The sequence below is a fragment of the Camelina sativa genome, chromosome 2 (assembly GCF_030686135.1).
Source record: "Camelina sativa cultivar CO46 ecotype springtype chromosome 2, ASM3068613v1".
Classification (NCBI taxonomy): Eukaryota; Viridiplantae; Streptophyta; class Magnoliopsida; order Brassicales; family Brassicaceae; genus Camelina; species Camelina sativa.
This window is the reverse complement of record NC_141881.1, coordinates 10,464,996-10,608,765: the sequence shown is the minus strand read 5'-3', so window position 1 is coordinate 10,608,765 and position 143,770 is coordinate 10,464,996. Positions and strand designations below refer to the sequence as shown.

At 34.3% G+C, this 143,770-nt stretch overlaps 12 protein-coding genes, 2 non-coding genes and 4 pseudogenes across 31 annotated transcripts in view; 7 read left to right on the top strand and 11 right to left on the bottom strand.

Annotated features, from left to right (window-relative positions):
- Window positions 1–437, bottom strand: part of LOC104720609 (FACT complex subunit SPT16) — a 4,313-nt gene extending 3,876 nt beyond the window's left edge. For 2 of the 5 annotated variants that reach the window (XM_010438502.3, XM_010438510.2), the window contains exon 1: window positions 110–274. The gene's annotated coding sequence lies outside the window, so the exon portion shown is untranslated. Of the gene's footprint in view, window positions 1–109 lie in introns of all 5 variants that reach the window. The other 3 variants (XM_010438494.3, XM_010438506.3, XM_010438498.3) reach the window with 3 other exon arrangements.
- An 11,267-nt stretch (window positions 438–11,704) lies between these two features.
- On the top strand, window positions 11,705–13,703 carry LOC104720604 (ankyrin repeat-containing protein BDA1-like; annotated as a pseudogene).
- A 35-nt stretch (window positions 13,704–13,738) lies between these two features.
- Window positions 13,739–19,355, bottom strand: LOC104720593 (serine/threonine-protein kinase BLUS1). Of its 2 annotated transcripts, none has more exons than XM_010438481.3 (21): window positions 19,186–19,355; window positions 18,859–19,099; window positions 18,055–18,309; window positions 17,831–17,955; window positions 17,689–17,733; window positions 16,964–17,045; window positions 16,833–16,901; window positions 16,572–16,742; window positions 16,425–16,490; window positions 16,271–16,339; window positions 16,087–16,158; window positions 15,711–15,988; window positions 15,465–15,586; window positions 15,278–15,372; window positions 15,112–15,168; window positions 14,928–15,026; window positions 14,765–14,819; window positions 14,624–14,679; window positions 14,440–14,507; window positions 14,293–14,344; window positions 13,739–14,196 (listed from the first exon to the last, which is right to left on the bottom strand). In XM_010438481.3, the coding sequence occupies exons 1-21, from the start codon at window positions 19,212–19,214 to the stop codon at window positions 14,152–14,154; spliced, it is 2,151 nt and encodes a 716-aa protein (XP_010436783.2). In that variant the 5' UTR covers window positions 19,215–19,355; the 3' UTR covers window positions 13,739–14,151. The 2 variants fall into 2 exon arrangements, with proteins under 2 accessions (XP_010436783.2, XP_087337587.1); XM_087481461.1 differs by having other exon boundaries at window positions 16,572–16,752; window positions 19,186–19,312.
- Window positions 19,356–42,651: 23,296 nt separating this feature from the next.
- On the bottom strand, window positions 42,652–43,857 carry LOC104749857 (peroxiredoxin-2A pseudogene; annotated as a pseudogene).
- A 1,723-nt stretch (window positions 43,858–45,580) lies between these two features.
- Window positions 45,581–46,735, bottom strand: LOC104749850 (peroxiredoxin-2A pseudogene; annotated as a pseudogene).
- An 11,142-nt stretch (window positions 46,736–57,877) lies between these two features.
- On the bottom strand, window positions 57,878–59,919 carry LOC104749832 (putative F-box protein At4g10740; annotated as a pseudogene).
- Window positions 59,920–63,417: 3,498 nt separating this feature from the next.
- Window positions 63,418–67,033, bottom strand: LOC104720582 (N(6)-adenosine-methyltransferase MT-A70-like). The gene is made up of 7 exons (XM_010438471.3): window positions 65,771–67,033; window positions 64,984–65,082; window positions 64,683–64,766; window positions 64,278–64,609; window positions 63,980–64,196; window positions 63,806–63,885; window positions 63,418–63,724 (listed from the first exon to the last, which is right to left on the bottom strand). The coding sequence occupies exons 1-7, from the start codon at window positions 66,869–66,871 to the stop codon at window positions 63,553–63,555; spliced, it is 2,085 nt and encodes a 694-aa protein (XP_010436773.2). The 5' UTR covers window positions 66,872–67,033; the 3' UTR covers window positions 63,418–63,552.
- A 1,405-nt stretch (window positions 67,034–68,438) lies between these two features.
- On the bottom strand, window positions 68,439–73,108 carry LOC104720567 (oligopeptide transporter 7). Its single transcript, XM_010438458.3, has 9 exons — window positions 72,831–73,108; window positions 72,351–72,749; window positions 71,843–71,997; window positions 71,663–71,760; window positions 70,591–70,860; window positions 70,070–70,369; window positions 69,713–69,968; window positions 69,395–69,577; window positions 68,439–69,305 (listed from the first exon to the last, which is right to left on the bottom strand). The coding sequence occupies exons 1-9, from the start codon at window positions 72,859–72,861 to the stop codon at window positions 68,697–68,699; spliced, it is 2,301 nt and encodes a 766-aa protein (XP_010436760.1). The 5' UTR covers window positions 72,862–73,108; the 3' UTR covers window positions 68,439–68,696.
- A 2,427-nt stretch (window positions 73,109–75,535) lies between these two features.
- Window positions 75,536–78,274, bottom strand: LOC104720561 (plant UBX domain-containing protein 10-like). The gene is made up of 4 exons (XM_010438453.3): window positions 77,276–78,274; window positions 76,634–76,804; window positions 76,338–76,541; window positions 75,536–75,944 (listed from the first exon to the last, which is right to left on the bottom strand). Exons 1-4 carry the CDS (start codon window positions 78,152–78,154, stop codon window positions 75,717–75,719), a joined length of 1,482 nt encoding a protein of 493 aa, XP_010436755.1. The 5' UTR covers window positions 78,155–78,274; the 3' UTR covers window positions 75,536–75,716.
- Window positions 78,275–78,435: 161 nt separating this feature from the next.
- Window positions 78,436–80,124, top strand: LOC104720552 (BTB/POZ domain-containing protein At3g05675). Its single transcript, XM_010438445.2, has 2 exons — window positions 78,436–78,497; window positions 78,860–80,124. The coding sequence occupies exon 2, from the start codon at window positions 78,887–78,889 to the stop codon at window positions 79,736–79,738; it is 852 nt and encodes a 283-aa protein (XP_010436747.1). The 5' UTR covers window positions 78,436–78,497; window positions 78,860–78,886; the 3' UTR covers window positions 79,739–80,124.
- A 1,337-nt stretch (window positions 80,125–81,461) lies between these two features.
- On the bottom strand, window positions 81,462–82,120 carry LOC109128317 (uncharacterized). The gene has a single exon (XM_019234459.2). The coding sequence runs from the start codon at window positions 81,988–81,990 to the stop codon at window positions 81,745–81,747; it is 246 nt and encodes an 81-aa protein (XP_019090004.1). The 5' UTR covers window positions 81,991–82,120; the 3' UTR covers window positions 81,462–81,744.
- Window positions 82,121–82,195: 75 nt separating this feature from the next.
- TRNAG-CCC (transfer RNA glycine (anticodon CCC)) lies at window positions 82,196–82,266 on the top strand. The gene has a single exon. It is a non-coding gene; the product is annotated as a tRNA-Gly (tRNA).
- Window positions 82,267–86,874: 4,608 nt separating this feature from the next.
- Window positions 86,875–87,447, bottom strand: LOC147948418 (uncharacterized). Its single transcript, XM_087466728.1, has one exon. The coding sequence runs from the start codon at window positions 87,445–87,447 to the stop codon at window positions 86,875–86,877; it is 573 nt and encodes a 190-aa protein (XP_087322854.1).
- Window positions 87,448–89,277: 1,830 nt separating this feature from the next.
- LOC104720505 (uncharacterized) lies at window positions 89,278–95,780 on the top strand. Of its 12 annotated transcripts, XM_010438397.3 has the most exons (7): window positions 89,278–89,777; window positions 89,914–89,976; window positions 90,075–90,093; window positions 90,189–90,255; window positions 90,391–90,517; window positions 90,878–91,000; window positions 91,085–91,187. In XM_010438397.3, the coding sequence occupies exons 1-6, from the start codon at window positions 89,757–89,759 to the stop codon at window positions 90,977–90,979; spliced, it is 399 nt and encodes a 132-aa protein (XP_010436699.2). In that variant the 5' UTR covers window positions 89,278–89,756; the 3' UTR covers window positions 90,980–91,000; window positions 91,085–91,187. The 12 variants fall into 12 exon arrangements, 7 of the variants coding, with proteins under 7 accessions (XP_010436699.2, XP_087337539.1, XP_087337522.1 ...); XR_015578051.1 differs by lacking the exon at window positions 91,085–91,187 and having other exon boundaries at window positions 90,386–90,517; window positions 90,878–91,081; XM_087481413.1 differs by lacking the exons at window positions 90,878–91,000; window positions 91,085–91,187 and adding an exon at window positions 95,643–95,780.
- LOC104720542 (uncharacterized) lies at window positions 95,613–97,375 on the bottom strand. Of its 2 annotated transcripts, none has more exons than XR_015578055.1 (4): window positions 96,968–97,375; window positions 96,208–96,345; window positions 95,843–95,980; window positions 95,613–95,742 (listed from the first exon to the last, which is right to left on the bottom strand). It is a non-coding gene; the product is annotated as an uncharacterized LOC104720542 (transcript). The 2 variants fall into 2 exon arrangements; XR_015578054.1 differs by having other exon boundaries at window positions 96,973–97,219.
- Window positions 97,376–106,254: 8,879 nt separating this feature from the next.
- On the top strand, window positions 106,255–109,270 carry LOC104720497 (protein KINESIN LIGHT CHAIN-RELATED 1). The gene is made up of 4 exons (XM_010438392.3): window positions 106,255–107,093; window positions 107,181–107,794; window positions 108,086–108,377; window positions 108,774–109,270. The coding sequence occupies exons 1-4, from the start codon at window positions 106,405–106,407 to the stop codon at window positions 109,009–109,011; spliced, it is 1,833 nt and encodes a 610-aa protein (XP_010436694.2). The 5' UTR covers window positions 106,255–106,404; the 3' UTR covers window positions 109,012–109,270.
- Window positions 109,271–112,263: 2,993 nt separating this feature from the next.
- LOC147948417 (uncharacterized) lies at window positions 112,264–113,133 on the top strand. Its single transcript, XM_087466713.1, has 2 exons — window positions 112,264–112,600; window positions 112,682–113,133. Exons 1-2 carry the CDS (start codon window positions 112,264–112,266, stop codon window positions 113,131–113,133), a joined length of 789 nt encoding a protein of 262 aa, XP_087322839.1.
- Window positions 113,134–118,600: 5,467 nt separating this feature from the next.
- On the top strand, window positions 118,601–120,687 carry LOC104720491 (bidirectional sugar transporter SWEET7-like). The gene is made up of 5 exons (XM_010438387.3): window positions 118,601–118,953; window positions 119,045–119,081; window positions 119,461–119,842; window positions 120,051–120,170; window positions 120,395–120,687. Exons 1-5 carry the CDS (start codon window positions 118,905–118,907, stop codon window positions 120,581–120,583), a joined length of 777 nt encoding a protein of 258 aa, XP_010436689.2. The 5' UTR covers window positions 118,601–118,904; the 3' UTR covers window positions 120,584–120,687.
- The last annotated feature ends 23,083 nt before the right edge of the window (window positions 120,688–143,770 follow it).

The following is a 143,770-nucleotide window of genomic DNA, read 5'->3' as shown; positions in this document are numbered from 1 at the left end:
GAAGAATCAAATCAAAGAACACGAAAACGAGACGGAAACAAGTTGAATCGTAGATTAAAAACAGTGAGAAATCGAAAATGGGGAAAAACAAAAAATCAAAATAGTTTACCCAGAAGGTTCGTAACGGAGGACAATAACGTGGTAGCTTCACACGACGGCGGTTTAGGCCGCGAAACAAGAAGAGGAACAAAAAAAAAAAAAGCTCAGGCGAGGCTCTCCTCGAGAGAGAATGGGGGGGAGTAAACTAAAGGTTACCAAAGAATGGCTCTTCTACGAGGTGGGCTTTGCCACCGAATTGGGCTTATATGACATATAAAGGCCCATTAACGTATTATGTTTTTCTGATAATCCTCTAAATATCATTCTTGTTCAATAAGGTAGATTAACCATATTATAAAGGTTAATTTTTAAGTGAATGATTGTGAATTTTCATTTACAAATCATGTAACTGGGGAGTTATTCCTCTAAATAACGTGCTATTTTTATGAAAGACACACATGTTTTGTTTACAATATTAGCATCCAGTTCTTATGATTTTTGCAAACGGAAGAAAAATAAAGTTAATAAATAAATTATTCTACGACTACGAGAGCAATACACAAAAAATAGCAAATTTGGTTCTAAATTTAGCAACGATCTTTGCTTTTAAACTTCTTGTATGTATGTTATCAGAATAATTAAAAACACACATAAACAAATTACTTTGATTATATAACTTATAAGTCGGTCGCATTAACCAAATAGCGCTAAACCACACAAGATCACACAAAAAAAAAGTAAACGAATTACAATAGTTTTTGTTGTTTGTGGTATTAAAAGTTTTGAATTAACATATATCAAAATCTCAAATGGAAATTTTTTTTTTCCTAATTCCTGTTACGGAATTGTTTTCTAATATTTTTGTTTTGATATTTATGATATCTCTTTGTATTTTTTATTTTTTTTGGTACACAACAGTTTGAGCTTCTATTTTTTTAAGATTTTAAAAGTTCACACTATCATTATGAATCAGAAAATCGTCAACTTTTGAGTTTAATCATTACGAATCATTAAATTTTATATTTTATACAATCTAGTATATATATAAATGATCTATCTTGTGAAGTGTAAACACCTAGACTGCCTAGATTCAGCTGACGATGGATGCAACGATGTTCACTTACCGCCATAGGGTTGATCCTGCTGCACATCTATAAGTGCTCTAGACTTCAATACATGTAATCCAAAAACAAACACATTTTAGTCAGAGATGAGAATCATCCATCACCACTCACCGCACCAGTGTCTCGAAAAACATTCGAATAGCTAGCTTTCTTGTCTTTCCGGCCAGAACAACTACTTGAAAAACGTTCTTTAAGATACTGAGCCAAGGCTCTGCAAATGTTCAATAAATGTTTCAAGTTAGAACAGAAAGATCAGTAGGCTCTTAAATACATGGTTTGTAGAATTTTATACCTCGTTCTCCTTGGCCAATCATCATAATTTTGAGTAGCTGGTGATCGTACCAGGGAATTTTTACCTACTTCGAGGAAATAAAGTTCCTGTATTGCTATCAATGTTAGCAAAGCACCACGAATGGAGTAAAAACAAAACACGCGAAAAAACATGACAACAAACCTTGTCCATCATTTTAGGAATAGCTGAAATCTCCAAGTTTCTTGGTCCGGGCAGATCCTCTTGAATTGTGGAAGCTGAAGACTGGGTTCTATAATATCTTGTCTCTGTAAATGCAGATGAGGCAATAATAAAGTGCAGAAAGTAAAGATAACGAGGTTCAGTTTTTCCTACTCCCTGGGACCACGTCCAGATTTCAATTCCACTAGAACAAGAAAGCAAATACAACCTATTCGCAAACGCGTAAATCAAGCACAACCCTCTTAATTCACCATTCTGTTCTATAATATGAAATTTTAAGGATAATTATCCACCCTTAACTAGACTCACACCAAACCTAGACTTAAACCAAGATAACCTAAACTTGGGATAAACTCCCCCTGAACCTATTCTTCTCTGGAGCAACCTTCACGCACACGTTACACCAACAAACAAAGAAGCTTGATCACAAAAGCACCAAACCGCGAAACTAAGCCGCACACCAACAGAAAGCTTTCTAGGGTTCTAACCTTTATGCCTCAGCTCTCTTGCCTCTCTAGGACGTGCCTAACACCTCTTTATATATCCATAAAGACTTCCTTATCACAATAGGAGAATATTTCCAAATTCCATAAGATTAAGACTTTTTCCTTTTTACTATTTTCTTTTTCCTTGTAAAACTCCACTTTAATCAACCAAAGCAATAGTAGTTTTCCTCTTCAATTCATCCTCAAACAATCCTACAATATTGCCTTCTAGAAATTTCTAGAAACATAAAACAACAGCAATCTTGTATCATGTCTTGTATCACACAAACACTACTTCAGATAAACCAATACATCTTCAGTCTCCCAAGTTTCAGGCTGAGTGGTGAAGTCATCAGTTCTATAAGGTAAAGCTCTTGGAGGTGGTGATAGCATTTTATTAGGGACATTATCATGGCTTAGATATTCAATTCCTATGTCGTCATTACTGAATCGCAGAGGAGACTTTGGTTCTGTTGTTACCAACTCTGCATGCGCGGTTTCTGGACTTACAAAGTCTTAAACATCTTTAGTTTGCTGAATTGTACTGTCTAGATCAGTGGAATCAGGAACAGTAGACTGTGGAATCGAAGAGGCCGGGTTGATTTCTGTTTCAGCTTGTTGTTGAGTCGAAGCTGATACTTTTGCAGCGACAGCAAGATATGGCTTTGAAGCTACACAGTCCTTTTCAAAGAAACTGCGTAAAATATCTGAGAAACCTGCATATATACAGGAAACAATCATTTAGGTTTGTCCAAATAAATACAAAAGGAAATGATAGTAAATAATCATTTACCAGTAAACAATGGATCATTAACAATTTAATTCTTCTTTAATTGGTTATTGAGTCTCCAAATATCTACTTTAGATGAGGGCAGCTTCTTTCTTTTACCAAGAGTATCACTAGGATCCTCAAGCCGTTTCTCTCATGACCCTGTCCAAGTTCTTTGATCAGTATATGAAACACTGTAATAAAATAATCAAAGTCTAGCAATGGAAAAGTTATTACTTGTGAGATAATACAGTGACCTAATGAGAGGGCTTCCTCTTCCTTGGCATTGTGTGTGGTGTGGAAGAAGGAGTTGGCTAAAGAGCCTGGTTCAAGTGATGGATGCACTTAATTAACATCAAAAGCAAAACAGAAAATTTAAAATGTATGATAAGATAGATAGTGATTAGTGAACGTTAATATATGTTGTTTACTAACCAAAAATATTTTTGGTTAAGGAGTCAAAAGCCATAGGCTGTCTTGTAATAGCCAAACTTTACATTCAAATCAAAAGAACTATGAACTTAAAAGATTAAAGAACAACTTTTTTTTATTGATTTAGAAACTTCTCAAAACTGAATCTCTTTCTCTCTTAGGTCTTATGGAACATCTCTCCATGATATCTTATTTATATAGATCTTAGCAACCCCTAAATCTATATGGAAAAGGAAAACTTACAAAACTTCTAATATTTAGATCTTATTTGTATTTCCTATTTTCTATCTCTTCTAGCAGCTTCTAGAAAGAGATTACTTTGTCTCCAAGTTGTCACTTGTTGGTTTTCAGCTCCATGGTTCACACCATTGTCACCGTGTTCTGCTTCTTCCTCATCTTGGTTCATAGGGTCTTGCTCTGGATCGTGATAATCATTGTCTTCATCATTCCCATATCCATCTCCATTTTCTATGAATCCTCCATGAGAGAGCTTGAACATTCTTGGTGCTTCATCAATTTCTTTTGAGGAGACCAGTCCCAAGCTTTTCTCTCATCAAAAATCACGTCTCTACTTACCGTTATCTTCCTTGTAAGCGGATCATAGAGACGGTATGCCTTGGAACCCAGTTCTGTTCCGAGATTAATCACACTTCTTGACCGATCATCTAGCTTCTTTAAGTGTGGTCCGGTGATCTTGACGTGAGCTACACATCCAAAAACCCTTAAGTGCTCGTGTTGGGTTTCTTGGACCATAAGCTCTCATACGGTGTTTGACCTTGTAATGCTTTTGTTGGAACTCGGTTGATAAGATAGGTTGAATGACGTACGGCTTCTCCCCACATATCATTTGGAAATTGCATTCCTTTAAGCAAGCTTCTTGTCATCTCCATTAATGTTTGATTTCTTCTCTCAACAACACTATTTTGCTGTGGCATATATGGTGCGGTTAAGTGCCTAGAGACTCCAATCTCTTCGCAAAATCGATTGAATTCAGTAGAAGTGAACTCTCCTCCTCTATCGGTGCGAAAGGTTTTAATGTCCTTGCCGGTTTGCTTCTCCACAAACTCTTTAAACCTTTTGAACTGATCAAACGCTTCACTCTTCTCCTTTAACAGCATTGTCCACATATATCTCGAGAAGTCGTCTATCAAAACGAACACATATCGGTTGTTTGCCAGTGTTGGTGGTGATATTGGTCCGTACAGATCTCAGTGAACCAATTCTAACACTTGTGTTGCACGGTAAGTGGCTTTGATTGGGAACGTGTGTCGTGTTTGTTTCCTGGCTAGACATGCATCACATACGTTCATCTCACGTAATACTTGTGGCATTCCTACGACCATATCTTTTCTCACCATATTGTTCATGACACCAACACTTATATGAACCAGCCGAGCATGCCAAGTCCATGTAGCTCTGATACCAATTGGGTTTTCTAAACCCAAGTCAAGTCCCATTAGTATGATATTGCCCATTTTGGGCCAAGATGGCAAAGCCCGCACGGATTTGTTATTGGGCTCCTTCCCAAAAGGCCTCATACTAAGTAGGTTTGGACTTGACTTATATATTAGAAACTTCTTTTCTAATCTTCCGATGTGGGACGTTGGTTTGTACTCAACAATACTCCCCCTCTAACCAAGGACCACAAACCTTAGGTCTCCCTTTCAGCGAAATCTTGTCACCATTAACTCGGTGCTTCATTATTCACAAGGGACCCTTCTTATCGTGTCACATTGAGGGGCTTCTCCCACACTAATCATTAAGCCCATACCCATTTATTTCAACCTAGGCTCTGATACCAATTCAAATCAAAAGAACTATGAACTTGAAAGATTAAAGAACAACTTTCTTTATTGATTTAGAAACTTCTCAAAACTAAATCTCTTTCTCTCTTAGGTCTTATGGAACATCTATCCGTGACCTATTATTTATATAGATCTTAGCAACCCCTAAATCTATATGGAAAAGGAAACCTTACAAAACTTCTAATATTTAGATCTTATTTGTATTTCCTATTTTCTATCTCTTCTAGCAGCTTCTAGAAGGAGATTACTTTGTCTCCAAGTCTTGGAATTATCCAACATACATTACTCATCTAATGATATTTACAGTTATAACAAAAAAAAAAGAATTCCAATCTAGGATTTACAAGAAAAGAATATGAAATGTTGAGATCTCTCAAGCTTTTGTTACATATGAAAAGCAAAAACATGGGTTACATTCCTCTCGAGCGTGTCATCTTCCAACTCGAACTCGTCCAAATTTAGTGGATTAGGCAAAGTTACTGACTCAACGGGTGTCTTAACTAACCAAGTACGTAGATAATTACTACATTCATAAAGAAGATAATCATCTTGCGTTGAATATATCCGCGCAACCCTGTAAAAGTTGACCTAACATTATCATTTCTTCCATTGGTTCCTCTTGATGAATTATAAGATCTGGAAAAACAAATTATAGAGAGAGAGAGAGAGAGAGAGAGAGAGAGAGAGAGAGAGAGAGAGAGAGAGAGAGAGAGAGAGAGAGAGAGAGAGAGAGATCCAAAAGCATCTTTAACTACACAAAAGTATTCTTTTGATGGGTATGAGAGATCTTTTAAGGGTTAAATCTGTGCTAGAGGTGGAGTTAGAGGCCATCCGATCGGCAGTTCTCAATTTGGCCGAAGTCGAAAGTGATCTTTAAATCAGACTCCCAACAGCTCTAATCATCCAGCACATAAGGATATTACTCGAACGCTTTGAGGCATTGAATTTTGCGTTTGTACCGCTGGAAGGAAACAAAGTGGCAGATAGGATAGCTAAGGAATCTCTTTCTATTTTGAATTATGAATCTATGATCCTAAGTTTTATTTTATAATTAAATTTTAACCTACCGTTATAGTATAACGGGCCTATATTTATTTATTTATTTATAATTTAGTTTGTACATGTTGTGTTTGTTTGTAAGAATTTGAATTTTTTAAAATCGAATTTTTAATGAGATTAGGTTCGGACCCGTACGTGCGGGGTTATGTTTATAAACAAAATTAATTTTGTATATATAATCAAACTTATACTAATTGAGATTTTAGTTTGATATTTGGTTTGGTTTATTAATGTTTGAAAATTTAAAATAATAATGATTTCACCAGTATCTTAAAATTTGGAACAACATAACGGTTGGATTGGTAACAAACTAAATCCAATAAATGTTTGGCTAGATTCTATTAAATTTGTGAACTATCAAATTGGATATATAACCGCTAACAGTGATGAAAACCCGTTTGAAACATATACAAATATTTATGATGCCGTAACTCTCTTTTTGTTTTGTCAAGTCCTATTATGTCTTACACCCGTTCTCAAATTTTCGTTGCATAACAGAAAACATTCCCAGTATGGGACATCCGGATATGGGAAAAATTTGTTTTTCCGATTGAAATGGGAGGAGACCGGACAAAAACATAAATTCTTGAACTTCCGTATGAAATAAACATAAATATAATTCATAGTATATCTATATATCATATATTTTAATAAAAATATTACGAAATTAATTGACTTCTTTATTCTTACTATTTTATATATGTTTCACCTATATTAGATTATGTTTTTTTAAATACTTTTAACTGTTATAGAACATATTTTATGTTTTTTTTTTAATTTATGCTAGTTCAATTGAAAATAGTAAGATTTATTTGAAAAAATTAAATATATTTTAATATTTAATAGAACACGTCAAGAATTAAAATTATTTATTTAGTATGTGTAAACATATTTATATAGTATAACGTCATTAACCCAAAATTTTGTCATTTTGGTTTATGAATATTTGGGTGTTTGAGTGTTAATCAGTACTTTAAGATTTGGATTAGAATTTTTTATACTCGTTACCTTGAATATTTCATTAGAGATTCTAGGTAACCATGACTTAAAAGTCTATAAAAATTTAAAAAGTATTGAGATTAACACTCAAACACTCAAATTTCAAGGAAAATTTTAATAGACTTTTTAAAGATAACATGATTTAAAAACAAATTTCAAGGTGCTCATGTTATAAAATTTTACTGCCATGTGTGTGTGTGTGTTTTTTTTTCCATATACATCCCAAATTATTGTGTCATTTTAATAAAGACTGTTAACATCATATATTTGGAGAAATAAGAAAATAATATAATTTAATACATACAACTGATTACAATATAGTAATGGAAGATTAATTGTACTTATATAGATTATGTATACATACCCCTTGCTGTATTTGCTGGTTTCAAAAGTTAATTAATGTTAATGCAAAGCTCAACTACATACTCTAATAAGAATTTCCTACAGAAGTTTCTTAAATAAATCTATATAAAAACTGAAGAAAACAAACACTAATATAGTATTTTGTGACTTAGCGGGTTCATATAAAAATGTGGAATTCTTTTAAGCAATCAAATGTAATTTTCTTGTTTTGCAGATGCTATGTCAATTGGATGAACACCCATTTATACCACAATCTTCCCTTATATACAATCTCTAGGTAGAAAATGTATGCTTTCAAAAAAGGTCTTGATTTATATATGCTTATATACGCGACAGAAAATTATAAATTTAACAAATCATAAGAATCATAAATCATAAACTGGACATAGAACATAGTATTGGCGAACTAAAAAAATAATATAGTAGATGTTAGCAAGAGGTATATTATGCATACTCAATACAGAGGCACTTTTTATTTTATTTTTGCAGAAACAAATAGATACAAAAATAGTGCTAGTGGTGTATAACTGTATATGTTCCCTAAATTTTAGGAATTTGGTAAATGATTACTGATTTTATTTCAATATTTCTTAAAATAAATCATCTATTTAAATTTAAGTTAAGTTATTTTCATAAATACTATTTGAAATTAATTAGATTCATTTCTTATGGAAATCTTGTTAAATAATAAGTTACATTTTTGGTATGTTATTAATTGTGGAGAACTCTTATTATTTTATAAAATTTTAATAACTATATAAGTTCAAGAAATTATTAATAGAAATAATTTCGTTTTTATTATAGAGAATTTGTTAAAAACGCCCCTTTTGATATACTCCTTTTCAAAAATACCCTCTTTTTTGGCCATTTTTATTTTTGCCCTCTTTTAATTTTTAATGACCATTTTACCCTTAGATGAAAATTATTTTATTCAATAAAAAGAAAAACAAAATTTTCCCGCCAAAAAATTTCCGACATATTTTCCCGCCAAAAATTTTTCGAAAAAATTTTCTCGCCAAAAAATTTTTTGAAAAAATTTCGACAAAAAAATTTCCCGCCAAAAAAAATTTACAAGGTTTTTAAAAGGTTTTATAAGGTTTCTACCTTATAAACACCTTGTAAAGGCTTTTACAAGATTTTTTAAAAGGTTTTTTAAACAAATTGTAAACGCTTTTACAAGATTTTTAAAAGGTTTTTAAAAGGTTTTTAAAAGGTTTTCAAATAGTTTTTAAAAAGATTTTTAAAAGGTTTTTAAACACCTTGTAAACGCTTTTACAATGATTTTAAAAACCTTGTAAAAGTTTTTATAAGATTTTTAAAAGGTTTTTAAACACCTTGTAAATGCTTTTAAAAGCATTTACAAGGTGTTTAAAAACCTTTTAAAAGCATTTACAAGCTTTTTAAAAGCATTTACAAGGTTTTTAAAAGCGTTTACAATGTGTTTAAAAACTTTTTAAAAACCTTTTAAACACTTTTAAAAGTTTTTTAAAAGCGTTTACAATGTTTTTAAAAGGTATAAATTTCAATATTTTTGGCGGGAAAAATTTTCGATTTTGGCGGGAAATTTTTTTGGCGGGAAAATATTTTTGATTTTGATGCTTGTACATTTTTGCTGTCACTCAAAAAAGGGTAATTTGGTCATTTTGTATATAAAGAGGGGTAGTTTTAAAAATGGTCAACATGAAGGGGTATTTTAAAAAAGGGTATGGAAAAAGGGACATTTTTGAGAATGCCCCTTTATTATAATAATTTTAAATTTCATTTTGTAATCTTGTTGGCTTTAATTTCATTTAGAAAACTATACATGTTTAATATTTAATTTAAAAAAATATTTGGAAAACTTAATATATTCGAAATTAATTATTTATGTTTTATATCCATATCAAAAAATAGATACGAAATCTATAACCAATTATACAAAAAGTTAATTACTTATTTCTTTAATAATTGTTACCATTGTTTTAGGGAAGTTTAATTTTTTTTTTAATTATGTAGGCAAATGGGTCTATTTGGCAACATGGATATATGATATGTTTTTTTTTTATCCCTAAGTGTACTCCCCAATTAATAGTATAGATGGTAGAGAGTTTAAAAAACAAAAATCATTTGCATTTTTATGACATTTTGTTGATTTTAGAAAACTTGTAGATATTTTAGATTTTATGAGAATAGCCTTAATTGATTTGGTCAATTTACCATATTTTACATATTGAATTTTTGTGAAATTTTATGACATTTTGTTGATTTTAGGAACCTTATTGATTTGGTAGAGAAATTTATAGCGGTTTTAGAAAACTTGTAGATATTTTCGATTTTATGAGAATAACCTTTATTGATTTGGTCAATTTACCATATTTTACATACTGAATTTTTGTGAAATTTTCTAAGGATTAATGTTGAAAATAAAATTTTAAATAAGCATAACTAGAAGGATCAAACACAAAATGTACTTCAAAATTTTAAATATAGATGCTAGCATCAGTTAAAAATAATGTGGATGAATACATTATGCAATAGTATTTTGGTTAATGAAGAGATGATGTAAAAAAAAAAAAGCCACCAATTAGTAAATATTTCTTTGGCTTTTGCAGCAAATATCTTACATCTTCATCGTCACAGAAGTAGTAGGTCGTCCAAAATCCTTCAACACAACTTTTCATATCGAGAGAGAGAAGCACATGGTTTTGGAAATATTTAGTGTGCTATTCTTTGGAATGTATATATCGTGAATAAAACGAACCATTATTATAGTTATAATTTAAGATGAACACAAAAATAAACAATTTATTGGATAATACTTTATCCTATATATTGTTGTTTCATGTTTAAAAATGGTGGTATACCATCATAGAAAATCTAAGAAGTGTCTTGCTCAATTGCTTAAACGAGTTCTTAAAAATGATCGAAAATCGTTCAGAAACATTAGTGAGGAGAAATCACGGTGTAGTCATAGGTAGTAAACTCTACAAGCTCAAAAACTCATTGATAAACAGATTTTGTTAATGCATAATGAAAAAAAAATTGACGTGGTAATGTCACTTATCCTAATTAAAGAAAGAAAAAAAAGTGGCTGATTGGCTTAATATTTGATTTTTGTGTTAACTATTTTTTATTTTTATTTTAATTTCCAGTGGTAACTATTTAACGAGAGAGACTTTTTCAGAAGCTGTTGAAAGGATTGGACCTTCCCTCTTGTATTTGAGTTGTGTTGAGGTTTATGGATCGGTTTATTTATCAACCGAAATTTGTGTTAAAATGATTTTATATGTTATTTGAATCATGAATTTTAAAAAATATATTAAATTTAGTTCCTAATTTAATAATTAGTAACTTAAAAATGATTTTGTAGTAGCCGTTCGACCGGCATTAAACCGGAGATAACGAAGAATCGGGAAAACAAAGCGCCTACTACAATCTCTGGGAATCTAAGCGTTTTCAAGATCCAAAAAAATCCTGATTGCACGGAGATCGGCCGCCCTTTTTCTTACCCTTTCTGCGACGAGAAACCCTCCTCCTATGTCTAAACATCTACTGGTAACATTCGTGAACAAACTTAAGTACACCTAAACAAATTCTAGGAAACTTAAACAACAAATTCACAAACTCTGTTAAAATAGAAAAAGAAAATCCAATATTTTTGTATTGTATGTTTTTTTAATACCAATTAAGTTGTTTTAATATATAACTAAATTTTCCTAATGAAGAGTTGAAAAGCTACAAAATTTTTAAAGAAAATACAAAAAAAAAAAATGGAGTTTGTTTATTTTCGTTGTATTATGAGGTGTATTGTAGTTTGACATGACAATTGTAGTTCGGTTTATGGGATCTGTCAAAGATTAGGAGGAGAGAAAAACATTTAGAGATTTGAGGGCAATATATGAATTCTGATTGTCAAACTGTGTGGGGTTAGTAGGATCAAGTTATGTGTACTTAATATTGTAGTTTCCTTAGGAATACTTTGGTACTCTCTTCTCTTATGATTTTTCATCTATTGGCTTTAGCCAAAGTCAAATCAAATTCAAATCCATTCCATCAAACAAATGATGGGTCAAGTCAACATCAAATACTTGTTCAAACGATGCCATAGATTATATAATTAATGTTTAAGTTTCTCTTTCTTGAAGGAAAAGAGTTGTTTATTCTTGTTATTTGACATAATGGATCCAAGATTGATCGTAGCCACCCAAATCGGAAGCATAGATGAATTGTATGCTCATATCCATGAAAATCCATACATTCTTGCAGTACCTTTCAAAAACACTCCTCTCCATGTAGCTTCTGCTTCTGGGAACCTTGCTTTTGCCATGGAGCTGATGAATCTTAAGCCGTCTTTTGCTAGAAAACTTAACACATATGGGTTAAGTCCATTGCACCTTGCTCTAGTGGAAAGTCAAACACGGCTGGTTCTAAGTTTACTAAAGGTTGATCCTGACCTTGTTCGCCTTCAAGAAAGAGAAGGTAATACATATATATATATATATATATATATATATATAGTTTAATGTGTTTTGATTTCTCGAAATTATTTGATCTTCTGTTACTATGAAAAGGTTGAAATAGTTTGATTTTGAATATAAGGTACGACACCGTTTCATCAAGTAGTGAGAAGAGGAGAGACTGATCTTATGACAGAGTTCCTCTTAGCTTGTCCTAGTTGCATTAGAGATGCGAACGTGTATGTTGAAACCGCTCTACATATAGCGGTTTCAAACAATAGATACAAAGAGCTACTCTTGGGATGTGTCCAGAGACTGCGACAAACAGAAGCTGAATCACTAGAGATGCAGTTTTTAAACAAACGTGATCAAGACGGTAACACAGCCTTACACATAGCAGCATATCAGAACAGATTCAAATCAGTAAAGCTCTTGGTAAAATGTTCTACAGTTAACCAAAACATCCATAACAGGATAGGTTTAACATCGAAAACATAATCCGGAAATGGGGAGGTAAGAGCGGAGACAAATCGAAGAAAGTGTCGGAAATCTCAAGGTCTCCAATTAGTTTCACAGAGTATTAGATGAGTGTATATAGTTTGTATACTTGTACATATTATAAATGGTTAAGGACTCTGGAATGTCCGGTTTATAGACTAAATTAATTGTATAGACCCGGTTTGTCCCGGTTTAATAATCACGTTCAACACAAGAACGTTCTAACAACACTTTCTTCATTAAATGAGAAAATCAAGTTTTCTAACAAACATTTCTCATTTAATGAAGAAAGTGCTGTTACAACGTTCTTATGTTGAACGTGATTATTAAACCGGGACAAACCGGGTTTATACAATTAATTTAGCCTATAAACCGGACATTCCAGAGTCCTTAACCATCTATAATATGTACAAGTATACAAACTATATACACTCATCTAATACAAAGCATTTGTTCAGGAAGACAGCGCGGTATAGGATGTGGAACCAGACCTCGGAAGGAACACGCAGCGTGCTTCTAGTGATAGTTGCACTGATAATCACAGCTACTTATCAACAGTGCCGGCGATAGGGGAGTGCAACATGTGCATTTGCACTGAGACCACTTTAAATTAGCATAAAAAGTAATGTATTTTAAGGCCCAAAATATTTTCAAAAAAAATTTATATGTAATTAAGGCCCATTTTTCTAAAATTGAACAGGGACCATAACAATTTTTGCAATGTTTACACCGGCGCTGCTTATCAAACAGCTTTGCAGCCACCAGGAGGTGTATACCAAGAATATGCAGCAGAAGAAAATAAAAAGACTGTTGGTACTGTTGTGATGAGTCATAAATATTTCTATGTTCTTCGGGGTGTGAATAGTATGGCTTTCGTTGGAGCAATCTTCATGGCGTTTTGTTTGTTACCAGCTGGTGAAGGCTATGTATGGTGGTTTCTATGGATAGCAGTGCCATTGTGTATGTTCCTTACTTGGTTTCAATGTCGGTTATATGTCCAGATACAGTGTGGTACTTCTCGGCTAGTGTAGGTTCGGACCGTTCGGTTATAATCGTTCGGTTATAATTGTTGTGCTTTTCTTGCGGTGGAAACGGTCTAAGAAGAAGGTACCTGGAACCAGAAGCGAGCTGATTCTTGAAGGCTTAACAACTCTGGATTTAGCTAAAGGATCATAGGTGAAAGTTAAGATTGTGTAGCTTTGATTCCATGTTAGATTGTTTCCATGTAATAAATCTCTGTAGAGTATGAAACATATCTTTGTAACAAAGGGGCAAACTAATTCTTAGTAAAGAATCTTGGTGGAATATAATACAAATACACCAAATCAAGTTTCATTTACAATCCACAAAAAAAGGTTGAGAAGTCTATATTAGTCAACAATCTTAACTTAAACTGTAAGTTTTAAAATTTTAGATCAAATAAACAAATACAATTTTTTCCACGACCAAGAGCTTTCTTCTCTATTTATTCTCTCTATATGTTTTGTTTCCCACACTTCTTCTGTTCAGAAACAAATGGCCCATGATGTCTGCTTCTGCACATACAGAACAGAACCAAATCTGTCCTTTTTGCTTTCATGATCAGAGAGTTCTCCGGGTTTCTTAGTGTACAACATATACTCTTCCCTTCTCCTAAAAGCTTCTGTGAAGTAAGCTGTTCTGGTCCCCGATTACAATTTGTCACGACCGGTGACTAATTTCAATTTCTGCTGCAGCTGTAGATAATAAACACAAGAGGTGTTTGGAATGAGTATGATTCAGAATGTTTCAGTTGCAAATTTGTTTCATGAGATCAAAGTGCGGTAACTTACTTGGATCTGTTTTGATTTTTCTTCTTCAAGTTCTTCCGTTAACTCTTTCATCCTACAGAAATCGAGTTTAAGACGCAATTAGTAAAGACTATACCACATTGATCTCTCTACTAAGAAAGATTTGATAGCTTGAAGAAGAGGAACAACCTAACTCGAAGCTCGGTTATCTTGCTAAATAGTAACCTCTCTCTCTCAGAAGCTGTAAGTTCAACAACCTGTGATCCCAAGCCAAAGACAAACAATGTGAAGGACATGATTTTGAGATCGCATAATAGGTCTATGTGAAGCATTAACATTGATTCATAGAACAATGTTTGATAAATCTACTTACGGTTCCGTTGCTGTCAGATCCTCGAGGCAAAGGCGGCAACTTTCCATTTTGAGAACCTATAACAAGGATGAGAATTGATCTAACTGTCGCCAAAAAGTTCATCGTTATAACAGACAAAGAGGTAAGACGTATATATCTTACCATCTGTTGCTTCAGCAGCTTGTTGTAAGGTATTAAGTAGATTCATAATTTGATCCTGAAGATAAAGAGTTCCATTAAGACAATACATAACTTGAGGAAACCATACAATCAAGTTTCAAACATATGTCTCAATGTGATAATGGTCATATATTTCTCTTCTCACCTGCTGTATTGAATTTTGGTGGAACAAATTTTGAAGATGGGGCATAATGACTGAGGACGCATGATGAGTACTTGATTCCTTGATAGGCATACCTGTTGGCTGTTAACGGAAAAATAAAATATTGTTATGATAAGACGACATAAATTTTCCTGATTAAAAGAACTCTTTGTGGTAGCAAACATACCATTTTAGAATCAAGTAACCAACTCCCAACACTAGCAGATTTCCTCAACGGGGATCCCTGTAGATTAAAAGAGTACGAATTAATCATCACTACTCACTCTATATTAAAACGCAGAGACTAAAACAAACTCGCGAAGAATGTGAATAGCAGGAAAAGATAAACACACCCTTGCAAGATCCAAGTTCTCTGATGTTACTGAAAATCTTCCTTTGATTTGAACCACATTAGCCTTCGACTTGTCATCTATGGAATCACGGAATCCTATACAAGATGGACAAACACAATAAGTCAACTGCAGTAGAAGCAACAGAAATTACTAAGCAGCATGAAGATCAAAAATTGTATTTCCTAACCTCCAGAAGATTTGATAGGAGCTGAAAAACTGTTTGCTGAAGCACGATTTGGAAGATTCAGAGGACCACTGAAGCTTGGAGCCCTCCGAACTGATGGCTTTAGCAGCCGTTCACTATCAGACCTAGCAGATAGCAAAAAATCATGTTGGAGCATTATAAAGTTGCGAAAGAAAGGAGAAGGAGATCTGAAGTGTAGGATACTGTAATACAATTATCTCTAAAACAACAATTAGCTAATGTTCGAACCTTTCATAACTAGGACCTTTCTCTGAGTCTGAGGTGATTACCACGTTACCGGATGAAAGTGGCCCACTATGAGTCTGGCGTCTCACTGGCTTACCCTTGGCCTGTGGAACGTCTTGTTCTGAACTTGGTGCCGCTTGTTCCACAGAAGTAGCAGTTGAATTCAGAGTGGATTTCTCTTCACGGATAGGTTCTACCACCTCAGTATCTGGACCTTTTTCCTTCCCATTCATGTTTTCGGATAGCAGTTGATTACCAGATACTTGCCCTCTGTCATTCACCTGCAATGTGTTTCCCAGTTAAGTTCAAACCACCAGATACCAAGAGAGTGAAGAGTTATAAGATGTTTTCTCTAAAAATTTCTTTGCAAATTACTAGCCTTATTATGCAACTGTTCGCCAAAAGATTCATCTTCTTCCCTACTCTCTGTTAGAATGTCGTCATCATCTAGCTATTGCACATCAAAAAAAGGAAAAAGAAAAACGTAAGAACGGATTATTTGACGGAAGCCAATGGTTTCACAAACGGCATCATTTAAGAGATACCATCAAAGCATATCTTACCAAGGATGCTTGTTCTTTCAAATCTTCGATATTGAAGTTCCAAGCACTTACTCCTCTTTGGTATTCACTCTGATATGAAAAATAACATTTTTATAAGCATTCTGCAAGTCGAGTTTTAAGTAATAATATCAAACTTGTGTTGTGTGTTTGTCACCTGAGATATGGCATCCTGGTCAGCAGAGGCCATTCCTTTCAAAGCAATCTGTGCAGCGTCCTTGGCCTGTTGTGAAATGACTCTATCACTAAAAGAAGAACAGGACGAGTGCTGCAAGATCGATGAAGAGAAAAAAGTATGGCAAACCTGAAGAGCTTTTACGCGAGTCCAAAGAGGTGGTAAATCGGCAAATAGTTTCTTCACACAAATCTCTGGAGGTTTTGCATTCTTGAAAAATGAGTGTTTCAACAACTTTTCAGCAGTTGGCCTTTTTGTTTGATCTTTCACTAGACACAGTGCTACCAACTCTTTAAAGGACTGGGCACAGCTGGACGTCTTCTAGTTAGAACAATCCTTGAAATGGAAAGTAATCAAATAAGAATATTTACCTAGGAAGAAGCAGCGTACCTTTGAAAACTTCTTATCACGGTCATAATCAAGGCCAGGGGGTGCGTTTTGAATAGTCATTAAGAGTACCTGTTACGAGGAAAAAAGGAATTAGATCTTTTCTCAATACACATAAGGAAATAAATGAATACCTTCATAGGGGGATATTTTGAGAAAGGTGCATGACCGTGAGCCAACTCCAGCGCCGTTATTCCAAAAGACCAGATATCAGCCCTGTAAGGAGGATACATCAAACCAAACCAACCAATAGCTGTTATTGCATTTCTTTGATGCAAACAGTTCCTAAAGATTTTCAATATCATTTGACATAGAAAATACCCAATAGTAAATTATAAACAGCTGTGGGACTGAAACAATCACAACACTATCTAAACCAACTAAAATCTGCGGCACTCGATTTTGAGAAGTTGGATGACACATCTACCAAATTGCACTCACTCCTATATTAACAAGGACCATGCAGAGAAGTAGCTGGCCCTCGATATCAAATCATAAAATGATGGTAACTTCTAAACAGCTGTGGGGTATAAACAATCACAACACTATATAGATCAACTAATCAGCGGCACTCGATTTTGAGAAGTTGGATGACACATATACCACTGCAGATAAGTAGAGCATATTTAAGAAGGACCATGCATATAAATAGTATCGAAGCATAAACTGATAGTAACTTTCAAACAGCTGTGGGGCTGAAACAATCACAACACTATCTAGATCAGCTAAAAACAGCAGCACTCGATTCTAAGAAGTTGGATAACACATACCAAACTGAACTAACTGCTACATATAACAAGGACCATGCAGAGAAGTAAGAGTATATTAGTTAGCACATGATATTAGAGCGTAAACTCACTTTGAATTGTATCCACTTCCTGGCTGCAAGACTTCTGGTGCCATCCTAAAATATGAAACAAGATATGACATGTCAACCGTCAAGTAGAGAGAAAATTGTGAAGCTTTAGAAGACCGAAATGAAGAAAACTACAATAACCAACCAGCACGGAGTACCAACAAATGTGTTTCTTGCACGTTGCCTATCACCATTGTCAAATAAGCATGCAGAAACACCAAAATCACCTAGCTTAATCTCCCCAGTGTTATCAAGAAGTATGTTTCCAGCCTAATACACAAAATACAAAAGAAAGTTTTGAATACATGTCATGGATCATAATTGGGGCATATAAAGTTCAAAAGTGAAACAAAATTAAAAAAAACTGACCTTAACATCTCGATGGATATGCCCTTGTCTATGAAGATAATCAAGAGCTTTAAGTGTTTCTTTCAGCATAGAACATATAGCCGCCTCTTCAAATCCATCAGGATACGCCGCCTTCATAAGATGCAAACACGAACCCTGAGCCATAAATGGCATGACCACCCAGAGATAATGCTCAACAGAAAACGAACAAAACGACTTTATAACATTCGGATGGTCAATCAAAGTCATAGTCTGAGCCTCCCTCCTTATATCATCCTACAAACAACCAAAACAAAACATGACTTTTCGAAAAGGGAAAGAGAGATAGAGATCTAAATAACTCTCCCATTTGATCAAAAATGACAAAACCAACCAAAACCCCAAAACACAAAATGAGAAGATGATCTACAATTAAGTACCCGCATATATAGCATAAGAATAAGATTCACTAAGACTAAATAAACAAATTGGTCATAACCCATCAACAAAGATGAGAACTTTATTGCTACAACGAATCAAAGTTTCAATTTTTATGATTTTAAACACATGATTCTCAAAACACACAAAATGGGAAGATGATCTATACAATAAGTACACCCGCCGCATATATAGCATAAGGATAAGATTCACTAAGACTAATAAACAAATTGGTCATCACCCATCAACAAAGATGAGAACTTTATTCCTACAACGACTCAAAAGTTTCAATTTTTATGATTGCAAACACACAACAAAAACAAATCTCCCTCAAATTCAAATTCAAATTCGAAGCTGAAGCTAAACTCAAAAACAAGAAACTAAGAATCAAATTAAAGAAGAACAAACCAGATTGCTATTGCAGCGATCGAGATCCAAACATTTGATAGCAACAACTTGATTAGTGGGGAGATAAATAGCACGACGAACAACAGCACTAGCACCATATCCAACTTCTTCCATAAGTTTATAATCTTTAGGGTTTACAGAGAAACCTCTCATCTTCGTCCCACCACCACCACTACCACCACCACCACCACCACCACTAGTACTCGCCATCTTCTCACGTCGTCTCGAACCCAAGACAGCCCTAAAAAGAACACCAACCAAATCCGTCTTGAGAAATAAAAAGAAAAAAATCTTGTGAGTAAACAAAAGAGAGACTAGAAGAAGTACTCTAGCACAAGACGAAGCCGAGACACCATTGAAATTGACAACAACAAACAAAAAAAAAAATCTAATTTTTTTTTTTGCTCTGTTCTTCTAAAAGTTTTGGTTTTTTATTTTTTTTTTATTTTTTTTTACATTTTTATTGTCTGATGATGAGAAAACGCGATTTGAGAACCGAGAGAGACAATGTATGACGTGGCAAATCTTTAACATCTAGGATTAGGACAGGTGGCTATAGTTTTGTAACTTTATTATACTTTTTTTTTATTTTTTCGCGAGTGAAGAGACATTGACTAATGACTTTGGTTTTGGGCGTCGAATAAGAGATGTAATGAAAATGAATCTTATCTATTTTTGTCAACAAATTTTAATTAATGTCCCATTGGATTACATAAATTACTAGAGATTTTTTCTCTTTTTTTATAAAAATCCAGAGATTCTAATGAATTTGTTTTGTCTATAAAAAAAAATACTGGGACATTTTTAAAAATACTCATTTTTAGGTTACTTTTCATAAATATCATTTCATATTTTTTATTTTTATTTTCATATTGTTTATTTTTAAAAATATCCATTTTAATATACAAAATGATTAAATTATAAACCTTAAATCCCAAATACTAAATTCTATCCCCATAAAACTATATCATAAATGTAAAATAGAGAACTCAAACCTAAAAAAAATTCTATAAATTATATTATAATTTTATAAAAGTGAGCAAAAATGAAAATATTTTTAAAATAGGTATTTTTGAAAAAGATTATCTCAAAAATGCATTTCTAACAAATTCTCAATTTTATTAGAGATTTATGTTTATTAAATTAAAGAAAAATGTGTAGATCATTTTTTAGCTCCGACATTTTTAGAAAATATGTTTATTTGAATTTCATTTCCACAGGAAATAATCATAATTGAATCTTTTTAAAATATCAAAAATAAAATCCCAATTATGAATTGCATTAATGTCTTTATTGATATATCTCACGGATAAATCTTGTGGTATATATATGAACAATTCTGAAATAAGTTACCTCTAGTGTTTATTAATAGTTATAATTTATTTGAACTATAAATAAGTAGTTTAGCATTTGTTATACAGAAAAAGAAAACAAAAAGAACGAAGCTAACATAGTTATTACACTAATTACTAATCTTTATCGTAAAATCATATTATACAACTATTATACCAGAGTAAAGTAGAAAGTAATTAAACTTTAGTAGGAGAGCGATGTAAAGGAGAACGTGGTGGTCGAGGCATCCAAAACCCCTCAATCTTAAGTGGTCTAAATGATTTCTCACCAAAATTTCCTCTTTTCAAGTGATTTTATCAACATTTTTGTAATATATATCTTCTAAAACTGTATGACTTTATGCATTTTCAACATGATATTATTTATCCAAAAATAGAAAACTTGTGTCAACTACGAAAAGGTAGCCCACATGTGGGAGAACTGTATATGCTCCTTTTCAACTTTCCTCAAAGGCAAAACATAGTTCCTTGATCAAAGCCTGGGAAAATTAGGAACCATTCCCTATATGTTATTCTAGAAATGCTTCGGTAAGTATTGATTTACTAAAGTAGTTTGTGCTTTACGAAGTTAGAAAAATAGCCATGGTATGTAATTGTACGACAATATATGCATCAAAATATGAGATTGTTTTCTATGAAATTCCTATCAATATCATAGCATTTTTTACAAATATATCTTTTACAAATATCCCCTATATAATCAAACAGAAGTACACGAGATGGCGGCGCAATTAGGGTTGGGCGACTACCAAGGCGATTTCTGCACAATTCCGATCTAGGCTTCGCGAACCGGGTTTCCTCTTGGATTGGAGAGCTTGGTCCGTTTTTGTCATTCGTTTTTGATTCTAGTTTTTGCTACGAGTTTTCAGTCTGCTTTGAATTCCCCGTCTTCGGGTGTTTTAGTTTCTACTGTTCGATGTCTAGTTCTGAGTTCATAAGAAGGAGTGGTAAAGAGCCGATGGAGGATCCGGGACGAGAGGAGGATGAGCAAGGCATAATCAGGATCCCGAAGTTTGATTTTTCAGATCTGATTGATAAGTTCAAAAATTCGCTGGTGGGTAGGATGTTTCACGCGGAAGGGAGGAGCACGGAGGCCTTGTTAGCGTTTATGCCAAAGGAACGCATTTGGGATGTTGAAGGAAGAGTACAAGGTACAGATCTGGGGAATGGAAAATTCCAGTTTGATTTTCACAATGAAGAGGATCTCCTCAAGGTGTTGCAAAGGAGACCATGCCACTTTAATAGATGGAGTTTCTCCCTTGAGAGATGGGAAGCAAATATCAGAGAAGATTTCCCCAATACGATGCTGTTCTGGGTGCACATCAAAGGAATCCCATTGATTTATAAAAAGGATCAAACATACCAAGGAATAGGTCAAGCCTTAGGAGATGTGGTCGCTGTTGATGTGGAAGGAGCTCGAGTTCAAGTCTCAGTTAATGGAGATAAACCTTTACAATTTGAAAGTAAGGTAGCTTTTGATAATGGTGGGACTGTTAATGTGTCTATGCGGTATGAGGGTTTGCATCGATACTGCTTTACCTGTAAAAGGATATCCCACGAGGAAAGGACATGCCCAAAGTTATCTGATCTCGAAAGGCTTAGGAATAAGTCCCTCAGGGCGAATTCTTCTGGATCTGATCCGGCGAGAGCTAGGGATTTTGATAGATATGGCCTGGATGAAGAGTTAGCGGAATCATCTGTAAAGGTTAGGAGGGATATTGCAGTTGACTTCGATCAACCAGGAAAGAGAGGTGAGTCTGATCTTCGTCAAGAACTCAAGGAGAAGCGGGCCTACAGAAACAAAGGTGTGTGGGATAGGTTGGATCAGCATCAAGATTTTCCCCGAAATCGGGAGAGATTTCACCCTTATGCAAGAGCTGGGGCCACGAGGAGATATAATCAACAGGATGGTTACATGAGATCAAATGAACGCGATCAGAGGAGAAACAGGGAAGTATATGAAGCGTCTCGTTATCAGGCGAGACGAGAGGACCAGGGAGCTAACCGTGATTCGTTTGGAACCTTTGACTCTCAAAGAACAATCTCTGATGTCCATAAAACTGGTGATCAATTTGCAAAGTTAAGGATTGATAAATATCCCACGCCTGTGGAGAGAAATTATGATAAGTATGAATCCCACAGGAGAGATATCGCGGAGAAAAAGAAATATCAAGCAAGCGAGGATGCAAATTATGAGGCGCGCTGGAGAATAAAGCCACAACAACAAAAGGATATAATCCAAAAGGAGGGGGTTGCGATAGCACCAGGTGGTAATCCTGGTGAGTTTTTGAGTAAGAGGAAGGCGAGGGAGGAAAAGGATGTACTAGCAGAGGACAATGAAGTCTGCCGAAAGCACACGGATAACAATCAAATGGAGAGTGGAGGGGATCAGAACCCGGAAGTGCAGACAGGCACCAATCATATCTTGAGCATAGGTAATGAGAGTAAAGACCCTATGGATGTTGAGATAGAAGATGACCTACATATGGACGAAGACATGATAAACAATGATGATCTTCTTGATGATGAGATCCCGGCGGTGGATGATTACCTCCGTGAAGCAGGTATTTTATATGATGATCTAGTGGGGGATGAAATCCCACGAGAATGAGAAGAACAGATAGAAGCTATCTCGCAGCTGTCACCGATTACAAAGCTAAAATCCCGTCCGACATCAAGAAAGGTACCAGCAAAAGCAAAAGAAAAAGCAAAGGAGAAGGCTCAAAAAGAAAAAGGAAAAGGGGAAGCTTCACATGATCCCGCACCGGCAAACCCTGTCAGATCAAAAAATGCCGCGAGGACTGAGAATGAAGACCGACGAAGAATCCCAAGGAGCCCCGAAGTGTCTGGGGTTGCTTCTAGGAAGCTAAATGCTTTAAGGACGCAGCAATCTCCAAAAAAGAGGCAAAGTTCAGGTCGCACAAAAACAAGTACTGCGTCTCATAATGTCCCTCGGTCTGAGGTGTTTCCTTCTGCTCTAGGCAAGAAGTCTGCTGCTAATTCCGGTTCGGTGGTGTCCCAGAAACCACCCAGTTCTCAGATATGAATACAATTGCATGGAATTGTCAAGGAGCGGGAGCTTACTTGACTTCAGAGCATCTCAAAGAGCTCAGTAGATATTTTTTTCCTTCTTTTCTTTTTCTTTCAGAAACAAAAAATAATTTTTCTTTTATGCAAGACATTCAGATTTCTTTAGGTTTTGATAATCTTTTTACCGTGGATCCAACTGGGAGAAGCGGGGGTTTGGCTTTGCTTTACATGAATTCAACCAACGTTACTATTCTTTACTCTGACAACCGTTTGATTGATATAGAAACCACCATAGAAGGACATAAAGCTTATATGACATTCGTGTATGGAGACCCGGTGGTATCAAATCATGAAGATGTGTGGGAGAGACTAATGCGGATTAGCCATACAAGACAAGGGCCCTGGTTCATGATAGGAGATTTTAATGAAATTATTGGCAATCAGGAGAATCAAGGAGGGAAAAGAAGAGCTGAATCATCCTTCCTTCCTTTTCGAAACATGCTGGCAAACTGTGGGATGATAGATTTTCCCTACAAAGGGAATTTCTTATCATGGGTTGGAAAAAGAAGAAACCGTAAAAGGGTAAGATGTCGTCTAGACCGAGCGGTCGGGAATGAGGACTGGCATAACATATTTTCCCACACTAATGTGGAGTATCTTAAGCTTTGGGGATCAGATCATCGGTCAGTTTTGGCTAGAATATCATCGAACAATAACGGAGGCAGAAAAGTTTCAAGTTTGATAAAAGATGCTTCGGTAAGCAGGGTTTTAAGAATGTGGTTAAGGCTGGATGGGGTGAGTTGACTACGGAAGGTCCTTCGGATATCTACACAAAAATTGTTGCATGCCGAAAAGCAATCTCACAGTGGAAACGCGAGAACCCAAATAATGCGATGCTAAAGATCGAAGCCTTGAAGGAGAAACTAGATCAAGCACAGGCATCTGATGCTTTGACTACCGAGGAAGAGTTGGAACTCAAATGGAACTTATGCGCTGCTTTTAGGGAGGAAGAACTGTACTGGAAACAAAAGAGTAGAGCCACCTGGTTGAAAGAGGGAGACCAAAACACGAAGTTCTTCCACGCGACTACGAAACAACGTCGAGCAAGAAATCGCATATACAGTATCAAGAACAATGAGGGAGTCTTGGTAGAATCAGAAAAGGGTATCGAACAGGTGGTAACTCAATATTTCCAAAATCTTTTTTCTGCTTCGAGTACATCTGGAACGGACGAGGCTCTCCGTTTTGTTACTAGCAAAGTCACACCTGAGATTAATGCAGCTCTCACACGTCCCCCATCGAATGGGGAGATAAAAAAAGCGGTTTTCGGGATTAATCCGGATAAGGCGCCTGGACCAGATGGGATGACAAGCCTCTTCTTTCAGCGGTTCTGGCCCTCCATTGGGACAGATATCATCAAGATGGTTAAGGACTTCTTCGAAACAGGCTCTTTTGATCCGAGATTAAATGAGACCAATATTTGCATGATTCCTAAGAATGAGAGACCTCGAGACATGGGCGAATTCTGACCTATCAGTTTATGTAATGTAAGCTATAAAATCATCTCGAAAGTACTCTCCAACAGGATGCGAAGGTTTCTCCCGAAGCTTATTTCGGAGACACAATCAGCCTTCGTGGCTAGACGTTTGATCACAGATAATATCCTGTTAGCACAAGAGAATTTCCATGCGCTTAGAACAAATCCAGTATGCCGATCAAAGTTCCTTGCTCTCAAAACAGATATGAGCAAAGCTTATGAAAGAGTGGAATGGTCCTTTCTAGAAAAACTTATGTGCAAGCTGGGTTTCGACACCAAGTGGATCTCAATGCTGATGTTTTGTGTGTCATCGGTCTCTTATAAAGTACTCATTAATGGGGAGGCAAAAGGAAATATAATCCCTACAAGGGGATTACGCCAAGGCGACCCGCTATCTCCATTTTTGTTTATTATATGCACAGAGGCTTTGATCGCACAGCTACAAGGGGCAGAAGCTGAAGGACGCATTACAGGATTGAAAATTGCTCAAGGGAGCCCACCCGTTTCACATTTACTCTTTGCTGACGATAGTCTCTTTTTCTGCCGAGCAGATATCCAGCAGTGTGCTGAGCTTCTAAAGATCATTAATGAGTATGGGGCAGCTTCGGGACAACAATTAAACAAGGCAAAATCGGCTATCCTCTTTGGTAATAGAGTGGATCATACTATTAAAGCAGATTTAAAGAGGGCTATAGGGATATCAAAAGAGGGTGGAATGGGAACATACTTGGGACTCCCTGAGACGATTTGTGGCTCAAAACAGCAGGTTTTCGCCTTCATACAAGACAGACTTAACGCTAGGATCAATTCATGGTCAGCTAAGTTTTTATCAAAGGGTGGACGGGAAGTGTTGATTAAGTCTGTCGCTCAAGCCTTACCGACATATGTTATGTCCTGCTTCTTACTGCCACAGCAAACTATTAATAAACTCAGAGGGGCAATAGCTAGGTTCTGGTGGAGCACAAAGAACAACAACAAAGGTCTTCACTGGGTGGCCTGGGATAAAATTAGCATTCCTATGGAGCACGGTGGGCTTGGCTTTCGTGATTTGCAGGAGTTCAACTTAGTTCTTCTTGCAAAACAGTTATGGAGACTCCTCCGGTACCCAGACTCTCTATTAAGCAGAGTCTTGAAAGGTCGCTACTACAGATATACTAACCCCATTGCGGTGGAAAAATTTAACTCCCCATCGTTTGGGTGGCGAAGCATGATGGCTGCGAGACCTCTTCTATCTCAAGGCCTCCGCAAAAACATACGTTCCGGGTTTAACACCCGAGTTTGGTCGGAGAATTGGATCCCGACGGTACCATCAAGACCAGCAAAAGACAGAGGCGTACACAGAGACCCAAATCTTTATGTGAACCACCTGATCGACTTTGAATCAAAGGCTTGGAAATTGGACAAGCTGACAGAACTGATTGATCCCATAGATATTCCACTTATAACTTGTCTGCAACCCAGTAAGAGGTTCATGGTCGATGATTATGTCTGGAGCTATACCAAGTCGGGGCAATATACTGTTCGATCGGGATATCTAGTTGCTACTCAATCCAGTTGCGGGATAAGCGAACCAAGTACTACCAAATTGCGAAGCCAGGTCTGGAAAATGAAGACAACGAGAAAAATCAAGCACTTCATGTGGCAAGGCCTTTCTGGGTGTGTGGCAGCAAACTGTAAACTTGTTGAGCGGCATTGTGGAACTGATAAGTCCTGTCATCGATGTGGAGAAGAAGAAGAATCGATTAACCACATTCTTTTTAGATGTCCTCCAGCTTTGCAGGTTTGGGCACTATCGAATATTGCAACCCATCCGGGAATTTTCCCGAGTAACTCTATTTTTGAAAACTTTGATTATCTCTTAAGGAGAGCGAAAGAACAGGGTGTGTTAGAAGTTCATTTGGAGGTCTTCCCCTGGATTCTTTGGTACATATGGAAGGCAAGGAATGAAAAAACTTTTAACAGTAAGGAAGTCTCCCCTTTAGATACACTGGAACTTGCCTCCGCTAAAGCAGTGGCTTGGAAATTAGCACAAGAAGTAGAGACGTACGAGGAACCAGACGAAACACAAAAAGATGAGATGACGGAGGTGGAGGAAACCTTAGGAGAAGTTCGATGTCAACTGGATGCCTCTTGGGATACGAATGATCATTTCGCGGGTTTGGGTTTTGTTTTGATGATGCCCCACCCCTTCTTTGGTCTGAAATGTATGCAGAAACAACTCTCGGTTCTCCACTCTAAGCTGACGGTACTAATCTGGGCGATGGAAGCAGCATTGCATCACGGCTTAACATCGGTTCATTTTGAGACGGATTCCACTACTATTATCAAACTTATAGAGGAGATCGATGAATGGCCTAGTTTTTCCACGGAGTTAGATTCCTTCTCTGAATTGAGATCAAAATTTTTGGTTTTTTCTATTTCTCATATTCCTAGAGCAATAAATGTCCGTGCCGATCGTCTTGCAAAAAGCGCTCGAGCACGAGGCTCTATATTTTCCCATGTAGACTTGACTGTTCCGGAGTGGTTGGCTTCTGAAACCAACCTTTTCGAACTAGAGTAATAAAATATGGAGTTTTTGAGGTCAAAAAAAAAAAAAAATCAAACGGAAGTACACAACTTTTTTCGTAGACTATATAATTTTTATAAGTTATAAAATAGGTTATAGATTATATATAGGTTGATTACAAAAAAAGTTAGAGATTAATTTGGTCAATCTGTGGGCTATATAAATACACTTAAGAATATCCCAAAGAATCTTCTTAAAGAGAATATTCCAATGATTTATATAATTTTCAAAATAAAATCTTTAGTATTCCATATATTGTTACAAAATATATATTGTTAAGCGTAAAAAAGAATAAAATCTTGACAATTTATCACACTTAATCGTGATTTACGAGATCTTATTATGCAGTTGAAAATAAAATCTTACCTAAGCAAGAGTCATTTTAAAACACTTTCACCAAACATGTTCAAAAATTAAAATAAAAACAAACAACAAACATAACTATTTCTCATACGCAAAATTACAAAATTAATAATATAAAACTTACAAAATAGGTGTTTTTTCAAGCCTTCATATTTAGCATATGATTTTATTGCATAACTTTTTATCTAAATAAACTTTTAAAAACAATCATATAAATTATATCTTATTCTAAAATTATAATATAAATAAAAGAAATTTTAACCCGTGCTCTAGCACGGATCCTAATCTAGTTTTGTAGTAAAACGGTAAAAACCTTGTTTACTATGATTTTCTTATATTTTTGGTTGTAAGAAAACGAGATTTTTCTATATCTATATATAATATTAAATAGTTTTTGATATATTAGAATGGCCAAAAAATAATGAGATAAAGGTGAATCAAAGTACATTAGACAAATATTTCTTCATTTTTCTCTCTTCTGCAATAAATACACAGAGCCGTGCCTACCCTTATAGAAAAAAGGCAAGTGCCTCAGGCCACACTAAAATATAATAAATTTATAGAAACTATCTTAATATTTCACACTATTTTACCTTGTGAGTGGTCAATATTCCAAAGCTACATTCTACAAATATACTATTACTTAAACATTTATTAGAGGCTTTTTCTATTTACAATGCTTTTTAAAGTTTTGTTTTTCAGATTTTAAGCTTAGATGCATTTTTCTGAATTTTCTTATACCAAAAAAAAAATGTCCACAATCTTCAATATTTGCCTTAGGCCTCTAGATCCCTAGGCACGGCACTGTAAATACATATATATATATATATATATATATATATATATATATCCATAAATCCATAATGTTGAACACATGGATTATATATAGATCACTTTTGGATATGTTGAAATATCATGGGTATTGACCAATTATGGAAAATCAAAGAGCTGTGTAGTTAAAGAAATATATTTTAGCAACATATGATTATGTCATCCTACTATATTAATTAAGAAGTACAAATATGTAATTAACCTTAAAATGTGTAAAAAATTACATTCAATTGTCATTAGAAAACTTAATTAAGATTATTAATTAATTAAATAAATATAATTAATTAAAAAAACGAAAATCGGGGACACATCAAATAAAATAAATTGTAGAAAAGTAAAAAAAAAAATCTGTTAAAATCAAAACTAATTCGTACTTACAAAAAATTATCAGCTAAGATTTTAAAAATCTAATCGAATAAAATCTACAACTACAAATTTTATCCAAAAAAAAATTCAGATGAAAATTTTTATCAAAAAACTAATTGAATAAAATATATAATAGTTCCTTTAAAAGCTTAGATTTTAAAAAATTAATTAAAGAAAAATTAATATAAGCAAACTAAATTTTTAATTACAAACCATTATAAATAACATAATAGCAAAATAAATTATTACAAATTTTCATTAAAAAAAATTGAGCCGACAGTTTTTTGCGGGTTAGTACCTAGTTGTGTAATACTCCTAAAGCCGACAACATCGTGAAATCAGTGTTTTTTTTTTTTCTCTTGAGTGTCACGAAGTTTGTTTCACATCAGTTTGTCATTTAATTGTTACAAGACGATACGTTATATAAGAGTCTAAGACACATGATTGTTTTGGTACACTAGTAATTATTTACTAGTTTGATGAAATAACCAAACAACTGTATATGACCGTTTCCAGAAAATAGTGGTTATTCATACGCAGAGACTAATGGGTTCATAACCCTTTGAGCTTTTCCATGAGCGCATAACTTTGTTATTGGCATGTAAAAGAACTGCCGAGTTTGCAAAAAGCCTTTGCTAATTTAGCAGAATCAACTATAAACACACCTAATAAAATTAATTAATATATATAAGAAAGATCTATGCTAATTTAGGACACTCAACTATAAACTGATAAATGAAAGGCCTATACAAAATTAGCAAAAAGTCAAAGGTCAAGCATTGAGAAATACCAAGTCTTTGTCGTCGGTATGTTATAGGATACGCACAGTTCATGATTTGAAGTTTGTCTCCGTTTCTTGTGGGCTGCTCTTGTTCAGTCCTGAAGGTATAGTTCTATATCTATGCACATATTAATAATTAGGTAGTAAGGTAAACTTTTTTGTTTCGAAAGAAATCAAAAGATTTTTAAAAGTAACATTGCTATGATCCTTAATTAGAGTAGAAGAAACATACTTCTGGATCCATAAGGAACTTATAGGCCTTGAATGTTTTGTAGATTTTGAGAGAGATTTTGGTTTTTGTTTTTCAAAATCTCATTTTTATACCAATCAAGATTTTAAAATTTTGGTTTTCTTAAAATTTAGGGAAACTATTTTGTTATAGTCTTCCATTCACGATTCTAGATTTTCAATTGTTCTATAATTTAGGAAATCTAGTTTTTGATTCTTTACGTTAATTTTTCTCAAAAACCAAAAACCTTTTTTTTGAGATTTTTCATTTAAAAAACTAATACCAAAATCTAAAACTAAAATCTAAAATCTAAAAACTAAAAACTAAATCCAAAAACTCAATTTAAAAGCAGTGTCCATTCATGGCCATATATATAGAACTAGGTGATTTACCCGCACGCTTGTGCGGGCAAGAACTGAATAGAAAAAAGAAAAAAAAATTAATTTAATTATTTAAAATGTTGAATTAAATTTTTTTTATATTTTAAAAGCTTGTTTAATTTTTTTAATTTTTATATTAGTTCGTATGTTCAGACATAAATTATTTTTTTTGTAAGTTTCGTATTAAATATTTTGTTTTCATTTTTTAAAATAATAAAATGAATAGTTAATAAAATGTTTATTGATAGTATTACTCTACATATGCAAAATATAAATTAAAATTTAAAGTCCATTTTTAAAGTTTAATTGAAATTTTAAAGTTCATTTATAAAGTTTAAACCCAAATTGACCGTAACAAAGTTTTAAATGAGCCAAATACAATTGTTACGGTCAATTTTAATTACCTTGATATAATAATTTGGGACAATATAATATGTAAATTTTTTTACACCATTAAAATAATATTTTAAGCAATCCATAAATATACTTTCGTTTAGACCATTGTATTTGGTACTACAAACATTCAAAATTATACTAAAGTTTGCATATACAAAAAGTTCATTAAGCCACGGTAACTTCATTTCTGAGTCCATTCTTTATGACTGAGTCTCCAAGCTCTCACTTTGATGCTCCATTACATGGTTTATGTAATAACGTCCAGCAAACTCAGACCTATAAATATATTAAGTATATGAAACAAAATTATTTTAACATCATACATAATCATATATAAAGTGTACAAAGTTATAATCAAATCTTACCAGTCCTTCGAACTGTGGTTTATAAAGATCTTCGAAGAGGTCAATGTGTTTTCGATACATGGTGCACCTATAAACATTTGCAGAGAGAATATATTGGTTACCTTATGATGATTATATCAGAACTATTTTATGTTACATACCTTCATATTCTCCGACTTTCACAAACCGCATTACACAAGACTCAGGTTCGGATTTGTATATGAGATGGCACCTGTTTGATTGTCATTTAGACATGAATTCAGAAGCGTAGTTATCTTTGACACGACACTTCACAGTTTCATTCATAAATGTTTATCAAATTAATAAAAAATCTTAAAAGAGACAATTTTAAAACGTAACTGTCCTAAAGGTAGAGTAAATGTCTTTTACCTGCAATTCAACAACGTGAAAACAAATTCATTACGTTTAATGGCACTCTGAGGTCTTCTTTTATCTTCCACATCTATACACCCACAAACATCTAATTTGGGGAAAAGATAGAATTTAGTTTTCCAAAGTGTTGCAAATCTACATTTTGTAAAAGTTTAATTCATACTTTTCTAAGGGAGGGGCCAATACACAAAGTTACAACAAATCCTATAAAGATTCTAGATTCCCAAACACAAAGTTACATTTAACTATACTCACAGATTGTACCATATCAATTTTAACTGTGCTTCCACGATATATATCATCCAAATCCTCGAATCAAAAGTAATTCTTTGGACTCAATTGTTGGACCAACGTCATAGTAGTATCGTCCGTGAATTTAATTTGATAAGGATGATGAGTATTCCTCTCATTCAGAGTTGGATTGATTACTTTGAAGGTTCTAATATCATATCAGTTACCATCATCAATATATTTTTGAAGTTTAGCGAGTGTATTTGGTAAAAACAAAAATGTAGCTTCAATTGTGTTACCCTTCACAGTTTAATAACAATTGTGTAAGAATTCATATATATATATATATATATATATATATATATAAGAACTGTTAAAATTTGAAATTTAAGTAATTTAAGGAAGAATGATGTTCAATTAACAACGCTAACCTCTACATCCACAAGAAGCAGTACTTTTTTTGTAAAGAACTCGCTGATACTCCAAGAATGTAAGACCTTGGCGTTTATACGCCAATTAGTTCTTCCGGGAAGAAGATAAGCAATTTTATCGAATCTCATGATTTTCTCAAATTAGGGTTTTCATCTTTTTGTTTCACACCTCTTTATTTTCACACTTTTTTGTTTTATATATATACAGAATTTTATAGACTTTGAAAGAAAAAAAATTGTTCTTTGAGTATTATTAATGATCTCACCATTTGTTAATGATCTCAAAATATGCAAAGTTTCGATCCAAAAATTATGTTTCTTTGTCGCACCCCCAGCTTTCCATGTTGGCACCGTTAGTTTTCACAAATTTTTGTTTTACACCTCTTTGTTTATTACTTTGTTTATATAAAGTTGCAATGTTTTGATCCAAAAATTGGGTTTCTTCTCGTACCCCTAGCTTTCAATATTTGCACTTGTTAGTTTCACACCTTTTTGTTTCACACTTCTTTGTTTTCACACCTTTTTGTTTTTATGTATATACAAATTTTTATGGAATTTGAAAAGAGTTTTTGTTCTTTGAGTATTATTAATGATCTCACCCTTTGTTAATGATCTCAAAAGTTGCAAAGTTTTGATCCAACAATTGTGTTTCTTTGTCGCACCGAAACTTTCCTTGTAGGCACCAGTTAGTTTTCACATCTTTTTGTTTTGCACCTATTTGTTTATATATAGTTGTAATGCTTTGATCCAACAATTTTTTTTCTTCGTCGTAATCCTAGCTTGAAATATTTGCACTTGTTAGTTTTTTCACCTTTTTGTTTCACACCTTTTTGTTTCACACCTCTTTGTTTTCACACATTTTTGTCTTTATATATATACAGATTTTTATGGATTTTGAAAAAAAGTTTTTGCTCTTTGAGTATCATTAATGATCTCATCCTTTGTTAGTAATCTCAAAATTTGTAAAGTTGTGATCCAACAATTTTGTTCTTTGAATATCATTATTGATCTCACCCTTTGTTAATGATCTCAAAATTTGCAAAGTTTTGATCCAACAATTGTGTTTCTTCATTGCACCCCCAACTTTTCATGTTGGCACCGTTAGTTTTCACACTTTTTTGTTTTACACATCTTTTTTTATATAAACTTGCAATGTTTTGATCCAACAATTATGTTACTTCGTCATACCCTTACCTTTCAATGTTTGCACTAGTTAGTTTTCGCATCTTTTTGTTTCACACCTATTTGTCTTCACACGTCTTTGTTTTTATATATACATATCTTTATGGACATTGAAAAGAGTTTATGTTCTTTGAGTATTATTAATTATCTCACGTTTTGTTAATGATCTCAAAAGTTGCAAAGTTTCGATCCAACAATTGTGTTTTTTCATCTCATCCCCAGTTTTCCATGTTGGCACCCGTTAGGTTTCACACCTTTTTGTTAATATAAAGTTGCAATGTTTTAATCCAACAATTGTGTTTCTACGTCATACTCTAACCTTTCAATGTTTGTACTTTTTAGTTTTCGCACTTGTTAGTATTCACATCTTTTTGTTTCACATCTTTTTGTTTCACACCTCTTTGTTTTCACACTTTTTTGTTTTTATATATATACATAATTTTATGGACTTTGAAAGAAAAAAAATTGTTCTTTGAGTATTATTAATGATCTCACCCTTTATTAATGATCTCAAAATTTGCAAAGTTTTGATCCAAAAATTATGTTTCTTTATCACACTCCCAGCTTTCCATGTTGGCACCGTTAGTTTTCACAAATTTTTGTTTTACACCTCTTTGTTTATAACTTTGTTTATATAAAGTTGCAATGTTTTGATCCAAAAATTAAGTTTCTTCTCGTACCCCTAGCTTTCAATGTTTGCAATTGTTAGTTTTCATACCTTTTTGTTTCACACTTCTTTGTTTTCACACCTTTTTGTTTTTATGTATATACAAATTTTTATGGAATTTGAAAAGAGTTTTTGTTCTTTGAGTATTATTAATGATCTCACCCTTTGTTAATGATCTCAAAAGTTCCAACGTTTTGATCCAACAATTGTGTTTCTTTGTCGCACCCCAACTTTCCATGTAGGCACATGTTAGTTTTCACACCTTTTGTTTTGCACATATTTGTTTATATATAGTTGTAATGTTTTGATCCAACAATTGTGTTTCTTCGTCGTACCCCTAGCTTGTAATGTTTGCACTTAATAGTTTTTGCACATTTTTGTTTCATACCTTTTTGTTTCACATCTCTTTGTTTTCACACATTTTTGTTTTTATATATATATACAGATTTTTATGGACTTTGAAAAAAGTTTTTGCTCTTTGAGTATCATTAATGATCTCACCCTTTGTTAATGATCTCAAAATTTGTAAAGTTGTGATCCAACAATTGTGATCCAACAATTTTGTTGTTTGAGTATCATTATTGATCTCACCCTTTGTTAATGATCTCAAAATTTGCAAAGTTTTGATCCAACAATTGTGTTTCTTCGTCGCACCCCCAACTTTTCATGTTGGCACCGGTTAGTTTTCACACTTTTTTGTTTTACACCTCTTTGTTTATATAAAGTTGCAATGTTTTGATCCAACAATTGTGTTACTTCATCATTTCCTTACCTTTCAATGTTTGCACTTGTTAGTTTTCGCATCTTTTTGTTTCACAACTTTTTGTTTCTCACCTATTTGTCTTCACACATCTTTGTTTTTATATATACATATCTTTATGGAATTTGAAAAGAGTTTTTATTCTTAGAGTATTATTAATTATCTCACCTTTTGTTAATGATCTCAAAAGTTGCAAAGTTTCGATCCAACAATTGTGTTTCTTCGTCGCATCCCCAGTTTTCCATGTTGGCACCCGTTAGCTTATTCACACCTTTTTGTTTTACACCTTTTTGTTTTACACCTTTATGTTTATATAAAGTTGCAATGTTTTAATCCAACAATTGTGTTTCTACGTCATACCCCTACCTTTCAATGTTTGTACTTATTAGTTTTCCCACTTGTTAGTATTCACATCTTTTTGTTTCACATCTTTTTGTTTCACACCTCTTTGTTTTCACACTTTTTTGTTTTTATATATATACAGAATTTTATGGACTTTGAAAGAAAAAAAATTGTTCTTTGAGTATTATTAATGATCTCACCCTTTATTAATAATCTCAAAATTTGCAAAGTTTTGATCCAAAAATTATGTTTCTTTATCGCACCCCCAGCTTCCCATGTTGGCACCGTTAGTTTTCACAAATTTTTGTTTTACACCTCTTTGTTTATAACTTTGTTTATATAAAGTTGCAATGTTTTGATCCAAAAATTAAGTTTCTTCTCGTACCCCTAGCTTTCAATGTTTGCAATTGTTAGTTTTCATACCTTTTTGTTTCACACTTCTTTGTTTTCACACCTTTTTGTTTTTATGTATATACAAATTTTTATGGAATTTGAAAAGAGTTTTTGTTCTTTGAGTATTATTAATGATCTCACCCTTTGTTAATGATCTCAAAAGTTCCAACGTTTTGATCCAACAATTGTGTTTCTTTGTCGCACCCCAACTTTCCATGTTGGCACATGTTAGTTTTCACACCTTTTTGTTTTGCACATATTTGTTTATATATACTTGTAATGTTTTGATCCAACAATTGTGTTTCTTCGTCGTACCCCTAGCTTGTAATGTTTGCACTTAATAGTTTTTGCACATTTTTGTTTCACACCTTTTTGTTTCACATCTCTTTGTTTTCACACATTTTTGTTTTTATATATATATACAGATTTTTATGGACTTTGAAAAAAGTTTTTGCTATTTGAGTATCATTAATGATCTCACCCTTTGTTAATGATCTCAAAATTTGTAAAGTTGTGATCCAACAATTGTGATCCAACAATTTTGTTGTTTGAGTATCATTATTGATCTCACCCTTTGTTAATGATCTCAAAATTTGCAAAGTTTTGATCCAACAATTGTGTTTCTTCGTCGCACCCCCAACTTTTCATGTTGGCACCAGTTAGTTTTCACACTTTTTTTGTTTTACACCTCTTTGTTTATATAAAGTTGCAATGTTTTGATCCAACAATTGTGTTACTTTATCATTTCCTTACCTTTCAATGTTTGCACTTGTTAGTTTTCGCATCTTTTTGTTTCACAACTTTTTGTTTCTCACCTATTTGATCCAACAATTGTGTTTCTTCGTCGTATCCTAGCTTGCAATGTTTGCACTTGTTAGTTTTTGCACCTTTTTGTTTCACACCTCTTTTTTCACACATTTTTATTTTTATATATATACAGATTTTTATGGACTTTAAAAAAAGTTTTTGCTCTTTGAGTATCATTAATTATCTCACTCTTTGTTAATAATCTCAAAAGTTGCAAAGTTTTGATCCAACAATTGTGTTTCTTCGTCGCATCCCCAGTTTTCCATGTTGGCACCCGTTAGGTTTCACACCTTTTTGTTTTACATCTTTTGGTTTATATAAAGTTGCAATGTTTTAATCCAATAATTGTGTTTCTTCGTCGTACCCTAGCTTTCAATCTTTGCACTTGTTAGTTTTCGCATCTTTTTGTTTTACACCTTTTTGTTTCACACCTCTTTGTTTTCACACATTTTTGTTTATATATATATACAGATTTTTATGGACTTTGAAAAGAGTTTTTGTTTTTTGAGTGAGTATTATTTCACACCTCCAATTTTTAAAAATTATGAGTAATATTTTCTTTTAATTTATTAATCAACATGATTCACTCATCTTTGTTAAAATTTGGATTGTTTTATTTATTGATTCATTCATCTAACTTTTGTTTGGTGTCGTTTTCCATTTATTCATGCATCAATCATCTCTTTCAATTATTAATCTAGGTAATTGATTGTGATTATTAGTTTTTCATAGATTTATATGTTTATATATTATAGCAAAATTTAAATATAAGGGATAAGATTATTTTTATTATCTCATCTAGATGTTTAGATTTATTAATAATATTAAATGTTGTAATATTTTGATCCAACAATTGTGTTTCTTTGCTGTATTCACAACTTTCAGTGTTCACATTTATTATGGACATATATATATTATGGACCTTGAAAAGAGTTTTTGTTCTCTGAGTATTGTTTAACACCTCCAAATTTAAAAATTATAAGTATTATTTTCTTTCAATTTATTAATCAACATTGATTCAATCATCTTTGTTAAAAAAATTTGAATTGTTTTATTTATGATTTATTCATCTAACTTTTATTTGGTGTCGTTTTCCATCTACCTGTATTGATCATCTCTTCCAAGTATTAATTTAGGTAATTAATTGTGATTTCTAATTTTTTTATAAATTTATCTTTTTAGTCAATTTAGTTTGTTGCAACTATAGCTCTTTCTCCCTGATTCTCTCATTATTTTTTATAAATTTTGATAGAATAATGATTTTTTTTTAATGTGAATATCTTTCAAAATTGATTATCTGAGTATGATTCAGTAAACTTAGATTTATATATATTTAACCCTATTCTCTTATTTTCACTGAATCGATTTTTCATTTTATATATACAACAAATATTTTATTTAACTATTTGGTTGATTAATCTTAGTCATTATTTATGATTTTTATACTATACAGTTAAAGAATTACCATAAAGTTAGTCATTTTTAATTTTCATTTTCCCGTACGATAACGTATGGGCTGAAATCCTAGTATATATAATTACAGGTTAAAGGTAAAGTTTGTAGTTAATAGATATGATGTAAAATTATATATACACTTTATGATACAGCTAACAATTATATGTTTTCAAACAACATTGTTGAAACCAAATAAAATATAATCATGTGAAAATTTTAAATAATATGTTCTTAGACCATCTACAGTGTATTCATCTATTATTTTATAATATAGAATAAGTCTAAATTAGAAAATGGTTTTCTCCAATGTGAAAGTCTATATCTGACTATAAAATAGAGGTAGTGTTAAAAATATTAAAAATCACTATATTTAAGAGAAGAAATATAATTCAAGTCTAAATATCCAAAACAATTATCCAACTACAAACCATCATTATACAGTCTCAAATACCTCTTTGAAAACAACATTAACTGTTTTATTCTAGCATTTTCCATCTTTATCTGTAAGTAACACCTTGAATTCTTTTCCGATTGTGACTCGAGAAAAGACAACATAAAGCTGTCCATGTGTGAAAACCGGTTTTGGTAGAAACAATCCAACATGTTCTACCGTCTGACCTTGACTTTTGTTTATAGTAATTGCAAACGCCACAGTAACAGAAAACTGGCGTTGCCTCATACGAAAGGGAAACTTTGCATCAGGTGGACTAACATACATCCTAGGGATAAGTACTCTACCACTAATCTTTTTTCCTGTCACGATTCTTGCTTTGATTACATGATTGGCCATCTGAGTAATAATTAACCTTGTATCTTTACACAAACCTCCCTTAGGATCTATATTCCTTAGCAACATGAAGATGCTCCTATTTTCAACGTTAAAACATGGCTTGGCAATCCAGAAACTTGTATACTGTTTAGAAATTCCTGAGTGTAGATCATATCATCATGAGCATTTTTATCTGACGTTTCAATACTATCAGACCTAAGATATCGTCTCTCCTCACCTGTAAATAAAAAAATAAAGATGGAATTTTAGATATGTATTTAATATTAATATTTCTTAAAATTATTACTTCAATATCCATATTATGAGTTTTGCTTCTCTAATTAAGTCAGCAAGATCCGATTCGGCATCATAGTACACACAGAATATTCATTAAGATTGATTGGAATACCAAATCTTGAATGAGCCGTTCTACCACCTTCCAAAAGCAAAGCAGCTATACCACTTGAAGCAACATTCATAACAATATTACTTTTAGACCTTATATCAGCACCAAGAATAGTCCACAAGAAAGTTTTCCAGTACCACCAAATCCATGAACATAAAACATACCACATTTGTCGTGATTCACAGAGTGAATGATTTCTTCATAAACACGTCTTTGCTCCTCAGTTAGCATAGGTAACAACTCATTGTACAATTCCTGTTGTTTATGAGGTTTATATATTTTCTCATCTGCGATAAGCCTATTTACACATGTGTTTATCATACTATTATCTGGTTTAGGCATTTTCTCAAACGCCGTAAGAGACATTCTATTCGATCGCAGCATCAATTCTATTTTAGTTAAACATATATTTTCTATCTGAGCATGTGTCAACATTAGACCTACAACAGTAAAGTTAAACACTTATTTATAATTTTGTTTTGCGAAAAATAAATTACATTCAATTAACCAAATAACAATTTGACTTGTGCGGGAAAAAACTTTTTTAAAAAGAAATATTGTCTAAACTTTTTTGTGGTCAAATATATATTACTAATTCAATTCTTTTATAAATTTGTGTGGGCAAATATATAATAGTTCAACTAATTTAACAAACCAAAAAGTAAATTAATTATAAGGCTAAAAAGGATTCCAACAAAAATGTAAATGGAAAAGAATTAACTAAAAGAGAAGCTATAATTTAATCTTCAAAAATAGTATTTATTTTCCATTTTTAATAATTTAAAATGGGATTCGATTATTTTATTTTTGAGATTTTCTAATTTTTGTTTTAAAAATAATAATACGTTTTTTAAACAGTTTATTTTTAAAAGTGAAAGAAAATTAATTTGTTAAAATTTTTACTCATTTATATTTTCAATATTTATACATTTTAATTGTCAGGACCTTTTGTCTTAATTAGAATCTTTGTTCCTTCTTTTGGTGATAGAGTATCCAGCCGGAATAACATGGGTTTTCCGGAGATTTACATCAAATTAAATGGATATTTTTAGTATATCCTCTCGAGATTTTCAATTCCTTCTATCCAAATCAAACCGTCATAATTATCTACAGAAATTTAACATTTTAGAAAATATAAAATTACTTGAAACAAATATTTACAAAAGATTTAAGTATTTATTTCACTTTTTTAAAAAAATTTAAATTGGATATAAATATTTGATTTATGTTTTTTTTTTCTAATTTTTGTTTTTAAAAGAAAAATAATTTTAAAAGTGAAACAAAAGGTCTGTAGAAATTTACTAATTTTAAAAACAGGGATATTCTCAAAGAAATATTTGTAATATATTCTAGTATTTATTTTCTATTACTTTTAAATTTTAGATGAGACATAAAATTTAGATTTCTGATTTTTTTTATTAAAAATATGAGAAATTTACTATTTATTATATATTATTTATCCGTCTAAAGCAATTTCTCTTCCTTCTCTCTATCTCTGGTTCCAGGAAATGCGAATGTCAAAGCGGATTCTCTGGCACGCCAAGCGCGACTGTCACCGCAGCATGTTTTGTTTGTAAACTCTTTCCCTCCAAATTGGCTCGTTTGAGTTGATTCTATTGTTGTCAAAAAAAAAAAAAAAAAAAAAAAAAAAGCAATTTCAAATAAACAATAATTGTAAATTGTTTAAAAAAACTCTTCCTAATCTTCCTTAATCTCTTTCCTTCTTGAAAAATCTCTGAGATATAAAATCCCGAATCCAATTAATATTCCTTCATTCTTCTTTCTATCAATTTAAGAGGAAGAAGGAATATTAGTCACAAATATTTATGAAGAAATATTAGTCACAAATATTTATTTAAATATTAGTCATAAAAAATATTTAGCTTATTTGTAAATAGAAAGAAATCAAAGTTTTTAGAAAATTACCATAATTTTTTTATGAATAGAATCCACCATAATTTTTGTGCAACTATAATCATTACAAAAAATATTAGCAACAATATTATTTTAAAAAATTAAGGATTCGGTTAGCAAAAATTAATATCTAAATTTCATTATGTATTCAATTTTGTAGATCCACAATTATGATCAATGATCATCCATGAATTCAACTGAAACCAAAAAATATATGTAATAGGTTACATATAAATAGAATTATAATTTAAATCTATTTGTAAATAGAAAAAAATCTAAGTTTTTAGAAAATTACCATAAATTTGTTATGAACAGAATCCACCATAATTTTCTGCAACTATAATTATTACAAAAAACATTAGCAACAATATTATTTAGAAAAATAAAGATTCAGATTAGCAAAAATTAATAGCTGAATTTTATTATATCCAGTTTTGTAGATCCACAATTATGATCAAATGATCATCCATGAATTCAACTGAAACAAAAAAATATGTATTAGGTTACATATAAAATTATATTTCAAATTACTAAACTACAAAACAAAATATAGAAAATAATACAACCTATATTTTTTAAAGATGGAGAATCCATAGACAAAGTCTATGATTGCTTGATCTTGCTTTCCAAACAACCACTACAACAAAAAAAAAAAAGCAGAAAAAATTAGTATCCGATGAATCATATAAAATTTTCAAAAGTTGTCTTTGCTCATTTGCTTGTAGAATAAAAAAAATCATGGAATAAAAATATGATCATGTTTAACCAAGAGAATAAAATTGAATAACAATCACCACTATAAAAAAATAAATAAATACAATTAATAAAAATACTTTACCGATTTGATTTTTTTGCTTGCTTCATCAACTTGTTCGTCCAATCTTGTTTTCGATATACAAAAAAATGTCCATGGTCCATGACAGGTACACCTAAAACACAACCAAATAGTACAAAATGAGTAAAACTTTTGATATGATTCAACATAATAATTAAAAATTATAGCAGCATAAAAATTAATCATGCAAAGCATCAAAGCATATGGATAGTACATCAACATGAAAAAAAATCTAAATCACACAATAGTAAAGTTGATTCATTAGAACCAAAATAATACAAAAAAAAACATTATACTCTCAAAATATATGTTTAGCTTAATGAATCTGACTTCTACTGTTTTGGGTGAGCCTCTATATATATAGCTTAGAAGGAAAATCGTCATAATTATCTTTACCATTTTAAAATTTTAAAAAATAGAAAATTTCTTTAAACAAATATTCGTAATATATTCTAATATTTATCTTCCATTTTTAAAAAAAGAGATATTGTGTAAATATATTAGATTTCCGATTTTGTAAAACAAAATTCGTTTTTTTTTTTAATTTTCCATTTTTTTTTTTTTTTTTAAAACTTAGAAAATGTTAAAAAGGTCCAGTTTTAAATCTCATTAATGGCAAATTAGTAATCTTAAGTCTGAGGATGAATGTGGTGCATTTCAGCAACCTAAATAGAGAGTAAAAGCTTCTTCGAAATATTTTTAAGGGTATTTTTCATTAAGGGCAAAGAAGGTCAATTTTTGTGAGATTGGCTGTAAGCTTTCTCGACTTCTCCTTTAATATATTAGATGGGCACATACTTCTGGATGTAATATTTTACAAACTAGGTCATTTAATGGGTCACCCGGTGACTTTGATTAAAGCATAAAATCTTGTTCATATAGAGCAATATATGAGAAGAAACAAATTAATATTTGCTAAAAGAAAACAAAGGGTAAATGAAAGACATATAAACTAGACTTGTTGACACATCCTCTTGCTTTATCCGTTTTTCATGTCTCAACATGTTTTATTGTATCCATGTTGACGCCTTTCCTAATGGCTCCATTTTCTCCTTTTGCCTCCTTTTTTCTTCTTGACTTCAGTCCTTTTGCCTCCTTTATGTTGCTTGATTTGCACTAGACTTGGAACATAAGAGCACACACGTGGCAAACTGTTTTTGTTCATGGGTTCTCCAAGCTCCAGTTTCGTCAAGCATCCAGTCTCTCCCATGATATTAACAGTGTTCTGGGTTCCGTTTCTTTCTTTATCAAAAACCACAGCAACTTCCTTCTCCTCGTCAACGAAGAAAGTATTAAATGAAAGCGTCATGTCAAGGTATGGCATATTGGTTGTGAAGAAGTGGCTCCACAACACACTTTCGTCATCAATCTTAGTCGTAATCCATATCTCAATCTTACATCCAAACGTCTGAAATAAAGCTGCAATATTCTCTTCTCTAACCAAAGATAGTGACGCAAACAGTTTCCTCCAAGCCTGAAACGGTAAAGGCAGGAGCGGTCCGAATCTCTCTCTTGTAAAATCAAAACAGATTATATGATCAAGTTTTCCGAATGCGTTTCGTTCTGCAGCGACCCAGTAAGTGTCTCCCTTGAGAGAAATACCACAGTGAGATTCTATACGCCAGCGTGGTGTCACATCGAGAGTAGTCCATAAATCAGTATCAAAACTGTAGATTTCATAACGTATAACAGCGTCTTTGAGGTTTACGCAACGACTATAATTATCTATAAACCTCAAAATTTTGGGCCTACGAAAAGATATGTTCTCACTATAATTTTCGTACCCGAGAGCGTATTTGAAAAAATCCCGTCCTTTCCATTCAGTTGGACGGTAAAAACTTATGGTTTGGATCCACCTTGTTTGTCCCAAATACGGATTACAAACCACAATCTTAGTATCATCTTCTTTCAAGATGCATAACAATAAACCCTCACAATGAAAGACTTTGTATATCTTGACTTGTTTGTCTTGGCAAGTAAGTTTACCTAAACACTGTATAGATGGATTCTCATTGACGGTGATTCCCATTAGATAAACGTTGTAATCCATCAACACGACCTTCCGAGTCTCCCCTAATTCCTTCGCTGCTGCTTTTTCTTTGTCAATGTGCATCTTCGTAAAGCTTTGGCTTTCGAACAAAGTGTTCCAGTTTTTGCAAGTTAATCGCACCGCTCTCATGTATTTCCAAGGAACCCTAAAGACAATATCCTCTACCAAATCATTTGGAAGATTTGACATAGCCGTCGTCGTCGTCATTGTTTACAGTTGACGAGTTGAGTCAAAGGACCTTCAGAAACCTTTTGCGGCTCTTAAGGTTGTAGAACAAGAAAGAAAAACCCCTAAATGAAGCTGGGCCAATTGAAAGCCTTGAATCTAGTCGGCCTTTTTAATGTTCATGATATAACGATATAATTTGATACACTTGCCTTCTCCACCAAGTATATACATTTCTCTTTTAGCCAATCAAGAGTGTCAAACTCACGTATACGCACTCGTTAGGTTTGAAAAAAAAAAAACAATTTTAATATAAACATACGTTATAAAACGAATGCGAATAACATGATAAATAATTGCAGCAGTCGTAGTTGCTAATGCTCTAAAGGCAGTGTGATATGAAACATATCGGAATGAAACTATGGAAGTTAATAGGCAAGCTAAGCTCTCTACAACTACTAAGAGTCTAAAAGAGACACATCAATCTCTACTGAGTGATGGGATCACAATGACACAAAAAGGTCTCCATAGTCCAAATCTCTAACACCATTGATGATAGTCTTTTCGTCTGGAATATGTGGCCATGTGGGGATTCAACAAACCTTGCAAATAAACTGTCGTAATTGGATAAAATTCAAAAAGATCTCTTATGGTTGCCTATTTTCACCTAAATCTAAATGTAACAAAATTTCAATTAATTTTCCATGATCATGTTCAAAAATATTTGGTTTTATGCAGTTCACTTTTAGTATTATTGCTGTGGAAAGATGAACATTTCAAAGGGAATATATATATATATATATATATATATATATATATAAACAATAATTCTTAAGATGTATAGAATTTTGTCATTTTGTGTGTCTTAAATTTAAAATATAGAGCTTATATTTTTTTATCCTTAATTTGCTTTATATATTTTAATGTTTGTTTATAAAAATTTTAAAAATAGATTGTTAATTAGTACAATATTCATTAATTAACATATACATCAAATATAAGTATTTAATTTTAATTAATAATATTACTACATATTACAAAAAAAAAATCGAAAGATCATTAATATTGCAATTTTAAAAAAACCAATAAATTAAAATCATTTTATTAATAATATCATAGTATATATTGACCATTGTTGTTCAATATATATTTTAGATTACGCTATAATTTTCCAAATAATGTGTTTGAAATAAAAATGTAGCATCAACAGTAAACAATAACATTGAAGTTTAAACTAACAATATAATTCATTTAATATTAATTTAAATAGGTAAAGAATGTGTTTGTGCAATGTAGTGTGTTTTATATATAAGATAGAAATGTAATTTAATCTGAATATTAGCAAACTAGCTCATATTACCACAAACACTTGTTCAAAAAGGTCAAGCATAGTGATTTTATATCAACAATTTGCAACTTGATTTGTTTGTTCTCTACGGGGAAATGAATATTCTTAACATACCAACCCAACAAATTAAAGCTTAAGTGATCTGATGACAGTTGAATGTTCTCTAAAAATGTTAACTTAAGCAACCAAAACTGATTCATGTAGTGCTCATATAGAACAATAAATGGGAACAAACATAATATTGCTAAAAGAAAACAAAGGGTAACTGAAAGACATATAAACTAGAATTGAGACTAATCAACTCTAAGCTCGTTTCCTCCTTTCGCCACCTTCTCTTGCTTCATTCCTAAATCATGTCTCAACATGTTATGAACATATATATCGATGTTGATGCCTTTCCTAATCGCTCCGTTTTCTCTTTTTGCCTCCTTTATGTTGCTTGATTTGCACTATACTTGGAACATAAGAGTACACACGTGGCCAACAGTCTTCGTCTGCGGGTTCTCCAAGCTTTAATTTCCTCAAGCATCCAGCGTCTCCAATAAAAATAATATGGGTTTTCCCGAGTATTGTTTCTATGTTAAAAACCATAGCAACTTTCTTCTCCTCGTCAATGAAGAAAGTCGAACATAAATACATATGGCGAAGGTATGGCATATTCACTGTAAAGAGATGGCTCCACGACACATTTTGGCATCAATCTTAGTCGTAATCCATATATCAACCTCAAGAAATGTCGTGTCCCTTGTCTGAAATAAAGCCCCAATCTTCTCTTCTCTAACCGAAGATAGTGACACAAACCGTGAACCCCGAGACTTCAACGGCAAAGGCGGAAGCGGTCCGAAGCTCTCTCTTGTAAAATCAAAACAGATTATATTTATATGATCAACTATTTTGGTGGCATTCCGCTCTACAGCATGCCAGTAAGTGTTTCCCTTGAGAGAAAGACCACTTTGAGATATTATACACCAGTTTGAAGCCACAAATCAGTGTCAAAATCGTAGATTTCATACAGTGAACCGTTGTTATTTATGTTAAAACTGAAATCATTTATAAACCTCAAGATTTTGGGGCTGTTATTTTTGTAGCCGAAAGCGTAATAGTAAACATATCGTCCTTTCCATTCACTTCCAGGGTAATACGTTCTGGTTTGGATCCACCTTGTTTGCCCCAAATACGGATTCCAAACCACAATCTTAGTATCATCGTCTTTGAAGATGCATAACAATAAAATAAACCCTCACAATGAAAGACATGAGATATTTTGACTTGTTCTGAATCGTCTAGGCAAGTAAGTTTACGTAGAGACTGTATAGATGGATTCTCATTGACGGTGATTCCCATTAGATAAACGTTGTAATCCACCATCACGACCATCCGAGTCTCCCCTAGCTCCCTTGTTGCTGCTTCTTCTTTGTCAATGTGCATCTTCGTAAAGCTACGGCTTTCAAACAAAGTGTTCCAGTTTTTGCAAGTTAATCTCACCGCTCTCATGTATTTCCAAGGAACCCTGGAGACAATATCCTCTAGCAAATCATTTGGAAGATTTGACATAGCCGTCGTCGTCATTGTTTCAAGTTTAATCAAAGAACCTTCAGAAACCTTTTGCGACTCTAAGGTTGTAGAGAACAAGAAAGAAGAAACCCTAAATGAAGCTGGGCCAATTGAAAGGCTTCAGAATCTAGTCGAGCCTTTTAGTATTGTTCAACGTAATAATTTGATACACTCAACTTCTATGTACATTTCTCTTTTAGCCAATCAAAAGGTTTGAATTTTTATTTTTTTAAATAATTGCAGCAGTCGCAGTGGCTAATGCTCTAAAGGTGGGTGATAGGAAACATATCGGAATGACAAAATGGAAATTAATGGGCTAGCTAATATAATTAAGCCCTCTACAACAACTAAGAGACACATCAATCTCTACCGATCGAGTAATGGGATCACAATGACACAAAAACGTCGCCATAGTCTAAATCTCTAATACAAAGGTCGCACTGATGATAGTCTTCTCGTCTGGAATATGTGGCATGTGGGATGGGGGGCTTCAACAAACCTAACAAATAAATTGCGTCCGTATTTGGGTAAAATTGGCAAAGATCTCTTTTTTTTTTTTTCCTCAAAGGCAAAGATCTCTTATCGTTGCTTATTTCCACCTAAATGTAACACATGGACAAAAATTTTAAGAATTTGTTAGAAATACTTTTTTCAAAAATATATTTCTCATGTCATTTTATTTTTGACCCCTTTTACACAATTATGATATATTAAGTTAGTTTTTAGATTTTTTTTTAAGTTTGGATTTTCTATTTTACATTTAAAGAAAATTTGTTAGAAATACCCCTTTTTAAAAATACATTTTTAATATTTTTATCTCTGTCTTCTTTTACATAATTACAATATGTTAAATAAATTTCTAAAATTTTATTTTTTGGTTTGGATTCTCTATTTTACATTTAAGGTATAGTTTTAAGGAGTAGGGTTTAAGATTTGGGGTTTAGGGTTTAGAATTTAGTCATTTTATATATTAAAATGAGTACTTTTGAAAAGATACACCATGAAATGATATTTTTGAAAAGTGACATAGAAAATGGGTATTTTTGAAAATCTCCCTAGTTTTAATTGGGTAGGGTTTAGTATTTGAAATTTATGATTTAGAATTTAGTCATTTTGTATATAAAAAGAGGTATTTTAAAAAATGGACAACATGAATGGATATTTTTGAAAAGTAATATAGAAAAAGGTATTTTTGAAAATGCCCTGAAATTTTTTCATAATCATGTTCAAAATATTTTGGTGTTATTATGTAGTTGACTTCTCGTATTGTTGTCAAAAATGAATCATTTTTAAGGTAATTATATATTTAGAAACACTAATTCTTAAGATGTATAGAATTTCATGTGTCTTAAATTTAAAATATAGAGCTTCATTATAATGTTTTATCCCTAAATTACTTTTTCATGTGTGTTTTTTTTAATAACTCAGGAGTGATCCTAAAGGTTTCCTAGGCCCAAAGACTAATCTCCTGGGGCCAAAGAAAACCATGTTAAATTTCGAACCCCCGTGGTCGATGCTACTCAAACCCAGGTGGCGGGACTTTTCTCCCTTTACCGCTGAACCCATGTGTGTTTATAGATTACATAAGTACAATAATCATCAATTAACATATATATATATATATATATATATCAAATATAAGTATTTAGTTTCTATTACTACATATTACAAAAAAAAATTTTAAAAAAATCTTTAATATTTTAAAGTAAGAAAATAACCAATAAAACTAATATCATTTTATTAATAATATCACAATATATAAATTTTGAATATTTTTAGTCAATGCTACAATTTTCAAAACTACTAGATTTTAACCCGCGGTACACCGCGGGACTATATTTTTAAAGTTAAAATAAAATATAAATTTTTAGAGATTAAATATATATATATATGACTAATGTTTTTTAAATTTTAAATGTATATATCCCTTATATCTGTATATTATTTAGGTCTACCGGTTTAAAAATTTAGGTTTACCAATTTAAATTGTCAAATTCAGAATATAACCCGTGATACAACATAGTACTGCTTTTTTATTTTACATAATCGTAATTTAATAAACTCAATTAAATATGTCTAATATTCTAAGTCGATGGTTTAAACAAAATAATGAACTGATGATTTACTAACAATTAATGATATAATTTTCAATTTTTATTAATACGCAAACTCATCCCGCTACATATCCAAGCACAATTTTTCTTCCTTGCTTAAATAAGACATGCATGTTTTTCAAAATCCAAATAACAAAAAATACAAAAAAATATAGTTACATTAATTTTATGTATTTTATGATGATTTAAAGCAAGTAAACTAAATAAATCAAACAAAGATGAAAGGAAAATCGTAATTTTAATTAAAAAAAAATATTATTTTATATTTCAAACAAAATCTTTTAATTGTGTTTGGTTATAAGGATAGTAAAGAATTAATTAAAGATATTGTAATTAATTTAATTAGATATTGTAATTAGTCATTGATTGATTATTGAGATATTTTAGGAATTTTTGTTTAGCCCAAAATATTGATTTTAAATTTTAATTTAAAATTGGCATTCCTTGTAAATAAGTAGCAACTCTAGGATTTATTTGCTAAATGTCTCTAAAAATGTATATATAGATGCGTTTGAACTTTGAAATAAAGTGTTAGATACAACAGTAAATAATAGGTTATTTGATATTAATTTAAATAGGTAGAAATTGTGTTTATGCATTTCAGTGTGTTTTATATATAAGATGGTAATGTTATTTAATGTGAATATTAGCAGACTAGCTCATGTTACCAATAAAACTTGTTCAAAGGTAACTTGATTGTTTGTTTATTTGTTCTCTACGGGCAAACGAATATTCTTAACATACCAACCCAACAAAAACCTTTAGTGATCTGATGGTAGTTATATGTTCTCTAAAAATGGTTAAATTGAGAAACCAAAAATAATTAGTAGTGCTAATACTAGATACATACAAGGAGACACGACGGAGGAAGGGACTGATGTGCCCTGAGACCACTACCTTGGGTGCCTATATCTGAAAGTGTATAAACCACATACCCGTATAGTCAGAAGCCGCAACAAAATCTTATCAAATGCAGAGTATGACTGTATGTGATAAGTACACATCTACTTCTTTACATGCGACTTGCATTAATAACCACCTCCGGAGAGGGATGCGATATTTCAGACCAAACTAGGTCATTCAGTAGATCACCTAGGCCCTAGCGGTTACTTAAAACTTAAAACATAAAATCTTGTTCATATAGAACAATAGATGGGAAGAAACAAATTAATATTGCTAAAAGGAATTAACAAAGGGTAACTGAAAGACATTAAAACTAGACTTTGTAAATTGAGACTAATCAACTCTAAGCTAGCTCGATCGTTTCCTCCTTTTGCTACCTTCTCTTGCTTCATTCGTTTATCATGTGTCAACATGTTATGAACATATATATCGATGCTGATGCCTTTCCTAATCGCTCCGATTTGTCCTTTTGCCTCTTTTATGTCTGCTTGATTTGCACTATACTTGGAACATAAGAGCACACACGTGGCCAACAGGTTTTGTCTGCATATTCTCCAACCTCCAATTTCCTCAAGCATCCAGCCTCTCCAATAAAACTAATATGGGTGTTCCCGAGTATTTTGTCAATCTTAAAAATCACAGCAACTTTTTTCTCCTCGTCAATGAAGAAAGTCGTACAGAAAAACATACGGCCAAGGTATGATGGCATATTCACTGTAAAAAAATGGCTCCACGACACATTTAGGGCATCAATCTTAGTCGTAATCCATATATCAACCTGAAGGAATGTCGTGTCCCTTGTCCGAAATAAAGCCCCAATCTTCTCTTCTCTAACCGAAGATAGTGACGCAAACCGTACGTGAACTCCCAGCCGTAACCGGCAAAGGCAGAAGCGGTCCGAATCTCTCTCTTGTAAAATCAAAACATATTATCTGATCAATTGTTTCGTATTCTTCCTGTTCTATAGCGCACCAGTAAGTGTTTCCCTTGATAGAAAGGCCAGCGTGAGGCACTATTGTACGCCAGTTTGGAGCCACATCGAGAGTAGTCCATAAATCAGTGTCAAAATCGTAGAGTTCATACACTAAAGCGCTGTTTTTGATGTTAAAACTGAAATCATCCATAAACCTCAAGATTTTGGGGCTGTTAGTTTTGTAGCCGAAAGCGTAATTATAAACATATCGTCCTTTCCATTTACTTTTAGGGTAATACGTGAGCGCAAAAATCGAATGAATTATATTTAAATTAACGAAATCAGAAACGAATTACAACAGCATAATATAAAGCAGTAAATAAATCACGGAGGCGAGATATGATATCTCTTTCCTTAATTCAATAAATCGGCCGTAAGTGCTTTCGGACAATCACGATTTATGAATCCCAAGATACAACCGATCACGAACTATTACCGTAGCACACCAGTAATAGAACTCAAGCGAACAGATCTACGTTATACTCTCGAGACTACTAAACTAAGAACTTACTTGGACTAAGCAAGGGAGAGGAAGAGAGTGATCTTCAGAGGAAGGAGTGTTTATGTTTTTGTGTGTGTTAAATAATGAGAGGTTATGCCTCTATATATAGTGGAAGGAGGGAGCTCTCAAGAAAATATTCAGTGAATATTCTCGGAGTGCTGTCCAAGTTTGCTTGGAGTTCACACCAAATCTTTCCAAAAAATTAAATGAGCCTACAACAGTCTCAAGAGCCAAAAAGCCCAAAAACCCAAAAGCCCAAGAGACCACAGCCCGCGTCCGAGACCAGCCCGGCCCGGCCCGCCCCGCGTCCGGCCCGTCCCGCATCCGTGCTCGGCCCGGTTCGGTTTGCGTGTGGGAACCTTCCCTCTTCCTTCTACACACTTTTGAAACTAGAAGAGTGTGAAACTATATATATATAAGTGAAAAATCAATCATATTTCCGATGTGGGATATTTCCCAAACCATCCCAAGTAGCTCACTTCACACTCTTATTTCTCATTCAAATCAATTCCGTTTTGGACGTATGAGTATATCATCTTGTAGTACTCGTTACCAGCTTTCCATTGCACTATCGACCATACAATTCCGATCAGCCATTTGGCCGGAATTTGGCCGGAAAGTCACCGGAAAGTCATTGTCCCAAAACCTGCAATTTTCTGAAACTTGTTTCTGAAAACTCAGTTCCAACAATCCCCCACATGAATAGAAATAAGTCTAAACATATGACGACATAATTAACCCTATAGACTGACACTACTAGCTAGACTAGACAGACCTTCGAGAGTATATGCGAAAACTAACTGTATATGAGTTGGTGGCGTTTTTCAACCTTGAACCGACTCATTGTTATACCTGTCGAGTTTACTCGGCCAGTTGGTGAACATGATGTCTTGAACCATCCGGATTTGTATGTAAACTTAGACAGCAGGCATAACACAGCTTCGTTTTCTCGTAGAACGAGGTTCTCTATTGTGTTCATTGTGGCCTTGAACATGCCTGGTTAATCATGAGTGAGCTTGGAGAGTATAGCCTCATATAATCTCCTAGAAACGGCCCCATTTCACACTCACAAGGTGATTTATATAAGCTGCTTGTATTTAAAGAAATATCCTGTAATTATTTCAAATATTTTACAAAGCTACATTTCAAATCATTAAAAGCATATGCTTAACCTCTAACATACAGGAAGCACTTTACATCACTCTAGGAACTGGGAAAAGACAAAAGTCTTCTAGTGCATGTAGCAGATTCAGCTTGATTTAGTTGTCCCTTTGAACCTAGGTCATGGGGTCTCCAATCTGAGTAGGTGGGGTTACCATCAAACATCCTCTTAAGTCATAGGCTTTAAACCCATTCCTCTTGATGATTTTATAACTTGATCTCGCGCCAAACCTTTTGTAAATGGATCCGCTAGGTTTTTTTTGTATTGATGTAATCAATCGTAACTACACCAGTCGAGATCAGTTGTCTAACAGTTTTATGTCTCCGTCTGATGTGACGAGATTTGCCATTGTAATGGGTATTCCTTGCCCTGCCCAAAGCCGATTCGCTATCACAGTGTACACGTATTGCAGGCACAGGATTCCCCCACATTGGGATGTCTTCCAAGAAATTACGAAGTGATTCAGCTTCCGACATAGCTATCTCCAAAGCTATGAATTCAGATTCCATAGTTGATTTAGCTGCCAGAGTTTGTTTGGAAGACTTCCAGGACACTGCTGCACCTCCAAGTGTAAAAACATATCCACTTGTGGATTTTGAGTTTCTCGAGTCTGCGATCCAGTTGGCATCACTGTAACCTTCCAAAACTCCGGGTTCTCTACCATAGTGCAAGCCATGATCTTTGGTATAACGTAGATAATCCAAAACTCTAGCTATAGCCATCCAATGCTTATGTCCTGGATTACTTGTGTAGCGACTAAGTACATTTACAGAGTGCGCTAAATCCGGTCTTGTACAGTTTGTCAAGTACATTAGACAGCCAATTACTCTTGCATACTCCACCTGCAGCACAGGTTCACCAGAATTTTTGGTCAAGTGAATTTGAGGATCCTCTGGAGTTTTTGCAGTCCCATTTGAGTAATGCTTGAATCTATCAAGCACTTTTTCAGCATAGTGGGTTTGAGACAAGATAAGGCCCTCATCAGTTCTGATGATTTTTATCCCCAAAATTACATCTGCTAAACCCAAGTCCTTCATGTCAAAATTTCTTTTGAGCATGTTTTTCGTTTGAGTTATGATGTCTTTGTTGCTGCCAATAATAAGCATATCATCTACATATAAGCATAACAAAATGTACCCTGATGGAGTAGTTTTGTAGTATATGCATTTGTCACATTCATTAATGTGAAAACCAATAGACATCATCATACTGTCAAACTTCTCATGCCACTGCTTAGGAGCCTGTTTGAGTCCATATAATGACTTCACAAGTTTACACACTTTGTGTTCTTGTCCTGGAATAACAAATCCCTCAGGTTGTTTCATGTAGATTTCCTCTTCTAAATCTCCATGAAGAAAAGCAGTTTTTACATCCATTTGATGGATTTCAAGTTTTCTCAAGGCTGCAATACCTATGAGCATCCTGATCGAAGATAGTCTTGTTACCGGTGAATAGGTATCAAAGAAATCTAAGCCTTCTTTTTGCCGAAATCCTTGCACTACAAGCCTAGCCTTGTACCATTCAATATCGCCATTTGGTTTTCGTTTTATCGTAAAAATCTATTTACATCCCAAAGGCTTAAATCCTTGTGGTAGATCTGCCATCTCGTAAGTATGATGTTGCATGATAGAGTCTATTTCAGTTTTGACTGCTTCCTTCCAATAAGGTGCATCAGGTGTAGACATAGCTTCTGCGTATGTTCTTGGTAGATTTTCAGCTGGAAATGCCATCATCAGAAAATCATCACCAAACGATTTACTTTTGCGAGCTCGTTTGCTTCTTCTAGGTTCCAGTTCTGATTCTACAGAAGTAGTACTCAAAGTATTGCCAGCTTCCAAAGTCGCTGCATCTCGTTGTTCACGAGTCCGTTTTTGAGTTTTCCTACAGGGAAAAATGTCTTCAAAAAATGAAGCATTTCTTGACTCCATAACTGTATTCACATGGATATCTGGAATATCTGATTTATGAACCAGAAATCGATATGCACTACTATTATGTGCATATCCGATGAAGATACAGTCTACGGTCTTAGGCTCAATTGTGACCTTTTTAGGAGGTGGTACAGCCACTTTTGCTAGACACCCCCACACTTTGAGGTATTTGTACGAAGGTACTGTACCTTTCCAAAGCTCATATGGTGACTTGCCAGTAACCTTATGCGGTATCCTGTTGAGGATGTAACTAGTGGTAAGCAAAGCTTCCCCCCACATGTTCTGGGCTAACCCAGATTCCTGCAACAACGCATTCATCATCTCTTCCAGAGTTCGATTCTTTCGTTCCGCTACTCCGTTAGATTCTGGCGAGTAGGGAGCGGTTGTCTGATGTATAATGCCTTTTTCTCTGCAAAATGCATTGAACAGCTCATTATATTCTCCTCCTCTATCACTTCGAACTACTTTTATAGTTTTCTGAAGCTGATTTTCTACTTCGAGGGTGAACTCTTTGAATTTTTTCAGTGCTTCATCTTTGCTATGCAAGAGATATACATAGCAATATCTTGTGCAATCATCAATGAAGGTAACAAAGTATTTCTTACCACCTCTAGTTTGCACATACTTTAAATCACATAAGTCTGTGTGAATTAAAGCTAGAGGTTCGGTTGTTCTTTCAACGCGTGGTGAGGGAGTTTTAGTGAGTTTGGCCTGTACGCACACTTCACATTTTTCTTGGTTAGTTTTGAATTTCGGAATCAAATTCAAGTTTTGCATTTTTCGCATTGTTTTGTAATTGACATGTCCTAAACGTTCATGCCAAGTAGTAAACGACTCAACCAAGTAAGCAATAGGGTTTTTTTTCATTTCAACAACAGAAGCAGAAGCTACAATTTTTGGATGGACTGTCGTTACAGACATTTTGATCAGTCCACCCTTAACAAAACCCTTTCCCAAATACATCCCATTTTTCTTAAGAACTAACTTATCAGCCTCAAAATTGATGGAAAAACCATGCTTGCTTAACACTGTTCCAGAGATGAGATTCTTCCGCATATCAGGTACGTGCTTCACGTTCTGGAGGGTGAGCTCACGATCAGAAGTTAGCTTCAGAACCACTTTGCCTTTACCTTCAATCTTGGACACCGCCGTGTTGCCAATAATAAGCTGCTCATTTGACTTGTTCTGCACATAGGTGGTGAACATGGTCCTATCAGAGCATATGTGTGTGGTAGCACCAGTGTCGTAGTACCACTCCACTGGGTTGTCTTCCACCATGTTACATTCAGTAACCACCGCAACCATGTCTTCTTCAGTTAGGTTTGCTTGCAACTTGAGATCTTTTGCTTTGCTTTTGCAAACATCAGCCTTGTGTCCAATCTTACCACAATGATGACACTTCCCTTTGAACTTCCTCTCAAGGTTTCTTTTCTTGAAGTTTGGTCCAGATGACACCTTCAACGGTTTATGAGGAATAGAGATCCCTTTACCCTTGCCTTTAAACTTGGCCTTATGCTCAGCTACATGAACATCATGCCCTTGGCTTTGAGCATCCGAATGAGCTCCACGATTGTTGTCCTCAACTCTCAACCGACGGATGAGATCATCAAGAGACATTGCCTTACGCTTGAAGTTAAGGTAATGCTTGAAATTCGACCAGCCTGGTGGTAGCTTCTCGATCAGGCAATTCGTCTTGAAGACATTGCATATCGACATCCCTTCCAAATCGATCTCCTAAAAGATGCGTTGAAGAGCTTCCACTTGTTCCATAATTGGTTTGGAATCCACCATCTTGAAATTCAGGAACTTCATAGTTGAGAATTTCTGCATCCCAGACTCATCAGTCTTGTACTTGGTCTCCAAAGCTAGCCACAATGCTTTTGAAGTCTTGTACATACTGTAGAGGTCATACAGATCATTGACTAAACAGTTCAGAATCTGACCTTTGCAACAGTAGTCTCCTTGAGCCCAACTATCCATACTTCCAACCACATACACGTCAGTGTCACCTTGTGGAAGCATTGGTGGATCCTCTGTGAGGTACCTTTCCATGTTCATGCTGGCCAAGTAGTAGCGCATCTTGTTTTGCCATGTTTTGAACCCAGCTTTGCCATCGAACTTATCTGGCATCATCCCTTGAGAAGCCGAAGATGGTATCCCCATGTGGGTTGATCCATTACCGAACCGATTTCGACGCACGTTTTCCATACCCGAATCGGTAAGCTTCGTCTTTTCAAGTTCTTTAGCAAGGCGTAAAGTCAACTCCGCAGGAGTTTCAACAGGGGTTGCAGGAACCCTATCACCGTCAATGTTGTTGGTGTTGTCTCCAGACATTTTTCTGTTTCACAATAAACAGATCTGATTAATATATTAATCAAACAATTCAAGTAATTAAATTACACTGAATTAGTTTTGCAAACTCGCTTAACAAGCGTTTGCAGAAACTTGTTTCACAAACTCACTCAATTAAGAGCGTTCGTGGAAACCAGAGAGAGTAGAGAAGAAATAATTAAAGTAAAAGCGTTCTTCAAAAACTTTCCGCGTAAGCACCGAAAGATGAAAGCAGAAACAGTTTTTCAGAAGATTTTGAAATCGTTTTTAAAATAAATAAAAAATATTGATTTTAAATTTTAATTTAAAATTGGCATTCCTTGTAAATAAGTAGCAACTCTAGAATTTATTTGCTAAATGTCTCTAAAAATATATATATAGATGCGTTTGAACTTTGAAATAAAGTGTTAGATACAACAGTAAATAATAGGTTATTTGATATTAATTTAAATAGGTAGAAATTGTGTTTATGCATTTCAGTGTGTTTTATATATAAGATGGTAATGTTATTTAATGTGAATATTAGCAGACTAGCTCATGTTACCAATAAAACTTGTTCAAAGGTAACTTGATTGTTTGTTTATTTGTTCTCTACGGGCAAACGAATATTCTTAACATACCAACCCAACAAAAACCTTTAGTGATCTGATGGTAGTTATATGTTCTCTAAAAATGGTTAAATTGAGAAACCAAAAATAATTAGTAGTGCTAATACTAGATACATACAAGGAGACACGACGGAGGAAGGGACTGATGTGCCCTGAGACCACTACCTTGGGTGCCTATATCTGAAAGTGTATAAACCACATACCCGTATAGTCAGAAGCCGCAACAAAATCTTATCAAATGCAGAGTATGACTGTATGTGATAAGTACACATCTACTTCTTTACATGCGACTTGCATTAATAACCACCTCCGGAGAGGGATGCGATATTTCAGACCAAACTAGGTCATTCAGTAGATCACCTAGGCCCTAGCGATTACTTAAAACTTAAAACATAAAATCTTGTTCATATAGAACAATAGATGGGAAGAAACAAATTAATATTGCTAAAAGGAATTAACAAAGGGTAACTGAAAGACATTAAAACTAGACTTTGTAAATTGAGACTAATCAACTCTAAGCTAGCTCGATCGTTTCCTCCTTTTGCTACCTTCTCTTGCTTCATTCGTTTATCATGTGTCAACATGTTATGAACATATATATCGATGCTGATGCCTTTCCTAATCGCTCCGATTTGTCCTTTTGCCTCTTTTATGTCTGCTTGATTTGCACTATACTTGGAACATAAGAGCACACACGTGGCCAACAGGTTTTGTCTGCATATTCTCCAACCTCCAATTTCCTCAAGCATCCAGCCTCTCCAATAAAACTAATATGGGTGTTCCCGAGTATTTTGTCAATCTTAAAAATCACAGCAACTTTTTTCTCCTCGTCAATGAAGAAAGTCGTACAGAAAAACATACGGCCAAGGTATGATGGCATATTCACTGTAAAAAAATGGCTCCACGACACATTTAGGGCATCAATCTTAGTCGTAATCCATATATCAACCTGAAGGAATGTCGTGTCCCTTGTCCGAAATAAAGCCCCAATCTTCTCTTCTCTAACCGAAGATAGTGACGCAAACCGTACGTGAACTCCCAGCCGTAACCGGCAAAGGCAGAAGCGGTCCGAATCTCTCTCTTGTAAAATCAAAACATATTATCTGATCAATTGTTTCGTATTCTTCCTGTTCTATAGCGCACCAGTAAGTGTTTCCCTTGATAGAAAGGCCAGCGTGAGGCACTATTGTACGCCAGTTTGGAGCCACATCGAGAGTAGTCCATAAATCAGTGTCAAAATCGTAGAGTTCATACACTAAAGCGCTGTTTTTGATGTTAAAACTGAAATCATCCATAAACCTCAAGATTTTGGGGCTGTTAGTTTTGTAGCCGAAAGCGTAATTATAAACATATCGTCCTTTCCATTTACTTTTAGGGTAATACGTGAGCGCAAAAATCGAATGAATTATATTTAAATTAACGAAATCAGAAACGAATTACAACAGCATAATATAAAGCAGTAAATAAATCACGGAGGGGAGATATGATATCTCTTTTCTTAGTTCAATAAATCGGCCGTAAGTGCTTTCGGACAATCACGATTTATGAATCCCAGATCACGAACTATTACCGTAGCACACCAGTAATAGAACTCAAGCGAACAGATCTACGTTATACTCTCGAGACTACTAAAATAAGAACTTACTTGGACTAAGCAAGGGAGAGGGAGAGAGAGATCTTCAGAGGAAGGAGTGTTTATGTTTTTGTGTGTGTTAAATAATGAGAGGTTATGCCTCTATATATAGTGGAAGGAGAGAGCTCTCAAGAAAATATTCAGTGAATATTTTCGGAGTGCTGCCCAAGTTTGCTTGGAGTTCACACCAAGTCTTTCCAAAAAATTAAATGAGCCTACAGAAGTCTCAAGAGCCAAAAAGCCCAAAAACCCAAAAGCCCAAGAGACCACAGCCCGCGTCCGAGACCAGCCCGGCCCGGCCTGCCCCGCGTCCGGCCCGTCCCGCATCCGTGCTCGGCCCGGTTCGGTTCGGTTCGCGTGTGGGAACCTTCCCAAACCATCCCAAGTAGCTCACTTCACACTCTTATTTCTCATTCAAATCAACTCCGTTTTGGACGTATGAGTATACCATCTTGTAGTACTCGTTACCAGCTTTCCATTGCACTATCGACCAGACAATTCCGATCAGCCATTTGGCCGGAATTTGGCCGGAAAGTCACCGGAAAGTCATTGTCCCAAAACCTGCAATTTTCTGAAACTTGTTTCTGAAAATTCAGTTCCAACAATACGTTCTGGTATGGATCCACCTTGTTTGCCCCAAATACGGATTACAAACCACAATCTTAGTATCATCGTCTTTCAAGATGCATAACAATAAACCCTCACAATGAAAGACTTGGTAAATCTTGACTTGTTCGTCTAGGCAAGTAAGTTTACCTAGAGCTAGAGGCTCTATGGTTGGATTGTCGTTGACGGTGATTCCCGTTAGATAAACATTGTAATCCATCATCCCTAGTATCCGAGTCTCCCCTAACTCCCTTGATGCTTCTTCTTCTTTGTCAATGTGCGTCTTCTTTAAACTACGGCTTTCGAACAAAGCGTTCCAGTTTTTGCAAGTTAATCGCACCGCTCTCATGTATTTCATAGGAACCCTAGAGACAATCTCATGTACCAAATCCTTTGGAAGATTTGACATCGTTGTTGTCATGATTGTTTCGAGTTGAAACAAAGGACCTTCAGAATTACCTTTTGCGACTCAATATAAATTAAATAAAATAAGGTTGTGGAACAAGAAACCCTAAATTAATGAAGCTGGGCCAATTAAAGACTTTAGAATCTAGTCGGGATTTTTAGTTTTCAACTTTTACTAATGTTCAACGTAAAACAATTTGATACACTCGACTTTAGTTCTGGGCAAAATACCCGAACCGAAAGTACCAAACCAAAACCGAACCAGAAAAAAGGAACAAAACCAAATAGAAACCGATAAAATAACCGAATGAATCCTAAACTTTTTTTTTTTTGGTAAAAGGTTAAGTTGAATCCTAAACTTGAAAACTGAAAGAACGGAAACAGAAACTGAATGGATATCGGAATACCCAATATATATTTTAGTTTATATATCCTTTGTTCAAAGAAAAAAAAGTTTATATATCCAAAATAACAAATTATGTATAAATCCGTAGGTATCAAATATTTTTGGACCAAAATAACCAGATATCTAAAGTAACCAAAATATCCAAAAGTTCTTAGACATATTTGTCAGAATTTGATAAAATTGTATTTAAATTTAACCATTTAAAAAATAATTATACTATTATAGATATCCGGAACCCGAACAAAAATATATATCTAGAACCGAATCTGAACCAAAATTCTAAAATAATAGAATCCTAAACTCTGTTACTTGAAATAGCCAGAACCAAACCGAATACCGCTCATGCATACTCGACTTCTCCACATGCCCCTTTTAGCCAGTTAGAAGAATGCTTAATGCAGAAAGATCATCATTATTATTGTGTTTTTAGATAAAGATCTCTTATTAATTTAAAATTCTCAAATTTCCTATTGGATTGAATCTCCAGTGTAACTAAAATATTATCTTCTCAAATTTAACGTTCGTTATCGTATCAAACTATCAAGTGTCATATTTTTAAAACACAAGATCCTTTTTAATTTTTATGTCTTTCCAAACCAGTCAGTTTAATCGTTACTAAAATACATTTTAAATTGTTCAATTTTTGCAAAAAGAAAAATTGAGATTGTGCTTATAGGCCTATGTTTTATCAACAAGTTTGTGGTCTTCCAAACCATTTAGTACAAATAATATGTTTACTTGTAACCCACAAACAAAACGAGATGTGTAAAAAGTTTGTTACATAGAAAGTTAATTAATTAGCCTTAGCCCTCTAATAGCTGTTTTTTTTTTTTGGTCAACAAAAGAATCAGCTCAAACGAGCAACTTTGGTGGAAAATTGTTTACATACAAAACATGATGCGGATTTGTGCGCACTTGGTGTACCAAAGAGTCTGCCTTAACATTAGAATTGCGAGAAACATAAACCAAAGAAAAAGAAGAAAACTCCTCCCTGTCAAGCTTTATGTCGTCTAAGTACGTCGCGAAGGCCGGCCATTCGTGAGGAGAAGACACCATCTTCACCAAATCAGAACAGTCCGTAAAGAAAGCTACATCCCGAAAATCATGGCCAATCATGCACCTCATGGCCCAAAGGAAAGCTTCAACTTCAGCGTGTAGTGGAAAGAGACTGTGTCGGTAGTTGGTAGCTCCGAGTAACGAGGACGCGCTCTGCAAAGAAGTACAATACCATCCTGCACCTGCAAAACTATCAGTCTCTTTCCAGGAGCCACCAATGAAACACCTATAACCAGAATAAACAGAAGGAAGAGAAACACCTTTAATAGCTGCCTTATTTCAACCTAATCAATATTTGTGTTATTTGTATAATATTAGTGTTAACTTGAATATTCGTTTTCAAAGATTTTAACTGAATTACTAAATATTCCTTTTAAAATATTATTTGTTAAGATCAATCTCGGTAATTAAGCAATGATCCGAATTTTTGGTAATTAAAATATATGGTTTTAATTTAAATACCTTAAAGTACAATGAATTCCGAGTGTTTGGCTCTAACGAATAATTCTGTTTGGTAATGAAAATAACTATTCTTGAATCAAATAATATACATGATCCAAAAATGATTAATCTGGAGTACAAATAGATCCGCGGATTTTTTTCTTTCTGTTCTTGGGTAATTTAGGATCCGTGTTCCGATCCATTTAATTTTTAATGATCGACTGAAGGTATTTTCGTCATTTGTCAAAATCGAAACTATAATTTAATTTAATTTAATTAAATGATTCTCTAATTATTTTTAATGAAAAACCTACCAAAACAAAGTCATGATCTATTTTGAATCTAGGAAGTATTCTTGGTTTAATAGTATAGATTAGGATTAGGCGTGACACTTTCTCGTTTTTGAAAGAAAAACCGCACGCAGTTTAAGAACAAAACGGCACGCAGTGTAAGAAAAAAACGCCCAGTAAGTACTACATCGTTGTCCAATTTTATCACTTTTCGATACTTCCCAAGTTCACTGACATGGCGACCACTTCAATCTTCGCCGCCGCCGTCACCGGCACCACGGATGTGACACCTCTGTTTAATTCCTCTTCGTTGATCATCGGAAAATCATTATCTCCTTCTTCAAAATCCGCCTCAATCAGATCCTCCGTTTCGTTTTCCCGCAAAACCCTAACTCCAATCCGATACTCTTCCTCTCCCTCCGATCACTCACCCACAGCCGCTGCCGCCGCCGTGGAATCGATCACGAATCGGTCCAAAACCTCCTTGAAATCTCGCCTCCGTGGCGGAGAAACTCTCTACGGCCTCTTTCTACTCTCCTTCTCGCCGACTTTAGCCGAGATCGCAGCTCACGCCGGTTATGATTACGTCGTCGTTGACATGGAACATGGTCCCGGAGGCATACCGGAAGCGTTAGAGTGCATCCGAGCTCTCAACGCCGCCGGAACCTCCGCCATTCTCCGGTTACCTGAAAACTCCGCAACCTGGGCTAAGAAAGCCTTAGATCTAGGTCCACAAGGGATCATGTTCCCGATGATCGAATCACGCAAAGACGCGACCAAAGCGGTGTCGTATTGCCGGTTTCCACCCGACGGCATCCGAGGATCGGCGCACACGGTGGTGCGTGCTTCCAACTACGGAATCGACGAAGGGTATTTAAGTAATTACGCAGAAGAGATTCTGATCATGTGTCAGGTGGAATCAGGTGAAGGAGTGAAGAAAGCTGATGAGATCGCAGCCGTTGATGGCGTTGACTGCGTGCAAATGGGACCGTTGGATCTTAGCGCGAGTTTGGGGTATCTATGGGATCCGGGGCATAAGAAAGTGAGAGAGATGATGAGGAGAGCTGAGAAGTCTGTGCTGGCCTCGGATCCTGCTAAAGGCGGGGCTTACTTGTCCGGTTTCGCAATGCCGCACGACGGAGCTGTTGAGATCAGAGGGCGTGGCTACCAAATGGTCGCCGGAGCTGTTGATGTTGGGTTGTTTAGGAACGCAGCTGTTGAAGATGTGAGGAGGTTCAAGATGGGTTTGGTGGATGAATCGGACGGTGAGGATTCGTTGGAACATGGTAAAGATGTTGATGATGAGAAGTACTGGAGCGAATGAAACAAAAATTTGCTAATTTCCTTTTTAATGTTTATGTTGCCTTTTTAAAAGCTTTCCTTCCTTAAAATTTTCATAAAAGATTTACAATCAATGATGCCACGAATGTTTGGAAACCAAAAAAACTCAAATGAACTAAGCTGTGATTGAGTCAATAGCCATTGGTTCGTTGTCTGTTTCCATTGCAGAGGCTCTTGGTGGTGATGGTGGCTGGACATCTACTTCAGGGTATGATGCTTTATAACGAGCTCGAAGACCTTCGTTTATTAACCTGACACCGTTAAGCTGGTTCCCAAGTGATAGCCATCTATATAAACACAAATGATTCATGAGAACAGATACCATACTTACTACTAATCATATGACAATAAGAAAGAAAAAGGTTTACCCGGCATGAGCATTGTGCATACGTGCGAATAACTCGAGTTTTCTTGCTCTTGGCATGATCCTTTCTAACATTGCGTACATCTGGTAGTTTGACAAATCATTTACCATTACAAGGTTACAGAATCATAATATACTATGAAGTGATTTGGTAAAGTGTGGGTAATTGTGGACAAACCTCGTCTGGTTTCCGGCTTGTCTCTCTAACCTCAGCAACAATCACATCTGTGTCGATGTTTCTGTTCACTTCTGGGTTTCCTTTGATTCCAACAAGACAATGCTCTTTGCTATGGTTGAGCCAATGACCTGTTCTTCCTGTTCGTATAATACGTTGAAGCTGATTCGTCTTTACCCATATGATCTCTTCCACTCGCTTGTATCCCCAAAGCTCCAAACTTCACAAAAACAAAACTCCGTTTAATGGAAATCACATGAGATTGTGGTGGCGTAAATAAGATGAGATTATTTCTATGTACCATTCACGGCCTAGCTCCATTGCACGACCAGTGACCCAGAGGAAAATCAAACCGTCTGTCTGCAACGAGGGAACATTGAGAGTGCGCATCTCGTCATCAGCCATTGTTCCGTATGGAAGTTCCATGTGAATGTCCCATGGTGGATCCGCCATAACAATTCCAAAAGTTCCCAAAATGTCCATTCGAAAAGAACGGATGTCGCAGTTAATCCATTGTGCCTCACCAAGTTCAGCTTCGGAACAGTAGTCAGCACGTAGAGGTTTCAATGCCTTATCTGGACCAGCCATCATAGCATCAGCCATGTCGAGCTCGTAATGCACGTATTTGCAAGTCTGTCCCATCCAAAATGGTAATTGCTCAATAAACGTTTATCTAAACAAAAATACCATCATGTAAGAGACTGACCTTCATGTGACGACAAGTATCAAGAAAGGAACAATCTCCTAGGCCTTGCTCGGTATGTGAAGCGATTAGTCGACGGAAATGTCTCTGAAAGCATATATATGTCATACAAACTAAAGTATATTTCGGCCAAGCAATATAGACACCATATTGGGAGGTCAGTATAAAACTCAAAAACTATGCAAAACTAACATACTTTGACTTGCAAACCAATCCCAATTTGTTTCCTATGAATTCTAACAATATAACGTTCTGAATTTCCGATCAAATAAGATGTAAAATCTGAACTTGAATTAGCTAAAACCTTGTTGCAGGCTACGTGAGAGTCAGACTGACGACAGCAATCCTCCTTTGTTAAATACCTACAGTAATACTTAACCTGTGATCCTCCTTTGCTTTTAAACTGTGAACAACATAACAATATACCAGTCAATGACAAGAACCAAGCTTTTTATTATAAGATGGAATGATAACTAACACCTAGAAGAGTTGAGGCTAGAAACAGTAGCAGGGTATAGATCACAAAATATCAAGAGAGAACATCACAACAAACACACAACTTTGCAGAGAAATCACACATCGAAAACTTTCAAGCCCAAACTAGGAGACAAAACAATGTAGACGTTATGAAGATGAACAGGTAAAAAAACTATTAACAATCTGGATTTCATAAGGTGATTATTTTTCACAGAAAAGCTCCTTGCGTTTCGAAAATCCAACCAACAGAACAGAAGCCATAATTATCAGAACTCAAACCAAAGAAACACGCCTCTCACTTATATAGCTCTTTGCTGTAATTCCAACACAATGCTGGGAAGTACAAATCTAGAGAACATACAAAAAAATTTCGATCAACGAAAACAACCAGTAAAGCCTAAGACTGTTATCTAGTCCATATTAACACAGCTTTGAATCAACACACTTATATAGCTCTCTAGTCCAAATTAACACACACTTATCTAGTCCCCTATGACCAATACTACGTTCTTCCTCGATTCCTTTACAAAGCTTCTAAACACCATAATCACATTTGTATAAAAAAGCTTAATTCTGACTACACACATACTAACAGACCGTTTAGTTGAACTCACCTTAGCAGCGGTAGCAGCTTCTTTAGCAGTTGGACGGTGAATCAAATCAAGCAACTCCTCACCAGTCTTAGACTGTTGCTTCTCCTTAAAAGACTTCTTACTCACAAGAGCCTCAACGTCTTTCAATTCATCGTCTTCACTTTTAAGCTTCTGATTCGACGGCGCAGGCAATGGCACAGGAAACGACGGTGGTCTACCCATTATCCCCATTGGATGATGCATCCCCATCATTTGCATCCCTCTTGGTGTATTCATCATTGGTCTAAACCCCATATTAGGATCACTTCCCCACATCTCAGGCCTCGGATAATTACCACCCGACCCGGAACCACCAAACCCGCCAGCAGAAACCGTAGAATTCTCAATCGAATTAGGCGTTTCAACTACACGATTCGATTCGTTGTTCCCTTGGAAACTCTCTGGTAACTCTTTAAGCAATCTAGTTCTATCAATAGCCAAAACCATGATTCTAGGCTTACCACTAACCTCAAACTCTTCTAACTCCACAGAACCGTTCTCCTCAGCCATCGATTTAAGCGCTGTTTCGACGGCGAGGATCGGTCCGCACTCGCCGCCTAAGTCTCGTAACGCAGCCTTCTCTGCTGGTCTCGCGTTCTGGTCATTCTCGAGTTTTCTAAGAACAGTGAAAGAATCAGTAGGTGAAAAGGGTACTCGTTGAAGCAAACACTCAGCAACCATAGCTCTCACAAGCGCCATAGGACTACCACTAGACCCATCTGCTTCAGCGCCACCACCACCAGAACCAGAATCTCTCTGATTTGAATCGACAAGCATCGATTTTGAATCGTGCCCATGTAACTGTTGCTGTTGGGTTCCTGATTTAACAATCGGATGAAGCTTCTTCTCTACTTTGGGTTCGGGTAACGGAGGTGTAGCGATGAATGGTCGATTCGTGAACGAAGAGATGAGTTTGAGTGAGAGATCGAGCGAGGGGACTATGTCTGGGACAATGGATTGGAGAGAGGAAAGGAGTTCTAAGTGAGCGTCGTGTTGGGTTCGGATTCGAATCTCTAATCGAGCTCTCATGTCTTTGACGACGGTAATGGTGGTATCATCGTCTCGATCTGATTCAGTTTCCATGGTTTTTTTCCTTAAAAAGAACAATAATTTCAAGGGTGTGAGAGAGTTTTGTAGTTTTTGTACAGGTCTCTTGAAGCTTAAAAGAGTTTAAAGGGTTTTAGCGAGCAAGGGATTGAAACGATGTCGTGCATCGTAGATGGCAGTTTTTAGGTCAGAAACTTTAAAGAAGAAGGATGATACTTTAAATACATTATGACATAAACCGGTAATACTGTATCTTTTTTCTTTTTTTACCAGGAAATTGTAATATTTATTGTGGGTAGGATTAGGATTAGGATTAGGATATATGATATTGTGAGAAAATTATTTTTTTTTTTCAGTGAGAAAACTGTCTATGTAGGATATTTTTATTTAAAAAATTACCAAACAAAATTATTTTTAAGTATTTTTTTTCTTTATCATCTGATTTTATTAATGAAATTAGGTCCGTTAACGGAACAGATATCTGGTTTTTTCGGATATCTACATCTATATCCGTTTCATTTTATCTATAATTTATTATCTATATCAGTATTCGAAAATTCTGATACCCGTTTAAAATCCGATTATCCGTGGATATAAATATGCAAAAAAACAAAGTTATAAAACGTTTTGTAGACTAAAATAAAGCATATTTTGTATAAAATACTGTGTATTTTGGGCAAAAATATTGGATATCCACATATATATATATATATATATATATATATATCGGGTATCTGGAAAAATTGATATCTATTATATATTTTTAAAATTTAGCATTATTTGTATCGGATTTATCCACCATTTCATTATCTGTATTTGTATTTGTTTGGTCTGATATCCGTTTTTTGGAGCGGATACCGGATATGGACGCAGATATTAATCTCATGCCTAAATGAAACCATAATAAAATTATTGGTGAAATACAAACTTAATCCAGCATAAAATAGAGATATCTCCGTAATTTAAAATTCTAAGAACGGAAGCAAACGAGAAACACTAAAATGCTAAATGATACAATGAAATGAAACTCACAAAATGGAGACATGTCGAGCCAACCAAGGAAACCATGAGTCTAGAGATCCTTTGATATAACGTATCGAAGATGCTCCCGACCAACCATCGACTGATCGACACTCAAACCCCTAACAAATAGAAAATTAGTTAAGTATATTTTAGATTTTTTTTTCTTTTTACATTATTTAAGATAATAAAAACAAAATATCATGTAGAAATCTTTCAAAACCACATCAATAAATTAATAATTATGCATTTAGTTATTTCCAAAATATAACTTTTACGTGCGACATTCATTGGTGCCAATGTGATCTAACCGAAGGCCTGCCTCCTACTATTAGCGAAAACCAAAATCTATTTACTACTAATAACTTAGAGACAAGTTCTGATATATATGTTGAAATCTAATATCTGTTTTGAAACATCTTCTATACCATTTTGTTTTAGCCACGCTTTGACAGACATATAGTATATTCTTATATATACCGTTGTTGATATAATCCAATTTGGGTAACCATAAACTCATTACCAATTTCTAACGCGGGACTGACACCAAACTGAAATTTTTTAACCAAAACTGAAACCGAACTGAGGGGGAAAAATATGTTTCAATTGATAATGAATGTTTTAAAAACTCAAGAAACTGAAATAATCCAAAATGTTGAATACCCCACCCTACGTACTAAACCATCTTTACAATTTATACACACAACAATCTCACAATGTATATGAGAATGAAGGTAAAAAAAAAATGATCTTTACAAACATAACCACCAAATCCAGCGGCCAAACTTTAGCAAAGGAAATAAATGTATTGGCCATCTCCCAATCGAACTGACTTGCGGTTTTAGGTATAAAGGGGGCAACCTTCAACGCTAATACCTGGCGCGGTTGGACAAGAGGCCAAAGGACAACCATCAAGCTCATTTCCCCACCAATCCAGACTCACATTCTCAAGTCCCAAACACATATAGAGCAAGACTCCCATAAATGCTAATCCAGCATCCAATGCTCCTGACAAAACATAATTATACCTCTGCCATAGATTTGGTCTATACCTAAACACAACAAATCCGGATAAAAATCCGGCAAGAACCCATGTTGTGTAGTTCACAGCTGTTGCGGGTGGCATCGAGCTTGTCGCGCTTATAAGAACCGGCATGTTTATAAGCTTGATCCACTCTTGTCTAGGAAACATCCTTGACGCTAACCATACAAGAATTGGGGCTATAGCTCCCACGAGGAAGAACCAGTTAACGGATTTGTATAAACCAAGATCTCCAAAGATTCTACGAGGTCCAATTAGGCCCCATATCACGGATGCATCGTAAAAGACTTTATCGGTTGGACATGTCCAAACCGAGTTGGAAACCGTATCACATATGTTGGGGATGGTCTCCATTAGCCACCAAGCCGTTGTGAGGTAAACCAAACATGAGATTAGTGTTCCAACAATCTGAAACCGATCATTTATCAGCGAATTGTAATTTCTAATAATGTTAAGAGAGTGGTCTACAGTTGTTGAAAGTTAGAGATAAGTGTAACCTGTGCCATGAACATGGTTCTAGGTGGAATCTTCATGTAGTGACCAAGTTTGAAGTCTTGAAGAAAAGTGATGGCTTGTCTCATGCTTATGTATCCATATACTTTAAAGCACATATTTGCAACTGGATACCCTGGATAGATATATCCTATGATATATTCTGTAATAATGTTCAATCCTGGCGCCTAGAAAAAAATTATTCTATCAAACCAAACTGACATAATTATAACCAAATTAAATATAGTATTTTAGGACGTGCAAGTGTTGCATTGGCACACATGACACAACTCATGATTTTGATTTAGATAATCGTTATTTACCTGGTTTGTGATGGCGGTGATGATACCTATAGGAAGTGTAAAGATAATGGCGATTGTACATGCCAATAGAACACCCCACCATGGCAACTGAAGTTGGTCTTTGTAATACTCACAAGAAAATATTGTGGCTCCAATGTTGGTAACGAGTATGCACCAAAACCACCACTCTGGAACTTGTTTGTACCTTTGCATTAGCCTCGCATGTATATCCATTTTCTTCTCCTTCAAACTCTCTCTACTTTGCTCCCATATCTCCCTGAGCAAATAAATCTTTATATGTCCCAAATCCAAAGATTTACATATATATAGTTTATCAAGAAATTTGTTTGGATACATTGTAATGTATGAGAATTATACCTTCCATGGAAGAGGGCAACGTGTACGATAGTAGCACTTAAAGCGGCAAAACCAACACCATAACTAATGGCAAAGAAAGTGCTAAGATACAAAGGGCCTTCACGCTCGTAAGCTGGGAGGTCAAGATGGAAGTTAGAGTCTATAATGGATGTGATGTTGTACTTTGAACCCTGGTTTGTAAAAAGCGAACTCGAAAATATGGGGAAGGTCTTAGCCTTGAACACATCAAGCCAATAGCATATTGGTACCAAGACGTATATCACCAGCACAAATCCCACACCCACATTAGCCGTAGCAAACCTGTTAAAAGACAGTATATTTTTTGTAATACCAATTACCAAACTAAACTGAACCTAAACCAAACCTGAAACTCTTCGGTTATTCCGTTATTCCGTTCGGGTTTCCAAATTAGTCCATATTAAGAATTGATTATCAAATTTTGGTTTATCTCCAACCGTACTTGTATGGATTAGTGTACGTTGTACGTAATAAGTAAAGAAAAATGAGTTTTTAGGACTGACCATGGACTAGCGAGTGGACTGCCCAAGTAAGAGGAAATGGTTGACCAGTCGAGTCCAATGGCTCCAACACCTAACCCATGAAGACCGGATCCAATTTGTTGGGCTATGACTGATGATGGAAAGCACCAACAAACCCACGACAACGACGTCATGATCTGAAATAAGTATCCCGGAAAGACATAATAAGCGAAACTGCAAACGAATGCTATCACGAAGAACTGTGTACGTGTCAGCCCTCCTTTGGTCCGTTCTTCTTTCTCATGCAACGCTCTGACAATTTAGCCAACGACAACAACATCAATGTGTTAGATAGAGATTAATACAGTTGTCTCTTGCTTCTAATTAAATGTGGTTATGTTTCTATCTATTGGCCAATTTGGTTTAGATTCAACAAGTAATAATAGGTATATAAACGAAAATATTATCCATTTGTATAACTTAAATTCTTAAACCACATAAAATAAATAAAAAATGAATATATTTCTATTAGTTACGTACAAAAATGTCTTTATTAGAAAAAGATTATCATGACGTTTATTTTATAAAACTTGGTCCCATGTGCTTTTTTTAGTATTAACATCACATTCTATAAACCTGATAACTTTAACTTTTATTTTCACCTACTTTTTTACACACACACAAATTAAATAACAGTATATATGCCCATATAAAAGAAAAATTTAACTTTTATTTTCACCTACTTTTTTACACACACACAAATTAAATAACAGTATATATGCCCATATAAAACCCCTATTGATCGATGAAAATATCTGTTCTATATTATATTCAAAATTTATTCAACACTATTAATCAGTTTTGCTTTGTAGTATATTATAAATATAACGATAATTATTATAAAATTAAAATAGGTGGGGATGGGATATTTTATCCAGTATTTGTTATTGTATGGTAATGGCATCTTCAATATTTGTGACATTTGGCCAAAACACACAATTATTTCTCTCTAGCAAATTTTGTTCGTATTGTATATAGAAAATATCGAAAAGTAGATATAAAAACGTGAAACACACACTATCTATAGTGATTATTAAGTGCATTATTTATTTACCTAAAAAGTGAGACTTGAACAAGATTCGCCGGCCACCACATCGCCGCCGGTTCAACAAGGTACTTCCTAAATATTCCGGCCCAACCAAACCCTAACACCTAAACATCATAAACCATAAATTCAATCCCATTTTCAAACCTTTTTATCTAAAATTGAAATTTTTTGAAAGAAAATACGAACTTGGGTGGTGACGATAACGAGAAAAGAGACAAAGAACGTTATGTTCTTCATGTAAAACGCTTTCACGACGGTAACAACGTGTATTGCGTAAACAGATCCAGCTCCCGCGTTAGCGAAAATAGTGATCAACACATGCTCCTTCACATTAAACGGACCTGAAACCAAACCAATCAGTGGCATTTCTCTATTTCATATATATTCGACGATGAGTATTTCTAACACAAGCAACTTCACTTTAATATGGACCTAAAACCAATCACTCAAGATTATTAAAAAGTAAAAACTTCTTCTTTTAGTAATTTATACAAGAATCAAGAATGGTACCAAAATCAAACAAGAGTGGTTCCAAAATCGATTTTTCGATGGTCTAATAGTTTCATTGCGATTATTAGACGCTTTAAATAATAAAAATATTCTACTAATTATGTCGGATCCGAAGATTAGTTTGGGTTTCGGTCTAGAGTCTCCCCGGATAAACAAAAAAAAAAGTCAACTTATTTCGGAATACCTGGATTCAACGTGAATTGCCACTTTGAACCTTGGAAGTAGACTCTCTCGGAGATTTTAGCGGCCATGAGACGACCGAGTGGTACGACGGCGATTTGGGCGGAGATGGCAGAGATAGTGAGAGGTTCTGTTCTGTACCAAAAGAACTGATTGAGAAAGGACAAGAGGATGCAAGAGAGAGTTCCCAAGACCCACATGCGAAATGTTAGGACAGGTAATGAAGGATCATCTGTTGTCGGAACGGTGAGTGCTACTTGTCGGATTGGTGAGTTCTCTTCTTCTTCTTCGCCGGAGATTGGTAAAAGAAGCTCCTCTGTTTCATCATCTCTTGGTTCAGAAGATGAAGACGATGAGGCCGAGGATGATGATGATGGTTTTGTCAGATCTTTGGCTTTTGTTACTGTTTCAAAATGTTTTGTTAGTACTTTAATAATTGAAACTATAAGACAAAGATAACAAAAAAACTGAAGATTGTAATTACGTAGAGGAAGAACTTGTTCTGATTCTTCCATGGTTGTGTCTTCTTCTTGCTCTGTTTTTTCTTCTTCTTGAGATTTTATTTTTGTGTTTTGTGAGATTGTGAATCTGGACAAGCTATCTTCCTAGTCTTCTTCACGTCTTGAAGAGTTGGCCCATTTGAAATAAATTTCTTGATATGAAACTCTCTTTTTATTCTTTTATTGTCTATAGATTTTTTTTTTTTAATATAGAAAGTTGAATATAAATAATTAATATCCAACAACTGTCAAATGTATATATATTTTTTCTTTTTTGATTTTGGACATTTATTAGGTGTTTTACTCTTTTTGCTCTTACGGAATTTTGTTTTTCTCAATCTTTCGTTCAGCCAAGACACTATTTACTGTCTTTACTGTATTTTAACGAAATTTATTGTCGTTATACAAAAAGGGTAAATATTTAATTTCTACATAAATTAAGCTTTTATTTATTTTATTAAAATAAATAAAACGTAGAAATACAAACTGATGTTTCATATTTTTATTTATTTTTTAACTTAAACTTTGATACATGCAAAAAATAAACTATTTATTAGTCTAATCTTTAATCTACTAGACTACTACTAGTTGGTTTGTATTAATTTTACAATTCATTGTTGAAACCAACTATTAAAGCTCCCCATGTGGAGTCATAATACGATGTTTAATATGTATAAATTTTTACTAATTAAGTAGGATTAGGAACATATATTGGTTTTTCTCTTTGTTAGTAAATAACTAAATATAAGTAGAGAAGTATACTTTTTTTTTTTGTGTAGTAGAGAATATACTAAGTAGCCAATTTTTACCTTCTTCTTAGCGAATACAATTAGCTACATTGGCAAAATAACAACATAAGTTATTTTATAGTTTTACTATCCTTTGTGCTGATTTTAGATTAAATAATTTAAGTTATAACGCAATCTATTTATTCAAACCATGCACTTGTGTAGCTATCCACTTATTTACGGGGTTTTTGCTTTGTCAACCTTCGTAAATTCCCATCTACCAGACATCTCTAAGTTCGATTGCAAATTTTAGAGATATTAAAAGTTACAAAAGAACAAAAAAAAAAAAATTTACATGCAATTCACGAGATTCTAACTATATTAAATATGGAGTGAGAATCCAAAGCAAAATAGAGAATCTTTTCTGGGATTTTAGTATGACCCATTTCTCATATTGTCACGTAGACAGATCGAATACCTTTCATGTCCTTTTCTTAATTACTGCTTTTAGTTTATTTGTCAAAGAGACAAAGACTCAAAAGCAATCTTCTTAAACCGGAGTGGTCAAGTTTTGTGTGAATTTGGAGTGGTCAGGAAAAAAATGTGTTTAGGTGTAGAACCATAACCACTTGATCAACATGTACATGGCAACATCATTTGGTTACCAACTAAATCTAATAGACTTTTTATCTTTGTTACATCTTTTCTTTTCTTTTATTGGACCAAATCTTTGTTACATCTTTCTTATTCTTTTTTCTTTTCTTCCGGAAAGAAGCATTGTTACATCCATGTTGTTTCTTCCAGCTTGGGGTTCCCTTTTTCTGGACCAAATCTTTGTTACATCTTGCATAAATGGTTCATGGCTTTCTTTACAGGGGACATCCAACTTTATGTCTTCTTCGCCAATGTCTCCCTTAGCAAGAATATATAAAGCCATCTGATCTATTTGTAAACTCATCTTTCAAGCACTTGCTTATGCTTTGTTGCGAAAAAAGGGAACTCTCAGCGTCATTCATCGATCTTCAAACCAGCCACTCTTACTGTTAAGGAAATACATTATTTATCTTTTTAGTTTTTGGTAAAAGGTTAAATTCTATTCTAATTTTCAGTTTTGTGATAGCCGTTACAGAGAAAACAAAGAAAGGCAGAAAAACCAAATTCTACAACTACAAGATCTACGAATACAAGAGAAAACACAACTAACTACGAATACAAGAGAAAACACAACTAACTAGGAATTCGAAAGCATCAGCGAAAGACCCGAAGAAGAAACACCAATTCTTATTATTTATCTTCTTATCTCCAACATCTAATATGAGATCTGGAATGACATAATAGATAGTTTCATTTGCTTAAGGGTGACACTAGCTACCATGTGAAGAATCTGGGATCGCATGTGATTTAAAAGTTTCAATTCTGTTTACATACCATAATATTTTGACTTTATCTATTTTCTTCAACAGTTGTTGTAAACGTGGTGGTTTAGGTTTACAGAATTTTTACATGGACGTGTAGTTGATAAAGTCGGAGGATGCTAAGAGAATGGAGCATCGGACGTGGACGTGGCTGACATAGTGACATTTATATGTTAACAGCAAAAACAAAGTCGATCTTCACATTTTTGGGGATTAGAAGCTGGACCGGGATGGTGAAGAGTTAAAAACGGTACTGATGTTGTCAGTTGTCACAATCGATAGTTGTACAAATTTGGAGAGTGGAGTTCAATCTGACGATTTGGATCCTATATTTGTGTCGGCGACACATTTACAAATTTTATGTACAACAAAGCGTGACTAGTTTGTTTTTTCTTTCCGTATCACACAATTTGTTTGAAACAAGAGTAAACATAGTAGATATACCTAAAACATGTTGTTGTATATATATATATACACATCTTATATTGTATGAATTGAAGTAGTTAAAAATATGGAATTCTCACAACTATATAAATAGCATCATAATAAATAATTATTTCTGCATTATGATGCAACTTCTGAATATATGTGTGTATATATTATATGTAATATCTCTCCGGTCCAATGTATCATTCAAAGCAACAAACTAAATATCTCAATAGAGAATAACCTTAAAAATTAACGAGAGGGCTAAAAGGAAAATGAAAAACAGAAGAATCAGCAATTTTTAGTTGATCTCGATGAAGAGACTTGCCTGAGGATGCAGACCTGCGTCTTTCAGTGACATTGACTCTTTGTCTCTTCCATACACTGTCCTTGGGAAGTTAGTGATTAAGCTGTACTCTTCTGTGTTTAAGACTCCAAGTGAATCAACATAGTCGTACAATGTCTGGATCTTGGTTTCGCTTTCAAACCTCCTTCCTTTCCTTTCTCCATTCGGGAACCGTACCAAAACCTACACATTTCCGGACAAACAAAAGGGTTCAGGAATAGAATAAATCAGACCAATTTCATATATTCTCATAGCCCTAAGTCAAAATAACGCAAGCGTTTCATCAAGTATAGAACCTAATCTTCAAAGAGGCCCTAAGTATTGGGAACCGTACTTAAAACCTAAACTTCAGGTCATAGGGTAGATAAATCCGTAAATCAGACTGTAGCGTATATTCTCATTGCCCCAAGTCAAAAGGCAAATTTGCAGACGTGTGATCAGAGAGAACCAACTAAAGAGGCCACCAAGTTCTATATCTCTCACAAATGAACAATTGATGTTTTTTTTTTGCATAGACTACGAAAATGTGTGAGAAAAGAATAAGTAATAAATGCCCAAAGAAGAAGGAGAACTTACTTGTGTAACATCAGGGCCTTTCTCAGGTTCATCTCCAAGAGCAAGTGCTTTCTCTTGTCTCATTCTCACTCTAGCAGCTTCTCTCTCTGCAGTTTCACGTTCTGCTCTCTCCCGAGCCTCTTCTTCTTCTTTGAGTTTCTTTGCTGCCTCAGCAGCTTCCCTCTCTAAACGCTCTGCCTCTTCCTGTCTCTGTCGCTCCCTTGCCTATTAGCAGAATGGAAAATGCCACAAATTTAGAACAACAGACTAATAATCATAACATCTCCAGGTGGGCCTAAAAAAAATGGGACACATACTTGATCGGCTTCAAGAGCGGCCTGGTAAGCAGCATCTTGTTCCTCTCTCAGACGAACATTGGTTCTTCTTTCCTCCGCCTCAACCCTAGCAGTTACAAGAGTAGGTGAACTATCTTCTACAACTCTCTGGAGTATAGAAAGCATTTCTTCTGGAGATTTTGGTCCCTCAACCTGTCACAAGCAAACAGAACAACGAACACAATATACTTAAGAACTATGTCTCCTGCCACACAACAAATTAACTAATTCATAAAAGCTGGAGCGAATTTTACACCAAATAGAAGACATGACGGGTCACACATGAAAGCAGAATCAAACAACTATCTATACCACTAAACTCATAAAAGCATAGGAGCAAAATTTACATTAAACGTAAGACGTGTCAGGTCACAGATGAAAGCAGAATCAAACAACTATCTGTCCCCTCTTTACTACTTATCACTTCAACAACAAGACAGTAATTGGATTCAGTTCCAATGCAGTTCCCTAAGAGAGCTAATAATTTACTTACCGGATTCATAACCAAGTCTACTCTAAAGTTGATGAATCGCCACTTCGATCACATTCTTCTAGCTATAAGCTAATAATACCAATGAAGAGCAATTTAAGAATGACCACACAATCTATGACTGTTTTTTATACCTGTTGAAGAAGAGCAATTCTCTGGTTAGCGGCAGGCATAACCACAGCGCAAAACGGGAACCTCGATGCCTTCAAGCTATTACTCATCTTAAATCCTTCACTAGATCGAATACTACCACCCCAAGAAACAAAATTCTCATTCACAAACGCTACAACCGCTTCACTACAAAGCGTCCCATCACAAAACACAGGCGTATCAGGATGATCAGGAGAATGCAAGTAAACAAACAATAGCTTAAACGAGGTCCTAGACCGCTGAAGCGCATCCATAAACCCTTCGGATACAAAATCAATCTTAAAAGCATTGTTACTCCCAAAATCTCTATCAAACAAAGCAACAAACTCCATCGCTTCACGAGCAGCAGAAGAAACCGAAACAAGCCTAGCCGACGATGAATCAGACGCACCACCGCCTCTCCCTGATCTAAACCCTAACAAACCAAACGAATACGATAAAACACCACCAGCAGCCCAAATCCCTAACCCGATCGCTCCAGAAACTAACCCTAAGCTACCGGAAACAATCGAAATCGGCAAAGTAATAATCCTCCACGCAACTCCAGGACCTCGATTACCTCCTCCGTCTCCGTCACCACCATCACGCATCATAACAAGCTCTGTATCGTCAACGATCCCGCGAGGTTGTTGATGAAAATCACCAGGAGTCGTCATAGAGTCGTCAGGAAACACGGAGGCATCATCGCGATCATGGAAGGCGGAAGACGAAGCGCCACCGCGATGATCAGAAGTAGACGTGAAGGTGGAGATAGCGAGTTCTAGGTCCCAATCATGAGCTTGAAGGATCTCAGTGCACAAATCAGGATCTTGAAGACCTGTAACCATTTGGAAGTAAGTTAATTTGTCGACTGTATCAGCCATTCTCACACGAAAACCCCCACACACGCTTTTGGATCGTCTCTTCTTCTTCTCTCACTTTCTCTCTTATCTCTCTAGAATCTAGAAAATTGTGTTCTCTTTAGTACAAAAATTGGTTGATCTATTCAATGACGATGGGATAGACTGTAAATTACAGAAACACCCTTCTACTACACGACGTCGTTTAAGTATAAACCAAATTCGAACCGGTTTAGTTAAACCAGTCTTGGTTAAAGTTTCAATCTTTCTTCTTCGTTTAATTCAAAGCTTTGTTCTTTGTATAAGTATAATCCTCCATTGTTGTTTGTTTAACTTAGAAGGAAGAATTTTCATTTTGGGGATAAAGGTGAATTCTTTGATTTGTCACCTTAAATCTCTTTTCTCTGTTTTATTTGTGTTTTAATTTACTCTGTATTAATGTGATTAGATTTGATAAAAACAGAGCTAATCAATGCTATGTACAGATATACTATTTAGGGTTCTTCATTTTTGCTTTCAAATTTTGGGTGTTTGATGTGTAGAGCAAGATATTTGATTTGTTACGGATATGGTAATTGTGTTTCTTGTTGGTTTGTTGTTTCAGTGATTTAGAGCTGTTGATTATAGAAAAGTTTAAGCCTTTGAATTCGATTTAGGATGATTGATTATACTTATATATATATATATATATATATATATATCTCTCTGTTTCTTGATTCGAATTCGCAGTTAAACATCGAAAACATCGAAAAACAAATGCAAGAAGCTGCCATTGATGCATCTCTTGATACCAAGAATGTCTTCTCGTCAGCTCTACGTTTCGCTATGTCCATTGATACACTAAAGAACTCTCCTGAGCTTGTTGATGAGCTCAAAACCTCAGCTCAAGAACAAGTGGAGTTCATGTTATCCGAAGACGAAGAGGTACGGTTACTGATTTCTGAAGAGGAAGTGAAATCGGTTGTAAGATTAGGCATCTCCAATGTTATATCGACGTTGTTGGATAGGTTATCATCCTTGCTTATCTTTCTTCCTGAATGTCCTGAGTTTGGTTTGCTTAAGACACTCTATGATATCGAGTGGCTATGCAAAGTGTTGCCGAGGATGGAGTTGATGAAAGATCTTGTCTTTAAGTGGGCTGATGTATCGAGTGAGATTCTTATGATTGCTCAGAACTGTAAGTTAGATTCTCAGATATTAGGTGTGAAAGTGAAGCTAGTTGAGGTTACAGGGAAGATTTTAGAAGCGGTTGGTTATGGGATCGTGATTGTTCCTTCTAAAAGCCGGACTTGTCTTTTAAAGATATGGTTGCCGTTTATAAGGAGACTAAAGACTTTGGTTGATGCAGAGGGATCTGAGTCTGAATACAGAATGGATGAAGATCTTTGCGAATTCATAGAAGGATCGATGGTGTCTTTGGTTTTGACATTGCCTTCGAATGACCAAGCAGAGGTTTTTGGGGAATGGATGCGAGGGATTGGGCTGGAAGGTGTGAAGTTTCCGGATTTGAGTGAAGCTTTTGAGGTTTGGTGTTATAGAAGTAAGTCTGCAAAGAGAAGGTTGTTGGAAAAATGTGATAGACTTGCTGGTGAAAATCTGGATCGTTGAAGGTAATATAACAATTTCGTTCGGGAAACTGGAAATGCAGAGCATGTAAGTGATCAGTTCGAAGTTCCAAGCTTTTCTACTCCCTCAAGCTGTTCTGTGTATTTCCAAAGGTGGAATGAAGATGGATAGTAGCTTTGTTCAATTCACAATGCCTTGAGACTGGATCTCAAGCATGGTAGCCCGATAATTTCAAGCGTATACTGAGAGGAGGAAATCAAGTGACCTGAATCTTTATGTATCTCACATTTGTAATCTTGTTTCATCTTCCTTGAATACCTTGCTGCTTCATTGTAATTCTGGATTGTATTAGAAGTGACAGAAAGCTTCTGATTCTTGTAACTTTGAGCTTGATTTAAGATATAAACTGTGTGGTATGGTTAAGCTAATATGTAAACAACTTTGGAAGGTTGACAAAACCGTTGTTTATAAATATAAGATGAATGAGTTTCTAAGCGATTGAGAAAGATTAAGAAGATTAAGCATTGTACATTTTTCTTATTGCTTTGATTTGAACATTATTATAATTTCCATCCAATCCGACAAAAGTAAATCAACATTGTAATGATATAAACCCAAACGAGGTTAGGAAGGAGAAGAGCATAAGTATGGACCCAAAAAAAGATTTTTTTTTTGCAGAAGAAAACATGATTTATGCTTTACCAATAAATAAACTACAGGAAGCTGAATGAAAAATTGGATACTTCTTTTTCAAAGCAAGCACCTCCTTGCACATGCTTGTACTTTGTTGAGAACACAAAAAGAGAATAACTTATCAACCCCCTTAATATCAGGTTTTCTTCAACACAACCTCAAAGCTCACAAAGATAAATTGAGCTCATTGGTAAGCTATATGACAGAATCATACATTAACACAAAACACTTTCAGAAACTTTTAGATGATCATCATCCCAAAAATGCAGCTTCACTAAAACTTGTCACGTAGAGAGAGAGAGCTAGAGGAGGGAAATCACAAGAAGAAAACCTAATGTTGTCCTCAGAGTCAATCAATTGTGTTTCAACATAGCAACTTTAAATTGTTCTAGCTTTTGAAACCGTCATGCTAATTTTTTTTGGACACAACCCAACCTCAAAGAGAAAGCTCAAGAAAGAAAGCTCATTGGTAACTAATATGACAAACCACTTTCACAAATCACTTTCAGAAACTTTTATTTTGCCAAAACCTATAAGATGATCATCATATCTCAAAAATGCAGCTTCACTAAAACTTGTCACGTAGAAGAAAACCTAATGTGGTCCTCAGAGTCATTAACTGTGCTTCAACATAGCAACTTCAAATTGCTTTAGCAATTGGAACGATGAGTGTAAAATCTCATTGCAACTCATCATAGGACTAAACAAGCAAGAATCCACCTATGTGAACCCATCTACGTACCCTACATTGCAATACGAAAAACTTCTCAAAAAACAATGAAATTGAAAAACAAACTTCATTCTTTATATCTAAACGTTGACGTTAGATCCAATGTAAGGACTAAGGATTGTGATAGAGTCATATATACTCCAAAAAGTAATCAAAGGAACAAATGTCAATCCTTACAAACATATGACCTAGATCCAAAGACAAGAAGAAGAAACAAGCGACAATCAATCAAACAAGCTTATGATTAATCACACAATCAGATCATCAACCAAGTTTGAATCTTTGTACCTCTGGTTCTTAACAATGAAAAATCTACAAAATCAATCCAAAAAAAACATCAAATTCAAAAGCAAAGCATATATATAAAATAAACTTCACAAATCACAACCAAATCCGTATCAAACACGGGTCAGGGTTTACACATAAACATATGAAGGGAGAGAGTAACACAATCAAACACCAAATCTGGCATATACAATCAAAAGTTCTGATCTTTTTCATAGTATCATACATCGGAGACACATTTCTACAAGACCCACATCACCGATTGATAGAAACCCCCCAAAAATAAGAATAAAAAAGGATTACCGAAGGAAGGAAGAGTCAAGAAGGAGAGAGAGAGAGGCTAAACGATGTCGTCTGGGTGAGTAGCGGCGGAGAGAGCAAGGGGACGGTTGTGAGATTCTTCCCCTTCGTCGTCATCATCAGAGGTAGAAAGATTAACGCAGGAGCAACGCTCTAGGGAAGCGAAGAAGGCGGAAATGACGGTGGTGCTGACCCAGCTCGCGGCTTGATCGAGTTTTTCAAGGGAAGCCGTGCTTAGATTCGAGGCGGCGGAGGCGGTGGAATTGATGCTGCTGCTGTTATCCATGGCTGGCTTTCTCTCTCGATTCGATTGGGAATCTCAAAAAGATCAAAGATCGTGTTTTGGTGAAGGGATTTTGAATCGCACGAGGAAACGAATTTGGGGATTTTTTTTGTTTTTGACGATGCGCGTGTCGTGTGTAGAATATGTATTTGCGATTGAGATGTAACCTGCGAATAAGTATATATAATTGGATATATAAAACAAAAAAGCGCATCTGGTGTAGTGGTATCATAGTACCCTCCCACGGTATTGACCAGGGTTCGATTCCCTGGATGCGCAATTTTGTTTTTATTCTTTTTTAATAATATATCTTAACAAAAAAAATATTAGAGCAAATCCAATGGGAGGTTATTATTTTGAGACTCTTATTATTTTTTAACATAAACTGTGTACTTTTTTAAAATAAGAACTTTTAGAAAGTTAATTAAAATTACCTCCTCCAATGGTAAAACTCTAACTGGGGTTCTTATTTTTGAAATAATTATATTTTTAAAATAAAAAAATTTAAATAGAACATCTATATTAATATTTTTGAAGTACATTTTAGTTTATGCCCTTTAAGTTTTACTTATTTAATTTTTTTTTACAACATTAACCCCTAAAACAATTACATAAAAACTTTGCAGAGAAACTCAAATACTAAACTTTCTTAAATTGACCAACATTTGTTACATTTATTGCCATAAAGTCTTAACAACATCTATAGATTCCGATTTTTCTAAAAACAACTCTACTCATTAAAGTTTTAACCCATTAAATCTCCAAAACTATTTTTATGGATGCTAGAATCTCTCAAATTTAAATGATATACAACAGATTTTCCATAACAAAAGTTTATAATCTCCTTAATGTTATGAAAGTAGAGTTTAGGGATAAAGCTCTTGTGTTTCTTATTGATAATTCCCAAGGATTACATGCATATATATAGTAGATTACATAAACCGACCTAAGACCTAATGGCCGAGTAAGGCTTCGGCTAATGGGCCGAAGCTATATGGACTGAGTATGGCCGATGGGCCGAGACCCCATGGCTTAGTATATGGGCCGGTCTAGTGAGTCCACTAAGTGTTTTACAACACTCCCCCTTGGACGAACGACCGTACCAATGTTGGATGGGATCGCTGCAATGTGCTTAGGGGATGCTGCCTCATTAAAACCTTACCAGGAAAACCCATTGGGACAAAACCTTGGTGAAGGAAAAAGAGTACAGCACACATTGCTCCCCCTGTTCCAAACATCACTCCAAGTCCCTAAGTCTCCGCATTCCAATCTGGTGTGCGAGCTTCTTGAACGTTGTTGTCGGTAATGATTTAGTGAAGAGGTCGGCTGAATTCTCACTTGACTGAACTTGCACAATAAGAACTTCTCCGGCCTTCTGTAGATCATGTGTATGGAAGAACTTTGGCAGTATGTGCTTCGTCCGATCTCCCTTGATGTAACCTTCCTTGAGCTGTGCGATGCATGCTGTGTTATCCTCATAGATCACTGTTGCTTCTTTGCTGTCCTCCAATCCACTGTCCGTCCGTATATGCTGAGTCATGGACCGCAACCAAACACATTCACGGCCAGCCTCGTGCATTGCTAGTATCTCTGCGTGATTTGATGATGTTGCTACAAGTGTTTGCTTCATAGAACGCCAAGAGATTGCTGTACCACCGTGTGTAAATACATAACCTGTTTGTGATTTTCCATTGTGTGGATCGGAGAGATAACCTGCATCAGCAAAACCAACTAAACCATCTTTGTTATAGTTAGTGTAATAAAGACCATAATCTGTCGTACCCTGTAGGTATCGCAGAACGTGTTTTATACCATTCCAGTGCCTTATGGTCGGACAAGAACTATATCTTGCTAGGAGGTTCACGGCAAAACTTATGTCCGGCCTAGTGTGACTAGCCAAGAACATTAACGCTCCTATAGCACTGAGGTAAGGCACTTCAGGTCCGAGAAACTCTTCATCGGCCTTCCTAGGAGCAAATGGATCCTTATCCACTTGTGTGCTTCTCACAACCATAGGGCTAGTCAATGGGTGAGCCTGCTCCATATTAAACCTCTTGAGTACCTTTTCTGTATATGCCTTTTGATATACAAGGATGCCATTGTTTATGTACTCAAGCTGCAACCCCAAACAGAACCTTGTCTTGCATAGGTCTTTCATCTCAAACTCTTTCTTGAGATACTCTACTGTTTGGGCGATTTCCCCAGAGGTTCCTAGGATGTTCAAATCATCCACATAAACTGCTATTATCACAAATCCTTTGTTTGCAAACTTCTTAATGAATATACATGGACTGATAGGGTCGTTCCGATAGCCTTTCTTTGCCAAAAATTCGCTTAATCGGTTATACCACATTCGACCACTCTGTTTCAGTCCATAAAGCGATTTGTCTAGCCTTATGCAGTACTGTTCTCGAGAACCACTCTTATCTTTGAGTTCTATTCCCTCTGGTAATCTCATATAGATTTCGTTATCCAGTGGACCATATAAGTAAGCAGTTACAACATCCATTAACCGCAAATCCAGTTTTTCCTTTACAGCCAGACTTATTAGATATCTAAAAGTCGTTGCATCCATCACAGGGGAGTATGTCTCCTCATAATCTATGCCTGGTCTTTGAGAGAATCCTTGTGCTTCAAGCCGTGCCTTGTATCTCACGATTTCATTCTTCTCATTTCTCTTTCTTACAAAGACCCACTTATGTCCAACTGGTTTAACCTCATGTGTTATCCGTGTGATCGGACCAAACACCTTTCTCTTCTTCAAAGAGTTTAGCTCCACATCAATAGCTTCTTGCCATTTAGGCCATTCTCTGCTTTGAGTGCACTCTAGTATAGATGTGGGCTCTAGATCCTCATTTAGTTCAAGTGATACCTTGTATGCGAAAATATCATAGACGTCGATATCCTTACGGTTCCAAGTAATCCCAGACATGATATAATTGATCGATATCTCATCGTTATCAATATTCTCAGGACCTAGAGGTTCAGCGTCCTGAACCCCATCCGGTACCTTATCATTTCCCGCGGCCATGTCTGTACTCTCGGTAATTCCCTTAGCCTCGGTCTGACATGCACCTCTTTTACTCTTCCGAGGATTCTTATCTTTGGAACCTAATGGTCTACCCCGTTTCAAACGTGGCGTAGACTCTGTAGCAACTTGATTATTGTGTTCCCTCTGAACATCAATACGTACTGGTGCATTACAAGCTGGTATGTACGATTTTGTCACTCTCTTTGGGTCAGCAAAGGAATCTGGCAATTGATTAGCTAGCTGCTGAAGATGTATAATCTTCTGAACCTCTGCATCACATGCTAGAGTTCGAGGATCTTGCCAATTTAAGGATGTTTGATTCCATGTCAATTCCTTTACCAGCTTGTTGGTCTCACCACCCACTACAGGGAATTCGGACTCAATAAATTGACAATCCGCGTATCTGGCCTTGAACATGTCTCCTGTCAGTGGCTCGAGATACTTTATGATGGTGGGAGACTCATATCCAACATATATTCCCATCCTCCTCTGAGGTCCCATCTTAGTTCTCTGTGGTGGAGCAATCGGTACATAAACGGCACAACCGAGTGTCTTGAGATGGGATATGTCTGGCTCATGACCCGTTAATAGTTGGGATGGGGAATACTTATGTTCACTAGATGGCCTGATGCGTATGAGCTCTGCTGCATGCAACACTGCGTGTCCCCAAGCCGACACAGGGAGCTTCGACCTCATTAACAATGGGCGAGCTATTATTTGTATTCGTTTAATGAAGGACTCAGCCAGTCCGTTTTGTGTATGGACATGTGCCACAGGATGTTCCACACTCACCCCCATGGACATACAATAATCATTAAACGCTTGGGATGTGAATTCACCAGCATTATCTAGACGTATAGTCTTAAGTGGAAAGTCTGGAAAGTGTGCTCTCAGTCTTATAATCTGAGCCAACATCTTTGCAAAGGCGAGATTTCTTGTGGATAACAAGCAAACATGCGACCATCTGGTTGATGCATCTATCATCACCATAAAATATCTAAACGACCCACTAAATGGGTGTATTGGTCCGCAAATATCTCCCTGAATTCTTTCCAGAAAGTTTAAAGTCTCTCTTGTGACTTTTACTGGTGAAGGCCTTATGATAAGTTTCCCTTGTGCGCATGCTACACACGTGAGATGTTTAGGGATAACTTTCCTTGCACTTAGGTTGTGCCCATTCGAACTCTTAATCAGTTTACGCATCATGTTCGAACCCGGATGGCCCAGCCGGTCATGCCATAGAGTGAACTCCTCATTGAACATTCTTTGCTTTGCCAAGTTAGCCTCTATCATATTTATCTTAGCATGGTATAAACCAGAGGATAGTGCAGGTATAGTCTCTAGGATTTTCCTTTGTCCTTTTACATTCTCTGTAATGTATAGGAATTCTCTTGTCCCTTCACCCTTGGTTTCCACATGATAACCATTTAATCTTATATCTTTAAAGCTCAACAAATTTCTCTTGGAGCTGGGTGAATATAAGGCATCACTTAATTCAATGTGTGTTCTCTTAGGCAACAACACGTGAGCCTGGCCGTAGCCCTCTATAAGGTTTACTATACCCGCAATTGTACTAACATTGGCACTTTTCAAGATGAGGTTTATAAAATATCTTTTATCTCTTAAGATAGTGTGGCTGGATCCACTATCCACCACTAGTTCACTCATATCCTCAGCCATTTCTATAAAACAACATTTGTGTTTTAACTTAATAAGGTAAATAATTTATAAAATAAAATAAATCCTTGAATTTAAACCAAATAAATTATCCAATACATAGAAATCAATCAAAGCATAAATTTAAACCAAATAAAAACCGAAAATTCATTCATTCTCTTTAAGGAGGTCGGAAGTCTCTAAGGAGTCATCATTCTCATGACCTTCATCATCGAGATGCACCATGTTTTGATCTCTGAAAGCCATTCAAACATACCCACATATGTCTTGAAGTTCCTTTCACGAATTTGCTGCTGCTGCAGTTCATCATCAGTGTGAAAGGTTGAGAGTGTCTTCTCTATCAAGTCCTCTTCAGTAACCTCAATACCACATATCTTTAAATTCGTTGCTATCTTAAATAGCTCTAAGTGGTATTCATACAAGGAGTCAAAATCATCGATCCTTATTGTTTCCCAATCCTCTTGAGCCTTTGGGAGTACAATCTCTTTGTACCCAAATCTGTTTTTCAACGCTGTCCAAAGTTCAAGAGGATCATTAACATGGAGGTACTGCAGCTTGAGGTTTTCATCCATATGGCGGCGCATATAGAAGTGCGCCGTAGCCTTGCTCCTTTCGGAACACTCATTCTCACTCTCTATGCATCTGAAGAGGTCTCTTGCTTTCAGGTTAATCTCGGTGTCTAATGCCCATTGCAAGTAGTTATCACCGGACCTTTTCAGGCTAGCATACTCTAAGCTCTTAAGCCTTGCCATCTGCATACAACAGAAACAGACATCCGAATATTAGCATGCGATATTTGAGATCGAACCATGCACTCAATCAATAGGACATGCGATATTTGAGATCGAACCATGCCTTAGGCCATGCGATATTTTAGATCGAACCATGCCTTTCCATATTTGGTTTTAGGTTTAAATTCATGCATGCAAGACAACAAAAGCAAATAGTCTAAGCATGCAACAATTCTAGATAGGATTTCCTTTTCCTTAAGTTTCCTTTTTACTCTAGGATTTAATATCTTAATATTTGGATAATTGCTAAATTAATTTAGGAACTTATCCTAAATCTTTTAATTCCGAAAATATTTGATTTCAAGCTTATGGAAATTTAACAAAATTTCTTCTCTATCGGATTCAACCCTAGAACATGATTCTAGTTCATGCAATCGATCTTAAACAACCTTAAACAAAATTTTCGATTTCTATATGCATGATCAATCCAAGTTTTAATTCTCCTAGAACAGTTAGATCAAATCCTATCTTATGATCCTAACAACATCAATTCTAGGTTCTTATGCAACATGAACAATCAAGCAATTTTAAACAAATTAAATCAACCAAATTCGGATTTTAAGCTTGATGTAATATAGTGCAATTCTCAATCAATCTAACAGCCCTAACAATCTGATTTTAAGTTTTAAGATTTAGGGAAATTTAAGGTTTGTTAGATTGTATAATTGGATGTTTTAGGGTTCCATAGTTTTAAGTTCAAGTTCGATCATAGGGTTTTGAGGAGGTTCAAACTTTTGTTTACCTTAACACCTTAGGGTTCTGACTGGATAGGATCTGGGAGCTAAAGACCTCAGATATCACGAACCACGAACCTCGAACAGCTTCCCACGAACTTGAGCTCCTTGCCGCGAACTCGATCTGCTTCCCGCGAACTACTCCTTGCGCGCGAACTCACCCCCGAACCAAGTAACCGTGTAAACCTCGATAGGGTTTTGAGAAAACTTGATCTCGAGCTAAGGATGCTCGAGTATCAATCAGAAAGAACTTCGAGATCAAGAGATTCCCGAAGAAGGAGAAAGAACAAGAGGCGGTTTTAGGGTGTTTAGGGAAGAAGGATCGGCGGCTGCCTATTAGGGTTTTAGGGTTAGAGACTCGTGCTGATAACGTGTTATGAAAGTAGAGTTTAGGGATAAAGCTCTTGTGTTTCTTATTGATAATTCCCAAGGATTACATGCATATATATAGTAGATTACATAAACCGACCTAAGACCTAATGGCCGAGTAAGGCTTTGGCTAATGGGCCGAAGCTATATGGACTGAGTATGGCCGATGGGCCGAGACCCCATGGCTTAGTATATGGGCCGGTCTAGTGAGTCCACTAAGTGTTTTACAACACTTAATTATATTAACATTAATAAATTTCCTAAACCGAAAATCCAATTATAAAATGTCACATTAAATATGTTGAAAATCCAATGGGAGGTTATTAATTTGAGACTCTTATTATTATTATTATTATTATTATTATTATTATTATTATTATTATTATTATTATTATTATTTTTATTATTATTATTATTATTATTATTATTAGGGAAATTACCTAGAATATTACATAAAAGTAGGTTTATTACTATACTAACACGTTGAGATTGTTGACTTTCTAGAATAACAAATAAAAGTTTGCAAATTACTTCTAAACCAGAGTTATGTATTTTATTACGGTTTATGCCATTTACATTTGAAACTGTCTTTGATTTTTAAGAGTAAAAAATACAAAAATCTTGAAGGATCCATTCCTAATTTTTTTTGGATTCTTTTAAATTTGGGTTGGCAAAAGAATATGAGATTGATTCCTTCTAATTTGATTCATCTTTTTCGACAATTATTCTCTGAGCTCACTGTTCACTTTCTCTCTCAAGAACAAATTTGTAGATCTAGTTTTTATTTGGCGTGAATTTCGTTTTCTTATGGTTGATTGTTACTGTTTTCTTATGGTTGATCGTTTTCTTCTTAAGTTGCTCTTATTTTTATTTTTATTTTTTTGGTTTAGATCCACCGGCAAAATCACTGAAAAAAAAAAAAAAAAAGCTTCTATTTGTTATTCTCTCAATTGTTTCTATTTTTCATTTCTCTTCTTTCTTCTTCTTCTTCTTCTTCATCAGCTCTTTGATTTTTTTGAATCTTGATCTGTGAGGAAAGACTCTTTGAATCTCTCTATCTCTCTGCTCAAGACGTGAATTTGAGGCAAACCCATTACGAATGGATCAACTCCTTCTACTTCATTGGCTATCACAAGACCAGCGTCCTCAGCTGCTGATCAGGGTTTGATGATTCTCCAATCTCCAAAAGTAAGAGACCCACACAACATAAACGCAATATATCAGAGCATTCATTGGAAGCTATTTCTCCATTAAAAATGAAAAAAGGAGATGTGAGTTTCAATCAGAAAGTTGTCCCCAATCTAAATGGTGTGGTAATGCGCAGGTAGGGTTCTACAGGAGATCCAAAACTATAAAGGGTAAACGCATGCCTTTGTCATGTAAAGAGGTACCAATCTTCTTGAACAAAAGAGAGTGTTTTGATTTTATGGGGTAAAAAAAACCACTGATTACTACTCTCTTGTTTGCTTTTGTTTAATCTGACAGAAAGACCAAGTGAAAGAAGGTCAAATTCTGTGCTACATTGAACAACTCGGTGGCCAATTCCAAGTATTCTTCGTGTAATGATTTTTTATTTTCTCGTTCACTCATATGGAACAGAGCCTGTAGGATACAATGATGCTCTCATCTCGATCCTTCCCTCTTTCCCTGGGATTAAGAAGCTTCAGTAAAAACCAAAATTCGAGCTGGTTTTTTAGTTATGATGATACTGTGCCTTGTGTATGCTTTTTTAGACAAATAAATTTCATTCATAATTTGTGTTCTGTTTTTCTTTTGCTTGTATGGCTCCTCGGAAGAGAAGAAAAAAATGGTCATCTGAGGAGGATGAGGAGCTCATTGCTGCTGTGAAGCGACATGGTGAAGGCAGCTGGGCCCTTATTGCTAAGGAAGAATTTGAAGGAGAGCGAACACCCTCACAACTCTCACAGGTTTTAATTTCACTGGGCTGATCTTGTTTCCTCGTTTTCCTCATATCTTTGAATTATCTCTTCAAGAACATTATGCCATCTTTCCTGTTTATTGCTTTGTGTCACATGCACGGTCTTTCTTTGCCATCACACGCAGAGAGCTATTTTCGTAGTCACAGAATTATGGTAAAGGAATTTGAGCTTCATTGTAGTGTCTCTCTAATTTCGCTGTAACTAAAATGAGTTTGAACTATGATTTAGAGTGTGTAGCGACTTGACATGAGGGGTGATGGTCTGTAACTAATATCATTCTTAATATTTCTTTTTGACCATGCCATATTTGTATTTTGGATTCATCTGAAGTTAGGATTTTTGTTGCAGGTTCGTAGGATTTTTGTTGCAGGTTCGTGTAGCTCTTCAAGTTTTTGTCAATTTAAGACCGATAACAGTGAGTATCTCTCATTAGCAGATCACTGCTTATGATCATCTGGGAGTTTACTGGAGGTCAGTAATTAGTGTTTACACAGAAATATAATTTTGTTCTTGAACATGTTTATAATTTCTCCATTTGTTGTGATTATCAAACAGGTCTCTCTCTCTCTCTCTCTCTCTCTCTCTCTCTCTCTCTCTCTCTCCCTCTCTCTCTCTCTCTCCCTCTCTCTCTCTCTCTCTCTCTCTCTCTCTCTCTCTCTCTCTCTCTCTCTCTCTCTCTCTCTCTCTCTCTATCATCTTCTTCTTCTTCTTTAGTTGCTTCCAATTTAAAGTCTTCCTTATACTATAAAGAGTGTTTTATGTGAAAACGATAGTATGTATTAGAAAGTGATTAATTCTTGTATTGTTGATTAAACATAGTTCTTTAATAGTTCAATATGTAAAGAAATTCGTATAAACCTTAATTATCATTTTCATATTTTAAATATAAATGCAAATCTAAATATATATTTAATTGTACCTAGTTGAACTGAGTATTATATATTTATGTTATCTAAATATTACCCTCTATAGTTAAAATGTAATTTTGTGTGGTTATTGTTCATTACCTCTCGAAAATATAATAAATAAATAAACAATTACGAATTACATAGGTTGTTCTAGTAACATCTATTACTTTTTCTAGTAACATCTCTTACTTGTTCCATTTCCGGTGAACAACAACGACAATATTAGCTAGGGTTGTAGAAGAAGATATGTTGAAGATGACTACAAAATTACAATAATATCGTTCATTAAAACGGATTTATGGACACTAAGCAAAAGAACGTTATGTATGTACACTAATCTCAAGAACGTTATGTACGTATGCGTTCATATGTACGTACACGTTTATATGTACGTACACGTTCGATTTTAGGTTTAATGAACCCGAAATTACCAGAATATCCTCTTCTTCTACCTCTAACATACGACTGAAAACCCTAATTTTCCCTGCCTCACTTTATTTTTTCACGACTTATGTCTATTTTTTTGGTTTCACTTGTGGGTTTTTTACTCAACTATTATAGATTTTCATCTCAACATCTGATTTCTAAATTAAAAACCTATAAAAAGTGAGTTATATAGATTTCCGAAACGATATCTAGCTTTTCCATGGATGAACCCAGAGGAAAGATTAACGAAACAGAGTAGGAAAAAGACGTTTGCTCCGGCCGACAAACAGAATACGATTGATGAATCTGCTACAAACGTTATTACATGAACACCATAGATCGGAAGAACAGCAAACGTGTTTAGATCTACCTCCAATAAGTCTATCGCAACGCTAGACTGTCTTTGACAGCTCAAACAAATTCGTGTTATTCTGGTAAGACTTTACAGCTGTCAAAAATGCTTACTAAATCTACCACGGACAAGAAACCTACCATCACACTCCAAAAACTATTTCAAAAAAACAAACAAGTATACCAAAAATATCTAAAACGAGAGAAGGCTGTCGAATAAATCTGTCGCAACAGGCCATTAGTCTATCATAAATATCTTTTGGGTCATATTGACTGTTGAAGGTGTACGTTAGATATTTTTGGTACACTTAGTTTTTGATACACATATACGTCCACCGATAAGTGTACCAACACTACAACTAAGTGTACCATCTACGTCGACGGCAAAGTGTACCAGCACTACAACTAAGTGTACCAAAAATATCTGACGTACACCTTTAATCAGTCCACGTGTATAAATCTACCATCAAAGGATCGGTAGACTTAGTCCCAACTTCCAATGTTTTTTTTGTTTTTCTAATGGCATTAGCCGTAATTACGTTTTTTCCCAACACTAGTTTCAGGGATAGTATAAGTACAATGTGTTAGTCTAGTAATTACAAACAATTGTATGTTACTTTTGTAATAAGGAAGCTTTTATGCAATATTCTAGTAACTCACCCTTATTATTATTATTATTATTATTATTATTATTATTATTATTATTATTATTATTATTTTTCAACCAAACATTAATTAGAATAGAACTCCACGGTTGGTAGCCCAAATCGGTGGGAAAGTGTTTACAAAAGAAGATGCTAAAATAAGAGATCTAGACGACCGTGCAAGACAATCCGCTTTCAGATTTGAGGAATGGGAAATCTTCGAGAAGGAAAATAGTGGAAAGGCCGCCCTCAGAATGGTACTTCAAGACTCTTATTATTTTTTAACATAAATTGTGTACTTTTTTAAAATAAGAACTTTTAGAAATTTAATTAAAATTATCTTCTCCAATGGTAAAACTCTAACTGGGGTTCTTATTTTTGAAATAATTATATTTTCAAAATAAAAAAAATTTAAATAGAACATCTATATTAATATTTTTGAAGTACATTTTAGTTTTTGCCCTTTAACTTTTACTTATTTAATTTTTTTTACAACATTAACCCCTAAAACAATTCCATAAAAACTTTGCAGAGAAACTCAAATACTAAACTTTCTTAAATTGACCAACATTTGTTACATTTATTGCCATAAAGTCTTAACAACATCTATAGATTCCGATTTTTCCAAAAACAACTCTACCCATAAAGTTTTAACCCATTAAATCTCCAAAACTATTTTTATGGATGCTAGAATCTCTCAAATTTAAATGATATACAACAGATTTTCCATAACAAAAGTTTATAATCTCCTTAATTATATTAACATTAATAAATTTCCTAAACCGAAAATCCAATTATAAAATGTCACATTAAATATGTTGAAAACCCCCATATAATTTGATTTATTTTTTATTTTTTGATGAATTACCAAAAATATTAAAATTATGTTAATTATCATAAACTATATACTCCCTCTGTATCACAAAGAATGATGTTTTAGAATTTTCACATAAATTAAGAAAAACATTTAAAGTTTAGATATAAATGCATTATTTATTTATAATAACATTTCTTATAACTATTAACCAATAGTAGTTCACCAAATTTTAATATTTTCATTTAATGGTTCTTGAAATTTACAATTTTTTAGCATTAATTGATAAAAATCAATCTTTATGATACAAGAAAAAATCCTAGAAAATCATCTATTATGATACAGAGGGAGTATATTGACATGGAAAAATCATAAACTATAAAAATATGCTAATTTGGTAAAACAATTAACATAATTAAACTTGATAAAAAAAACTTATTTTGATTATATTTTTTTTACGCAAAAACTTATTTTGATTTTGGTGAGACGGGTTAGCGTTAATCTCATATAGGGAGTTAAGTGGAATTGTTTTTTTTTAAAAACACTTTTAGATGTGTAGGAGATAAATATATTACTAGACTATACATATACCACACGGGTTAAAACCTTGAAAACACTACAAAAATCCTATGCTTTGAATACTTATATCAAACTAGTATTATACCCGGTGCTATGCACCGAAATTATATTATATTATTTTAATTGCATTACAAATTTTACAAAATAAACAAATGTAGGAAATTTTTATTTTATGGTTAACAAACCCAAATTACAATTACATGGCACACATTAACTAATTTTATAATATGTCACGAATAGAGTTATAGTACACAAAGATTAGTGATAGCAAAAGAAAAATCTTAAAGATGCCATAAATTGTTGACTTAGTAATTATGCTATTAAGGTAGAGAAGATAAATTAGAGATAAGAAGATATAAAATTTACTTTTTGTTTGGTTGTAACATAGAAACAATTTTACCTGCACTACAAAAGAGGAAAATGTTCCTTACCCAAAACATAGTGTAATTGAAAATCATTTGGCAGCAAATCTTTGGAATTGATGTTCTACTTTCACAAACGCCTCAAAGGTGAAGATAAGTTGTTCTACTTTCACAAACGCCTCAAAGATGAAGATCTTAATTTCCTCTGACTTTCTTAAAAATGGCTTTTCTCTCTAGTTTTTAGTGATAATTGGAGAAGGATCAATGAAAAAATAAAAAAAATGGAATAGAGAACTCATAACTGATATTGGAGATGAAGAGAGATTAAAAAAAGTTAGTGAGAATGGTTTTCTTTCTACCATAAAACGTAAAAAGAAAACTGACACTTTTTTATATCAATTAACTTTGTTTTTCTTAATTAACTTTCTGTTTAATTTTGATAAACTTGCCCACATGTTAGTATTTAATTGATCAACTAACTTATATTTAGTTGAATAATTATGTAATTTGTTTTGTTTTTCTTTCCTTACCACGATTTTACTTTTTTTATTTTTGGAAAATAATTTGTTTTCACGTTAACTGGATTTTAGGAATTTGTTTCAATTATGTAATTTTGCTTTTTTGCTTTTTTTTCTCCCCGATCTTTTTGTTTTTGTTTTATGATAGTTTGTAAAAATAATTTTTTTACTGATGTGTCAAAGAATTATTGTTTGAGTGACTTGTGCTTTATAATATAAAGGATACCTGTAAAATTTTATATTTTTAAAATTAATAAAACAATAATAAAATAACAAATAAATACAATATAACTTTAAAATTTTTAAAATTAAAAATATGGTCTCGCGGTGTACGGCGGATTAAATCCTTTTAATTAGTTTAAATGTCTAAACATTTCAGATTTTATAAAAATGGAAAATCATTGCATTTGACATCATCTGAAGCTGGAACTGTCATAACTCATAACTCATAAAGATATATTTTGGGTATGGACAGAAGCTGTTGACTATATAAATTTGTTGTTACTTTCAGGTGAACGCAAGTAGTTAACATCATTCAACATAGATTCCCCTTTCCTAGTAGTCTAGTAGATGAAGCCATTGACAGGTTTGTTCTTTCCTCCACTAATAATCTACAAACAATGCAATTACGAGAGGCATACACTTCTTAGAATTAGTAATAAACACACACATAAGCATATTGCAAGATATGCTGCAAGTGAAATTCCATACATGTGGATTATAACGGGGAAGACCACTTTCCGAAAGCAATTTGTCCAAAACATTAGTATGGGATTCTATCTGGCCGTAATAAACTTGTTCTTGTATCTTAGGAAACTCATCATTCATGGCATTTAAAAGAGTTTCTTCCTGGAAAGACAAGGGTAGCTTCATGAACCAATTTTCAATAAACTTAAGAAAATCACAGCCGTAGAATATTAAAAGCTCTTACTATGCAGATGTGAAAGTTGATGCAGATTAAAAAGTCAAAAAATGGTTTGCATGTATGACTATAATATTGAACCAGGCACATATGCTTGCAATAAGCTACCAAAATCTGAGAATCTCAACAAATTAAAAGAGATGCACAAAAGTACCTCAACATAATCAAAGACAATGCCATTCATCAAAAAGGAACACTTCAATTTCGCCAGACCCAGCTTAAATACAAACATTGATCTTGCTTCAGATGCTTCCTTCAAAGTGTGCTCTTGTTGCAGTTTCAGCAATATATCCTGAGGGGGTGATTTAAGACAAGAACAATACTTAAAATTAGAACCAAACAAGACTTAAAAAATCAGAACAAGACACCAAACAAGGACCAAACAAGACTTAAAATCATAACAAGACTTAAAACCAGAACCAAACAAGACATTAAAAACAAGACTTAAAACTAGAACAATACTTAAAATCATAACCAAACAAGACTTAAAACCAGAACAAGACACCAAACAAGGAGCAAACAAGACGTAAAATCAGAACCAAACAAGACTTAAAAACAGAAAGTATATGTCAAAATCTACATAGTTGATCCTTTGCCTTACATATAATCTAATAGAAGAATAAAATTGTAATGTTTTCAATACTAGGTTTATCAATTCATGATTAAACTCAGACCATAAACACATGATATCTAATAGCCCACACTCAGACAAAATGTATGAATCAAACAATGGACAAACAATCTATGCCTAAAATCGTCTTCAATCATGCCTAATTTCATTAAACCTAATTACAATCATGCCTAGGGACAGAGACAAACAGATTTTCAAGAACCCTAATTTCCGAAATTCAAAGAATCCTAATTTCTAAACTCTCACTAAACAAGAATTCAAATAATGAGAAAGAGGAAATTACCATACCAAAGATTTTGGTTAATCAAAATCTCCAATTTGGTGCCGGTAACGCTCCGATTTGGTGAAGAAGACAACGCTTTCAATGAGCAAATCGTCTATTAACTCGTCCATTGAGACTCAGCCTCCGTGAAGATGATGATATAACAGTCCAATAACCTCGGTGGAGACTCGTTCTCCTCCGATTTGTCGTTCCGATTTCATTCAAAAATCGGTTCTGTTTTGTCGTTCAGAGAGTGTCGTGAACGAGAGAGAGAAGAGGAAGAGAAAAGAAATTTGTTTTTATATTAAACCTACATCCAACCAAATAGCGACACGTAGAGAATAAGAGTTGCCCCTTAGAGCAAGTCCATTGGGAGGATTTAGCAGGGACTCTTATATTTTTGAGACAAAAAATAAATCAAAACTCATCAAAAACACAAGAGTTGCCTCTTAGTAAGCTTTGTAATCGACTCTTGTGTGGTACGTGTAGCCATCTGATTGGTTTTATTTATGATATAAAAACAATGTTTTTTTCTTTTTTCCTTTCTGTTTTTTCTCCCCATCTCTTTCGCGACTGTTCCTTCACTTCCCAAAAGCCGTGGGATTTGCGATTAACAATCTCCGTTCTTTGCACTTTTTGATTAAACAATATTCAGTCGGGGTGATGATTAAGCAATCAGAACAACACATCAATGGTATTTTCATGTTTCTATTTGTTTGAATTTTTGTTTTATAACAGATTTAGAAATAAGGGTTTCGGATTTTCGAAAATTAGGGTTCTTCAATATCTCTTTTTATTTGTGTTTGTAGGCATGATTTTAATTAGGATTAACGAAATTAGCCATGAATGAAGAGGAATTTAGGCATGATTTTAAACAGTGTTGCCTCTTATTTTTCATTTAGGATATGAATGGTAACAACTGTTAAAGCGGAGCGGACACAGCGAACAAAACAGCATTAAAGCGGTCGGAGTAGACAAAGTGGTTAGAGCAGACCCAAAATGCGGTTTTATGAATCGAATGGTAAAAGGCGGACAAATTAGACTACTTTTATTCTATTTTTTTCAAATATGATTATAATTTTTTTTAAAAAAATTAATTTTTCTTAATACAACATAATGAAAAGATGAAAATATAAAAAATCACAAACCCAAATATAAAATCAAATACTCTGGTTTTCCCATAACATAGTTGCGATAGTTTCTCGAATGTTCGCCATGTGTTGTCCATCTGCATTCTCTGCTTCATCAAGCTCATAAGATGCATTGTCTTGATCCTCAGTTTGAGTATCTCTAAAATCTTCCACAAAATCTGCATATGTAAAATTTGAAACTCTAATAAAATTATGAAGACCCATTGTTGCTATAATTACTCTCTTTTGGATATTAATATCATATCTCGGAAAATCGGTTAAAATTCTCCATTTATTCTTCCACACCCCAAAAGTGCGTTCAATGATAGATCGAAGAGATGCATGAGACCTATTAAACAATTCTTCCTTATTTCTCGGAGGATGACCAGTATAGAACTGTGACATGTGATATCTCACAACTCTATTTATTGTTGACCTATAAAGAGCTAAAAATCCTTGTTTATAAGGATACCCAGAGTCAACTACATAACTACATTAACTTAAAATATTATTAGAGATATGCATCAATTATTTAATATTATGTTATCAATATTTTAATTTATGAATTTCTAAACTAATTATAGATGAAAATATACAATAATTAACTCATTTAAATTTCAAAAAATACATAATTTTTTAGTTTTAATATTGAAGCTAGATATGTCATATTTTTAACAAAAAATGAAAATTTATTAATCCATATTAGTTATATTTATTATAATATTTTTGAACCATTAATCAATTATTTGACAATATTTTAAAATTCTAAATTGAGTAAAAAAAAATTCTAAACTTATAAACTATTAATACATAATTATTCACAATAGGCTAGTATAAAGCATTTTTCTATCATAAAATAAGCTAACAAGCTTTAAGTTTTATGAAAAAAATTATTAAACAATATATTTTCTTATAGAAACTTACCCGTATTCGTGTAGAAGGTTGAGATCCAGTGTTTGTATTTCTTCTCCTAGAAGACATCACTATAACGAAGCAAAACAAAAAAAAAGTTAATCAATAAGTTAATATATAAGATAAACTTACATGATTTGAATAGATATTATTTACCCTGATAAATGCTAGAACTTTTTTTTTTTATAGTAACAAACTGAACAAACGATAAAAATGCTGAGAAGATTTCTTTTGTGTATTTTTTCAGTTTGTAGTGAAATTTTGAAGCAAAAGATGAGAGTGGATGGTGTAAGTTTGATTCTTCCCGATTATAAAGACCAAATATGAGAAAAAATTAAATTCAAAAGAAAAAGAAAAAAATTTGATTGGTTGTCAAAAAGCAGACCACTTTTCTAGTGGTCTGGACTACTCCTCTTGTGTGCATGGACTGCTTCCAACTGTGTTCCTTCTCTTTTTCTGTTCGCTTTTACTTTTTCAATTTTTTAATATATTTTTTTTAGTCCACTTTACTGAGGTCAGAATCTGAATGGTAAATAAAGTGTGGACAAAACCACAAATGGACAAAACCGCGAGGTTTGTGGTAACCATTCACTACCTTAGTTTTGATTTATTTTTTTCTATCATTTAGCATAAGAGCCCTCACTAAATCTCTCGTTGGAGATGCCCTTAGGAAAGTAAAACGAGTTGTACTTCAGTACTTGTATGTGACATCATCGACATTTAAAAAAAAGTTATTATTTATGTGTACATTTTCTGTTAAAAATGTAATTCAATCACATTGGTATATCTTAAATGTCACATATATTTTTGAAAAGGTTTAGGCTTTATCAATGAAAATGGATAATCTATATGGATGTTTTTGTTGAGATTCGAGTTCTTGATTAAATCCTGCAACAAGAAGAAAACTTTGTGATAAGAAGATGAAGATCAAAGTGTAGAAGAAGAGAGTTGCTTAAGAGCATGATTATTGGTCATCCTGGGGTGGGGGTCAAACTAATAAAAAACCAAAAAATAATAAAAAAGTGATGAAAGAGAAAGACATAAAGTCTCTGCCGAGACTTTTAAAGACACCCTCAGATCTTATTTTTGCTAAATGTCATAACATGATTGGTTGATTTTAAAAAAAACAAATTAAATTTAGTTAAATGATATTATGTTATTAAAATATTATTTCACTACCCATTTTCAGGGGATGACCGATAAATATGCTCTAAGGAGTTGTGGGGCTTTGTGTTTGTATTTTTTTCTCCTAGAAGACATCACTATAATGAAGCAAACCAAAAAAAAAAATCAATAAGTGAATATATAAGATAAACTTACATGATTTGAATAGATATTATTTACCTTGATGAATGCTAAAACTTTTTTTTTATAGTAACAAGCTGAACAAACAATAAAAATGTTGAGAAGATTTTTCAGTGTATTTTTTCAGTTTGTAGTGAAATTTTGTAGCAATAGATGAGAGTGGATGGTGTAAGTTTGGTTCTTTCTGATTATAAAGACCAAATATGAGAAAAAATTAAATTCAAAAGAAAAAGAAAAAAAATTTGATTGGTTGTCAAAAAGCAGATCACTAGAGTGGTCTGGACTACTCCTCTTGTGTGCATGGACTGCTTCCAACTGTGTTCCTTCTCTTTTTCTGTTCGCTTTTACTTTTTCAAATTTTTAATATATTTTTTTTAGTCCACTTTACTGAGGTCAAAAGCTGAATGGTAAATAAAGTGTGGACAAAACCACAAATGGACAAAACCGCGAGGTTTGTGGTAACCATTCACTACCTTAGTTTTGATTTATTTTTTTATATCATTTAGCATAAGAGCCCTCACTAAATCTCTCGTTGGAGATGCCCTTAGGAAAGTAAAACGAGTTGTACTTCAGTACTTGTATGTGACATCATCGACATTTAAAAAAAAGTGATTATTTAGGTGTACATTTTCTGTTAAAAATGTAATTCAATAACATTGGTATATCTTAAATGTCACATATATTTTTGAAAAGGTTTAGGCTTTATCAATGAAAATGGATAATCTATATGGATGTTTTTGTTGAGATTTGAGTTCTTGATTAAATCCTGCAACAAGAAGAAAACTTTGTGATAAGAAGATGAAGATCAGACTTAGAGAAGAAAATCAAAGTGTAGAAGAAGAGAGTTGATTAAGAGCATGATTATTGGTCATCCTGGGGTGGGGGTCAAACTAATAAAAAACCAAAAATAATAAAAAGGTGATGAAAGAGAAAGACATAAAGTCTCTGCCGAGACTTTTAAAGACACCCTTAGATCTTATTTTTGCTAAATGCCATAACATGATTGGTTGATTTTAAAAAAGCAAATTAAATTTAAATTAAATGATATTATGTTATTAAAATATTATTTCACAACCCATTTTCAGGGGATGACCGATAAATATGCTCTAAGGAGTTGTGGGGCTTTGTGTTTGTATTTTTTTCTCCTAGAAGACATCACTATAATGAAGCAAACCAAAAAAAAAAATCAATAAGTGAATATATAAGATAAACTTACATGATTTGAATAGATATTATTTACCTTGATGAATGCTAAAACTTTTTTTTATAGTAACAAGCTGAACAAAAAATAAAAATGTTGAGAAGATTTTTCAGTGTATTTTTTCAGTTTGTAGTGAAATTTTGTAGCAATAGATGAGAGTGGATGGTGTAAGTTTGGTATTTCCCGATTATAAAGACCAAATACGAGAAAAAATTAAATTCAAAAGAAAAAGAAAAAAAATTTGATTGGTTGTCAAAAAGCAGACCACTAGAGTGGTCTGGACTACTCCTCTTGTGTGCATGGACTGCTTCCAACTGTGTTCCTTCTCTTTTTCTGTTCGCTTTTACTTTTTCAAATTTTTAATAGATTTTTTTAGTCCACTTTACTGAGGTCAAAAGTTGAATGGTAAATAAAGTGTGGACAAAACCACAAATGGACAAAACCGCGAGGTTTGTGGTAACCATTCACTACCTTAGTTTTGATTTATTTTTTTATATTATTTAGCATAAGAGTCCTCACTAAATCTCTCGTTGGAAATGCCCTTAGGAAAGTAAAACGAGTTGTACTTCAGTACTTGTATGTGACATCATCGACATTTAAAAAAAAAAGTGATTATTTATGTGTACATTTTCTGTTAAAAATGTAATTCAATAACATTGGTATATCTTAAATGTCACATATATTTTTGAAAAGGTTTAGGCTTTATCCATGAAAATGGATAATCTATATGGATGTTTTTGTTGAGATTTGAGTTCTTGATTAAATCTTGCAACAAGAAGAAAACTTTGTGATAAGAAGATGAAGACCAGACTTAGAGAAGAAAATCAAAGTGTAGAAGAAGAGAGTTGATTAAGAGCATGATTATTGGTCATCCTGGGGTGGGGGTCAAACTAATAAAAAACCAAAAAATAATAAAAAAGTGATGAAAGAGAAAGACATAAGGTCTCTGCCGAGACTTTTAAAGACACCCTCAGATCTTATTTTTACTAAATACCATAACATGATTGATTGATTTTTAAAAAACAATTAAAATTTAAATTAAATAATTTTATGTTATTAAAATATTATTTCACATCCCATTTTTAGGGGATGACCGATAAATATGCTCTAAGGAGTTGTGGGGCTTTGTGTTTGTATTTCTTCTACCTAGAAGACATCACTATAATGAAGCAAAACAAAAAAAAATCAATAAGTGAATATATAAGATAAACTTACATGATTTGAATAGATATTATTTACCTTGATGAATGCTAGAACTTTTTTTTTATAGTAACAAGCTGAACAAACAATAAAAATGTTGAGAAGATTTTTTTGTGTATTTTTCAGTTTGTAGTGAAATTTTGTAGCAAAAGATGAGAGTGGATGGTGTAAGTTTGGTTCTTCCCGATTATAAAGATCAAATATGAGAAAAAATTAAATTCAAAAGAAAAAGAAAAAAATTTGATTGGTTGTCAAAAAGCAGACCACTTTTCTAGTGGTTTGGACCACTCCTCTTGTGTGCATGGACTGCTTCGAACTGCGTTCCTTCTCTTTTTCTGTTCGCTTTTATTTTTTCAAATTTTTAATATATATTTTTTTAGTCCACTTTATTGAGGTCAGAACCTGAATGGTAAATAAAGTGTGGACAAAACCACAAATGGACAAAACCGCGAGGTTTGTGGTAACCATTCACTACCTTAGTTTTTATTTGTTTTTTTTAATCTCATTTAGCATAAGAGTCCTCGCTAAATCTTCCGTTGGAGATACCCTTAGGAAAGTAAAACGAGTTGTACTTCAGTACTTGTATGTGATATCATCGACATTTTTAAAAAAATGATTATTGATGTGTACATTTTCTGTTAAAAATGTAATTCAATAACATTGGTATATCTTAAATGTCACATATATTTTTGAAAAGGTTGGGCTTCATCAATGAAAATGGATAATCTATATGGATGTTTTTGTTGAGATTCGAGTTCTTGATTAAATCCTGCAACAAGAAGAAAACTATGTGATAAGAAGATGAAGATCAGACTTAGAGAAGAAAATCAAAGTGTAGAAGAAGAGAGTTGATTAAGAGCATGACTATTGGTCATCCTGAGGTGGGGTCAAACTAATAAAAAACCAAAAAATAATAAAAAGGTGATGAAAGAGAAAGACATAAGGTTTCTGCCAAAACTTTTAAAGATACCTTCAGATCTTATTTTTGCTAAATGCCATTACATGATTGGTTGATTTTTAAAAAACAAATAAAATTTAAATTAAATGATATTATGTTATTAAAATATTATTTCACAACCCATTTTCAGGGGATGACCAATAAATATGCTCTAAGGAGCTTGGGTTTTGTGTTTTGTAATAATGAGAGAGAGAGAGAGAGTCCCCAAAATGCAACAATTTTACAATTTTACTGTAACATGTTTAAGAGAATTATCAATCTATGTTAATATAATAAAAGTTGTATTGTTGAATTTTTTCCATATGTTTTACTCAAATTTTCCTCTGAGTTTTACCCATTAACTAGGTAGTAACCCGTGCTATAGCACGGACATAATATTTTTATATAATTGTTTTATTTTAGATATATAATTTAAGTTTTGTTTTATTTTGGATTTTTACACGTATATAACCTAGAAGTATCTACATGAGAACGGAAAACACGTCTCTGTCCTGTTTTATCATGTCCATTTTCTTACGTTAATAATCAAAGCTCATAGGTATTGGAAAACAAAATAGGAATCAAATTGTTGTTTTTTTTGTTTGCAAATGATTCAGGGATAAAATATCTTCAAAACACAATAGAAGGTGTGGTTAAATATATCTAGTTTTTGTTTCCATATTGATTTTGCTGTATTTTTTTATTGGAATGTAATGTAAAATATTTAGGAAACAAAATCTGAAATAATGCTTAATTATAATATTTAAATAAATGTGAATCAAAGTTTTTTTTACTTTAATAATCAAAGCTCACAGGTATTAGAAAACAAAATAGGAATCAAATTGTTGTTTTTTTCGTTTGCAAATGATTCAGAGATAAAATATCTTCAAAACACAATAGAAGGCGTAGTTAAATATATCTAGTTTTTGTTTCCATATTGATTTTGCTGTAATTTTTTTTATTGGAATGTAATGTAAAATATTTAGGAAACAAAATCTGAAATAATGCTTAATTATAATATTTAAATAAATGTGAATCGAAGTTTTTCTTACGTTAATAATCAAAGCTCACAGGTATTGGAAAACAAAATAGGAATCAAATTGTTGTTTTTTTTTTGTTTACAAATGATTCAGAGATAAAATATCTTCAAAACACAATAGAAGGTGTGGTTAAATATATATAGTTTTTGTTTTTATATTGATTTGCTGTAATTTTTTTTTATTGGAATGTAATGTAAAATATTTAGGAAACAAAATCTGATATAATGCTATTTTTGGATATATTTTAGGAGTTAATGTTGTAAATAAAATTTTAAATAAACAAAACTAAAGAGCATAACACAAAATGTACTTAAAAAATATTAATATAAATATTAGAAAATATTTTAATATAGAATTTTAATATAGAGTTTATACCAAGGATTCTAAAAAATGGAAAGACTTTTTTTTTATTCGCTAAGTAATCTAATTTTTGATCGACTAACAAACTCAATCATCGAAGAAACTTTGACATAAAATCAAATTAACTAAATCTCAACTCTCAAGAATAAAAAATTAGAATGATATAGAAGTTTGCTCCTAATTTTAGTGACATAGACCGTCAAGCGTATCTTATCACATGATAGATTATGGATTAACACAACACAAACCGAGCTGGTTTTAGTTCACTTTATATTATCTTTATCTACCTAAAAAAATTGATTAAAAGAAAAGTCTTAATTAATTTGTTGGTCCATCATTACCAAAATACCAAGCTGACATTTTTTGTTTTTAAAAAGTTGTATTTGTTTAATAGCTGGCACGAGTCTATCTTCTCTGTCAATTTCCACTTGGTAGTATCGTAATGGTTGGGAATAGTTTTGTTGTGAGAGACGTCGAACTTGGTTGTTGACGGTGATTTTACCTACCACTGCAACTACTAGTTTAGTAGTGTATGTGAGTACAACCAAGGATGATGATGATGAAGCCATGTATCAACCAAACTAATATCCAATTGGAAAATTATGCTTTATTCTCCTCTTTGTCTGTCCTCATTAAGTTATTTAAATAAAATTATAAAATTATTTGTGTTTTCTAATTTTTTTGTTTTGGATATTTCTATTTATTTTTAGGAAGATTCTCAAAAATAGCACTAAAATAAATTTTTGTTCCAAACTTAGCACAACATCTCTAAAATTTCAAAATAGCATTAATTAATCTTATAAAATTAAATTTTAAATTCAAAATACTAAACCCTACCCCTCAAAACTATACACTAAATTTGAAATTGAGAACCCAAACATAAAATAAAAAATTCTAAAAATTAATTTTAAATATTTTAATATGTTAAATAGTGCTATTTTTGGAAATTTATGAAATATGTGCTATAATTGTCCATAAAACTTGATTAAGTGTTATTTTAGGGTATTTCTCTTTTTATGACATCAAAACTTAATATATTAAATTTACTATTTTAATGGATCATTATGTTTATTAATTTGTTATGTTAGTGAAATTGTGATTACCGAACTTAGAAAAACATTTATAAAACACTTGTGTACAAAATCAATTATTTTTTTTTGTATAAGGAAAATAATAAAAATAGTATTACCAGTATTTATTTTCCAACAGCATATATGACCGTTATATCCTCCAATTGAAAACATTATTACGAAACTACCCTTACCTCTTTCACTGACTGACTCGTCTCCTTCCCCACTTGGAAGAGATCTCAATTCGATCCAAAACCAAATCCGCCATTACTCTCTCTTTCTCTCTCTCTCATAAACACATTCATGCCAGCAATGCCAGGTCTCGTCTCAGTCAAAACACCAGCCGACGCGCCACCGCTACGTGTGTCCGTGCCAGACACGCAACCTCTCTCAAACCCGCCGCGAACTCCGATGAAGAAGACCCCTTCCTCTACACCATCTCGATCCAAACCTTCACCAGGCAGATCCAGCGGCAAAAAAGATTCCCCAAACCTATCCTCCTCCGCCGCAGCAGCCGTAGTCGACGTCGACGATCCATCACTAGACAACCCAGATCTCGGTCCTTTCCTTCTCAAATTAGCTCGTGACGCCATTGCATCAGGCGAAGGTCCTAACAAAGCATTAGACTACGCGATCCGAGCTACCAAATCGTTTGAGAGATGTTGCGCCGCCGTTGCTCCGCCTATCCCCGGCGGTAGCGATGGCGGACCTGTTCTTGACCTCGCCATGAGTCTTCACGTCCTCGCTGCTATTTACTGTAGTCTCGGTCGGTTCGATGAAGCTGTACCACCACTTGAGCGAGCTATTCAAGTCCCTGATCCAACTCGTGGCCCTGACCACTCTCTCGCTGCCTTCTCTGGTCATATGCAGCTTGGTGATACGTTGTCTATGCTTGGTCAGATCGATAGATCTATTGCTTGTTATGAAGAAGGTCTCAAGATCCAGATCCAGACTCTGGGCGATACGGATCCACGAGTTGGAGAAACTTGCAGGTTCTTTATTAAAAGCATTTGATGGTTATAAATGTTTCTATTTTTAAAGTTAGATCTAAGTTTTATAGATTTCAATAATGGTTTCAGGTACTTAGCAGAAGCTTATGTTCAAGCAATGCAGTTCAATAAAGCTGAAGAGCTATGCAAAAAGACTCTAGAAATCCACCGAGCTCATAGTGAACCAGCCTCACTGGAGGAGGCAGCTGATAGGAGACTGATGGCAATTATCTGTGAGGCTAAAGGAGATTACGAAAACGCGCTAGAGCATCTTGTTCTTGCTAGTATGGCTATGATTGCGAGCGGGCAAGAATCTGAGGTTGCGTCGATTGATGTTAGTATTGGGAATATTTACATGTCGCTGTGTCGGTTTGATGAAGCTGTGTTCTCTTATCAGAAGGCTCTCACTGTGTTCAAGTCTTCTAAAGGAGAGAGTCATCCGACGGTTGCATCAGTGTTTGTTAGGTTGGCTGAGCTTTACCATAGGACAGGGAAACTCCGGGAGTCTAAGTCATACTGTGAGAATGCATTGAGGATATACAACAAGCCTGTGCCTGGGACAACTGTGGAGGAGATTGCTGGTGGATTAACTGAGATTTCTGCGATTTATGAGTCTGTGGATGAACCTGAAGAAGCATTGAAACTACTTCAGAAGTCAATGAAATTGCTCGAGGATAAACCAGGACAACAGAGCGCCATTGCAGGTAAGTTTTATCAAAATAGTGAATGTTCTTTATGCTGGATTGCTATGCACATTTGTCTAAGTAGTGATCTTTGTGCTGTTAAGCATATAAGTAGTGATCCACTTGTTTTAGGCTTACCGAAGAGTTAGGTTATTGTTGAAGAATGCTAGCTGTTGTATTTGGAATGTCGATTGTATTCAGACGAGAAAACTGAATTTAAATGGGAGTGTTTAGCAATATGAGCATTAGGATTTCATCTTCACTCCAACCTTTCTTTACATTAGTTTGGCTTTGTACATAAAACTCTTTCAGGGTTAGAGGCACGGATGGGAGTTATGTATTACACGTTGGGGAGATACGAGGATGCAAGAAACGCGTTTGAGAGTGCTGTGACAAAGCTACGGGCAGCGGGTGAGAAGTCTGCCTTCTTCGGAGTTGTATTAAACCAGATGGGGCTAGCCTGCGTTCAGCTTTTCAAGATTGATGAGGCCGGTGAGCTGTTTGAAGAAGCAAGAGGAATTCTTGAACAAGAACGTGGACCTTGCGATCAGGACACTCTCGGTGTTTACAGCAATCTGGCTGCTACCTATGACGCCATGGGAAGGTAATTTATTATTGAAATCTATCTGAGATAAGCACTGATGATCTGCTGGTTTACCAAAACCATTATCATAACTGGTTTGGGTCAAAATGTGTGAACTTACCTAAACTGGAATATAAAACCGGTCGATACGATATGAAAACTAGGAGTGCCTAACTAGTTCCTAGTTTTTTTCATCAATAGATTTGCATTTCTATTATGGGTATGGTTCTTCCGGATATAAAATTAGAAAACTATATCTGACTTTTATACCGTTGCATCCTATTTGGAATGGATTTTTGGGTATGGTTTCGGTTTAGTTTGGATTGGTTAAACTAGATTAGACATCCTTAATTAAAAAACGACTGGACAAAAACACTAATCAAGTTCTTTGTGATGTGATGGCTATGTAATTTGCAGGATAGAGGATGCGATTGAGATATTAGAGCAGGTTCTGAAGCTGAGAGAGGAGAAGCTCGGGACTGCAAATCCGGATTTTGAGGATGAGAAGAAGCGTTTGGCAGAGCTTTTGAAGGAAGCTGGGCGGTCACGAAACTACAAAGCCAAGTCACTCCAGAATCTGATTGATCCAAACGCAAGACCTGCCAAGAAAGAGTCTTCTGCTAAGAAATGGCCCAGCCTCGGTTTCAAGTTCTGAGGAAAAAAGAGTAATAATAATTCATATATAATAAATCAATCCACATATATATTCAATATTATATTTTATTATAATTGTTATTTTTTGTATCTGATGTTTTTTTTTCTTTTTCTGTATCATAAATCTGAGGTTGATGAATTAATTTCATGTATAGTGTTATTATTTGAGTTTGGTGAAATACGCTACTGCCAAGGTGGTGAGCCTGTTTGTTTGAGTTTGGGAATTTATTTAATTCAATCACTTTTTTTTTCTTCGATAATCATATTATTTATTTCATGAATGCTTGTGCTAACTTGTGTAATCATTTTACATACTCCTTGCGATTCTTGTAGAAGTATACTTGCAAGTATTTTCCTTTTTTTACTTGTACAAATTGGATTTCTCTCTCAAGCCAATTGAAACTCAATATGGTAATTAGATCAGGACGGTTCACCAAAAAGGTCCAACCCCACATACATCAAAAACTGAGAGCCTTTACAAGAAACTTTTATATCCAAACAAAAACCAATGCATGGTTAAATGATTTTTTTCGGTCAATCGAGAAATTGTGATTCAAGTTTTCTATGCAACTAAAAATGTTTTCGAGACAAAAATATACTACAATTTTTCTACAAACTCCAAAAATTATCCCTCTAGATTAAATTAAACTAGGGTTTACACATAAAGTTTCATCTAAGGAGTAGACTTCTAACAAAAGTCTAGGTGCAATCTCTTTATAGGTTTTTGAGTCTGATCCTCAAAAAGTCCGAGCAATAGGTACGTAAGACCACCTTCTAGTTTGGTTCCTAAACGCTAAGTATTTTGACTAAAAGGTGTAAAAGGTGACCCCTCATCAAGTCATCAGGATTCAAACCTAGAGTACCCATAAAGATCCTACGTATCAGACTTGTTCACATTTGAAATCTTTGTTCATGTTAATCTGATCTCTTTTGCACATGTACGGAACAATTAAGATGAATACAATCCATGAGAAGGTAAAAAGCAAACAAAACATCAGTACTCAAATGACTTGGCCAAAAAATATTAATCTAACTTAATAAAAACTTGAAGGATGTTTTTTCAAGGATCTGTTTAAAAAAGATTTTTGGTTAGTTCGAAGAAACGGGTTAATTCGAACCTATTATAATCCTGACTCTAAAAAATATCATAGGTTGATAGCATTGTAATTATGGTTTACTCAAACTAGACTAGGAAACGATTATATGTACATAGCCTTTAGATATTTCTGTTTGTTTGTTATCTATATAGATAATAGATAAATAGATGCTCTGAACGTTAAAATGTGTGTTGGTAGATGTCCTATTACATCATTGCTAGATGTCTATTCTATAAAATTTAGTTGCGTATATAAATGTAGATGTCTTGTGTTTTCTTGCAAGGAAATAAACAGAGATCATATACAAATTCATACACATACACACACATGTAGATGGCTTTTTGTTTGTTGCATGGATATAGACGTACATCCAATCACATTTCCTAGTATAAACGTTGGAGTCCACTTAACCATTATGTCCTAATGGCCTACTCTTTCTTCAACGTGAGGTTCTTATGTTTTTGTTGATAAACAAAATATTTGAACATATTTAATTATTTTTAGAAATAAAATTTCTCTACATTATTCTTGGTAACTCAACCGTTTATGTCAAATTTTATTGACACTTACACTTGTTTTAGGATGAGAAGTAACTGGTGTTTGGGGTTGAATGTGGGGTTGTTGTCCGGATGATCCGATATAGCGAGCATATATACTAACAATTCTTCGGAAAATACTAAATTGTTGTAAAACACTTAGTGGACTCCATCGACCGGCCCACTATCCAGTCCGCACATACTCGGCCTCTCGACCACACTTGGTCGAGAGCCTTCGGCCCGTTAGTCGAAGCCCATCGGCGATAGCATTAGTATGTCGGTTTTACCTTAGGACTTGTAACACTATATATACTTGTTGTAACCTCAATTCCTATCAATAATAACCTAAGAGATTTACTCCCTAAACTCCCCAATTTACAACATGTTATCAGCACGATAGCCTCTCTCCCAAAAACCCTAAAGCAGCTGCCTATTCTCTCTTACCCTAAAACCCTAAACCGACTTCCTGTTCTTACTTCCATCCGAGATCAAATCCCTCCTGTTCGAAGACCCTCTTGTTCACAAGCAACCCTTAGCTTGTGATCAAAGTTCTCTCGACAGCTTGGTCGAGGTTTGCTGTTCGCGGTTCGTCGATCGGGGGTGAGTGCGAGAAGCTGTTCGCGGGAAGCAAGGAGCTGTTCGTGGGAAAGCTGTTCTTGGTTCGTGGTCAAGAGATATCTGAGGTCTTTAGCTCCCAGATCAATTTCAGTCAGAATCCTTGTGGTGTTAAGGTAAACAAAATTCAAACTTCTTAAAACCACATAATTGAATCTGGAACTAAAAACTATTGAACCCTAAAATATCCAAGTAAACTAACAAACAAATTTAAGATCTATAATCCTATAAACTTTAAAATCTATTCACATAGGATTGTTAGATTGTTTGTTAAATTGCACCAAATTATATCAAGCTTTAAAATTGTTGATTGACTGCTTGATTGTTGCATAAGAACCTAGAACTGTTTTAGATTCATAAAGATCAGATTATTACAGATTGTTCTAGGAAATTAAAACTTGGATCATTCATGCATAACAATTAAAATCGGACCATGTTTAGGTTGTTATAAAATCGATTGCATGAATTATATTTTAGGATTATTTAAACTGTTCTTGAGAAATTCAAGAAGAAAATTCCCTAGATCCTAAATTCATAAACTCGAAAATTTTAGAGTTGTTCTAGGATAATTTCCAAATTAAAATTATAGTAATTATCCTAAATTAATCCGATTAAATAAAACTTTTGATAAGTTTCTATAAATTAAAACTTTAAATCGGAAATTAAAATATTGGTTAGGATAAGTCCTTAATCAATATAGTAATTATCCAAATTCCTTAAAATCAAAAATATTTAATCCTAAATCAAATAGGAAATTATAAGATAAGGAAATCCTATCTAGGAATAAGGAAATTGTTGCATGCATATAGCTATTTAGTTTTGTTGTCTTGCATGCATGAATTTAAACCGAAAAAAACTATAAGAGGCAAGGCATGGTTCGGTCTCAAATACCGCATGACCTAAGGCATGGTTCGGTCTCAAATACCGCATGACCTGAAAATTACTTGTTGCATGGTTCGGTCTCAAATACCGCATGCTAACTGTCGGTTGTCTATATTTATGCAGATGGCACAAGTTAAAGAATTGGTCCATCCTGCTTTAAGAGCTTCGGGTGAGAATTACCTACAATGGAAGCTGGACACCGAGATCCTTTTGAAGTCTAAGGACTTACATAGGTGTATCCAGCCGGATAATGAGTGTTCCAATATGGCAAGGTATAAGGCCACTCGCCATATACGTCATCACCTTGAGGAAAGCCTTAAAAACCAGTACCTCACGGTAGAAGAACCACTCGAACTTTGGACAGCGCTGAAAAGCAGATACGGATACCAGAAGATGGTACTCCTCCCAAAGATTCGATTGGAATGGGAAAACCTTAGGATCCACGATTTCAAAACCGTGGGTGAGTATAACTCAGAGCTTTTTAGGATTGTCTCTATCCTAAGGTTGTGTGGTACTGAGGTAACTGAGGATGAACTCCTAGAGAAGACCATCTCTACCTTTCACGCCGACAATATGATACTTCAACGTTTGTACCGTGAAAGAGGGTTTCAGACCTATGGAGCTCTCATCCCATGTCTACTGCTGGCTGAGCAGGGTAACAGGCTGAAAATGAAAACAGCCCCATTACCAGAGGCACCCAAGGCTGATTTACCTAAAGAACCTGATGAGACCAACTATATCTACAGAAAAAGACACTATGGCCAATATGGTCGTGGTGGCAGAAGATATGTTGGTCGCAGATACTACCATAGCAGCCGTTTAAATGCTTATGGCACAAGAGGCCATGGCCGTGGAGGTAAGGCCTATAGGCCCTTTAAGCCACGGTCCTTAGCAAAACCGGCTTGCAAGAGATGTGGTATGTTTAATCATTGGGCTAAGTATTGCCGAACACCTACTCATCTCCTTGATAGATATCAAGGAGCTACAAGGTAGAATCCAAGGCCAAGCATGAGACTTCCGACTGCCTCAAAGATGTTGAATGAATTTCGAATTTATTTTGGTTTATTTTCTATGCTTTATGATTTAATTTCCTTTTAATGTAATGGATAATTGCTTTGATTTAAATTCAATGGATTTTATTATAAATTGTTCTATTAAAATCCGAAATTCTTGTCCTATTTATAGACATGGCCGAGGACATGAGTGAACTAGTAGTGGATAGTGGCTCCAGCCACACCATACTAAAAGATAAGAGATATTTCATAAATCTTATAATGAAAAGTGCAAATGTTAATACAATTGCGGGTATAGCAAACCTTATAGAAGGCTACAGCCAAGCACACATATTGTTACCTAACGGAACTCATATTGAGTTATGTGATGCTCTATATTCACCCAGCTCTAAGAGAAGCTTATTGAGTTTTAAAGACATAAGGTCAAATGGTTATCATATTGAAACCAAGGGTGAAGGATCTAAAGAGTTCCTCTACATTACAGAAAATGTGAAAGGACAAAAGAAGATCCTAGAGACTATACCTGCCCTAGCCTCTGGTCTCTACCATGCTAAGATTAACATGATAGAAGCCAACTTGGCTAAGCACAAAATATACAAAGAAAGTTTCACTTTATGGCATGACCGGCTTGGCCATCCGGGTACTAACATGATGCGTAAATTAATAAAGAGTTCAAAAGGGCACAACCTTAAAGAAAGAAAAGTTCTCCCTAAGAATCTCACTTGTGTGGCATTTGCACAAGGGAAACTTATTGTAAGACCTTCACCAGAAAAAGTCACAAGAGAGACTTTGCATTTTCTGGAAAGGATACAAGGTGACATATGTGGACCAATACACCCACCTAGTGGGACATTTCGATATTTCATGGTGATGATAGATGCATCAACCAGATGGTCCCACGTATGCTTGTTATCCACGAGAAACTTAGCATTTGCTAAGCTCTTAGCTCAAATCATTCGATTAAGAGCACATTTTCCGGACTTTCCACTTAAGACTATACGTCTAGATAATGCTGGTGAATTTACATCCCAAGCGTTTAATGATTACTGTATGTCCATGGGGGTGAGTGTGGAACATCCTGTGGCAAATGTACATACACAAAACAGATGAGCTGAATCCTTCATTAAACGAATACAATTGATAGCTCGACCATTGTTAATGCGATCGAAGCTTCCTGTGTCGGCTTGGGGACACGCGGTCTTACACGCAGCAGAACTCATACGCATCAAGCCATCTAGTGAACACAAATATTCCCCATCCCAACTCCTATCGGGTCAAGAGCCAGACTTATCCCATCTTAAGACATTTGGTTGTGCCGTTTATATACCAATTGCTCCACCACAGAGAACAAAGATGGGACCACAGAGGAGAATGGGAATATATGTGGGGTACGAGTCTCCCACCATAATAAGGTATCTTGAGCCACTGACAGGAGACCTGTTCAAGGCCAGATACGCGGACTGTCAATTTATTGAGTCCGAATTCCCTATGCTAGGTGGGGGAGACCAGCAAGCTGAGCAAAGAATTGACATGGAATCAAACATCCTTAGAATGGCAAGATCCTCGAACTATAGCATGTGATGCAGAAGTTCAGAAGATTATACATCTTCAACAGCTAGCTAATCAATTGCCAGATTCCTTTGCTGACCCGAAAAGAGTAACAAAATCGTACATACCAGCTTGCAATGCACCAGTACGTATTGATGTTCACAAGGAACACAATAATCAAGTTGCTACAGAGTCTATGCCACGTTTGAAATGGGGTAGACCATTAGGTTCCAAAGATAAGAATCCTCGGAAAACAAAGAGTGCAAAACAGACCGAGGCTAAGGGAATTACAGAAAAGCCAGACGTTGTCACGGAAACTCCTACGGCACCAAATGAGGCTCAGGACGCTGAACCTCAAGAGCCTGAAGGAGTTGACAACAATGAGATCTCGATAAACTATATCATGTCTGGAATACAATGGAACTGAAAAGATGTCGACATTGATGATATATTTGCATACAAGGTAGCACTTGAAATAAATAAGGATCATGAGCCCACATCTATACTAGAGTGTACACAAAGCAAAGATTGGCTTAAATGGAAAGAAGCCATTGATGTGGAGCTAATCTCTTTAAAGAAGAGAAGTGTGTTTGGTCCGACCTTAAGGATAACACAAGAAATTAAACCAGTTGGACACAAATAGGTCTTTGTAAGAAAGAGAAATGAGAGAAACGAGATTGTCAGATACAAGGCAAGGCTCGTAGCACAAGGATTCTCTCAAAGACCTGGCATAGATTATGAGGAGACATACTCCCCTGTGATGGATGCAACGACTTTTAGATATCTAATAAGTCTGGCCATAAGAGAAAGTTTAGATTTGCGGTTAATGGATGTTGTAACTGCATATCTATACGGTCCACTGGATAATAAGATTTATATGAGATTACCAGAGGGTATAGAACTCAAAGATAAGAAGAGTTCTAGAGACCAATACTGCATAAGGCTAGACAAATCACTTTATGGACTGAGACAGAGTGGTCGAATGTGGTATAACCGGCTAAGTGAATATTTAGCCAAGGAAGGTTATAGGAATGACCCGATCAGTCCTTGTATATTCATAAAGAAATTCGCGAATAAGGGATTTGTAATAATAGCAGTATATGTGGATGATTTAAACATCCTTGGAACCTCTGGGGAAATCGCCCAAACAGTAAGATATCTCAAGAAAGAGTTTGAGATGAAAGACCTAGGCAAGACAAAATTCTGTTTGGGGTTGCAGCTTGAGTACATAAACAATGGGATCCTTGTGCATCAAAAGGCATACACAGAAAAGGTACTCAAGAGATTTAATATGGAGCAAGCTCACTCATTGACTAGCCCAATGGTTGTGAGAAGTGTAGAAGTGGATAAAAATCCATTTGCTCCTAAGAAGGACAATGAAGAAATTCTTGGTCCTGAAATGCCTTACCTCAGTGCTATAGGAGCATTAATGTTCTTGGCTAGCCACACTAGACCTGACATATGCTTCACAGTAAACCTTCTGGCAAGATACAGTTCTTGTCCGACCATAAGGCACTGGAATGGTATAAAACATGTTCTGCGTTACCTACAAGGAACAACAGACTTTGGTTTATTTTACACTAACCATAACAAAGAAGGTTTAGTTGGTTTTGCTGATGCAGGTTATCTGTCCGACCCACACAATGGTAAGTCACAGACAGGTTATGTGTTTACACACGGTGGTACAGCGATCTCTTGGCGTTCTATGAAGCAGACTCTAGTAGCCACATCCTCAAATCACGCGGAGATCCTAGCCATGCATGAAGCCAGCCGTGAGTGTGTCTGGTTGTGGTCAATGACTCAGCACATTCGGACAGACAGTGGCATGGACATAGACAAATCAGCAACAGTCATCTATGAAGACAATACAGCCTGTATCGCACAACTCAAAGAAGGTTACATCAAGGGAGATCGGACGAAGCACATCCTGCCGAAGTTTTTCTACACACATGAACTACAAAAGGCCGGAGAAGTTCAAGTGGTGCAAGTTCAGTCATGTGACAACTCAGCCGATCTCTTCACCAAGGCATTACCGACAACGACATTCAGGAAGCTCACGCACCAGATTGGAATGCGGAGGCTTAAGGACTTGGAGTGATGTTTGGAACAGGGGGAGCAATGTGTGCTGTACTCTTTTTCCTTCACTAAGGTTTTGTCCCAATGGGTTTTCCTGGTAAGGTTTTAATGAGGCAGCATCCCCTTAGCACATTGCAGCGATCCCATCCAGCATTGGCACGGTCATATCGTCCAAGGGGGAGTGTTGTAAAACACTTAGTGGACTCCATCGACCGGCCCACTATCCAGTCCGCACATACTCGGCCTCTCGACCACACTTGATCGAGAGCCTTCGGCCCGTTAGTCGAAGCCCATCGGCGATAGCATTAGTATGTCGGTTTTACCTTAGGACTTGTAACACTATATATACTTGTTGTAACCTCAATTCCTATCAATAATAACCTAAGAGATTTACTCCCTAAACTCCCCAATTTACAACATAAATAATATTCTTCTATGCCAAAACCCTTAATTTTTACCTGTGAATTGTACTAGAAGTTTGGTTAGGAGAAAAGTGGGCATGTCGAAGAGAACCAAATTAAAGGGATGTATTGAAAGTAGGATTTTAGATTATGTTTAGAAAAAAAAAAAAATCACTTGTTATTCAACTTGTGATTTTCTCTCTATTTGAATTCAGCTTCAACAAATTATTCGATTTTGACATGATAATTTAGTAATAAGATATTGAAGATGAAGTTTTCAGTGTGAAATTTAGAGGAGATAAAATCAAAAATATCTATGCTCAATATCTTGTCTTATCTCTTTCATAGTGTTCTCCATAGAAATATCTCACGCTCATATTGTATTGCTATATTTACGTAACTAGTCAGAACTATATCAATCTGAGTGGTTTTTCTAAATGAGTGTTTCGTATCAAATGCAAAACTGATGACATAAATATGATCAAACCTAACAAAGCTCGTCTTGTAGTGCTTAAAAATTGACTATAAATTCACAAATAAAATTTTCTTTTACATGGTAAGATCTAAAAAACAGTCGAGTGAAGTCAGTTTTTTTCTTTTAAAAAAGGAAGAAAAATTCTCACCAAATTAAAGTTCCATTATTCTTTTAACAATTTTGATATGTGCCAAATAATTGCATTATAATGAACTCACAACAAAACTACTCAATGAGATAAATCTAAAGGAAATTTACTATAATTTTTTAACATGCTATAATTTTCTTGGTCTTATAATACTTAATATACAAAACTATCGTTGAATATTGTATTTCTATATTAAAAAGATAGATAGGATCAGCCAATCTACTATCATTGAAGTTGTAGCAAAAAATCTAATTATTTATTATAAGTGTCTAAAGTACATAACAACTCGTTCACTGCTAGTCTATGTTGGTTAGAAAATTATATACTCCCTTCATACTATTTCCTCTAGTTCACATAGAGTATCATTCTAACATTTTATGTTCTTTAACATAAATTTTTGTTCTATCCTCTATTAATATAAAAAATAACTTTTCCTCTCTCTAATTTGGATATGTTTAAAAATCTGCGTTACAAATACATATTTTTTGAGAAACTGAGGGAATACATTAAGTGATGTTTTTAAAAAAAATATTTATTTTATGATATTTCTAACTTGTAATGTGAAATTATTTATTATTATTTTATATTTCCTGACCACCTATGTTCTACAATTTTTTTATAATTAGTTGAATTTTTCTTACATAGACAATGAAATAATGTTTTAATTAAAAACGCAAAATAAAATGTAGATAATTTCCTAATCTATATGTAAATACTTTCAATATCTTTTAAAGTGAAACAAATGACTAATTACCAAGATATTTGTCCTATATATACAAGTGTGTGTGTTTAATTCAATACCCTCCAAAATTAGTTTTAAAAGTAAAAGACGAGATCCAGTGACTTACTTAACTTTTTTTTTTTCCTTCACACGGCGCATGCATTGTATTCGCACACACAATCTCACCTATATGTATATCATTTGTAATGTCATCATATCATAACATTTGTATCTTTATGATCCATCTCTATTTAAACACCACCCTATCGACCAACCTTCTTCTCTGATATATCAAAGCTAAGATATGGTTTCTCAAATCATTTAATCAATTTCTTTGTTTCTTTTTTTTCTTCTTCATCACCACCAATTACATTAAAAAATTATGGTGCTTGCACATCTTAACCTTCTTCGGAAGATTGTCGGAATCCTAGGTTAGTCCAGTTCTTCCACATCTACAACTTATTTCACGTATACATCGAGTATTTTTTTTTCCGTCTTAACTTGTGATGATCTTGTTTGCAGGAAACTTCATTGCTTTATGTCTGTTCTTGTCACCAACGTAAGTATTTGCTATATGATTTAAATAAGTATAATTGGGTTCCTTCAAGAAAGCCAAAATTGTTTCCATAAATTATAACTTTATAAGACATGGTCCTCTTGAAAGATCTAAGATTTTGTTTTTCTTTTATCACTAAAGCCTTTGTTCTGAGTAATCACAATTTTTAAGCTGATAATTTTTCTTAGTATAATGTTTTCCTGTTATATTAATTAATAACAATTAAAAAGTTTAGATTTTCTTCCAAAACAAAAGAGAAGTTAAAGTATTTATAATTGATACCATGTTTTAATGTCAATAGAGAAGTTAAAGTATTTCTGGTAATAAAGTACAGTAATTAACAATTAACTAAAATAATTAATGTGTCTCATTATATCATCAGGCCAACATTTGTCCGGATAGTGAAAAAGAAGTCAGTGGAGGAATATTCACCAATACCATATTTAGCGACTCTCATAAACTGTTTGGTTTGGGTTCTTTACGGGCTCCCTGCGGTGCATCCCGACAGTATGTTGGTCGTTACAATCAACAGCACGGGGATCGTGATCGAAATCGTCTTCCTTACCATATTTTTCGTTTATTGCGGTCGCCAAAAACAACGGTTGGTTATATCTGCTGTTTTAGCGGCTGAAACCGCGTTTATAGCTATTCTCGCGGTTTTGGTCTTTACACTTCAACACACTACCGATAAACGAACGATGAGTGTTGGAATCGTGTGTTGCGTTTTCAACGTTATGATGTACGCTTCTCCATTATCTGTCATGGTACGTTACATTTTTTTTCATCATTCTCTACAAAATTAAATGACTCATTATAATTTCTCTTGAGAATTAATAAATGTTTTCGTCTCTAATTAGTTATTTCCTTTATATTTCTTGATTGGATTTTTGACTAAATTATGGTAGAATCCAAACTAATAAACTACAAGCTGATCTCTCAAATTTTTTGTTGGCAAAATAATTATACATGAAGAAAATGGTAATAAAGACAAAATGTGTGGAGTTCATGCCGTTTTGGCTATCGGTAGCTGGATTTCTCAATGCAAGCATTTGGACAATCTATGCAGTCATGCCTTTCGACCCATTCATGGCTGTGAGTTTTCTCTTCTTCTCTTTCTTCAAAAATCTCATGTTTCACCTATAAAATTGATAATATTTTTGTGAAAAAGAAAGAATTTTCCTAAAATGAAAATGAAACAAATGGTATATAGGTTTACGTAGTGCTGTAATTTTTAATTGATTCTTCCGTTTTTTTTTTAATAAAGAAAATAGAGAAATTTTACTAATTTTTGTTCTTTTCATAATGGACATTTGTAGATACCAAATGGGATTGGATGTCTATTTGGATTGGCGCAGTTAATATTATATGGTGCATACTATAGATCCACCAAAAAGATAATGGCGGAAAGAGAGAAACAACCCAGTTACATCGGTTTATCAACAGCCGTCGCTCATATCGAACCTGAAAAAATCGAAAATTTCAACCAACAAATTAATAGTGTTTGAGTTTTTTTTTGGCTTTCTTATGTTATTCACCTTCTTATTATTAGACTCTTTTTTTCCTTTTCACATCCTACACTTAAATATGAATAAGAGGAAAAACTTCATTACTTTTGTTTTAAACTTGAAACATTGATATGCAATTTACATGTCCGTTATTTGAGGGGGACAATGGACTCTATTTAGAAGTATTGCGGGTGCAATTAATTGTTTCAATTTTCGTAATTTATACTATAGTTCCGAGATTCACTTGAGGTCATTTTGTGGATTAGATTGCTTTGATTTTATTCCAAGTTTGAATGATTATTGAACGGAAGTAATTAAGCCTTCATCTGATGCAAAGGTCATTAACGCTGCTCAATCCAAATTTCAAGAAAAGTTCTCCTCTTGTTATCCCATCTATTGGAGAAAGTCACAATAGAATGTCGAACCATAGCTATTCAATGCTAAGCTGTCACCATATATAATCTGGCACATTGTAAGGTGTTTAATTTACTGGTCATCAACATTTGTAAATCACTTTGATGGAACAGTGAAAAATCATTTTTAAATCGTTTTAATTATGTACCTTCTTATTGAATTAGATTGACACTTTATTTTCAAGGAGCTTTTGGAGTTAGTAGACAGCTTCTATATAAAAAATTCTATTAGGATGAAGATAAATAATTCTTGCAAATATGTTCTTTGCAAAGTTCGTATTATAGAGATAATGAAAACTAAACAGTGAGATAGAAACCGAGAACTTCTAGCCGATTCATTACCATCTTCTAATCCATTGCCACTCACGATATTCTACTCATCATCAGGTGCAAACTCGCGGGACTCGACCATCGTGATTCTCTACACCAAAGACCCCGAGTACCAATTGGTGACACTACTTTTTTGTACAACTGGCTTATGTACTTTCAATTAATCCCACCATTCTCCATCTCCACAGTAAAGTTATTGATCTCATGTCCATCCCGCTACTATGTTTGTATAAAAATCATATGTGTTGCATTTAACTTCATGAGCGTATCCCATTTGAGAGAAAAGTCGCGCGCGTGATACTCACTCGCGGCGATTTTTTCTCTCCCAAAAAACTTTTTCTTCTGATCACAACCACTTGCACCGACGGTGGATCCTCCGTCAATTCCGGTGATGATGAGGACCCTACGGCTCATAGCGCTTCATCCACGACCCCACATCTTCTCGGCGACACCATGGAAACAAGATCAAGGGGGCAGTGGAAGGGAGAAGCATCTGCGCGATCTCACCGGTAAGAGCTCTATCGGCGGAATAGCGACGCAGAGTGGAAGAAGGAGATACACGGCGAGGAACGGCGGAGGAAGACAGTTAGATCTGGGGTCGGAGATTCTGGAGGTTTCGCCGGATCGGTCTCGATAGGGGAGGTAGACTCCGATCCGGCGAGGCTAAGCCACCGTCGAAGGTCTCTTATCTACTCCCTACTGTCTTCTCCTTCACGACCGAGCAAGAACTCTCCTCAACGACGACGAGCTCGATTCTCTTCCTCCTCCTCAACGCGGCTCTACGGTGGCGGGATGGACAACGGATCTTGGATCACCATCTTCGTTCGGCTACTGTCGTCCAGATTTACCGGAGGTCCTAATCCGGTAAGCATCCGCAACTTTGTTGGACGGCGGCTACAAACGTGTTCTACGTTTGTAGATTAGGGTTTTCAATTTCGGATTTGGTTCGATTTGTAAACCCAGTCGGTTTTATATTTTCATTGGATTAGTTCGGCTTGCTGTAACGGGTCGGGCCCTTAGGGGATTTTGTACGGGCTTATATCCGGAAATAGCCCATTGACATATATTTTTAATAGAATACCCTTAAAAAAAAAAAAACTTCATGAGCGTAACTTTCTTTTAAATATATTTACTTCTTTAAGAAGAAACAGAAACACAAAATTCTTAAGTACAAAGTTCAACCTAAGTGGCAAAATGAATACTGTATAAGACCACAAAATTAAAATATTAAATTATTTTTTTTCGTGAAATTTATTTGATCATCCTTTCATTCATATTGCAATACTTTCGACCGAACTACTCGTACGTCTGTACAAGACCGTAAATCGTTGGAATGGTACATCATATAGATGGGAAAACATATACTATTTCTTTTTAATTTAATATTTATGTTGGTTTATATTTTTGCGATTCTAATGTATTTCTAGTTTTAGTTTAGTTAGAGATCCAAGCAAATAACAACTCACCTGCCGAATCAACTAGCCCCGAAAATGGATGGCGTTGAAGCGCGCGATCTATACCCGGCCGTCGGGGCAAGAGCCAGGCCTCGATGAGTAAGAGGGCGCGATGGTCGCTGTAAAATCTAGGGCGCGAGCCCGGGCGGAACGGCCGTCGGTGCAGATCTTGGTGATAGTAGGAAATATTTAAATGAGAACTTTGACTAGACCGACAAATTCGAGACAGACTACTCTCGCTTCCGCCTGGAGGGAAGCACACCAACTACATGGAGAAATTGTTGGGATCACGATAATGCACCAGATTCTTTTAACATAGCTTTAGATCTATTATAAAAACTTTAATTCCATGTTGCATTTGATGTAAAAACTATATTTTTTGAAATAAATTTTACGTTTTATTCAAAAAAAAAAAAATAAGAGATCCAAGCAAAATTATACGTCCTTTGATCATCAATTTTGAAATTATTATCAAAATTTATTTTGTTCACTTTAGGATTTTTGAATATTAGTTTATATATAGTATTATTTAATTTTAACGATTTACTGCTTGCATGATTGATATTAATTGAATTTGAAATATTTCAAGTTAAATTACAAAAGGGTCCTTATTGGTTTATGTCTCCTAATTAATTCAGAAATCTATGTAGGATTTTGAAATAACAAGATTTACGTTCAGATTTGAGCATTTGTAAAAGAAAATTAACTTAGTGAGGGTTATTGCCTTATGGATTTTAATTGATTTGGAAATCCAAGTTTGTATGAAAATCAAATATGTTGTAACTTGTAAATAACTTTCTGTTCAAAATAATTTTACTTAAGAAGAAAAGGAAGAGACAAAACACAAAATTAAGTATACACTAGGTTCGGACTCGCACATACGTGCGGAGTTGATTTCTCAAATTAAGTTTGCGATCAAGTTTATAATATATTATGTAAGTGTTAGATTATGTTGTAAACGTATTTTTTATGAATATTATTAACATTCATAATCTGAACTCGTCGATTTGTTTTTAATTCAGGATAGGAAAAAATAATCTAATTGTTGTAAAATAGAGTTTATGATAAAGCTCTCATTCTTATTAACGATCAAACTCGAGGTTACAACATATATATAGTGCATTACAAGGACTCAAACATAAACCGACATAAGACTAAGGATCGCCGATGGGCTTCGACCAATGGGCCGAAGGCTCTCGACCAAGTTTGGTCGAGAGGCCGAGTATGGACGGACTGGATAAGTGGACTGGTCGATGGAGTCCACTAAGTGTTTTACAACACTCCCCCTTGGACGATATGACCGTGCCTATGTTGGACGGGATCGCAGCAATGTGCTTAGGGGATGCTGCCTCATTAAAACCTTACCAGGAAAATCCATTGGGACAAAACCTTGGTGAAGGAAAAAGAGTACATCACACATTGCTCCCCCTGTTCCAAACATCACTCCAAGTCCTTAAGCCTCCACATTCCAATCTGGTGCGTGAGCTTCCTGAATGTTGTTGTCGGTAATACCTTGGTGAAAAGATCGGCTGAGTTGTCGCATGACTGAACTTGCACCACTTGAACTTCTCCGGCCTTTTGTAGTTCATGTGTGTAGAAGAACTTCGGCAGAATGTGCTTCGTCCGATCTCCCTTGATGTAACCTTCCTTGAGCTGTGCGATGCAGGCTGCATTGTCTTCATATAGTGTTGTTGGCTCCTTATCATCAATATTGACCAAACACACGAAAAATTTCTTTGTTATAACCTGCATTAACAAAACCAACTAAAACATCTTTGTTATAGTTAGTATAATATAAACCCAAAATTAAATGTTCCTTGTAGGTAACATAATGAATACTTAATTTCACTCCAGTGCCTTTGGGTCTAGCAAGAACTAAATCTTGCAAGGAGGTTCACGGCAAAACTTATCTCTGGTCTAGTGTGGCTAGCCAAGAATATTAACACTCCTATAGCACTGAGGTATGGCATATTAGGACCAAGAACCTCTTCATTGTCCTTCTTTGGACCAAATGGATCTTTATCCAAGTTAAGGCTTCTAACAACCATTGGGCTGGTCAATGGGTGAGCCTAGTCCAATTTAAACCTTTTGAGTACCTTTTTGTATATGCCATTTGATGCACAAGGATTTCATTGTTTATGTACTCAAGTTGTAGCCCCAAACAGAACTTGGTTTTATCTAGGTCTTTCATTTCAAATTCTCTCTTGAGATATTCTACTGTTTGGGCGATTTCCCAGAGGTTCTTAGGATATTCAAATGATCCTCTTTATACTGCTATGATTACAAATCCTTCGTTTGCAAACTTCTTTATAAAATACATGGACTGATTGGGTCTTTCTTATAGCCCTCTTTGGCTAGGTACTCACTTAGTCTATTGTACCATATTCGCCTATTTTGTTTCAGTCCATAAAAGGAATTTGTTCAGCCTAATGCAGTATTGTTCTCGAGAGTTACTCTTATCTTTGAGCTCTATACCCTCTGGTAATCTTATTATCCATTAGACCATATAAGTATGTGGTTGCAACATCCATTTACCACAAATCCAGTTTTTTTTTTTTTTTTTTTCTCTTATAGCCAGACTTTATTAAATATCTAAAGTCGTTGCATCCATCATATGGGAGTATATCTCCTCATAATCTATTCTTGGTCTTTGAGAGAATCCTTGTGCTACAAGCCGTGCTTATATCTCACGATTTCATTGTTTCCATTTCTCTTTCTTACAAAGACTCATTTATGTCCAACTGGCTTTAAGTGTTGTCCTTAAGATCGGACCAAACACATTTCTCTTCTTCTAAGAGTTAGGCTCCACGTCAATAGCTTCTTTCTATTTTAACTAATCTTTTCTTTGAGTGCACTATAATATAGACGTGGGCTCTAGATCCTCATTTGTCTCAAGTGCTACCTTGTATGCATAATATTTTCATCAATGTCGACATCTTTTCGGTTCCATTGTATTCCAGACATTATATAATTGATTGATATTTCATTGTTATCAATTCCTTCAGGTTCTTGTGGTTCAACGTCCTGAACGTCACCTGGTACCTTAGGGGTTTCCGCGGCAATGTCTGTTTGTTTTGTAATTCCCTGAACCTCGGTCTGTTTTGCACCTTTTGTTTTCCGAGGGTTCTTATCTTTGGAACCTAATGGTCTACCTCTTTTCAAACGTGGTTTAGACTCTGTAGCAACTTGATTATTGTGTTCCTTGTGAACATCAATTCGTATTGGTGCATTGCAAGCTGGTATGTACGATTTTATTACTCTCTTTGGGTCAAATGGAATCTGGCAATTTATTAGCTAGCTTTTGCAAATATATAATTCTTTGGACCTCTGCATCACATGCTAGAGTCCGAGGATCTTGCCAATTTAAGGATGTTTGATTCCATATTAATTCTTTAACCAGCTTGCTAGTCTCTCCACCTAACATAGGGAATTCGGATTCTGTAAACTTACAGTCCGCGTATCTGGCCACAAATAAATCACATATGGTTGGCTCAAGATACTTTGTAATAGTGGGAGACTAATATCAACATATATTCCCATTCTCCTTTGGAGATCCCATCTTAGTTCTCTATGTGGATGCAATATAAACGACACTTATTTTAGATAGGATATGTCTGGCTTATGACCCGTTATTAATTGGAAATATTTATTCTCACTAGATGGCCTGATGCGTATGTGTCTATTGCATGTAATATTGTGTGTCCCCAAGCCGACACAAGAAGCTACGACCTCATGAGTAATGGTCGAGCATTTAATTGAATACACTTAATGAAGGATTCATCTAATCCATTCTCTGTATGTACATGTGCCACAGGGTGATCCACAACTCCCCCCATGGACATACTATTATTATTAAATGCTTGGGCTATAAATTCACCAATCTTATAAGTGGAAATTTGGTGATGGCCTTATAATAAGCTTCCCTTATGTACATGCTACACACGTGAGTTTTAGGGATAACTGTTCTCTCTTTAAGAGTGTGCCATTTGAATTCATAATTAGTGTACGCATCATGTTTGAACCTGGATGGCCAATCCAGTCATGCCATATAGTGGACTGTTCATTGAACATTTTTGTTCTTTGCCGAATTAGACTTTTGCATAATAATCTTAGCATGGTATAAACCAGTGGCTAGTGCAGGTATAGTCTCTAGGACTTTCTTATGTCCTTATATGATTTTAGTAATGTATAGGAACTCTTTGTTTTCTTCACCCTTTATTTTAACATAATGACCATTCAAAAGAATGTCTTTAAAGCTCAATAAGTTTCTCTTAGAGCTGGGTGTATACAAGGCATCACTTAGTTCAAGATGTGTGCCATAAAATATATGCCTGGCCGTAGCCTTTTCTTGCTATACCCACTATCTTGCTAATTGGCATTTTCATTATGAGATTGTGTGGTTTAATCCACTATCCACCACAATTATTTCTTGTCTTTAGCCATTTCTCAATATGGACAAGATTTAATGTTTTAAACTTTAAAGTAATAAAACAAGTAAATATGTATTGAAGGAAATAAAATCATTGAATTTAAACCAAAATAATAATCTACTAAAATTCAAAGTCATTAAACCAAAGCTTATATTTAGGCAACCAGAAATCTCATAATTTAAATGGTCATCATTCTCATGGCCATAATTTCCTTCACCATCGAGATGCACCAAATTAGTTTCTGGATTTTTTTTTTAAATTCTCTTGATAGAGATTAATTAAGAGTTTATGCATGTCTTTATTCAATGGTTCTCCATACCATATTTATGATAATCGGACTTGGTCTTATGTTGCGGTTTTATGATAATCTGCGGCCTCTTCCCCCGACCATGGCCGAAGCCTAGTAGGTTTTCACGGCCTTGACCATCATACTTGTCCTTGGTATGCATCAATGAGATTTTTGGGTGTTCTGGAGTTCTTGGCCGAGTGGTTAGACATACCACATCGGTGACATACCGATTTTGCCTTGGTGTGTGGTTTAAAGGACCCACGGCCCCTACCACCAAATCCACGGCTGGCTTGGCCTCCTCGACCACCACGTCCTCTGCCACCACGGCTACGGCCGTGGTGTATTTCTCTGTGGACGTGATTGGTCTCCTTAGGCTCTCTAAGCTCTTTTAGGCTCTACTGCATTTTTCTTTCCCAAATCAACCTTTGTGGGCTTCTGGTAATTGGTTATATCCAGGAGGCCTCACAGCACTGTTTATAACTCATTGTTTTGCTCAACAAGTAGCAAACAAGAGATTAAATCCGTATAGGTCTAAAAATCTTTCTCGCGATATTGCTGCTGGAGCACAATGTTACTTGTGTGAAATGTCGAGAATTTCTTCTCCAACAATTCCTTCTTAATGACCTTAGTACCACACAACCTTAGGATTGAGACAATCTTAAAAGGTCTGAGTTATACTCATCCAGGGATTTGAATTCCTGGTTCCTTAGGTTTTCCAATCGAATTGAGCCTTTGGTAGGAGCACCATCTTGTGGTGTCCTATATTTGCTTTTAAGCTCTGTCCAAAGGTAAATAGGATCATCTATTGTGAGGTACTGGTTCTCTAAGCTCTCAGCAAGACAATCATTTGATGTCTATATTTTCCAGTGCATTGCATAGATCATATTTGGAGATTGTTTTAGTCTTTAACATTTACAAACTTATGACATGCATCATATCATTAGCATGCGGTATTAGCTCCCGTTACCATGCAAATAGGTCATGTGGATTTGCCCTCGTTACCATGCCTTCAGTTTGTTCATAGGCCATGTTAAAACATGCCTTGCCTTTCTTATAATTTTTTGGCTTTGGTGTGTATGATGAATGCCTTAGGTCATGCGGTATTTGAGACTGAAACATGTCTTGTTATACTTATAATTTAGTGGTTTAAATTCATGCATGCAAGACAACAAAATCAAATAGGTAATGAATGCAACAATTTCCTTATTTCTAGATAGGATTTCCTTTTCTATGTTTTCCTTTTTAGTCTAGGATTTAGTATATTATGTTTTAAGAGTTTTAGGAACTTATCCTAATCAAATATTTAATCCGAAATTTTATGTTTTAATTTACAGAATATTAACAAAAGTTTTTATTCTCAATCGGATTTACTCTTAACAATAAAGTTAATTTTACATAAACTTTAGGATAATGATTAAGGTTTTTGGAAGTTATCCTAATAATCCTAGAACAAGCTTATGCTCGAATTTTAAGTTTCTTATGGCCGAAATTTTACAGGAAAACTATGTTCAAATTTATGCTTAAGAAATCCTAAGAGTTAATTCATGCAGCCGATTCTATATCAATCTATACAAGATCCGATTTTACTTATGATGCATGAATGATCCAAGTTTTAATATGCTAGAACAGTTTGATTTATTTCTTTCTTATGAATCTAACAATTTAGTTCTAGGTTCTTATGCAATAATCAATCAAGTAATCAATCCAATTTAAACTTGATATCTTTTGGTGCAATTTAACAAACAATCTATCAATCCTATGCGAATCAGTTTTTAAAGTTTAGAGGATTATAGATCTTAAGTTTGTTTGTTGTTTACTTGGATATTTTAGGGTTCTTATAGCTTTAAGGTTCAAGTTCGATCTATAGGGTTTTAAGGAGGATTCGATTTTTGTTTACCTTCCACCAATAGGGGTTGACTGGAATTGATCTGGGAGCTAAAGACCTCAGATATACCTTTGATTTCTGATCATGAACTTCGAACCTCGTACCGCTCTCGGACTGCTTCCGGACTGCTCTCGGACAGATCCACGTATCGCTCCCGTACCGCTCGTGGATGCTTCCCGGAACCGCGAACCTCGACCGAATCTCGAACAAAAACTTTGATCGCGAACCGCAACAGCTTCCCACGAACGGATCTCGGACAAGTCTCTCGATCAGAACTCGCGCGGACCGAACTCGGATGTATCTTCGAGTAGAATCCGGACCGCGGACGATGGTGGATCGCGAACAAGGACTAATCGCCGAGAGTTTTGGATTCTCGTCGAGGGTTTTGGATTCTCGTCGAGGGTTTTGGATTATCGTCGGGTTTGATCGAGCAAGAGATAGATGCGGCGGCCGATTAGGGTTTTTAGGGTTAGGGTTTTCTCAGCTGGCCTTAGAGGCTATCATGCTGATAACGTGTTGTAAAATAGAGTTTAGGATAAATCTCTCATTTTTATTAATGATCAAACTCGAGGTTACAACATATATATAGTGCATTACAAGGACTCAAACATAAACCGACATAAGACTAAGGATCGCCGATGGGCTTCGACCAATGGGCCGAAGGCTCTCGACCAGGCCGAGTATGGACGGACTGGATAAGTGGGCCGGTCGATGGAGTCCACTAAGCGTTTTACAACACTAATTTGTTTTTATTATCATTAATGACACATTAAAAGAATAGTAAGAGAAATGTTTAAAGTTTAAAAACTTTATTTCCCTTTGTGTGGACTATCAATTCGTCTCTTCCATACTAGAAACTAACAGAAAACCTGTTCCAGGCCAGAACTAACAGAAAACCCGTCCTGAACCAAAACTAACAAAAAACCTGTCCCATCTCGTCTCGTGAATTATCAAACCAGATAAAATTAACTTAGTGAGGGTTATTACCTTATGGATTTTAATTGATTTGGAAATCCAAGTTTGTATGAAAATCAAATGTGTTCTAACTTGTAAATAACTTTCTGTTCAAAATAATTTTACTTAAGTAGAAAAGGAAGAGACAAAACACAAAATTAAGTATAGATATCAACCTAAGTACACATAATTTTACTACACTAACTTTAACCAGAGTCGGCCTTGAACTAAAGCTGGTGAAGTCGTTGCTTTTTTCTTTTTTTTTGTTTGGAAAACAAGCATTTTCATTTAAACTAAAATCTCAAAAGAGGAAAGTTCATGCAACATAAAGCTAAGATAATGAAACAAGCGAAACAACCTGACCTGATTTTTCTTTTAATAATAACAATATATAATTAAGCCTACCATACTACTTAATTAAACCAACCAAACCACAACTCATCAAGAAACCAACAATATCCAATATGCACAAACAAACTAAGAAAAACAAGCATTAAATGCTGCTGACAAGATTGGTGTCGACCGACACCTACCTGGAGTTGATCGACACCGACTCTGCAGCATGTTCTGCACGAAGCTGAAAGTCAAATAACCGCTTCCCAAATCCTCCAAATCGTCCAAAATTCACCCAAAAGTTTTGGAAACTCATTGGAACCAACAACCAACCACAAGCATACAAGAAAACACCACAAACCACAGAAAATCAAGCAAAACAAAGGATTCTCAGGCTTAGATCAACCATGGTCATGCACTCATCCTTTTTTGTAGAAAGTTTCTGACCCAAACTGACGAGTCCCACCTTAGAAGGCTTCTCTTTCGTTCCTAGCACTAGATTTCCACTCTACAGGAACAGATCTTACCAAACCAGCTTAGAATCTCCAAAATCCATCAAGAACACTCTCTCTTCTCTCTTCTCTCTCTAAAACGGCAAAACAACTTCTTTTCCACGACCTATGTCGAGTTTTCCCTTATATACATCAGTTAGCGATTCTCAAATAAACCAAACCAAACCAACCAGGACAATTTAAATCAACCCGGTCGAACAAAAAATTGATGGTGTCGATCGACACTCCCCTTGGTGTCGATCGACACCCACTCCGAAAACTCAAAATTTTGTTCGCGGATGTTACAAGTAATACAATGAAAATAAGGATAAGTGTTCCATGAGTTTTCCAAGGGAATGCTCTACTTTAAGAAGCTTGCAATGTTTGAAAAATCTTCTGGTACCATAGCAGATTCGACTATGAAGACGGGTTTCACAAAATCCTCGACCAACAAATGGTCATAGACAGCTCACGCAAATAACGCATACGAGCTTGTGATAGAGTGCTCTACAAAGGGGACACAAGTGGGGTTCTTTCCATCATGAGAAGGTTAAAAAGCAATGGATCAAAATCCTTCAAGCTTTTGGAAATATCTCAAAATTCTTGATGAAGCTATACTCATGACACAAATGATAAGTGCAAAACCGTAATAGAGAAGGTGGGTCCTTCCTTACATGAAGCTATCGGCCATGGAAATTAAGGAATTCCACACAAAACTTTTAGTCGGTTTGACAATGAAGAAAGAAGACATACGCCAACTTCATTCCATTAGGCGATTGGTGATAATTGGGAATTATGGGGAGAGTACACGGGTTAGAGGCGGTTTGTGAGAATTGTTCCTCCTTAACGGAGTAGGTTTCCGGGGTTGGCCAAAGATAATCACTAAAGCGAGCCTAGATTGAAATCCTCGTCCATTCGAGGCAACACAAATGTTTTCCAAATTAAAGGAACTTGTGAAAGGATTACATTCAACATATCGTGGCAGATTCTCCGAGACAGTTTGAGGGTGTCGATGTGCATCTGTATAATAACTGAAAGAAACTAAATTTAGCTAACAACTTTTCAGAATTACTATAACAAAAGTAGATTTACAGAAGAATTATATATAAGAACTTTTCAAATTGCTTCTTAATATTTTGATTTGATAAACACACACACACATATATATATATATATATATATATATATATATATATATATATATATATATATATATATATAAGAACCTAATAATGTAGGTTTTAGAAAATACTGGATTTTATAAATAAAAATTTGCCAAGATTAGTATATTATATTTTATCAAAATCAATATTAAAAAAATCAACAAAAATCCCATGTACTTAAAAATAACATTGTGGGTTCAATTGTGTTTTTATTAGTATTTAATAAATAGTTAGATGAACATAAGGTTAATTTTGTCTTTTGTTGGTGTATATTTTTTATTATCAAACATACTAGATTTTAACCCGCAATTGTTAATTCCATGATTTAACACGTGGTATACCACAATTTATATATATATATATAAGTTTCATTTTCACTGTTCTAATTTTGTATATATACAGTAAAACCTCTATAAATTAATAAGGTCGGGACCATGAAATTTTATTAATTTATAGAGGTTTTAATTTATCGATAAATTAATAATTATTAATTTATTGATAAATTAATAAAATATTAATTTATGAAGAGATTTGTTTATATAACTATAAAAAATTTCTATTAAAAAAATAAGATATTTTTGTTATTATTCACATTTTTATAGAATTTTCTTAATTTATAATCTTGACTATCATAATAGGATGAATGTCAATAGTTTATCAATGTAAAAATGATAAATGTTATAAGTTTAGATTTTAGAAAAAATTACTGCTATTATCTTTCATGGTGATGATGAAGTCGAATAAGATATTGCGGTATCTTTAAAACTAGTTATATGTAAAAAACAATTATCGTATTTAGGACTCTACATAATTTTTGGGTGCAATTTAATAAAAAAACACCAAAAATTTTTGATGAAATAAAAAAGATTAGAGATGAGCTCAAACTAGAATTAAATTCAAGAATAAGCAAACAACAATAGAATCATATTTCACTAAATTTTCATATATATATATATATATATATATATATATATGTTTAGGGGCATTCTCAAAAATACCCCTTTTTCATTTCTCTTTTTTAAAATACCTCTCCATGGTGACCATTTTTAAAACTACCCCTCTTTATAAACAAAATGACCAAAATACACTTTCTTTAAATAACAACAAGAATGTACAGTCACAAAAATCAAAAATAAATTTCCTGCCAAAACCGAAAAATTTTCCAGCCAAAAAAAAAAAAAATTCCCGCCAAAATCGAAAAATTTTCCCGCCAAAAAAATTGAAATTTATACCTTATAAAAATACTGTAAACCCTTTTAAACACCTTGTAAAACCTTGTAAAAGTGTTTACAAGGTGTTTAAAAACCTTTTAAAAGCGTTTACAAGGTGTTTAAAAACCTTTTAAAAGCGTTTATAAGGTGTTTAAAAACCTTTTAAAAGCGTTTACAAGGTGTTTAAAAACCTTGTAAAAGCGTTTACAAGGTGTTTGAAAACCCTTTAAAAACCTTATAAAAATATTTTAAAAGCGTTTACAAGGTGTTTAAAAACCTTGTAAAAGCTTTTACAAGGTGTTTAAAAACTTTTTTTTAAACATTTTGAAAACCTTTTAAAAACCTTGTAAAACCGTTTCGAGATGTTTAAAAGATCTTTTAAAAACCTATTAAATTCTTTTAAAACTCTTTTAAAAATCTTGTAAAAGCGTTTAAAAAGTGTTTATAAGGTTTTTATAAGGTTTCTTCTACCTTATAAAACCTTTTAAAAACCTTGTAAATTTTTTTTGGCGGGAAATTTTTTTGTCGAAAACTTTTTGGACAAAAACAATTTTTGGCGGGAAATTTTTTTCGAAAAATTTTTGGCGGGAAAATTTTTTCGAAAAAATTTTGGCGGGAAAATATGTCGGAAATTTTTTGGCGGGAAAATTTTGTTTTTCTTTTTTTTGAATAAAATATTTTTCATTTAAGGGTAAAATGGTCATTAATAATTACAGGAGGGCAAAAATAAAAATTGCCAGAAAAGAGGGTGTTTTTGAAAAGGAGTATATCAAAAGAGGTATTTTTAACAAATTCTCTTTATTTTAATCCTGCTTAGGTTTTAAACATAGTAACATTACACCCCAATACTTTTGAATAAGTCTATTGCTCCCCTCAAATAATGACAACGAAATAAGAAAACGAAGTTTGGAGTTGACAAAAACGTAATAAATTGTTTTACTATTTAAAAAATAAAAGAGCCTATAGTTCAGTGGTAGAGCATTCCACTGCAGTTCGAGAGGTCACCGGTTCGGATCTGATTGAGAGTCCTTTTTTTTTTTTTTGTAAAGAAATATGCTACAAAACCCTTTGATTCACCAAGTGGCTTTCTCTTAGTCCTGGGCAAATAAACTGAACCGGAATCGTATGGTTAGTGGTCAATAACTGATTAGATAGTGTTTTAATTATCCATGGATATCGGTTATAACCCGAATCGAACCGATATCCATTCGGTTATCCGAATTAAACCGAACTCATATTAAAAGTATGTTTTAACCCGGAATCGAACCCGAGACCCCTGCAAACTTGAGCGTGGAAGCCATTGCACCACATCAAACTTTTGATATTTCAATACGTATTAATATAGATAAGGTAATAAAAATTAAACTAAAAAACCAAACCAATATCATATATATTTAGACCAAAATATTTTAAATAAACCAAATATCTAGAAGTTTTTAGATATATTTGTTAAATTATAATCAAATTTTATTTAAATAATATTTTCTAAAAAATATATTACACTGTTTCGGGTATTCGGAACCGAACCGAATATAACCAAAACCGAACCGAACCCGAACCGAAATAGTAAATTAACCAAATGGATCCTAAAATTCTATATCCAAACTACCAGGAACCGAATACCAGAACGCCCAGGACTACTGAAAAAGTAGTATATTTAACCTAAAACAGCCGAAAACAACATTCATTAGGGGTAATATTGTCTTTTTACCATTGAGGGGGTTTTGAGAAATTGTTTTGATGAAGATGGGGATATGAGATTTTAGTCAATTAACCCCGTGAATAAAAGTATAATTGCTGTGTTTAGCTTTGTTAACAAAGTCACGGGAATAACGGGATCTTGTTTATCATATTTCCTTCCTCACCAACCCAAATAGTCCTAAAAACAAAAACTAACAAAAAAATAATAATATATGAATTGTTATAACAAAAGGTTCAGGGAATTGTTCTCTTGTACTCACTCTGTCCCACAAATATTGATGTTTTAGAGAATATTCTTTGTTTCTCAAAGATTAATGTTCTGAATATTTTTAATAAATTTTTGTTTTAATAATTACTGATGTTGTAGAGTGTATGGAGTGGGAAAGTGGGAAAGTGAAAAAGTATAAGAAAAATAAATCATGAGAGGTCATAAATAAAATAAAAAAATCATGAGAAAACAAAATTAATCATATATTCCCTGTCTTAATATGTATGTAAAATTCTAAACATCTAATTATGTGAGATATAGAGAGTATTATTCTCTATTTCATAGGATACAACATATATATAGGGATATATATTAGGGTTTAGGCTTACACTAATAGACCGATAATGGGCATCCATATCATACAATACATTCATAACACTCACCCTTGGATGACCATTATAAAAATGTAGTATCAAATACGCATGTAAAATGCTGCCTCGTTAAAAACGTTACCAGGAAAACCCAGTGAGAAAAACCATGGTTAAGGGAAAAAGAGTGCAGCGCGCTTTTACTCCCCCTCTTGAATACATCACTTGAAATCTTAAAAATGTCGCAATTGAATATGAAGTAACTTCTTGAAGTAGTGGTTGAAAACGCCTTGGTAAATGGTTTGCCAAATCTTCACTTGAACAAATCTGTAGTAAACGTGTATCGCCATTCTTCTGCTGGTCATGGGTCTCGCAAGTGACTCATCTTTATCATTATCTTTTTTTCTCACAATCTCATCAATGTATTTCAAATACTTTGAAGATGATAGTCTTTCACCATTGGAATCATAGCAAATCTCTTCAGAAATTTATCTTTCGCGTGCTTTTTGTTGTCTCGTTAAAAACCTTTCATGGAAAAACCCAATGGGATAAAAAACCATGATAAGGGAAAAGAGTACAACTACGCACATGATCATATTTCTCTCACGCACATGATTATGATCATATATATCATATTTTCTGAACTGTTATAAACAGAACTCATATGATCATCATATATTCTCTCGGGTCATTGAACTTCAAGTCATTTGAACCCCTTTCATATAGAAGATCTATTTGAACTTATGCCCAAATATTCTTTTACATACAATCTTCCAAACAATCATCTTAGTATGGTACTACAAGACCATTTTTCTATGTAAGATGATGTAAGCATCTTGAGAAAAGATCTCTTTCATTAGATGTCAAATCTGTAACCTCAAGATTTCATGAAAGAACTGACCTTATACAATCCGATTTCTCCAACTTTTAGGAGTAATATTTCATCATTGATTGTTTCTCCATATATTCCTTGGGTATGTGATATCTCTACCGGAGATCAGATCTTTTCCTGATCAACATATTTCGCACTTGTTCTTGTACTTTTCTTTTAATAAGAACTACTTGTAAGGGAAGATCCGTTCACAAAAGTTTTTCTCATTAAAAGTTTTAAAAGTTTTGTTTCGTTAAAGGAGATCATGGCAGACACAGAAAGTTCTACATGCGCGATGGTTGCGGTAACAAACTCAACTAAGGAAAGTAACAACTCCTCAATCCAATGTCCAATGCTTAGTGCCTCTAATTACACCATGTGGTCTATGAGGACGGATGTTATATGGGAGGTCATTGAACCAGGATCGGATAATTAAGAAAAGAACAACCTAGCTAGAGGTCTTCTGTTCCAGTAAATACCAGAGTCTATAATCCTGCAGGTAGGATATCTTGCTACTGCTAAAGCTGTTTGGGAAGCAATCAAGTCTATGAACATTGGAGCAGACAGGGTACGAGAAGCAAGACTGCAGACTTTGATGGCAAACTTTGATTGGTTAAAGATGAAAGATAGTGACAAGATCGATGATTTTGTTGGTAAAGTTTATGAGATTTCCACTTAATCAGCAGCTCTAGGAGAAAGTATTGAAGAATCAAAACTTGTCAAAAAGTTTCTCAAAAGTCTACCAAGAAGGCGATACATCCATATCATACGACGTCTTGAAATTCTTAATTTTTTTTAAAAAATGCATCACCAAGGGTTGAACTCGAGTTCTGGGAGTACACAAGAGAGGATTATACCACTGAACAAGCAGCAACTTTCAAACAATAGTGCAATATACTTTGTTTTATTATATGAGTATACAGAATTAAAAAAGAAAATAATCAGAGTTTATCGACAGACAAAAGAGAAGAAGACCCCGGCGTAGAGCAAACAGGTCAATTTTTTGAACAATTTTAAGTTTTGGTTTGAAGAATTCTAAGTTTTGGTTTTGTAAATGAATAGAAATTGCAGTTTTTCCTTATTTTAGTTGGTTAGTTTGCACTTTTTTGTTAGTTAATTTCCAGATTTTGGTACTAAATTGCAGGTTTAATCTGAACAATTTTAACTTCTAGAAAAGAGTACAAATCGAGAGAAATTAGTTTCAACACAAAATTCAATCTAGTAGATCTATTTCATCTATGAATTGAAGGTGGAAAAGAAAAAAAAAATTTGACCTGCTTGCTCTACGCCAATGTCTTCTTCTCTCTCGACAAAGTCTGATTATTTTTTCTATTTTTTTAATCTCGTGTACTCATATATCAAAACCAAGTATATTGCACTATTGTTCGAAAGTTGCCGCTGGTTCAGTGGTATAATCCTCCCTTATGTACTCCTAGATTTCGAGTTCGACTCTTGGTGATTTAACCCCAACAGTATATAAAGTAAAACTTCTATAAATTAATAAGGTCGGGACCATGAAATTTTATTAATTTATAGAGGTTTTAATTTATCGATATTTTCTCATTTTCATAATTTTGAAAATTTTTTATTATAACATAAATACTTTTGTTATCATTTATATTTTTAAAGAATTTTTTTTTAATTTATAATATTGATTATTGTAATTGGATGAATTTCAACTGTTAACTAAATTATCTAGGTAAAAATGATAAATGTCAGAAGTTTAGAGTTTATAAGAAATTGCTACTACTATCTTTTATGGTAATGATGAAGTCGAAGAAGATATTGCGATACCTTTAGAACTAGTTACTATATAAGCAATTATCGCATCTAGACTCTCCACAATTTATGGCTGTGATTGAGAAGACAACAGTGAAAAAGATTAGAGATGAGTTCCACCAAAAATGCAAATTCAAGAATAGGCAAACAACGGAAAAACGAGCTATTTCCCCCTGAAAACTATCATATCTAGCTAGATAGAGCCCGAACTTTAACCTCGATCTAGATATCCTCTAAATGAAAGTTCGATTTCTATTTCTCCCTAAAAAAATAGTTCTACACTTATATCTCCCCGATTTAAAAGTTTGAGATCTAAATACACCCAGTCCTGGGTTTCTACTGGTTTACTCTTTACTTAACCGTCTAATAAAGAACCTAAACCCAATTAGACCAAACCAAACCTCTATTTGACCGACTATATTTTTTTATATTATATCGCCTTTTTTTGTCTGTCGACCGTCTTCACTATTTTTTTTTCACACACTATTTAATTTTTGATATTCCGATCGTGCTCATGGACGGGGGCCGAGTTGACTCAGTTAGAAAGGTGGGAAGATTGGTGAAGATGATAAAGAAGGAGCCGAGTGGGAACCAAGTGATGAGATCCCATCATCACAATTCGCGATCTGAATTGAAACCTTCATTCAAAGCCAATAATGGCCACCAATAGGAGGTATGAAGGATTTATTCCTTCCATGAAAGGATTCAAACACTTGGCGTTTGTCTCCTCTTAATCGGAAGAGATTTACTCACTGCAAAAGGAGAAACAAAACAAACAAACTAACAAAAAACAAAAGCCAAACAGAGAATCGATCAGTGAAGTCAAACACCAAAGGAGGAATAATCTTCACCACCAAATAAATCTCATTTCAAAGGAGGAGAATCGATCAGTGAAGTCAAACACCAATCCATATCTGATTTTTTAATTAGAGACGGCGGAGAAGATAATACTCCGATGGGATTCAACCATGAGATCTGAAATTTTTAAATTCCTGGGAAAAAAATTCAGCAGAGAAAAATCAAAATTCCGAAACTCTAAATCCTACTATATTAATTGAGAAGTACAAATATGAAACTAACCTTCAAATGTGTAAAAAATTACATTCAATTGCCATTAGAAAAAATTAATTAAGCTTAATTAACTAATTTAAATAAATATAATTAAATTAAAAAAACACTCACATATCAAATATTAAAAAATTTAAAAAAATCTAAAAAAATATTTTATCTCTCTAATAAATTATAGACGAAATTACTAATTAATTTTTTAAAAAATATATAAACCAATCAAAATTTTAAAAACTAAGATTTTATATCCAAGTAAACAATACTATTATTTTTAATAACTAAATTCGAAGATTTTGTTAAGATTTCAAATTATGATTCTCCTATCATCTTTATTTTATTTACAAATTGTTTAGAACTTTCATATAATACTTATAATTAATAAAATGTATATCTTTTTCTGCATATGTTGTGATTTGAATTTTTTTTAAATGAAGATATATTACTCAATGTACGAAAATGTGTGTTTTAATTTCTACATTGGCGGTTTGGTAAAACTAAATTTATATAGATGGTAAATCAATAATTTTTATTTACTCACAATTATAATATTAAAATTATATTTTATATTTTACAAAATATGATGCAAATACAACAAATAAACAATATAAAACTATAATAATACGTCAAAAATAAAATGCTATAATGTTCTAAAATTATTAGTATTCAAATAGACTAATAGATTTACATAACAATTAAAAATAAATATTATCTCAAACAATACAATTTTTTAAAAAAACAATAATTTTTATTATTATATTATAAATTTTTTAAAAAATATTTACCCGTGCTTTAAACACGGGATATATCCTAGTTGTCTGAGAATAAGATCCACTCGATTTTCATTAAAGCTTCAATTACTAAGATAAGTTATGGAGGTTTGGCGATTAGTGAAGGAGAACAAACCATTTAAAAAAATAATAATTTATCAGATTATATTTTTTTAATGGTTTATAGTTAAAAGAATGTTGGGTTCGGTTTTAATTGGTCTAATTTTGAGTGTATGTGGTTTGATCTCGGATTCACAATCTAAACCAATGTAATTCTGGTTTGGGAAGATATAAGTGTAGAACTACTTTTTTAGGGAGAAATAGAAATCAAACTTTCATTTCGAGGATATCTAGATCGGGATTAATGTTCAGGCTCTATCTAGCTAGATATGATAGTTTTCAGGAGGAAGTAGCTCGTTTTCCCGGCAAACAACAATAGAGTCATATTTCACTAGATTTTCTATATATATATTTAGTTTATTTGATTATTAATTTATGATATTGATGAGACCATATTTTTACATAGGATTTCCAAAAAAAATTATTATCTTATTAATTTATCGAAATATGTCATTTTTTACACTGTCCTAACTTAGGACCGGAAAATTTTATTAAGTTATAGCGAGTATTGATTTATAGAGGTTCTACTGTACATAAAAGTAAGATTTCACTCTCTCTTTAATGGTCTATTTAGCATTTTTTTAAAAATTATTTATTAATACTTAAATAAAATGTAATAATGTAAATTAATCTATAATTTAAATCTATACTTTACTATTAAATTGTGAATGAAATTATATTAATTATGAATTGACTATTTTCCATTCATTTTAATTCAAACACACTATAAATTATAATTATAACTCCTCTAGTTAATTTATTTTAGAAATGTAACTTTCATCTCTTGAAATCTATAAATAACCATTCTCACATCATCATCCACCATATCTCAAATTCTAAATATTTTCTTTGTTTTGTTTATGTTCTTGCATGGGTATAAAACTCATAAAACTCATGGTAAGAGTGTGCTTATATATTTTGTTAGATTTGTTTAAACTCATGGTAAGAGTGTGCTTATATATTTTGTTAGATTTATCTTATATTTTGTTCAATTTTGTTTGTTTTAAGGTATTTCTTCCTTCCTTTTTTTGTTTTCTTATTATTTTCAAATTTCAATTACATTTGTATAATAAAATATTTTAGAAATGTAACTTTTATCCATTGAAATCCTATAAATAACCATTTTCACATCATCATCCACCATATCTCAAATTCTAAATATTTTTTTTTATGTTCTTGTATGGGTTCAAAACCCATGGTAAGAGTGTAATTATATAATTTTAGATTTATCTTATATTTTGTTATATTTTATTTCTTTGTTTTTATGCATTTCTTCCTTCCTTCTTTGTCTTCTATGTCTTCTTATTATTTTTAATTTTTAATTACATATGTATAATAAAATTTTGGTGACTGTAAAAAACAATTATCGATGCAGATTCAACAATACTAATTCCTATCAAAGCCTAATAAGGAAATCAAACTAAAGAAATCATCTTCATTCATATATATATATATATATATATATATTTTTTAAGTATGCAATGTTTTAACAAAATAAACAATTATAATAGAATAATTAAATCAAAAATTTTTACTCTCTCTTACCTCCAAAAAATTTGTAATACATTTTTTGTACACTCATCATTATACTTAGTTCTTGTGATCCAAAAAATAATTATATAAAGATCATTATAATGTTTATTTAATTCAAAAATTGTAATTTAATGATTTTCTATATAAAAAAAAACAATTTGATATTCCATTTCCAATATTTTACTACAAAGAAGAAATCATTAGAATTTTACCTAGTAATATAGCTTAAATTAAGGTAAATGTAAAAAAGATAAAAATTCAAATTAATCTTTGAGATTTTTATTGCATTTCATATGATTTTATAATGTTTCACTCTTTCTTTATTGGTTCATTTAGCATTTAATTTTATAACATCAGCAAACCAAAATTGGGGATTTTGGGAGTGGTTCTCGATTAACACCAAGAGGAGTGTCGATCAACACCATCAATTTTTGGTTCGACCAGATTTATTTGAATTGTCGTTTTGGTTTAGTTTGGTTCAATTGAAGTTTCTAACCGATGTATATAAGAGAAAACTCGACCTAGGTCGTGGAAAGAAGTGGTTTGGTCGTTCTAAAGAGAAAAGAGACAAGAGAGAGTGTTCTTGAGGGATTTTGGAGATTCTAAGCTGTTTGGTGAGATCTGTTTCTGTGGAGTGGAGATCTAGTGTTAGGAGCGAAGGGGAAGCCTTCTAAGGTGTTGGATTCGTCAGCTTGGATCAGAAACTTCCTGCAAAAGAGGTGAGTGCATGACCATGGATGATCTAAGTCTGAGAATCCTTTGTTTTGCTTGTTTTGTGGCTGTTTGTGTTGTTTTCTTGTATGTTTGTGGTTGGATGTTGGTTTCCATGAGTTTCCAGGTCTTTTGGGTGAGTTTCGGACGATTTGGAGGATTTGGGAAACGGTTCTTCGACTTTTGGCTTCGTGCATATCGTGTTGCAGAGTCGTTGTCGATCGACACCAGATAGGTGTTGGTTGACAAGGAGGTAGTTTCGATCGACACTGAGGTAGTGTCAGTCGACACCAATTCCTGTCATCAGCGGCTGATGTCTGTTATCCTAGTAAGTTTGTTTGTGTTTGGTTATTATTTGTTAAACATTGGTATCTCAGTTGCTTGTGTGTATAGCCCCGTAGATGGGAGGATTGCCTCACTAAGTATTTGTGATAATACTTACGCATCTCAATTGTTGTTTGTGGTGTGCAAATATGTGGCGTGGAATCATGGCGATGAGGAGGAGGATGATATAGGGTCTCGTTTGTGTGTTGTTGGATATATTGTTTATGTTGGAACCTTGATTAGAGTTATGTTAGGTTGTTGGATTGAATGGTTAGGAATGTTATTGTATTGATGTTATATTAGTTTTGTATTATTGGTATGTTTCCGCTGTCCGTAATGGTTATTGTTGGTTTAATGATGAGTTGTGTGGTTTGAGTTGGTTTAATTAAGTAGTATGAAATGTTTAATTATATATTATATTTATTATTTAAAAAAAACTGGTCGGGCTGTTTCAAGTTTCTAAAAAACAATAGTTATTTTTAATTAAGTAAAAATGTAATAATGTACATTAATCTATGCTTTAAATCTACACTTTACTACTAAAATGTAACTGAAATTACATTAATTATGAACTGAGTATTTTTTCTATTCATTTTTATTCAAACATACTATAAATTATAATTGTAACTCGTCTAATAAAATTATTTTAGAAATGTAACTTCTATCCATTGAAATCCCAATCTTAAAACCATTCTCACATCATCAAACCATTCTTACATGGGTTCTAAATAAAAACCATTCTAACTTCCATAATAAAAACCATTCTCACATCATCATCTATTAT

Bases quoted from the DNA above. Each gene is read 5' to 3' on its own strand.
- LOC104720593 (XM_010438481.3), bottom strand. From the start codon at position 19,214: ATGGTGTCTCGGCTTCGTCTTGTGCTAGA. The intron at 17,956-18,054 runs GTCAGTTTTTTT...TTTGTGTATTAG, and splicing joins ATATCCATCGAGATGTTAAG to GCTGGAAACATACTTCTTGA. The intron at 16,340-16,424 runs GTGACAAACACA...TTTTCATATCAG, and splicing joins ACCAGGATGCCATATCTCAG to AGTGAATACCAAAGAGGAGT.
- LOC104720582 (XM_010438471.3), bottom strand. From the start codon at position 66,871: ATGGAAACTGAATCAGATCGAGACGATGATACCACCATTACCGTCGTC. The intron at 64,197-64,277 runs GTACATAGAAAT...GTTTTTGTGAAG, and splicing joins ATGGAGCTAGGCCGTGAATG to TTTGGAGCTTTGGGGATACA. The intron at 63,886-63,979 runs GTTTGTCCACAA...TCAAACTACCAG, and splicing joins CAAGCCGGAAACCAGACGAG to ATGTACGCAATGTTAGAAAG.
- LOC104720567 (XM_010438458.3), bottom strand. From the start codon at position 72,861: ATGGAAGAATCAGAACAAGTTCTTCCTCTAC. The intron at 72,750-72,830 runs GTAATTACAATC...ATTTTGAAACAG, and splicing joins AGAACAAGTTCTTCCTCTAC to TAACAAAAGCCAAAGATCTG. The intron at 69,969-70,069 runs GTATAATTCTCA...TTATTTGCTCAG, and splicing joins GTTGCCCTCTTCCATGGAAG to GGAGATATGGGAGCAAAGTA.
- LOC104720561 (XM_010438453.3), bottom strand. From the start codon at position 78,154: ATGGCTGATACAGTCGACAAATTAACTTACTTCCAAATGGTTACAGGT. The intron at 76,805-77,275 runs GTATAAAAAACA...TGCTTGTGACAG, and splicing joins GAATTGCTCTTCTTCAACAG to GTTGAGGGACCAAAATCTCC. The intron at 76,542-76,633 runs GTATGTGTCCCA...TTCTGCTAATAG, and splicing joins CCGCTCTTGAAGCCGATCAA to GCAAGGGAGCGACAGAGACA.
- LOC104720552 (XM_010438445.2), top strand. From the start codon at position 78,887: ATGCAAGAAGCTGCCATTGATGCATCTCTTGATACCAAGAATGTCTTC.
- LOC109128317 (XM_019234459.2), bottom strand. From the start codon at position 81,990: ATGGATAACAGCAGCAGCATCAATTCCACCGCCTCCGCCGCCTCGAAT.
- LOC147948418 (XM_087466728.1), bottom strand. From the start codon at position 87,447: ATGGCAAGGCTTAAGAGCTTAGAGTATGCTAGCCTGAAAAGGTCCGGT.
- LOC104720505 (XM_010438397.3), top strand. From the start codon at position 89,757: ATGATTCTCCAATCTCCAAAA. The intron at 89,778-89,913 runs GTAAGAGACCCA...GGTAATGCGCAG, and splicing joins TGATTCTCCAATCTCCAAAA to GTAGGGTTCTACAGGAGATC. The intron at 90,518-90,877 runs GTTTTAATTTCA...TTTTTGTTGCAG, and splicing joins CACCCTCACAACTCTCACAG to GTTCGTAGGATTTTTGTTGC.
- LOC104720497 (XM_010438392.3), top strand. From the start codon at position 106,405: ATGCCAGCAATGCCAGGTCTCGTCTCAGTCAAAACACCAGCCGACGCG. The intron at 107,094-107,180 runs GTTCTTTATTAA...TAATGGTTTCAG, and splicing joins CGAGTTGGAGAAACTTGCAG to GTACTTAGCAGAAGCTTATG. The intron at 107,795-108,085 runs GTAAGTTTTATC...AAACTCTTTCAG, and splicing joins ACAACAGAGCGCCATTGCAG to GGTTAGAGGCACGGATGGGA.
- LOC147948417 (XM_087466713.1), top strand. From the start codon at position 112,264: ATGGCACAAGTTAAAGAATTGGTCCATCCTGCTTTAAGAGCTTCGGGT. The intron at 112,601-112,681 runs GTGAGTATAACT...ATGAACTCCTAG, and splicing joins CCACGATTTCAAAACCGTGG to AGAAGACCATCTCTACCTTT.
- LOC104720491 (XM_010438387.3), top strand. From the start codon at position 118,905: ATGGTGCTTGCACATCTTAACCTTCTTCGGAAGATTGTCGGAATCCTA. The intron at 119,843-120,050 runs GTACGTTACATT...TTATACATGAAG, and splicing joins CTTCTCCATTATCTGTCATG to AAAATGGTAATAAAGACAAA. The intron at 120,171-120,394 runs GTGAGTTTTCTC...GGACATTTGTAG, and splicing joins CTTTCGACCCATTCATGGCT to ATACCAAATGGGATTGGATG.